This window comes from Trifolium pratense, linkage group LG2 (genome assembly GCF_020283565.1).
Source record: "Trifolium pratense cultivar HEN17-A07 linkage group LG2, ARS_RC_1.1, whole genome shotgun sequence".
Classification (NCBI taxonomy): domain Eukaryota; kingdom Viridiplantae; phylum Streptophyta; class Magnoliopsida; order Fabales; family Fabaceae; genus Trifolium; species Trifolium pratense.
Window position 1 is genome coordinate 52229290 of NC_060060.1, and position 144179 is coordinate 52373468.

Genomic DNA, 144179 nt, shown 5'->3' on the forward strand with positions numbered 1-144179 from the left:
CTGCCTCCATCATCACCATTAGCTTCGACGTCCTCTTCATCAACATTACCATCAGAAGGTACTTCTTCGGCTTCTTCTTGTACACAAAGTGATTAAAAGTTTCAACTACAATGACATCATTAACATTGGACATCTCATCTTCCTGATATGGTTCATCTTCACGTTCATCTATCTCATTTTTTTCAATCAAACCCCTTGGTTTTGATGTTATTGCGGCACACCAGCCTCGCTTATCCCTTGTAGTTGATGGATAAGGGACATAGTGAACTTGTCTGACGTTATGAGCCATAGCAAACAGATCATAAGTGGATAATGTTTGTTCATTTTTATGTCCACGGTATTAGTCTTTGAATCATATCTAGTACCTCTATTTGAAGGATCAAACCATTTACAGTAAAACAACACGACTGTTTTCTTGTAATCAAGGTAATTGTATTCGAATTCAAATATGTTCTCAATAACACCGTAAAAATCTCCTTCACCATTTTCAGTCACACCTTTCATACACACTCCACTGTTTACTGTTGTTTTTCCTTCACTCCAACTGTGTGTCTCAAATCTGTAACCATTGGCAAAGTAGGTGTGCCATTGTTTAACGATTGACTTTGGGCCATCAGATAAGTTTCTCAAGTGTTGTATGATACGAGTTGCAGGTGTTTGAAGGTACATGTATTCTTTGAACCATGCTGGAAAATGTGAATTGATTTGAGCAGAAGTATGTTGTGTTAAAAACATTCTAAGTTATTAAACATCGTTAGTTATAAGCGAACTTGGAATAAATAATTATTTAATTAATTAACTAAAAATACTCACTGTAAATAGGGCTCGACTTCATTGCAATTAATCAGCAAGTGAACATGCGCCAAATATAAAACTTTGTCGCCAAGATACAACACTTTCTCACCACCACCATTACGACCAGGCAAGCTGAATATTGACATGTTTAATGGGTGAATTCTCACAGGCCGAGATGTTTCAGTTTCATTGCGAATATGGCTTGATGACAACGTGTCTTTGAAGTAATGAGAACAAAAGTAAATTGTTTCGCGGTGTAAGTATGTTGCACAAATTGAGCCTTCGACCCTAGCTTTGTTTTTCACGGCACGTTTTGCATAACCCATGAACCTTTCAAACGGGTACATCCATCTATATTGAAACCGGCCCACCAAGTCTAGCCTCATATGCAAGATGCACCACAACATGCTCCATAGAATCAAACAAGGCAGGAGGAAATATTCTCTCCAACTTACACAGATCAGTGGAATGTCATTTTCTATCTTGATGAGATCAGCCTCTCTTAGCGTTGTCGAACACAAATTCTTGAAAAATTGACTGATTTCAATAAGCGGATTCAATACATGCTGGGGTAAAGAACTAAATGCAATCAGAAGTAAAGTCTGGAAAAAAACATGACAATCATGACTTTTCATCCCATGCATCCTTCTGTGGTCAACATCAGCACATCTCGCCAAATTCGTCGACGTCATTTGGCACATAAATCGACGTATTAAACTCAAGGGCATTATTTATCATATTGTCCATCTCATTTAACGGATCATAATGCTGCTGATAATATTCGGGAACAACAACGGGCTGAAAAACACTGCTTGAAGCACGATTTTGATTCACGGGAACACTCGTGGAACGTCCCTCGCCATGACTAGACCAACCCAATAATTAGGTTGAAATCCCTTTTTATATAAATGAGACATAATTTTATCTTCGCTACATATTCCCTTTGCTATGTTACGGCCTTATATGATTGCTTGTATTTCTTTCTGTGACTATTTGTAAACTTTGGTAGTCTATCTTAGCACATCTTGTGCTGAGAAGATTGTTCTTTGTTAATATATATATATATATATATATATCTCATTTTGGCTTGTTCAAAAAAATAATCTTCGCTACATATTCTTGTACATCGACAAAGTACACACGGACATCTAATTCCCCCTTCACGTATCACAATGTCATTATATTTTACTGTATTGATAAATATTTTGACCCCTAATTTAAATTCCTCTTTAACTCGTCCTCTCTTTCCAGGATTATGCCTATCGTACATCCAATTACGATTGATAAAATCCATATTTGCGTAGTTTAATTAATATATAATTAGATCAATGTATTAAATTTACTTTATTTTTCAAAAGTATTTTGGACATATGTCTACTCAACAATAACATATTGCATATTTTGGGTCAACAATAACATTTTAACAAAAATACTAAGTTTTTTATTTTTTATTTTATGACAAAAATACTGACTTTTAACATTTTTTTAAATATAATATTTATCATTGTGTTGTTTATTATTTCAAAGAATACAAACTTTTTATTTTTATTTTTTGACGCAAATATAAACTTTTAACATTTTATTTTTAAAGTTTATGGTTTATTAAATCTAAAAAATACAAAGTTTTTTTGTTGACAAAACTACCGACTTTTAACATATTATCTTTTTTTAAATATAATATTTTTCTTTTATGGATTATTATTTCACAAAATATTATTTTTTTGAAAAAAAAAAATTTTAAAAAAATTACTGTTTTCGAAATTTTCAAATTTAAATATACTTTTTTTATTTTTTTTAGAAAAATAATAATTTTTATACATAGTGATAATAAAATGTTAGTAACAAATTACAAATTACTAATTAATAACTATTACTAAGTATACGGTAAAAAAAACTATCACTAAGTATTATAAATTAAAATTACATTACTTACTTGGGTGCCGAGAAGATTCTTACTTGGCGCGCTTCTAACCACGAACTCCGCTCCTAACCCACGACCTCCGATGACCACGAGAATTTGCTAATAAAAATGGTAAACAACAAATATTAGAACATATACATTTAAATAACAAAGCAAAAATTTTAACTTTGTAAAAGTAAAACACAAACACTTACCACTTTTTGGATGAAGATATGAAAGTTAAAAGTATGAAATTTATGAGAGAAGTTAGAGAAAATTTAGAGAGAGAATGGAAATGTAAAAATGAAGTGAAGTAGAATGGATTTGTTGAGGAGTAATATATAGGAGAAGAAGGATGAAGTGACCGTTGTTAAAATTTAAATTTCGAAAAGCATTACTGGCGGCCTTAAGCTGCCACTAATTCCCAACGGTCCATGCATTACTGACGGCCCTACCTCGTTGTAACGCGTGCACCAGCTGTAAGCATTACTGGCGGCCCTCCCTCGCCAATAATGTTCAACGGTCAACATGCATTACTGACGGCCTGTAGCCGTCGTAATTGCTAACAGCTTTTCTTGCATTATTGGCGGCCCCTAGCCGCCACTAATGCCCAATCAGACGTTTTTCGTTTTTCAAGGAGGGATAATGCATTATTGACGGATTTGAGCCTCCAGTAACTTAAAAATACATTACTGAGGGCTTTTAGCCCTCAATAAGTTTGGTCAATAATATCATGTTTTCTTGTAGTGTCCAGATTTCGTAATTTTCTTTAGTTTTTTACTCGTTAATTTTTTCACCTTCACCCCTACCCGACATAAAGATTTCCACCGAAAACTTGCATATGATTTTCACGGTGTGGCCGATGCAAGATGTAGCTTCATTGATCTCTGAAACAAACAATTTTAGGGCCCGTCTGGTGCGCAGGATATGATAGTGATAGGATATGATATAAAACAGGATAAGGATATGATAGGATATCAGTAGGATAACAGTTATCTTCAGTTATCCTATCTTGTGTTTGGTGCACACAGGATAACAAACATGATAATTATTATATCATGTTTTTAAAATTTCTTATAAAATTATATTTAATTTCTTATAAAATTTAAATTAATATCCATATTTTACGAATTTTTAATAATTAGTTTACTTTAAAATATTGTAATTTTAGTATAATTTTGATTTTTTTAGATTATGTAAATTACAAAATTACCCTTTGTGAGAAAATCACATGTATATTTAAAAATTAATTATTTTATTATTAATTTACTATCAAATTATTTTATTATTTATATTTTATTAATTTTAATTTTTTTTATTTTAAAATATATTTTATAGAATAAATCAGTAAAAAAAACATTTTATCCTATCCTGCTGGTAACCCAGCTCAAATTCAGGATAAAAATTTTAACTAGAGAGACAAGATAGGATAAGTTACAGGATTAACTTATCATATCCTGCTGTGTCACCAAACACTGGACTGAAACAGGATATGATACAGTTATCATATCCTGTCTCTTATTCTGTGTACCAAACGGGCCCTTAATATTTTTATGATATTCCTTAACTGTTGAATGCGCTTCCAAAGACCCACCGCTCACTGCAAGCCACAAGATTTAACTAATAAACAAAATAGATTTTAGAAAGAAAAAAAAATACTAAACATAAAGATCTGGTGGATGATATGAGATCCAAATAAAAAAAACAATGAAAACCTAAAAAATGTAAACCGGACCTCTTTTGTCTATGTGTTCCGATAAAATAGTCTGATTGGAAAAGTTGCAAAATATTTTTCAAAACAATTGCATACAGGAAAACTTTGGAAATTTGTGAAAAAAGTAAAGTTTTAATTTACATATAAGGATAAAATTATCAGGACACTCAAAATGTAGGGATGAGAGTATAATTGTTGGATTAGGGAAAAAAATTTCCATATAGGACAAGGGTAGCCCGTAGCTTGTTTTAACATAAAAATAAATATAAAAAACTAGAAAAAACAAATTTAAAATTTATCCTAGGTCTACATAATATGATGGTTAAAGGTTTGAGTTTTATGCATAAATGGTTTATTTTCTTGTGTAATCGATCTCACAATGACAGGTTGAACTCAAACCTAGTTTACAATTATTAAGATGGGTCAAGCCGCTAAATTTTATTGTATTTTTCGCACTGAAACATAACAACAACAAAAAAAGTACTGGAATATGAGAAATATATATATATATATTCATGAATAAACAATTATATAGTATGTTGAATCAGGCTTCAAATATTATTTTAATAAGTGCACTCTTTCAATGCATTTGCTTTGGTTAATGAAAATAAATTTGTAACTTGACGTTATTATTTTTCTATAATTTTTTAGTATTTTTCTATCATTTTTTAGCTAGTATTTTTCAATTATTTCATAGTATTTTAAAAAATAAGGATTTGACTCATTTAGGGGGTGTATTGGATTGGAATTTCATGGGATTTTAAAAGACTTTTTTATGACAAAAAAATCTTGAGGTATTCAATCAAGACTTTTACAAAAGTTCAATAAATCTTGTAGTATTCAATTAAGACAAACATGATTTATTTTTTTTCAGGGCAACAAAATCCGTTGGTATTCAATTGAGATTTGTTACTACTTTTAAAATGTCTATTGGTATTCAAAATTCTACCGATTTTGATGGATTCTTCTCTGGAATGGATTTTGAGAGACTTTTTAGTTGAAAATACACTTGATAGACTTTTTCAACAATCTCACCAAAAGCTTTCAGACTTTTTTGAACTCTCCAAGACTTTTTACTTTCATCATCACCGTATCAAATTTCTTCTTCTTTATTACTTTCTACAACAAACTTTTGATTCATTACAACTTTTTACAACAAACGAATTTTTTTCGTCACATTCATCTACTTCTGTTTCCCATCAATGGTGGTTGTGGTGACCTTTTTATTGGTGATTAGAAACATATACGTGAAAAAAAAGGGTTTTTTATTTTTTTGTTTAAATATTTGCATTCCCAAAAAAATATAATTTCTTTTATTAAAATTTATTGATTTTTTAAAATTTTCTATATATACAAAAGTTTCCTAATATATAAAGTATTATGAAATCTTTGATTGTAAAAAGTCTTTTGAAAAAAATCTCTCAAAATCAATTCAAATCATGTGTTAAAAATCTTGATTGTAAAAAAGTCTTGTAAAAAAAGTCTTTAAAATCTCACAAAATTAATATAGTCCAACAAAATTTCATAAAATCATCAAGACTTTTTTTTGCCAAAATTATCTCATAAAATCTCATGTGTAAATGAGCATATATTTGCTGAAAAAAGAGACCCAAAAAAGTAGAATTTAAAATTTCATGTGACATGTCAATATTTTTTTTTTTTTTTTTTTATTGTTAAGAAATCTCTATGATACGAATTCCATTTGAAAATCCTCTAAGTTTACGTCCACCAAACATTTTCCGTACTTTTTCTCTTTTTCAGTGTGAAGAAGAAGCTGAGCTGTTAGGTAGCAGTCATTTATCCAATGCCTCCGTTTCTAATTAAGATTAATAACTGTGTTTGTAGAATACTAAGATAAACATCACCTTGACTTTGGAAGTACTAAACATACATAAGAAGCACCTTTCTATCAAAATTATATGATAAGATCATAAGACAAAATTAACATCTAAGCTAACTAACCTTGGTTTCATAATTTCAAAGTATGACATCATGAACTCACTACATTAAACCACTGAAAATTCAGGGTCTATATATCTTCGAGTTGGTGCAACATTTTGTGAATGAATTTATCTACGCGTGTCCCGATTGAGCCTTAAAATAATTAAACCATTCACGTTTATATACGCAAACGTTTGTATACGTGTCAACACTTCACTAGTATGTTATAACGATGTTTAAGAGAAATGTACTCTAAAGAAGTCTTGTATTAGTCAAAAAACAAAGGTCTTGTATCAAACTATTGCCATTGGTGGTGGAATGGCACCCATGTTGATATCCTAAATAATTTAAAAAACGGGGTTTTATTCAAGCAAGGGTAAGGTAAGATGGTCAGAACATAAGTTACCATTTATATTCACGCACCAAATGAGTTGAGATCAGCTCCATTAGTATATCCTCCTTTTCCTCCATTAGTTTCCTAGATCTGTGACATGTGACAATAAAACAAATCAACGGTTCAGGTTAAAAAAGAAAAAAATTGAAAGAAACATGTAAACTCTTTGCTAATCATTCACCACCACTATCATCTCCTTATTCCTTGCTAATCAATCACGTCCATCTTCTTCTTCTTCTTCTTCTTCCCTTACACAATTTCACTATTAGGATTCCTTGCTAATCATTCACCGCTGTCATCTCCTTGCAACTCGCCGCTGAAATCAACTCTCCGTCTGTCTCAACACCATTCTCCGCCATCACCTCTCTTTGTCACTACCAGCACCGCTCGCTGTCACCCTCTCTATTCGTTTCGCCGTCGTCGCCGTCATTTTGACAGTTTCAGTTTAACGGTAAATGGTGATTGATACATTAGTGATTTCAACAACATTAAAAATTTGCAGCAAGAGAGCAAGAAAAAGACACGGTTACTACGCCGCCGGCTTTTACTTCGATTTGTTTGCCGCCAAAGTTTTGATACCACATGGTTTGCTCGTTGTTCCTCTTCGCAGCGCTCACTCTTTCTCTCCATCGCAGCTCGCCGTCATTTTCACCATTATTACCAACTTCAGTTTTAGGACAAACGAGTGCCATGAGCGATTATGTTTCAACTTTAGGATCGTTTTGTTGTAATAATCAATTGTAGCTGTAATTTTAACTTTCAATTTCAATTTTAGACTGTAATTTTAGCAATTGTAATAATAATAATATACCAGATGATGTACAGGAACACAGTATCATACAAGAATTGATACAAGTTGTATTGAATTGTAATCACTATAAAGCTATTAAGTGTCTAGCTATTGGTTTGCGAAGGGCTGCTGCATATGAGGTTTTGGCCTGGGACAGAGCTTTGTGCGCAAAACTCGGCATTACTTAGTAACAACATTATAAAGTAACAAAAATCTCCATTATAAAGTAACACAAATCTGCTACAAAATCTGGATTATAAAGTAACAAAAGTCTGCATTATAAAGTAACACAAATCTGCTACAAAATCTGGATTATAAAGTAATAAAATTCAGCTGCATCAAAAGCCATACAAAATAAGTCTAAAAGAAATTGCGAAGTCCTGATATGTCAACTGGACTTGATTGTGTCAACATGCCTTGAAATCCCAATGTGCCAAATTGACTTGTTGCTTGATGTTGAAGACCTAATGTGTCAACTTAGCTTGATGGTGTCAACAAGCCTTGAAATCCCAATGTGCCAAATTGACTTGTTGCTTGATGTTGAAGACCCAATGTGTCAACTTGGTCTGATGGTGTCAACATAGCTTCAAGTCTCGACGTATCAACTTGACTGGATTGTGATAACATTGCTTGCTGCTGCATCATAATATAAGAAAAGTTAAATAAATGATATATATGTCTAAAAATTAGGGTTTCTTGGTTCTCACTTCCTCAATGGTTGTGAGCCGCCACTTCCACTCTTGTAGGGATCTCTCCTCTGTCATCAGAGCTCCTCCTCTCCGAAATGGAGTTTGTCCCCTCCCCTGTGGAGGTTCTTCTCCCATGAATGTGGGTTTTTCTTCTTTCTTCTTTATCCATGTTAACTCTACATCTCCATTGTTTCTTTTTCATGTTCCACCACCAATTTCCATCGTGGTTTCTCTTCTCTCTGTCAACAAGCACACTGTTGTGCTCTCAAATCTGAATCTAACTTTCCTACCCAACCATTTTGAGCTCTATGGCCATGGAAGAAGACCCCCACCGGAGCCACCACCACCAGAAGATGCAGAAGATCTGAGATTATGGGTTTGTGGGTCATTTATTTTTGTAGTGTTGTACTGTTTTTATGTGTTTTGTATTGTGTGTTTAAGTTTAGTTTATTTTAAGTATGCTCTCAAGGTGTTTGATGTAAGGCCCCAAAGATGTGTGGATGTTAAGACAATTGTTTTGAGTAGGGATCTAATAGTGGTTGTTGCAAACAAGTCTCTCTTCTTCTTCACTCAACAGATGGATCATTCACGTGTGGTGAGTTTACCCGATTTCGAGAACCCGTATCGTCGATCTGCGCGTCCACAAGCCAAAGAAATGATCCGTAATTGGATAGATTTAAAGACTGTGGTTCCTCAACCCACTTATTACTTGTGGAAGAAATTTGCTTGGGTGATTGGATTAAGTTATTTGTTTGGTCATGCATTGTTGGTTTCTATTTTCTCAAAGCTTTTTGATGCTCAAGTCTTGGTTGGCTTAATTGTTTGTGTTGTTTTTCAATTGTGGTTGGGGAATGTCCTAACACAATGTGTCTCTCTTTGTTTGTATTTGATTTATCTTATCTAATGCAAATATTTTTTCCTGTCAAAAAAATATATATAAATTGATGATAAACTTACATGCGACGACTGTCTTTTTTTGTTTGATGATAAGCATGTCTTTCTCTTTCTATCTAATCTCTCAACCCAAGATTTAGCTCGTTTTTTCTTCTTATGTGAACAATCTCGCTTCTTTATGCCGGCTGCCCCACCAATAGTGTCCACATTGTTCTCAATTTCATCATTTGCAATTGATATGGATACATGAACCACTCCACTTGCTTCTTTGTCCACATGCTTCTTTTCCAATATATCATCGATTATTTTGTTGGACTCTTCAGAAACTTTGGACAAAAATGTGTAAGTTTCATGATCAACTGAAGCTTTGTTGATCAGCTTAATCATTCGAGGACATAACTCATTGTATCGCTTCATGAAATCGGCTTTTACGTCTAATTCAACATGTTTCCCTTGCCAATCTTTATTACTTCCCAACCTTGCATCTCTTGTCCATCTCTTTAGTATATAGTGTTCAGGAATTAACTTAATATTCATGACATCTAAGACTTTCAGAGCATGACTACATAAGATTCCATGCGTCTCAAATTTACGACAATCACAAGAAACTCCTTGTTCCTGAATATTTCCCATCACCATCCTCTCTTTTGCATTATCAAAATTTGTAACAACATACAAACCTTCTTTCACCTCTTTTATGCAAGTGTCTTGATATTCCTGATATTCCGCTTGGAATTCCTCAAATATTTTTGGAGTGTAAACTTTTCCAGCTTGTACAAGCATACGTGCCTTGTTCATCAATCTAGGCAACTTATGTCTTGACGCATATTCCTCTTCTGACTCATTGTTTCGTTTACCATTGACAGCCCTTTTAAAGTGTGTAAAAAATTGTACCAAATTTAAATCCGACTTCAAATAGTTTTTCAAATCAGCATTAAAACTCTCACTTAACTGAGTAGACCTCATACCTGTAAGCATTAAATCACTAAAGATTAAATACATATACATGCTCAACATTTTATATGACATATACTTTAGTGCGGAAACAAAAGAGTCATGGAAGCATGTATAAAATCATAGGATCGACAAGTTGATCTTTAGGAATACCTGGATCCATGGAGATAAGTATTTTCAGCAGTGATCCTGAAACACAAAGAAATGGCGGCTAGATTGGTTCTTCCTCAACCGGTACTCTGATGCCTTGATTCTCTTCAGATGGGGAGAAGAGAGTGTTTGCTTTCGTACGGTGTATTGGGGACCATAGCCTTATATAGGGTGATGGCCCATTAGGGTTCCCATTATCCCGAAATGGGCCATCCTGACATCCACACATTTGAGCCCATATCTAACTAATTAAATAATTAATTAATTAATTCTAAATAGAAATCTAATAGCCTTTTAACTTTATTTGACCACTTAATCAATTTAGGCTCTTAATTGATAAATAGCTAATATAATTAATATAAATATATATGCCCACATAATAATTATTGGAATATAATAATTGAATAATATAAAATATTCCAACAATCTCCCACTTGGGCAATATATGTTAATAATTATATCATAGTTCTTTAGGCGCGCATCTGAATGCTATTTATCTTTAGATTTCAACTTTACAATCTGGTCCACCTCATACATCAACAATGGGACTACCGCGGCTGTCGTCACTGACGTATAACGTGACGGAACCCCGATGACCACCACATCAATATACTTGATGACATAGATCGATATGGATGAGTGGCATGGAAATTTCATGCAATGTGATCTCTAAATCATGTCTATTTCCAACTGGTCCAACTGAAGTCTTTATTGAGATCAAACTGAAGTTCCTTAGGTGCAATTCAAAATTAAAATATTTGCACATAACCAAAAAAACTTAATATTGTTATAACAATAATATCTTATAATAAGTTTTATTTCTGCAGAAAATCAAACATAACATAATGTTTGTACCAAAATGAAACCAAAATATAGAACATAATACAAATAAGGAAAAGACTCCCACTAATCTAAGGCAATCTCAAAACCTAGACCCATACGAGCAACATGCCCATGAAAAGCCTTAGGCGTTAAACCTTTGGTTAGTGGGTCAGCTAGCATTAAGTCTGTCCCTATATGTTCTATCAAAAGTTGTTTCTCCTGAACTCTCTCTTTCACAACAAGATACTTTATATCGATAAATTTCGACTTGGTGGAACTCATATTGTTGTTGGAGTAGAGCACAGCTGCACTATTGTCACAATAAATCTTCAATGGCCTCTCGATGCTCCCAATGATGCGTAGGCCTGTGACAAAGTTCCGCAGCCAATTCGCATGATTTGATGCCTCAAAGCAAGCCACGAACTCTGCCGCCATGGTAGAGGGAGCCACTAAAGACTGTTTGACAGACTTCCAAGAAACGGCTCCTCCAGCCAAGAGGAAGATGTAACCAGATGTGGAACGTTTGCTATCCGGGCATCCCGCATAATCAGAGTCAGAATACCCAATGATCTCCAAGTTATCTGACTTCCGATAAGTGAGTACGAAGTCTCTAGTTCTCTTCAGGTAGCGCATTACACGCTTTACTGCTATCCAGTGCTGCATACCAGGGTTGCTCAGATATCTGCCAAGAACTCCTACAATGAATGCTAAGTCGGGACGAGTACAAACTTGAGCATACATAAGACTCCCCACAGCCGAAGCGTAAGGAATTTTATGCATCTCTTTCTTTTCAAGATCCGTAGTGGGGCACTGATTAAGACTAAATTTGTCTCCTCTAGCAACGGGTGTGTCTCCTGGTTTACTGTCTTTCATGGAGAATCTATCCAAAACTGTATCAATATAGCTCCTTTGTGACAATCCCAAAATACCTTAAGAGCGATCTCTAAGTATTCGAATTCCTAAGACAAAGGAGGCGTCCCCAAGATCTTTCATCTCAAAATTCTTTGTGAGAAATCTCTTGGTTTCATGCAATAAGCCTATATTGTTGCTTGCCAAAAGGATATCATCTACATATAATACCAAGAAAACGAATTTACTCCCACTGAACTTTTGGTATATGCAATCATCAACTGGATTAGCCTCAAAACCAAAGGAGGATATAACTTGATGAAATTTGTAATACCATTGACGGGAAGCCTGTTTAAGGCCATAGATGGATTTCTTAAGTTTGCAAACCATAGACTTTGGGTCTCCTGACACAAAATTTTCTGGTTGCACCATATATATTGTTTCTTCAATGTTTCCATTTAGAAACGCAGTCTTTACATCCATCTGATGCAGCTCTAAATCAAAATGAGCTACTAATGCCATTATGATCCTAAGAGAGTCTTTCGAAGAAACCGGAGAGAAAGTCTCTTTATAATCAATGCCTTCCTTCTGAGTAAAACCTTTGGCGACAAGACGAGCTTTATATCTCTCAATGTTACCCTTTGAATCCCTTTTGGTTTTAAATATCCATTTACAACCAATGGGTTTCTTTCCTTCGGGTAATTTAACGAGATCCCAAACATCATTGTCAGTCATCGATTTCATCTCATCCTTCATGGCATCAATCCACTTAAGAGAGTTTGAACTTCGCATAGCTTGACTAAAGTTAATAGGATCATCCTCAGTCAAACCAATGCCATCCTCATGTTCTTGAAGAAATATAACATAATCGTCCGAAATTGGACACTTCCTCTCTCTAGTGGACCTTCTTAATGGCAGCCCTTGAGGTTGTTGAGTTTGAACTATAGGTGGTGCTTGAGGAAGAAACTCAGCGTTGTCTTGTTCTTGAGGGATGTTAGGAATAACATCATTGTTAATTTCTGGATCTGTTTCTGGAACAACAATAGGTACAAAGACTTGATCATTGTTAGTAACAGTTTCTTCATCAAAGACAACACTCCTTATGTTTCCTTCCCCTCCAAACTCTACATCCTCAAGGAATCTTGCATTTCCCGTTTCAAAAATTGTTCTAGTGATGGGGTTATAAAACTTATACCCATAAGAGCGTTCAGCATACCCTATAAAATAGCAGCTAATTGTCTTTGCGTCCAACTTACCTTCATGAGGCCTATAGGGTCTCGCTTCAGCTGGACATCCCCAAATGTGCAAGTGCCTAATGCTGGGCTTTTTCCCAGTCCATAGCTCATAAGGGGTCTTAGCTACTGCTTTACTAGGTACTCTATTAAGGATATAAACTGCGGTCTTTAACGCCTCTCCCCAAAATGACTCTGGTAGAGAAGAATTACTAATCATACTCCTTACCATATCCTTAAGAGTCCGGTTTCGTCGTTCTGCAACTCCATTCATGCTGGGTTTTCCCGGCATTGTGTATTGCGGAACAATTCCACACTCATCGAGGAAAAGCGCGAAGGGCCCTGGATGTTGTTCCCCTGATCCATCATACCGACCATAGTATTCACCACCACGGTCAGACTTGATAGCCTTAATTTTCTTTCCAAGTTGAAGTTCGACTTCAGCTTTGAATGACTTGAACACGTCCATAGATTGAGATTTCTCATGAATCAAATAAAGGTAGCCGTACCTCGAGTAATCGTCTATGAACGTAATAAAATACCGTTGTCCATTCCAAGAACCTGAAGGGAAAGGACCACATATATCGGTATGAATTAGTTCTAAGACATCCTTAGCTCTTTCGGCATGAAAATTCCTTTTGTTTGTTTGCTTACCCTTGATACACTGAATGCAGACTTGAAAGTCCGACAAGTCAAGGGATCCAAGAATCCCGCCTGACATAAGCCGCTGAATTCTCTATTTAGAGATATGACCTAATCGCTTATGCCATAAAGTGGCAGAATTCTCATTTAATTTTCGTTTCGTACCATGTGACTCTACTTGCATTATTTTGTTATAAGGACATTCAATATCAAGCATATAAAGATTATCATTCAAAGAACCGTAACCAACAACATTTGAATCATATGAGAGACTAAATTTATTATTTCCAAATGAACAAGTATAACCAGATTTGTCCAAAATAGAAATAGAAATTAAGTTCCGTCTAATAGACGGAGCAACAAAAGTCTCAACCAAATCCAAATGAAAACCGGTCTTTAACAATAATCTAAAAGTCCCAATAGCCTCAACTGCAACTTTATTGCCATCGCCCACATAGATGAATCTTTCAGCATCACTTGGCGGACGGCTCCACAGGCAGCCTTGCATGGACATACTAATGTGAGTAGTAGCACCAGAATCTACCCACCAAGTATCCTTAGGTACAGAAACTAAATTAATTTCAGAACAAACAAAAGTGAGAAAATTACCCTTCTTTTCACGCCATGAGGCGTACTTGGAACAATCTTTCTTCATGTGTCCAGCCTTCTTGCAGAAGAAACATGTGGACTCCTTATGTTGTTCCCTTGTTTTCTTGTTCTGGAAAAAAATTTCCCGCAGTTTTCTTTAGCCTCTTAAAGTTAGTCCCACTTAGCACAGAGATAGAGTTGATTTGAGCAGTGAAATTAGGAGCGGTGGCAGCAGCAACTGGATCGAAGAGAGAACAATAAACATACAATAACATTAGTAGGCATGTCATCAAATAACCATATGGACATGCACAATATTCTTTATATGCAAATTAAATAAGACCCAAACAAGATACCAAGCACACCATTAATTCCCAATCTTTGATTGCAAGAATTAACTGTAAACGGTACTCTCACGCAACGATCAAATATTGGTAATAAGTCCTGTCAGATAATGTGCGTCTTTGACACCAACCATTACCCACATGGAAAAAAAAACTTAATAATTACCACATATTTATCATCACAGGTATGCAATTGTTCGGCCAAACTGTGTCTTCCTTTTGGCCGACTAAAACAGCTCGCATGAACAATTACACACTACATCTTTTATAATTTCAATTGAATCAAATTTACGCAACAGAGATTACTTTTGCAACATGTTGTTTCAACCAACTCAACTAAAATTATTAGACATTTTAATTTAATAAATTAAATGGGAAGGTCTTAAAATTCACATAAACATTACCTACAAATGTAATGTCAAAATTGTATGTTATCTGATTGCTTAATAATCGCATGACTATTAAAATAAGAACCTAAACACATAATTGTGTCTATATCAAGTACATACCAACACATGTTGGTTGCACTCACGGGGTATGAAATCAGTAAGTATGAATTAAGCACGTTCAATTGTGCTCAAGTGTACATACATGGGGACAATAACAATTAAAACGTACGCTAGGTATAATTCATTTAGATTACAATGAAATTGAATTGAGTCCAAAATAGCCACTGGATCCATGATTTCTCAAAAAACAAGTACCAATTAAAATGAAATAAGCACATAAAATTGTGCTCAAAGCAGTACGTGGGGAAAATATAAGGTACTGTACACATTGAATTCATTTTGGTTCATAACAAAATTTAAATAAATAAATTCAAAAGAATAGTCATAGTTGTAACACCCTAACCCGTACTACCCTTAAAACGTAATTTTAAAAACTTTTCAACAAGTGTAAAGGCAGAGTGCCACGCGGTAATTAAAACACAAGCATACACACAGAGCGTCATGAAATTTAACATGAAAAGCAACAGCGGATTCATAACAAACCAAGCATGCATATATATACATATATATATACATAAGCCATATTCATCCCTAAGGATGTCACTTATACAAGAACTAGCATATCAAAAGGTAACACCGATATACGATGAAATCCAAGCGTAACCCCGACTCGATGTTACATTACCAGAGCATTTACTATTTACAAACTCTAGTCAAAAGCTAGTACTAAGAGGAGTAATCTATGCTAAGTCTCCTCACCAAAAGGTATCTTCAACACCCAGCTAATACCGCAGTCTAAACGTCGGCACAGTCCTCAGCCTGAATATCTGAACCCCCAAAGGTCCAGCAAATAACACAAAGCAGAGAGTTAGAAAACATAATCGCATATCATACGAGTATAAGAAAGGTCTTACACTTTCGAGCTATCATACATATTCTAACTCACGTCAAAACATCGCACTAAACATTTATCAATTAATAAAGTTCAACACAATACAACCAAATAATGTCACATACCATTTATCAAACATATGCGCATTTACCCTAAGGTATCTAATGCCAATTAATTCACTGTCATGCCATCCCTAGACATAACTAAATGCATGTGGTACCAAGATGTCTCACCAACGGTGGACCAAGAACAGTTTTATATCATGCTGGATATGTCGGAACTTACCGAACCATCTTATCTCCCTTGGATAAGCCAAAACAGTTTTATATCCTGTTGGATAGCAACTCCGGACTCATGGATTCATCTAATCCGATCCTCGGCTTCATTATGGACACATAATCCATTTTCGTTATTGGAACCCAAGTTTCCAATGTTCACATACAATCATGAATGCATGTATGTATACACATATCAACCATATGATATTCTCTAGCTCGAAGCTACACTTTTATGAATGCGGAAACACAATTCAAACACATTCACTCAACATTGCAAATTAATGCCAAAACATAACATTGCTCACTTTAAGCTACAACTTATTGCATACACGTCTATCAATCATATAACGATTACCAATAAGCATTAACATGTATCAACAATCATGTAAGGATACCCTTAAACCATGATACAAGTGCCTAGATACACTTACAACCAAATAACAAAAGTTGCAGGTTCAGTACTATTCGCTAAGCGAATCCGTAGCGAACAGGTAGCGAACTTATTTGCTAAGCGAATCTCAGTTCGCTGTAGCGAACTACATCAGAGGATTACAGGTACATGGCGAACAGGTAGCGAGCTTGTGGCGAACACATTCGCTGCAGCGAACTCCTGTTCGCTAAGCGAACAACACCAGAAAGAAAATCTGTTCTTGAGTTATCTAAGGCGGTTTAACCCCAAATCAACTCAAAAATTCATCTAAACATGTTATAAATTCATATAAACAGCTATTCCAAACATATATGGTATCAAGGAACATTAATCATCCCTTCCAAACATCCAAACACCTCAAATAATCAAAATCATGTTAATTTCTTGGGTTTTAAGTAACTTTCATAAACTTTTCAAAAATGGTTCAAACACATACATATTTATCATGGAATCAAGCTAGTGATTAACACATACAAAGTGATGATGAAGAACATCACACTCACATACAAAAGCTTATCAAAAGTCTAAAAGAAATTGAGTGGGAGAGTTCGGGAACGGAGACATAGACAATCTCCCCCCTCCTTGTCACTCAAGAATCATGAATTCTAATCTCTTACCTTAAGCAAAGATGATGATCCAAGCCTTCTCTTGCTCAAGCTTTCTCTCTTGATCAAACCCTAGCTTAGCTCTATGGTTTTGCTCTTGCTCTACTCATTCAAAACTCAAGAAATGAAGTTATGAAACTATTCATATGTTTGACTTGCTACTTATACTACTTCCCATGGTCATGAACCAAGCCCAATTGGCTTAGGCCCATTACCTCTCACGCCCATAAGCCCAAAACGAGTGTTCTCGCGTCTAATAACTTACGTTCGGCTAAATAATTATTCGTCGCTCACTAAAATAATAAAAGCCATTTAATAAATAAAAACACATTTATTAAAATATACGAATACGAAAAATGGGTCGTTACAATCCTACCCCCCTTAAAAGAATTTCGCCCTCGAAATTACCTAGAAACAGATCGGGATAAGAATCTCTCATCTTGCTTTCCAACTCCCACGTCGCATTCTCACCAGCCGGTCCTCCCCACACGACTTTCACGGATGCAATCTCTTTGTTTCTCAACCTCTTCACTTCTCTTCCTTCGATTCTCAAAGGCACAGTCTCGATGGTCAAGTCATCCCTCACTTGAACATCGTCCGATTCAATCACGTGTGTCGGATCAGACACATACTTGCGCAACTGTGATACATGGAAAACATCGTGCAAATTCGCCAACGATGGCGGTAATGCAACCCTATACGCAACTTTCCCAACTCGCTTCAAAATCTCAAACGGTCCAATAAACCTCGATGTCAACTTCCTTGACTTCAACGCACGTCCTACTCCAGTAGTCGATGTAACTCGTAGGAATACATGATCCCCTTCTTGGAATTCAATGTCCTTCCTCCTCTTATCATGATAACTCTTCTGTCGACTCTGAGACGTTTTCATCTTCTCACGAATCATCCGAATCTTCTCTGTTGTTTCTTGTACAATCTCTGGTCCAAGAATTGCACCTTCTCCAGTTTCATACCAACACAGAGGTGTCCTACACCTTCTCCCATACAAAGCCTCAAACGGTGCCATTCCGATACTAGAATGGTAACTGTTGTTGTATGTAAACTCTACCAACGGCAAACAAGAATCCCAATTCACGTTTTGCTCCAAAACACAAGCTCTCAACAAATCCTCTAAGGATTGTATCGTCCTCTCCGACTGACCATCTGTCTGAGGATGATACGCTGAACTCAACCTCAACTTCGTCCCTAAAGCTTCTTGCAAGCTTTCCCAAAATCTAGAAGTAAATCTCGGATCTCTATCCGAAATAATACTTGTTGGAATACCATGTAGCTTCACAATCTGCTCCACATAAATCTCGGCCAACTTAGGCACCAAAGTACCTTTCCTGATAGCAATGAAGTGAGCACACTTCGTCAGACGATCTACCACTACCCAAATCACCTCGTGACCTTTCTTGGTCTTCGGTAAACCTCCCACAAAATCCATTGCAATGCTATCCCATTTCCATTCGGGTATAAACATTGGTTGCAACAAACCAAACGGCTTCTGATGTTCAATTTTCGATTTCTGACAAGTTAAGCAGGAATAAACAAATTCAGAAATTTGCCTCTTCATTCCCGGCCACCAAAATAACTTCCTTAAATCCTGATACATCTTGGTTACTCCAGGATGAATACTCAAACCACTTCTGTGACCTTCTTCCATGATCATTCTTTTCAATTCGGGTACATCCGGTACACAAACTCTTCCGTGAAATCTCATGACTCCACCTTCGTCAATCTTGATATTGGTCTCCTTACCTTCATTGATGAGTACCATCTTCTCCATCAAGACTTGCAAAACAATCCTCAAGTGCTCTTCGTGCTCTTCCTCGGATTTTGAGTAAATCAAAATGTCGTCAATGAACACCACCACGAATCTATCCAAAAATGAATGGAAAATTCGGTTCATATACTCCATGAAAACTCCAGGTGCATTGGTCACACCAAACGGCATAACTGAGTACTCGTAGTGCCCATACCTCGTCCTAAATGCAGTCTTAGGTATGTCTTCCGTCTTCACTCTAATCTGATGGTATCCAGATCTCAAATCTATCTTACTAAACACGCAAGCTCCAACTAGTTGATCCATCAAATCATCTATCCTCGGAAGTGGATATTTATTCTTGATCGTCACTTTGTTCAACTGACGATAGTCTATACATAATCTCATGCTTCCATCTTTCTTCTTCACAAGCAACACCGGCGCTCCCCATGGCGAAACACTCGGTCGAACAAACCTCTTCTCAAGCAGCTCTTCAAGTTGCTTCTTCAATTCATTCAACTCAGACGCTGACATTCGATACGGCGCCATCGATATCGGGCTAGTTCCAGGTACTAGGTCGATAGAAAACTCTACCTCTCGCTTTGGAGGCACGTCAGATATATCATCCGGAAACACATCTGGGAATTCACAAACGATCGGTAACTCTTCTATCTTAACTCCTCCTTCGAGTTTCAATGATGCAAACATCATGAACATCTCGGCATGTTCTTTCAACGCTTCCGATACTTCCTTCCCGCTCATCAAATGCAAGTTCTCCTCCGGCTTCAGAAAAACAACGGCCTTCTCACGACAGTTGATATGAATTCGATTAAAGATTAACCAATTCATACCAAAAATCACATCCATACCACTAAGTGGAATACACACTAAATCCATACCAAAGTGCCTATCAAAAATGGTTACGGGGCAATTACGACATACTTGTCGGGTAATCACTGAACCATTAGCAGGAGTTTCTATTTCCATCCTACCCGTCATATCCGTTAAAGGAATACTAAGACGCTTCGCACAATCCAAAGAAATAAAAGAATGCGTCGCTCCCGTATCTATAATCGCAATTAAAGGAGTGTCATAGATGAAACACGTACCTCTAATGAGATTGTCCTCAAGGCTAGCATCCTCTCCACTTAAAGCAAACACCTTGCCCATCACCTTCTTGGGCTTCTTACAAGTCAGACTCTTGTGGCCTTCATCTCCACAGTTGAAACACACCACTCTTCCTCTACAAACCTCGGTCTTGTGGCCCAGCTTTCCACAATTCTTACACCTATCTCCTCTCTTCGGGCAATCATAAGACATATGACCCCGTTCTCCACAGTTGTAACAACTTCCATTCACCGGCTTCTTACCACCACTTGCATTACCCCTACCGCGGTTATCATAAGGTTTTCCGCGCTCTTGTCCTTTCCCTTTTCGGTCGTTCACAGCCTTGTAGTAGTTCACCTTAGCTCTACCATCTTCATCACAAATCCTACTCTTGTTCACAAGGGTCGCAAAATCCCTTATCTGTGAAAATCCAATCATATGTTTAATGTCTGGACGTAGACCACTTTCAAACTTCACACACTTGTCGTTCTCCGCTTCCAAAGTGTTGTAATGCGGGCTAAACGCACACAAGGTTTCAAACTTGACGGCATAGTCAGCTACCGTCATATTTCCCTGTTTCAACTCCATGAATTCCACCACCTTCTTATTCTTCACATCCACAGGAAAATACTTAACCAAAAATTCTCTTTTAAACCTCGCCCATGGTATAGCCATACCACCGGGTCCTAGCCTCAACTTGGCATTCTTCCACCACACATTCGCTTCCTCGCGCAACACATATGTTCCAAGGGTTGTCTTCCCTTCCTCGGAACAATCCATTGCTTCAAAAATTATTTCAAGTTCCTCCAGCCACTTGTAAGCTCCATCCGGGTTGTAACCTCCGGTAAATGTTGGCGGTTTCTGCTTCATGAACCTTTCCAACCTCATCTCTACCTCTCTTCCAGGTTGATGATCTCTAACCACAATGTTGGTGAGTGCGGCCAAAGCCTCCGCAATCTGAGCATTCGTTCTTGCAGCAGCCATGATTCCTGAACGAATCACAACTAGACGTTAGAAAGTAATAACAGTGTTCCCTACACATGCTCATACGGGGAAAAGAAAAGTCCTAATTGGTTCACACGAACCGACCTGCTCTGATACCACTATTGTAACACCCTAACCCGTACTACCCTTAAAACGTAATTTTAAAAACTTTTCAACAAGTGTAAAGGCAGAGTGCCACGCGGTAATTAAAACACAAGCATACACACAGAGCGTCATGAAATTTAACATGAAAAGCAACAGCGGATTCATAACAAACCAAGCATGCATATATATACATATATATATACATAAGCCATATTCATCCCTAAGGATGTCACTTATACAAGAACTAGCATATCAAAAGGTAACACCGATATACGATGAAATCCAAGCGTAACCCCGACTCGATGTTACATTACCAGAGCATTTACTATTTACAAACTCTAGTCAAAAGCTAGTACTAAGAGGAGTAATCTATGCTAAGTCTCCTCACCAAAAGGTATCTTCAACACCCAGCTAATACCGCAGTCTAAACGTCGGCACAGTCCTCAGCCTGAATATCTGAACCCCCAAAGGTCCAGCAAATAACACAAAGCAGAGAGTTAGAAAACATAATCGCATATCATACGAGTATAAGAAAGGTCTTACACTTTCGAGCTATCATACATATTCTAACTCACGTCAAAACATCGCACTAAACATTTATCAATTAATAAAGTTCAACACAATACAACCAAATAATGTCACATACCATTTATCAAACATATGCGCATTTACCCTAAGGTATCTAATGCCAATTAATTCACTGTCATGCCATCCCTAGACATAACTAAATGCATGTGGTACCAAGATGTCTCACCAACGGTGGACCAAGAACAGTTTTATATCATGCTGGATATGTCGGAACTTACCGAACCATCTTATCTCCCTTGGATAAGCCAAAACAGTTTTATATCCTGTTGGATAGCAACTCCGGACTCATGGATTCATCTAATCCGATCCTCGGCTTCATTATGGACACATAATCCATTTTCGTTATTGGAACCCAAGTTTCCAATGTTCACATACAATCATGAATGCATGTATGTATACACATATCAACCATATGATATTCTCTAGCTCGAAGCTACACTTTTATGAATGCGGAAACACAATTCAAACACATTCACTCAACATTGCAAATTAATGCCAAAACATAACATTGCTCACTTTAAGCTACAACTTATTGCATACACGTCTATCAATCATATAACGATTACCAATAAGCATTAACATGTATCAACAATCATGTAAGGATACCCTTAAACCATGATACAAGTGCCTAGATACACTTACAACCAAATAACAAAAGTTGCAGGTTCAGTACTATTCGCTAAGCGAATCCGTAGCGAACAGGTAGCGAACTTATTTGCTAAGCGAATCTCAGTTCGCTGTAGCGAACTACATCAGAGGATTACAGGTACATGGCGAACAGGTAGCGAGCTTGTGGCGAACACATTCGCTGCAGCGAACTCCTGTTCGCTAAGCGAACAACACCAGAAAGAAAATCTGTTCTTGAGTTATCTAAGGCGGTTTAACCCCAAATCAACTCAAAAATTCATCTAAACATGTTATAAATTCATATAAACAGCTATTCCAAACATATATGGTATCAAGGAACATTAATCATCCCTTCCAAACATCCAAACACCTCAAATAATCAAAATCATGTTAATTTCTTGGGTTTTAAGTAACTTTCATAAACTTTTCAAAAATGGTTCAAACACATACATATTTATCATGGAATCAAGCTAGTGATTAACACATACAAAGTGATGATGAAGAACATCACACTCACATACAAAAGCTTATCAAAAGTCTAAAAGAAATTGAGTGGGAGAGTTCGGGAACGGAGACATAGACAATCTCCCCCCTCCTTGTCACTCAAGAATCATGAATTCTAATCTCTTACCTTAAGCAAAGATGATGATCCAAGCCTTCTCTTGCTCAAGCTTTCTCTCTTGATCAAACCCTAGCTTAGCTCTATGGTTTTGCTCTTGCTCTACTCACTCAAAACTCAAGAAATGAAGTTATGAAACTATTCATATGTTTGACTTACTACTTATACTACTTCCCATGGTCATGAACCAAGCCCAATTGGCTTAGGCCCATTACCTCTCACGCCCATAAGCCCAAAACGAGTGTTCTCGCGTCTAATAACTTACGTTCGGCTAAATAATTATTCGTCGCTCACTAAAATAATAAAAGCCATTTAATAAATAAAAACACATTTATTAAAATATACGAATACGAAAAATGGGTCGTTACAATCCTACCCCCCTTAAAAGAATTTCGCCCTCGAAATTACCTAGAAACAGATCGGGATAAGAATCTCTCATCTTGCTTTCCAACTCCCACGTCGCATTCTCACCAGCCGGTCCTCCCCACACGACTTTCACGGATGCAATCTCTTTGTTTCTCAACCTCTTCACTTCTCTTCCTTCGATTCTCAAAGGCACAGTCTCGATGGTCAAGTCATCCCTCACTTGAACATCGTCCGATTCAATCACGTGTGTCGGATCAGACACATACTTGCGCAACTGTGATACATGGAAAACATCGTGCAAATTCGCCAACGATGGCGGTAATGCAACCCTATACGCAACTTTCCCAACTCGCTTCAAAATCTCAAACGGTCCAATAAACCTCGATGTCAACTTCCTTGACTTCAACGCACGTCCTACTCCAGTAGTCGATGTAACTCGTAGGAATACATGATCCCCTTCTTGGAATTCAATGTCCTTCCTCCTCTTATCATGATAACTCTTCTGTCGACTCTGAGACGTTTTCATCTTCTCACGAATCATCCGAATCTTCTCTGTTGTTTCTTGTACAATCTCTGGTCCAAGAATTGCACCTTCTCCAGTTTCATACCAACACAGAGGTGTCCTACACCTTCTCCCATACAAAGCCTCAAACGGTGCCATTCCGATACTAGAATGGTAACTGTTGTTGTATGTAAACTCTACCAACGGCAAACAAGAATCCCAATTCACGTTTTGCTCCAAAACACAAGCTCTCAACAAATCCTCTAAGGATTGTATCGTCCTCTCCGACTGACCATCTGTCTGAGGATGATACGCTGAACTCAACCTCAACTTCGTCCCTAAAGCTTCTTGCAAGCTTTCCCAAAATCTAGAAGTAAATCTCGGATCTCTATCCGAAATAATACTTGTTGGAATACCATGTAGCTTCACAATCTGCTCCACATAAATCTCGGCCAACTTAGGCACCAAAGTACCTTTCCTGATAGCAATGAAGTGAGCACACTTCGTCAGACGATCTACCACTACCCAAATCACCTCGTGACCTTTCTTGATCTTCGGTAAACCTCCCACAAAATCCATTGCAATGCTATCCCATTTCCATTCGGGTATAAACATTGGTTGCAACAAACCAAACGGCTTCTGATGTTCAATTTTCGATTTCTGACAAGTTAAGCAGGAATAAACAAATTCAGAAATTTGCCTCTTCATTCCCGGCCACCAAAATAACTTCCTTAAATCCTGATACATCTTGGTTACTCCAGGATGAATACTCAAACCACTTCTGTGACCTTCTTCCATGATCATTCTTTTCAATTCGGGTACATCCGGTACACAAACTCTTCCGTGAAATCTCATGACTCCACCTTCGTCAATCTTGATATTGGTCTCCTTACCTTCATTGATGAGTACCATCTTCTCCATCAAGACTTGCAAAACAATCCTCAAGTGCTCTTCGTGCTCTTCCTCGGATTTTGAGTAAATCAAAATGTCGTCAATGAACACCACCACGAATCTATCCAAAAATGAATGGAAAATTCGGTTCATATACTCCATGAAAACTCCAGGTGCATTGGTCACACCAAACGGCATAACTGAGTACTCGTAGTGCCCATACCTCGTCCTAAATGCAGTCTTAGGTATGTCTTCCGTCTTCACTCTAATCTGATGGTATCCAGATCTCAAATCTATCTTACTAAACACGCAAGCTCCAACTAGTTGATCCATCAAATCATCTATCCTCGGAAGTGGATATTTATTCTTGATCGTCACTTTGTTCAACTGACGATAGTCTATACATAATCTCATGCTTCCATCTTTCTTCTTCACAAGCAACACCGGCGCTCCCCATGGCGAAACACTCGGTCGAACAAACCTCTTCTCAAGCAGCTCTTCAAGTTGCTTCTTCAATTCATTCAACTCAGACGCTGACATTCGATACGGCGCCATCGATATCGGGCTAGTTCCAGGTACTAGGTCGATAGAAAACTCTACCTCTCGCTTTGGAGGCACGTCAGATATATCATCCGGAAACACATCTGGGAATTCACAAACGATCGGTAACTCTTCTATCTTAACTCCTCCTTCGAGTTTCAATGATGCAAACATCATGAACATCTCGGCATGTTCTTTCAACGCTTCCGATACTTCCTTCCCGCTCATCAAATGCAAGTTCTCCTCCGGCTTCAGAAAAACAACGGCCTTCTCACGACAGTTGATATGAATTCGATTAAAGATTAACCAATTCATACCAAAAATCACATCCATACCACTAAGTGGAATACACACTAAATCCATACCAAAGTGCCTATCAAAAATGGTTACGGGGCAATTACGACATACTTGTCGGGTAATCACTGAACCATTAGCAGGAGTTTCTATTTCCATCCTACCCGTCATATCCGTTAAAGGAATACTAAGACGCTTCGCACAATCCAAAGAAATAAAAGAATGCGTCGCTCCCGTATCTATAATCGCAATTAAAGGAGTGTCATAGATGAAACACGTACCTCTAATGAGATTGTCCTCAAGGCTAGCATCCTCTCCACTTAAAGCAAACACCTTGCCCATCACCTTCTTGGGCTTCTTACAAGTCAGACTCTTGTGGCCTTCATCTCCACAGTTGAAACACACCACTCTTCCTCTACAAACCTCGGTCTTGTGGCCCAGCTTTCCACAATTCTTACACCTATCTCCTCTCTTCGGGCAATCATAAGACATATGACCCCGTTCTCCACAGTTGTAACAACTTCCATTCACCGGCTTCTTACCACCACTTGCATTACCCCTACCGCGGTTATCATAAGGTTTTCCGCGCTCTTGTCCTTTCCCTTTTCGGTCGTTCACAGCCTTGTAGTAGTTCACCTTAGCTCTACCATCTTCATCACAAATCCTACTCTTGTTCACAAGGGTCGCAAAATCCCTTATCTGTGAAAATCCAATCATATGTTTAATGTCTGGACGTAGACCACTTTCAAACTTCACACACTTGTCGTTCTCCGCTTCCAAAGTGTTGTAATGCGGGCTAAACGCACACAAGGTTTCAAACTTGACGGCATAGTCAGCTACCGTCATATTTCCCTGTTTCAACTCCATGAATTCCACCACCTTCTTATTCTTCACATCCACAGGAAAATACTTAACCAAAAATTCTCTTTTAAACCTCGCCCATGGTATAGCCATACCACCGGGTCCTAGCCTCAACTTGGCATTCTTCCACCACACATTCGCTTCCTCGCGCAACACATATGTTCCAAGGGTTGTCTTCCCTTCCTCGGAACAATCCATTGCTTCAAAAATTATTTCAAGTTCCTCCAGCCACTTGTAAGCTCCATCCGGGTTGTAACCTCCGGTAAATGTTGGCGGTTTCTGCTTCATGAACCTTTCCAACCTCATCTCTACCTCTCTTCCAGGTTGATGATCTCTAACCACAATGTTGGTGAGTGCGGCCAAAGCCTCCGCAATCTGAGCATTCGTTCTTGCAGCAGCCATGATTCCTGAACGAATCACAACTAGACGTTAGAAAGTAATAACAGTGTTCCCTACACATGCTCATACGGGGAAAAGAAAAGTCCTAATTGGTTCACACGAACCGACCTGCTCTGATACCACTATTGTAACACCCTAACCCGTACTACCCTTAAAACGTAATTTTAAAAACTTTTCAACAAGTGTAAAGGCAGAGTGCCACGCGGTAATTAAAACACAAGCATACACACAGAGCGTCATGAAATTTAACATGAAAAGCAACAGCGGATTCATAACAAACCAAGCATGCATATATATACATATATATATACATAAGCCATATTCATCCCTAAGGATGTCACTTATACAAGAACTAGCATATCAAAAGGTAACACCGATATACGATGAAATCCAAGCGTAACCCCGACTCGATGTTACATTACCAGAGCATTTACTATTTACAAACTCTAGTCAAAAGCTAGTACTAAGAGGAGTAATCTATGCTAAGTCTCCTCACCAAAAGGTATCTTCAACACCCAGCTAATACCGCAGTCTAAACGTCGGCACAGTCCTCAGCCTGAATATCTGAACCCCCAAAGGTCCAGCAAATAACACAAAGCAGAGAGTTAGAAAACATAATCGCATATCATACGAGTATAAGAAAGGTCTTACACTTTCGAGCTATCATACATATTCTAACTCACGTCAAAACATCGCACTAAACATTTATCAATTAATAAAGTTCAACACAATACAACCAAATAATGTCACATACCATTTATCAAACATATGCGCATTTACCCTAAGGTATCTAATGCCAATTAATTCACTGTCATGCCATCCCTAGACATAACTAAATGCATGTGGTACCAAGATGTCTCACCAACGGTGGACCAAGAACAGTTTTATATCATGCTGGATATGTCGGAACTTACCGAACCATCTTATCTCCCTTGGATAAGCCAAAACAGTTTTATATCCTGTTGGATAGCAACTCCGGACTCATGGATTCATCTAATCCGATCCTCGGCTTCATTATGGACACATAATCCATTTTCGTTATTGGAACCCAAGTTTCCAATGTTCACATACAATCATGAATGCATGTATGTATACACATATCAACCATATGATATTCTCTAGCTCGAAGCTACACTTTTATGAATGCGGAAACACAATTCAAACACATTCACTCAACATTGCAAATTAATGCCAAAACATAACATTGCTCACTTTAAGCTACAACTTATTGCATACACGTCTATCAATCATATAACGATTACCAATAAGCATTAACATGTATCAACAATCATGTAAGGATACCCTTAAACCATGATACAAGTGCCTAGATACACTTACAACCAAATAACAAAAGTTGCAGGTTCAGTACTATTCGCTAAGCGAATCCGTAGCGAACAGGTAGCGAACTTATTTGCTAAGCGAATCTCAGTTCGCTGTAGCGAACTACATCAGAGGATTACAGGTACATGGCGAACAGGTAGCGAGCTTGTGGCGAACACATTCGCTGCAGCGAACTCCTGTTCGCTAAGCGAACAACACCAGAAAGAAAATCTGTTCTTGAGTTATCTAAGGCGGTTTAACCCCAAATCAACTCAAAAATTCATCTAAACATGTTATAAATTCATATAAACAGCTATTCCAAACATATATGGTATCAAGGAACATTAATCATCCCTTCCAAACATCCAAACACCTCAAATAATCAAAATCATGTTAATTTCTTGGGTTTTAAGTAACTTTCATAAACTTTTCAAAAATGGTTCAAACACATACATATTTATCATGGAATCAAGCTAGTGATTAACACATACAAAGTGATGATGAAGAACATCACACTCACATACAAAAGCTTATCAAAAGTCTAAAAGAAATTGAGTGGGAGAGTTCGGGAACGGAGACATAGACAATCTCCCCCCTCCTTGTCACTCAAGAATCATGAATTCTAATCTCTTACCTTAAGCAAAGATGATGATCCAAGCCTTCTCTTGCTCAAGCTTTCTCTCTTGATCAAACCCTAGCTTAGCTCTATGGTTTTGCTCTTGCTCTACTCACTCAAAACTCAAGAAATGAAGTTATGAAACTATTCATATGTTTGACTTACTACTTATACTACTTCCCATGGTCATGAACCAAGCCCAATTGGCTTAGGCCCATTACCTCTCACGCCCATAAGCCCAAAACGAGTGTTCTCGCGTCTAATAACTTACGTTCGGCTAAATAATTATTCGTCGCTCACTAAAATAATAAAAGCCATTTAATAAATAAAAACACATTTATTAAAATATACGAATACGAAAAATGGGTCGTTACAATAGTCATAGTACTATGAGTAACCGTAGCTAATAAAATTATTGACATAAGGAGATCATATCTTTAATTTGGAATTGAAAGTCCGAAAAAAAAAAAATTGGACTTTGTTTTATTATTTTAACAAAATTGGATAAAACCAAAATTATTCACCGATAGCTTTTCCAAAAATAATAATTTGAATACGGTATCTAATTAAATCAAATTAGAGAGACAAAATCGGTTTCATATTTATTAATGAAGGGTACTAATCCGAAAAAAATTGAATAGCCATTGATGCTATAATTATAGATCATAATTGAAAAATAATTCACAATAATGTTGACAAAATTAATCTGAGTCTTTATGGAAAGAAATTGATGACAAATAATACCCGATATTCATATTTGGAAACCAAATCAAATATGTTAATTTGTTTCAAATTAAAACCAAAGGAAACAAATCAGAGTTATATCAATTTATTATTTTTAACCGAAAATATGTCAACAAAGAAACTCTACTCAGTGAAAACTGGAGAAATCAAAATTGCTTTAACACTGATTCATGAAAAATAAATTGTCGAATTTGAAACTGATAAAAGTATGATAAGCCAGATAAAAGTAATCATGGATGTACTATATATACAATCTTAAACTAGAATTTGAATTGTAATATATACTGAATAATCCCAATTAAGCATGATGGATATAATATACCAAACCACGTACTGAACCGAAAAACAAAATTATACATATGTACACACATATACACCATATAAACCAAAATTAAAGGCTGCCATGATCATAAAAATTGCAACCTCATAATAGTATCAAACGAAAAGCATATATGAACAAATATACATACTTTTAAAACACTAGATTTATGGCATGCATATTATGAAAGCCAAAACCGCAAAATAAAATACAAAATAGATAAACACAAACTTATGTATATTTTATTCTGCAGAATTAATTATAAACGATACTTAAAGGCAATCATATTCATATAAACACAGCCAATGGAAATAACATTAAACCAAATATGACCGAAAATATAGATATTCATAAGGATCAAGCATGTCCTGCTCTGATACCAATTGTAAGATTTAAATCACTAAATTAAGATTAAATACATATACATGCTCAACATTTTATATGACATATACTTTAGTGCGGAAACAAAAGAGTCATGGAAGCATGTATAAAATCATAGGATCGACAAGTTGATCTTTAGGAATACCTGGATCCATGGAGATAAGTATTTTCAGCAGTGATCCTGAAACACAAAGAAATGGCGGCTAGATTGGTTCTTCCTCAACCGGTACTCTGATGCCTTGATTCTCTTCAGATGGGGAGAAGAGAGTGTTTGCTTTCGTACGGTGTATTGGGGACCATAGCCTTATATAGGGTGATGGCCCATTAGGGTTCCCATTATCCCGAAATGGGCCATCCTGACATCCACACATTTGAGCCCATATCTAACTAATTAAATAATTAATTAATTAATTCTAAATAGAAATCTAATAGCCTTTTAACTTTATTTGACCACTTAATCAATTTAGGCTCTTAATTGATAAATAGCTAATATAATTAATATAAATATATATGCCCACATAATAATTATTGGAATATAATAATTGAATAATATAAAATATTCCAACAATACCTGCTGTGAATGTTTTCCGAACATAAGTCCATGCCCATTTTTCCTTCAATTGAAAAATCGTATGCAACCACGAACCTTCCGAAACATTATGCTCAACAAGTAAAGAACTCCATGCTTGTAAAAATTCACCTTCCTCTTCGTGTAGATCTATGCATGCTTCAAAATCCTTACTAAATTGTGAACTCTTTTGATATAGATGGTTCACATGCCTTATAGCATTTTGTCTTATATGCCAAGTGCACAGTCCATGAAATGTTTCCGGCATAACTAAAGAAACAGCTTTCGCCATTGCGGCATCTTGATCTGTTAGAATTGTTTTAGGCTTTGCTCCACCCATTGCTTTGAGAAAAGTTTCAAATAACCACTGAAAAGAAGGGATTGTTTCATCATATAACAATGCTGCCCCGAAAATGATTGTTTGCCTGTGATTATTAAGTCCTACAAATACTCCCAATGGCCGATAATCCTTATTTGTCTTATACGTGGTATCAAAAGTGATGACATCACCAAAATACCCATAATCATTTATCATTTGTGCATCAGCCCAAAATATATTTGTTATTTCATCATCAACATCCATTTGAAAATCATAGAAGAATGAGGGATTTTCACTTTCATGTTTGAAATACTTAATCAAGGCACCCACTTCACCAAACTTTAGTGAATGCATCCTTTTGGTTCGAAGGTAATTCTTAAGGTCTTGTTTTGTAAAACCAACTGTCTCTGACCCACCAGCTTGCTTTGATATATATTCATGTAAACCTTTTGGTCTTAATCCAGATTGATCCCCCAATACAATTTGTGATGCTTGTGCCTCAGATATGCGCCGATGAGAGCGAATCATGTGAACATACTTTTGTGGCTGAAGAGGGTGGTTGTGTTTAGCTACAAAGTCAACAACCTTATATTTCCCTATCTTCCGATCAAGTCGAATAACCATACGCGCTTGGCAGTCCGTTCTAGTTTCTGCTCTATTGCGCTCCCCCGTCGGCTGACGTCTTTTGTCAACACCTCGTATGCCCTCTTTTCGAAGCATGTGAATTTTCTTGAAGTTAAGACTCCATCCTTTTTGCTTTTGTTTACATATTCTCTGCGAATACCAAATCCAAGTTTTTTATTGTACTCATTATAAAAATCATAAGCAGCTGCCTCAGAGTCAAACTTCATTTCCAAGTGTGGTTCGCTATCGACAATACTGTCTTGCCCAGGTTGCACATTTTGTTCATGGATATTGTTCACCCATTTATCGACACAATCGACTACCGGAATTGATGATGAATTCATGTTATCTGTAAAAGTATAGTCTTCTTCATGTTAGTATATAGCAGAAACCAATATTATAGTGAAACTAATATTATAGTGAAACCAATATTATAGCAGAAACCAATATTATAGTGAAATCAATATTTTAAACATGTACATCGTAATAACATATTATACCAACATTTGTAAACATATTATTAACATTTTAACTAAGAATGTGAAGAAGAACAAAATATTATAGTGAAACTAATGTATCAAATTATTATAGTGAAACTAATGTATCAAATTATTAACATTTTAATGTATCAAATCACTAATGTATCAAATCACCATTTACCGTAACACTGACTGTGAAAATGACGGCGACAACAGAGAAACGGATAGAGAGGGAGACAGCGAGCGGTGCTGGTACTGACAATTTCACTGTTCAGATTCTTTGGTAATCTCCTGGGAAAGAAGAAGAAGAGGAGGAGACAGTGAAATTATTAACATTTTAATGTATCAAATTACTAAGAATGTGAAGAAGAACAAAATATTATAGTGAAACTAATATTATAGTGAAACCAATATTATAGCAGAAACCAATATTATAGTGAAATCAATATTTTAAACATGTACATCGTAATAACATGTTATACCAACATTTGTAAACATATTATTAACATTTTAACTAAGAATGTGAAGAAGAACAAAATATTATAGTGAAACTAATGTATCAAAATATTATAGTGAAACTAACGTATCAAATTATTAACATTTTAATGTATCAAATCACTAATGTATCAATCACCATTTACCGTTAAACTGAAACTGTGAAAATGACGGCGACGACGGCGAAACGGATAGAGAGGGTGACAGCGAGCGGTGCTAGTAGTGACAAAGAGAGGTGATGGCGGAGAATGGTGTTGAGACAGAAGGAGAGTTAATTTCAGCGGCGAGTTGCAAGGAGATGACGGCGGTGAATGATTAGCAAGGAATCCTAATAGTGAAATTGTGTAAGGGAAGAAGAAGATGGACGTGATTGATTAGCAAGGAATAAGGAGATGATAGTGGTGGTGAATGATTAGCAAAGAGTTTACATGTTTCTTTCAATTTTTTTCTTTTTTAACCTGAACCGTTGATTTGTTTTATTGCCACATGTCACAGATCTAGGAAACTAATGGAGGAAAAGGAGGATATACTAATGGAGCTGATCTCAACTCGCACCAAATTCAATAATGTTGAGCGTGAGGGGGTTAAGAAGTCCCACATCTTTTATATTATAAACTTGTATACACAAGCAAACTCTAAACCCTAATTTGTTTTCCCTTCATTTTATCTTGTAATTTTTATTAAAAAATAATACAATTTTGTCTTGATTAGGATTCGAACCCACAACCCTTCGGTGTAAGGCAATATTTCCAACCACTATGACAAGTATAACAATTGTAATTAAAATTATGTGCAATAATTGATAAGCACCATCAATTTTAAAAGTATATCATATCAAAATTATTGTTGACCATATTATTCATCACGAAATATTTTTATGTCTTTCCTGATCAATTTTTTTTTTCCTACCGGATCATAAATGGAGAGAATAATTATCATGTGAGATTTGGAAAGTTATTATCACATGTGATTTGGAAAGTTATATACATATATATAGGGAGTGTATCCGGTGAGAACTGATAAATATTATGAGAAATGAGAACTATTGATAATAACCATTAGATTTAACTAACGTATCAGATTAAAATTATTTCACTCACATAAAACCTCACGTGATCATACTTGTGTAGATTGAAAAATCTTCTTAGATATAATATTTCCTAATTTATTCCTATAATCTTTCTTAATTTAATTTATTATTAACTCAGAAACTGTCCACTAATTCTATTCTAACACTTGAACATTCATTCGGCTTGTTCAATTCCCTCTAAGAAAATATTGGATATTTGTCTTTCTAGTTTTTTTTCTTGGCTTTTTTGTGTTCATGTTTGAGGTTTTTGAGATAGAAAATGGACAATAATTCTAACCCAAGATGTGTGCATTTGTTCAGCTAAACAAAATGAAAAATGAGAACTATTAATAGTAACCATTAGATTTAATTGACGTATCAGATTAAAATCTTCTCACTCGCTTAAAATCTCATGTGATTTTATTTGTGCAGATTGAAAAATCTTCTTATATATAATCTTTCCTAATTCATTTGCAGCTCCTTCAAAACTTACCTGAATAAATTTTTACTTCTCTGTTCAATTTTTTAACACAACAATGTCGTGATACAATTTTCTCTTAATTTCACGAATATAGTTTTTTTTTTTTTATAACCAAAAGCATTACGCTTAATATATATACCACTGGTTCTTTTGCAAAAAATTATTTAGAAACACAAAACATCAAGATAGGAGTGCAAATCAAACAACATGCAACAAATTAATCAATTCCATACCGTCAACAACTTTGTCACAAATTAAAAATTCACAAGTACTTGACTCGATGGCTCTCCTCAAGAAAGCACCAACATGACTTATGTGTTGCTGTATTTAATTAATTGTTATGGTAATTTTTCATTTTGTTTAGCTGAACAAATGCACACATCTTGGGTTAGAATTATTGTCCATTTTCTATCTCAAAAACCTCAAACATGAACACAAAAAAGCCAAGAAAAAAAACTAGAAAGACAAATATCCAATATTTTCTTAGAGGGAATTGAACAAGCCGAATGAATGTTCAAGTGTTAGAATAGAATTAGTGGACAGTTTCTGAGTTAATAATAAATTAAATTAAGAAAGATTATAGGAATAAATTAGGAAATATTATATCTAAGAAGATTTTTCAATCTACACAAGTATGATCACGTGAGGTTTTATGTGAGTGAGATAATTTTAATTTGATACGTTAGTTAAATCTAATGGTTATTATCAATAGTTCTCATTTCTCATAATATTTATCAGTTCTCACCGGATACACTCCCTATATATATATATATATATATATATATATATATATATATATATATATATATATATATATATATATATATATATATATATATATATATAGGAGAGGGATCAAATTACACAAGTGTAACATTTGAGTAATATTACACCGTTCAATAACGCTTCAACGAATACAAATTTTACAAAATCCACCGTTGGATTGAAAGTTTATATCATAGAGATCATTCATGTTAAATTTTATAAAAATCTAAAATCGTTTGATATGTTATTGAGATTGATCAAGCTTAACGATATTCAATAAAAACACATAAAGCGTTAATCTTGATCGGTCTCAATAACATATCAAACGATTTTAAATTTTTGTAAAATTGAACATGGATGATTTATATGATATAAATTTCAATCCAACGGTGAATTTTATAAAATTTGGATTCGTTGAAGCGTTATTGAGCAGTGTAACATTACTCAAATGTTACACCGGTGTAATTTGATCCCTCCCATATATATATATATATATATATATATATATATATATATATATATATATATATATATTTAAACAGGTCCTTTGAATCTCAATCCTTTATCTGATCGGGAGAAGTTGGTTAATGAATTGCAAATTAGATATCGGACCTACTGCGTTGAATTTTGCGTAACAGAAGTTAGTATAGTTCCAAATTTTTTAATAGATTGTTTTTTACACCAAAATTCTCAATTATATTTAATTTTATTTTATATGTTATTTCTATTAAAATTATGATACCGAGTATTGATATTAGGATTTTCACACACGACACAATTTTGCATTTAGTGAGTGATTTCTATTATATTTAGATTTAGATTGATATTTAACAAGGAATAAATAATATGCAATATTCATCATTTCATAGAATATTGTTAAATGGAAAAAACTCAAATTTCTTTTTTCCAAACATTTCTATTGTTCATTGATTTTATAGGGTGCAGTGATGCTTTCGAAGATGTTTTCTGCTGATTTTCGACACGAAATTTATCGTTTCGCAACTTTGGTAGATCCGTTCGCGAATCAATTTGAAGTATTTGTCGAAAAAAATAACAATAATGTTTATTTAACGCATGGCTGGTATGCTTTAAAAGATTTTTACAATATCAGCCGTATCGGGGCTTGGCTTACATTGGTATATACCGGAAAAGGACAATTTGGTATAATTTTAAGGGATAGGTTTCGTGCAGTTATAAATTCATACTCATTATTTTGATTTTAACATTGCAGATTTAATATTAACCGATGATCAATTGATACAATATGCACTATCAGATATTGAGATGATGTTACGTAGCTGTGGGAAGAGTTTAAAAGATTATCCTTCAATGCCTAGAGCAGACACATCATTAGTTCCTGATATCCAAAATAGTTTAATACACGACGAATTGAATTATAATAGACAATCATTAGTTGAGGAACATGTTAGATTGATGTCAACTATGACTTCAGAGCAACGTAAAGTATATGACACAATCATGACAAGAGTTAACGAAAACAAACCTGGTGTGTTTTTTTTATGGTTATGGCGGTACAGGGAAGACATTTATCTTGAGGGTCATGTCAGCCGCATTACGCTCAAAAGGTGAGATAGTTTTAACAGTTGCCTCAAGTGGGATCGCTGCATTGCTCATACCTAGCGGTAGAACAACACATTCAAGGCATGTATTCCTCTAAATGTTGACGAGTTTTCTACATGTACCATAGTTCCTAAAAGCCCTTTGGCGCTATTAATACAAAAAACAAAGCTCATTATATGGGATGAAGCACCAATGATGCACAAACATTGTTTCGAAGCTGTTGATTGAACTTTAAAAGATATTCTCAAGTCTGTTGATGAAAAAAATAAACACATTCCCTTCGATGGAAAAATTGTTGTTTTTCGCGGAGATTTTAGACAAATTCTACCAGTAATACCCAAAGGTACAAGACCAGAAGTTGTTCATGCTACTATTAATTCTTCGGTTCTTTGGAATTTTTGTGAAGTTTTAACATTGAGTAAAAATATGAGGCTTCTCGGTGGTGCTTCGAGTAAAAATATGAATGGGTTTTGGGTGTTGGCGATGGAGAAATTGGAGATGACAACGACGATGATTTAGAACTTGACATTCCATCAGATTTATTGATTCCAAATTCAGGTGATCCTCTTGCTTCTATCGTTGAAAGCACTTATCCTCAACTTTTACAAAACATGAACGATATAACGTATTTCCAAAATAGAGCTATACTAGCTCCTAAAAATTCAATAGTCGACACAATAAATGATTATATGTTGGATTTAATTCCTGACGAAGAAAAAATATATTTGAGTTATGATACTCCACTCACACAAAATGTAGACGATCAAACCATGGATGATGTTCATACTCCCGAATTTTTGAACACGATTTCTACGTCGGGACTTCCAAATCACAAGTTGAGACTTAAAGTTGGAGTTCCAGTTATGCTATTAAGGAATTTGAATAAAAAAATTAGGATTATGCAATGGAACAAGACTTATTATTACGAGATTGGGAAAACGTGCTCTTGAAGGAAAAATGATTTCAGGAAGTAATATTGGTGATCAGGTTTTCATACCTAGATTTTCTCTGACACCATCTGACGTGATAATTCCTTTTAAATTTCAACGGAGACAATTTCCTATAATGATTTCTTTTGCGATGACTATTAATAAGAGTTGGGAACAATCTTTAAAGCATGTTGGGATATATCTTCCGTCGCCAGTGTTTTCACATGGTCAGTTGTATGTTGCAATTTCAAGAGTTACTTCTAGAAAAGGATTAAAAATATTGATCATCGATGACGATAGTGAAGATACGACTAAGACTTCGAATGTGGTCTATAAGGAAGTCTTATGTAATATAACATAATTTTCTTTGTATGAATATTTATCCAAAATTATTGTTGAACTATCGCTTAATGTTACTCAACTTTTTTCATATACCTTACATTATTGGAATTATCATATCTTATTTAATCATTATATATTTTACAGCTAATCAGACCCGTGCACCGTACAGGTCGATATTCTAGTCAGATATAAGATTATATGGACATGAGTTTATTTGAAACCGAAACTTTATAGATATATGTCTGAGTTTTAAAGTTGTTTGTCGCTTCGTCTATATATAATTTTTTATTTTTAGAGAACCTATAAAAACTAAAAATTGAGACATGTTATTAGATTTTTAAGAGACCAGGATCATATCTCTCTAGAGCCCAATCCATGCTTAATTTCCAGTTGCGAGTACAAGTCCAAACTTAATCGGTATTACAGTTTTAGCTTATTTTGCACACCCCCTGTAGAAAGAAAAGAAAAACCCACCTTAATTGTGAAAATATTATTATTATTATTATTATTATTATTATTATTATTATTATTATTATTATTATTATGGTTATTATTATTATTATTATTCAAACAAAATTTGAGACACAAAATTGAAATATATTTGTTGTGATTTTGTCAAATAAGTGTGTTTAAATAACATTTTTCTAAAAAGTGTAAGTAGAATATAGTGATAACTGAGCACGAGAATTTTATTGATATTCATTAAAAAAAATATAGAATTAACAATTGACAATTGTTTTCTGTTAATGGAGTCTCTATAGAGTCTTGTAACAAAGACGAGAAAGAGATATAAATAAAGGGGGGAGAGAGAATCTCTCTGTGGTATATAATAGGAAATAAGAAACACTTCTCACTCAACTATTATAAATACACATTGACTAAGAGAATTTTCCCATATTCTGTATTTGTCGCACTTTCACTAGATTACATCCGGTTGATGAAATACTTGAAAAACCTAAAATAAATTAATATAATTTTAATTTTTTATAATCTATGAAAAAAAATAATTATAATTCCAATTTTAAGTTTTCCATAAACCTCGTTCAAACCATTTTAGGAATACTAATTCATCAATCTGAGTGTAAATCCATACATAATTTTTTTCATTTGACGTTCACACGTGAAGATTGCTTCTTTGTGGTAAAATGGTCAAAGTTTGTTAATATTCATTTTAAAAATAGTATAAAATTTACAATTATTTTTTATTGATGGAGTCCCTAGAGTGTCATAGGAGACAGCGATGTGAGAGAGAGGGAGGTAGAGAGAATCTCTTAGTTTTGTTGAATGAAGAACAATGAATGGGGAAGTACTTCCCACCCCACTATGCCTCTGTAACATCCTTAAACATATATCGTATTTTCATACTCAAGTAAGTTAAATAAAATCAATCTCAAACAATTGAAAGAAAAATATATACAACATTCAAAATAATATAAAATAAAAAATGAAATAGACAACCTTCAAAAGAAAAAAACATAAGACAATAAATATTATTAAAAAAAAATATCGCACTTTGATAGTCTTGGCGTTATTCCCCTCTCCAAAGGTGGTGAGTAGTGAGGCGTAGCCCATCACGTCTACCTGTTCCCCGGAAAATCCAACCAAAGTTCCGGCGTATGGCTGTAACTGTTCCTCGGCTAATTGCATGGCCTTAAAGGCCTCCCAATACATAATATCTGTTGAGCTTCCTGAGTCGATCAGGACTCTCTTTACATCGCAGTTCAGGATTTGGACTTGTATCACCAGAGGGTCATCATCATGAGGAGCCACCTCAAGACCATCCTTTGCTGTGAATGCCAAATCCGGGAAGGCGAGTGATTGCGGTTGCCTGATGAGGTATATCTCTGAAATTGCGCGGCGAACATATCGCTTCCTCGCCGAACTTGATTCGCCTCCTCCTGAGAATCCCCCCGCTATTGTATTCACAGAGATCCTTCCTTTGGGAGGTTCCTTACCTGGCCCAGGCGTATTCCATGGCTCTTGCCTGGGGATTTTAGGTACGACGACTCGCCCCTGTGCGGCGTCTTCAATGAATTTCCGGAGGTGGCCGCTTTTAATCAATTCCTCGATCAGATCTCTTAGGCGGAAACAATTTTCCGTAGAATGACCTCTGTATCTGTGGTAGGAGCACCAAGCGTTATCGTCGAGTCCCATGGGGATGGTGGTGTTTCTCTTGGCGGGAAGATTTGCTAACCCGCTGGTAAGAATTTCTTCTAACACGTAGGCTTTGGAAGTATTTAACGGTGTAAATTCTCCCCTGGCGGGATGGTTTCGGAATTCTCCCCTTGGCGGTTGATGATAAGGCTTGCCATGGCGCCTTTGCCATGAGTCTTCTTGGTGACCTCCGGCCTTTTGTCGCTGGTGATCAGGCGCTTTCGTAGTACGACTCACATATTCTTTCTCCTTGGCGTCTCTTTGCCTCTTCTCAGCGTTACTTTCTTCGCCCTTTATATAACACTCTGCTCTCTTGTTGACCTCCTGCATTGATGATGCTGGTTTTTGGGCCAGAGATTCATTGAAATGCCCTGCTCTCAACCCATTGTGAAAAGCCGCTACGAACATTTCTTGGTTGGGATTTGAGACCTTAATGGTGGCCTCGCTGAATCTGGCGAGATAACTGCGTAACGATTCGTTATGGCTTTGACGAATGGAGAAAAGGCTAGTTGACGTGACTCTCACGTGTTTCGATCCAGCGAATTGGTGGATGAACTTTTTGTGAAAATCAGCATAACTTTCGATTGAATTCCTTGGAAGGTTCATGTATCAACGCAAGGCTACCTCTTTGAGTGTGCCGGCTAATAATTTGCATTTTAGGTGCTGTGGAGCGTTCATTATAGCGGTTTGTGTTTCTACCGCCATTAAATGCTCCTGAGGATCCGTTTTTCCGTCAAAAGAAGGAAGGTGAGGAACTTTTATTGCTTCCATAACTTGAGTATCCCATAAGTGTTGTGCCAATGGTTGTACGTCCAAGATACTCTCTCCTTCCTCATCCTCTGAAATCGTCTTTGCTTTTTCTTTCTCATGTGCCCTCTCAGCCTCAATGGCCGCAATCTGAGTCTGCAAACGCCGAATTTCCAAGACGGCGGTTTGCAGAGTGTTGGCACTAGAGTTATCGTGATTTTCGTGTTCCCCAGCCATGTGGAGATGCTTAACTCTTTGTCTAGGTCTATGTGGTAGGCTGGGACAAATGATTCTACCGCAGCCCCACGGTGGGCGCCAAAATGTTCTGGTAAAAACTCTGAGGGGGTTATATTATTGATGAAATGATGTTGATTACACCTTAGTTCAATCCCAACAACCCTGGGAGTTTATAAGTCAGAATTCGATCCTTTACAAATGAAAGTGTGAAGCTATTTATAGACCACTCAGTCTTCTTCCCCAAGCAAAGATTCCTAGAAATCCGGTCATTAGCATCTCCTTCTGTGATACAGCGTGGAGATAGGGTTGATAACCTTGGCCTCCAAGTTATGGCGGTTATAGGAAGTTGATTTCTTCCTCCCTTAAGCTAGCAGTTGACGCAGGGAAGGAGAAGATACTTTTTTAATGACATAAAATCTACCCTTCTTGGCGTTGTCTCATTGCTATTGGTCGCCCCTGGGCTTCTTCTCGCCTGTTGGATATTCAGGGTTTATTCGATTTGGGCCTATCTTCCTTTCTACTCTAATTGGGCTTAATGGATATTTCCTTAAGCCCATTGCCCAGTCCAGTGTCATACATTGGGAACCAAAATTAGAAGAAGGAAAAAGGGTCAAAACCAGTGATGTCACTGTCACATGGTTTATTTGTACTTGAAAGGTCTTTTTCATGTGGTTTGGCTTAGATGGTTTGGTCCAATCTCAATGATACATTTTTTTTATACTCACAAAATGTCACATGGCTTAAATGACTTGGTTCAATCTCAATGATACATTTCCTTTCTATTCACAAAATGTCATATGGCTTAGATGGCTTAGTTAGTAGTGTACTTTTAGTTTAGTTATCAATTTTGTGGACACACCAATTGTCCTTACTTTGAACACATGGCAGCATTTTAAGTAAGGGTAATTGAGAGTTTTTCAGAACAATCAACTTTCTTATATAGATTAGATATTCATGTCAATTGAACTAAGTTTATGGGACAATAGTTTCAATTTTTATACACCAATCACTCTTTTAAATCATACTAATTTTTCATATAGTAACCATATTGAACTTTTAAAATTTTGAACTATTATTGATTGAATTGATACTCATTATATACCACTTAGAGTGATCTATGATTACTTAATTATAACAAACATTAAGACATGTCACTCTGACAATAATCCACTATTGAATGCAGTTTTTGTGGAATACATGAGACAGCTCACATAGACATATAATGCAAATGGATTCTACATCATTATCTTATTTTGATAAAAACTGTGTTGTTGTGTCATCAACATTGATAAGATGAAAAAAATTGTTGTGACCCATGTTGTTGTTTGAGATAAAAGTTTTGAAGAGCCGGATAGAATCATCTGTCATTGACATATGTTGGTGAAGATAACAACTTGTTGGTGTTATGGTTGTTGTTGCTCTGATGACAACGAGGACGTCAACCCATATTATTGGGGACAAAGACAAAGGAAATGACGATATAAACATTGTTTAGATCGGAACCAGGTACAATGAAATTACCAGCAGCAGCATTCAAACCATGAACTTAGTTCATCTTGATTTCACAAAACGAATGATTGTAGGGTCAATTGCAAAAGAGAGAAAGATAAGTGGAAGAATCACTATCATGAATTGTTGTTGATGTATAAATAATGTTTGTGTGGGATTTTTATTTATATATTTTTGTTATGACCGTTAGAAACGTGAAGATCACGCGAGCAAGCATTAATTAAGGAAATAGTTGTTAATTAGTAACTAGCTGACTATTTATATTTTTAATAAAAGAAACTAATTTAAAGACCGACAAAATTAGTAGTTGAGTCAATCTCCCCTCGGGTCTACGCTGTCGATGCGACGTTGTTTGGGTTAGATTTATTAATAAGAAAAAATTGTTACAAAATTTATTAAAAATTAGTGTGTGTGTGTATATATAAATAATAAAGAATAATATTATCATATTATAACTCACAATTTTGTAAATAATTTACTAATATATACATAAAATATAAAATGAATAAGTTAAGTCACGATGTTTTATTTAGTGGTGATAGATTTTGGTATGCATGATATCTTAGGTTCGATCCTCATTGACAACATTGTAAACATAAAAAAATGAATAAGTTTTGTTTTTTGAAGTTAAAAGTTATTTCACTATACATATATAAAATTAAAATTAATACGAGAGAAAACGGATAGTTAGGGATAATTCATAATACTCATAAACAATGGTGGCCTTGAGCACGGTTTGAGATGGACTACTGCTCAAGGACCCATGTTTAAAGAAGCACCAATTTTTTATTTACAATGTTGGCAATGAGGATCGAACCTACGATTTCACGCATACTACCCAAATCTTTCACCACTATACCAAACCTAGTGACTTAATAATTTATATAAATATTGATTGAACATAATTTTTTTTATAATGATTATAAATTTATTTTAGTAGTATTGTAAATAGTTAGAGGGTTTTGGTTTTTGTGATAACAATGTATTATGTAAATTTGTACAATTGTCTTTTATTTTTCGAATGTATGCAAAAAAAAAAAAAAGACGGATGGAAGGAAAGAAAAGAGAAAATACAAAATAACATATGAAATGAAATAAGAGATAAAATAAATAATTATGCATGTAGTATTACATGAAAAATAAGAAGACCGAATTATAATATATATTGATGATGTTATGCATTTAACAGTTGGTTGTAATGTTGTATGTGTTTTTAGTGATTGATATACATGATTTAAAGAGTCATATTTAATACACGAGAATGAAAGAATTGTGTATGATTTATTAATATTAAAATTTTAATTTTTCAAATTAAACTTCATAATTGGGTGGTGGTGTCAAGCATGCAATTGGTTAGTGGTGTTTTTAGTGATTGATATGTATGACTTAAAAAGTCGTACTTAACACATGAAAACGAGGGAAAATAATTTGTGTATTATTTATCTAATATTCAAAATAAAAATTAAATGTTATGATACTATTTGTGTTTTCATCATTACTATAAAATATACGTTTTTTTTAGGTGGACTAAGAGCATAATGACATCAAAGAAAATAGAAGACATCCCATCTAGGTTGAGACCCTTTGTACCCTCTAATGCTTTGTCAAGTGCTATAAAATTTATGCTGATAAATTTATGACAGATTAAAAAAATTGAAAAATAGAAAATAAAAAATATTCAAAATACTCGTGAAAATGACAAAAATATTGAATTTGAAAAAATGGAAAAATAAATTATGATAAAATTAAAATATATTTTAATTAAGTATACCAAAAAATAATTATAAATTAATTCTGAAATGAAATAAATATTTAATAGAAAGTGTCATAGTAGTATTATAGTTTGTTGAGATAGATATATGATAAATAGATAGAGGGTTAGGGTTTTGAGAATAACATAAAAAGTAATTTTGAAAAAGGGTTTTGAAACAAGAGTTGGAAAAGTGTTGGTTCAACCAGGTTTAATGTTTGTGAATGATAATTGTTGTCATGACTCATGTAACTTGTAAGCAAACTGTACAATGTGGTGTATGTCTACAACATTACACCAGTTGTACTTCGCCTTGCAACGGGCTCAACGGCCCACCCTTTAAAAAACAATTTTTATTTTGTTGAAAAAAAATTCTTTTGTATATTGAAAACTACGAAACTACCCGTGACATTTTAATAAAATTACAAGTATATCCTCGAAACTCTTTCCATGTTACGCGTAGGGGTGTTCATGGTTTGGTTTTGGAGGAAAACTGAATTGAACCAAATTGAACTATATCTATTTAAAGTTTAAAAAAACCAAACCAAACGGTTAACAATTTGGACTAAACTAAATTGTTGTTAATGGTTTAGTTAACTGTTTTTTCATCGTAAAAGTGAACTGAACCAAAATAAAATGTTTGTTAACTGGTTAATTTATTTTTAGCAGAAAACGAAAATGAATGTAATTCCTTTTGTGAACTATGGAGATTAGATTGAATCATTCGTGGTCAAAACAAAAAAAAATATTAGAATGACAATTATAATTAAATATTGACTTAAATATGAAAACGATCCCTGCAATTATGACTTGTTTTGATTTTAGCCCCTGTAAAATCTCAAAAATTTTAAAATAGTCCCTGAGCTGGATTTGTTGATGACGTGTCCCATTTTTTATGATTTGCCATATGCTGACTATGATTTATTGATGACATGGCTCATTTTTTATGACGTCGATTAATACATTGATTTTCATTTAATTTTTAATTTAAAATTCAGTTTTCCATTTTTCAAAAAAACAAATTAAAATTAAAAAAAAGAAAGGTTAGAAGGGAAAAACAAGATCCCCAACACACTGATCAAAAACAAAGAATGTAAGATTTCATATCCAAATCGTACGGTGCTGGAAGGAATCAAATTGAAACTTACTCTGCACCTGGAAATGGAGCTAGTAACGTCTATGGCATGCAAGATATACGTCGCTACAGTGCCTCTTATGCTTCCTCTGTTCTTCCAACACAAACCCAGATGAACAACGATGCTAAGTTCAAGAAAGGAAAATAAAAAATAGTTCAACCTCAAAAAGATGGAGCTTTAGTGATCCTGAATTGCAGAGGAAAAAAAAGTTGCTAGTTACAAAGTTTATTCTGTTGAAGGTAAACACAAAGGTTCTTTTAGAAAAAAGTTTTAAATGGATTAAAGATAGATGCAGCAGAGTTGTTCATGGATGGTAGTAGTGAAAATGATAATGATGATACTTTGAATTTGTATTTGAAATTGAAAATGATAAACAGAAATGCTCTCTCTGAATCGCGTACAAACAAATTAAACCCTAATTGCTAATTCATCCCCTTTTCTGTTTTTCCCATTTAACTTTTCTTTTTTTCATTTTAATTTGTTTTTCGAAAAATGGAAAACTTAATTTTAATTTAAAAATTAAATGAAAAATCAATGTATTAATCCACATAATTGAAAATGGGACATGTCATTAACAAATCCTGGTCAACATCTGTCAAATCATTAAAAATTGGACATGTCATAAAAAAATTTAGCTTAGGGACTATTTTAAAACTTTTTGCATTTTGTAGGAACTAAAGAGGCAATTAATTTTATAGCCATACAATTTACTGAAGCAAGAGGCAAATTTGCCGAACAAAAAGAAAATAAAAAAGGAGAGAATTTTCATCAATTCTCATGATCTTCCGGTTTCAATCAAATCTAGAGTGATTATCTAATCCACTTTTTACTCGTTGATTGAAATCGAAACAGCCTTATTCAATGGATTCAATTTTTCAGCTTTTGTTTTCGTCAATTTCCACTAATCTTTATCCCTTTTACTCTGATTTTGAGATCTGGTTGCATTGACTGTGTCAGACTCAAATGGGAAGAGGTGGATATAAGAGAGAAGGATTCAATGATTTAATGTTTGCAGTTCAGTTCTTAAGCAGTTTGGCTCAGTTATTCACAGTTTGGTGGTTCTGGTCAAAGAACCGTGATTAAAATATTGATTGGTTCGGTTTGTTAACGTTTATAGACAAAATTACACTAAAGGTCCTTTATCTTATTTATTTGTAACACATTAGTCATTTATCTTTTTTTTATCACATATATGTCCTTTATGTTTGTAAATGGGCACAAATTGGTCATTTTTTTTCATTTTTTATTTAAAAAATGATGAGTTGGCAAACCACATAGGAAATTTTATTTTTAAAAATAATTTTTTATTAAAAATTAGAAAAACTCAGATTTTATAAGAACATGCATCATCTTTTTCCTATTATTCATAATCCTCTTCATTAAACTATATCAAAATACACCAAAATTCTATAAATCTATTATGTTTTGTTTTTCTCAATCATGTTCTAAACTACAAAATTGAAATCTCCAATTCTCATTAAACTTTCAAATCATCAAAATTCATAGAAATAAATTTTTAGGGGATTTTGAAAAATCATAAATCAAACTTTTCCCCATCTCTTTCATCAATATCATCATCATTGGCTAACGGTTGCCGAAGAACACTTGCAGTGCAGACAACCAATGTACCAGCAGCAGCTGACCTTTTCCTACCTGGTCATAGGAAAGGAGACATGGAATGGAAGAGCATATGGGCTATTGCATGTCATTCATTATGGATGTGGCGAAACAAAGAAAATCATGAAGGAAACTTTGTTCGGCCAAACCGTCCACATAATTATATTCTAGGAAGGGCTAAGGAATATTTGGAAGCTGATAGTGTGAGCAAAGTTGTTGCTTCAAGGCCGAAAGAGGTGGTTCAAATTGGGTGGAAGCCTCCTCCAAGTGGTTGGATTAGACTAAATACAGATGGCTCATGTGATGAAGATGGAATGATTGGTTGTGGTGGTGTGTTAAGAGGAAGTGAAGGTGAATGGTTGGGAGGGTATGCAAAATTCATTGGAAAAAGGAATGCATATATAGCAGAACTTTGGGGAGTGTTAGAAGGTTTAGAGCTTGCAAGAAGAATGAATTTTCAAGCAGTAGAGTTACATGTGGATTCCTTAGTAGTTGTTCAAGCTTTAACAGATGATAGCAAAGGCAGCCCTTGTGGAAGTGCTATAATTCAAAAAATTAGAAAGCTTCTTGGATTGGATTGGGAGGTCAGAGTTCATCATGCCTATCGTGAAACAAATAAATGTGCGGATGCTCTAGCTAGTATTGGTTGCTCCATGAGAGCTGGTAGTAGTTTTTATAATTGTTGTCCTGCTCAGCTGAGTAGTTTGTTACTTGCTGACTTAATGGGGATAACCTCTCCTAGATTGGTTTCTTTGTAGTTTTCCTTGTTGCTGGGTTTTTAAACCCTCTTTGAAATGAAAAAAAAAAAAAAAACCATCACCGAGTTCTTTATGATTTTCAATCTTTTCCACATCAATAATACCATTATCATCCAAATTCAAGGCTTCAGCTTTCTGGTTGCATGTATCATCTGTTTTCCATTATAAAATTTTGGTGATTTTGCAAATTTTAGAAATTTTAGGGTTTAATGAGAATTGGGGATTTCAATTTTGTAGTTTAGAATAATATAGAAATAAACAAAACATATAGATTTATATAATTTTGAGTGTATTTTGGTGTGTTTTGATATAGTTTAATGAAGAAGATGATGAATAATATGAAAAAGATGATGAAGATGTTGAATGTTCTCATGGATGTTCTTATAAAATCTGCATTTTTCTAATTTTTAATAAAAAAATTATTTAAAAAAATAAATTTTCCCATGTGGCTTGCCAACTCATCATATTTTAAATAAAAAATGGAAAAAAGGATCTGTTTGTGCATATTTACAAACATAAAGGAACTATATGTGACAAAAAAAAAGATAAAGGACTAATGTGTTACATATAAATAAGATAAATGATCTGTAGCGTAATTTTGCACTTTTATAATAGGTTCAGTTATTTTCGGTTCAATTTGGTTTGGTTTATCAGTTTGGTTCGGTTCAACAGTTATTATGCCCGCCCACCCCTTACGCGTACTCTCTTATTCCACGCTTCTTCTCAGTTCTCTCCCACTTCGTCCGTCATCTCCCTCTCTGAAACGCAACTAAGCGACGTCGCGACGCTCCAACCCCTCCAAGACCGGTCACCTTCGACGACGGTGACGGCAAGTCTCCGGCCACTACACTACTACTACATCTCCGTGACGGTCATCTGTTTTTGGAAAGGTAAGGCAACTTAAGCAAGCTTTCTCATCCCCCTCTCTCTCTCTCACACTCTCTATTCCACGGCACATTGTTGATTTTGAATGGATGGGTAATTTTGGCGTTGATGTACTGTGTCAAATAAAATTGAATGATTCTACTGCAAAAACAAGATTTACTGTGTTGAGTTGTTCAAACGCGACCCTAAGATATGTGATTTTGGCTAGTGTTCTTCAAATCTTTAATCTCATATGTAACCAATGCTATGCTATTGATCAATAATTAAATTTTGTCAAACTGAAGAAACTGGTGCATTGCCCCTAGTAATCATGTAAGATACTTGCACACACACACCAAGAGCTCAGATCAAACTTATACAATCGAATTATTATATACAAGTTCTGATATTAATTTTGAAAGCATTTAATATATATATTTTACATGAGAATAGGAGTACATTTGATTTATTTGACTAACGATCTCTTGGTTTTTTTTTATTCAAGGATGCTTTTTAGTATTTAGTTTTTTTTTTTTTTGTCAATTAGCCTAGTGGCTAGAAAATCCACCTTAAAAGGTGAATAAGTGGAGTGTCCCGGGTTCGGGTTCGAACCCGGGCTCCTGCACATATAGTGTGATGTCCCTACCAATTGAGCAAAGCTCACGGGGACAATATTTAGTATTTTTTACTCAATAGAAGTATATAAATTATTATTTCCCATCCACACTATTGATTCTGGTGCAGCGGTTGTCTTCAATCTTGAACACTGTCATGTTTTAAGTTTGATACCTAAATACGACACTTTTGCCTTTCCATAAAAATTGTTGCCCAAAAAATGCTTAAAAAGAAAATTTAAGGATTTAAACTTCCATCCTTTTCGAAACAAGAGCAATTCATGCCGTCACATGATCAAATTTTTCTTAAAATTTTAGTGAAGTGTGACTTAATGTTTGACCCTTTCATGAAAAATAGTCAAGCTCTGTCAATGTTCATGGTTGTTTAACTATTATATTTCCAGGTTAATTTTCAGCTTCAGGTCTTCTCTTTTCATGAAGAACACTTGAGAGCCTGGCTTTCAATTTTTAGGCCATGGGGTTTCTAGGGTTTATAAGAAGGTATAATTACCCCTTCAAAGATAAAACTCGAAATCGAGCATACTTAATTCAGCATATGCAAAGAAGAGGCTTCTCAAAGGAACAAGTGTTCAAGGGCGATGATGCAGTGCTTCCAGTTCTGATAATTGGTGCTGGGCCTGTGGGTCTTGTTCTCTCTATTCTCCTCACAAAGTTAGGTAGGTTCTGAAGTTTTCTTGTGAGTCGTGTTTGAAAATTATGCAGCAATTATAATGAGAAATGCCATGTTTTCAGTTTGTAATTTTGCAATGACGATAATTTCTACTTCCATTCAATGTTTATATATTTGTTGAAAAAAGTTGTGTGTGATGGATAATGCATGACTTTAAAACGAGCTATAGAGTTTCCTTTGTTAATTTGTGTTACTAGAATACTAGCTTATCTGGCAATGCTCCTATAACTCTGATAAATAAGGTACATAAGTGTCTATTTACTTAAAGAAAATGTTAATTGATTTCACTTTTAACTGCAAAAATTCCACTCTGTTTTCACTTTGATTTTTGCTTTCAAATATTTGTATTTTAAAGGATAGAGTGAATTACTGCGACATCTGTGGTAATGTAAATAAGGGTCTCTGGTCTGGTTACGTTGAGGAAATATTTTTTTTCGTTTAATTGTTTTCACTTTTAATTACAAAAATACTACATTGTTGTCACTTTGTTTCCTGTTCCCAAACAAAATAATGATATTGTTTTCACACTGTTTTCAATTTACTCATATTTTTTTATTTATATTTGTTGTTCTTCATGACATGTAAATATATCTCCTTTTGTTTGTTTGCAGGTATTAATTGCACAGTTTTGGAGAGAAACAAGGCATTTTCAAAACATCCACAAGCACACTTCATCAACAATCGATCCATGGAGGTTAATACCACTCTTTGATAAATATTTTTATTTCCTGAAAAAGCACTGATATATTTTAACTCTCTGTGCCATTATAGATATTCCGCAAGATTGATGGCCTTGTTGAAGAGATCCAAAGGTCTCAACCACCAGTAGACTTATGGAGGAAGTTCGTATATTGCACTTCCCTTTCTGGTTCAATTCTTGGATCTGTAGATCACATACAACCTCAAGGTGCTATTCTATAATCCACTTGAGCCAATTTCGTGTGTGATAGCAATTATATGAATATTACTATTTTAGGGTAGTTTTGACAATGCTGCTTAGCATTCAAAATATGGAGTATCAACATTCAGACTACCTATGATGTTTTTATCATTTTGGTCTACATTAAGCTTCAGAAGATTCATATATCTTGTACTTGTTGTCAGATCTTGAGCATGTTGCTAGCCCAGTCTCTGTAGCACACTTCTCACAGTACAAGTTAACCATGTTACTACTCAAGCAACTTGAAAATCTAGGCTTCCAAACATGCGTACCTGAAAGCTCAGAAGGAAATATGCAGTTTCGTGAAAAGAAAATATTGATGGGCCATGAGTGTGTATCCATTGACACCAGCAATGACTTCATAACCGTAACTGCATCTTCTGTAAATAATGGGAAGCAAGTAGAAAAGGATATCCATTGTAATATCCTTATTGGTGCAGACGGAGCAGGAAGTACTGTGAGAAAACTTGTAGGAATAGATATGAGAGGTGAGAAAGACTTGCAAAAACTTGTCAGTGTCCATTTTCTTAGCAAACGCCTTGGACAATTTTTGCTTAAGGAAAATCCCGGCATGCTCTTCTTTATCTTTAATACTGAAGCAATTGGGGTCCTTGTTGCTCATGATCTCAGGCAAGGAGAATTTGTTTTGCAGGTATGATATGCGTAAATGTAAAAATATCACCATTTTTGTCTTGCAACTGGATTTTTACGAATCAAATGTATGATGCTTGTTATATTATTGCAGATACCATTTTATCCACCTCAGCAAACAATTGAGGATTTCAGTCCAAAGGTAACATCTACTCATAACAAAAAGGTTTATACCGATTTTTTTAATGACATTTGTCATAATATGAGGAATAAAATATCTTGCTAATGCTAAAACATGGAGTTTTAAAGAGGTCGTAGATCATGCCTGTTGATGTAATTAAACTTGGTACATTTTATGTAAGTATTAACACACTGAAAGGGGTTTGATTCTTAATAGGCATGTGAGAAGTTAATCAGCAAACTTGTTGGTAGGGAGTTTGGAGATGTAGATGTAATTGATATAAAGCCATGGATTATGCATGCTGAAGTTGCTGAGAGGTTTGTATGTTGTGGCAACCGAATAATACTTGCTGGTGATGCTGCTCATCGATTTCCACCTGCTGGTGGATTTGGTTAGTTGCTTTTATCTTTATGTAGATAATAGTGTTTACTAGTGTGAAACAAAAATAGTTTGCACTGTATCACGTCGTACCTGTGCAAAATAGGGTAGAATCCATATTTTTCTCTTTTTCCATGGAACATGATGGTATCATGTTTGGAGAGAGGCGGTCTCAAGTGGAATGTATGGGATATGTTTGTGTCTTTCTTTCTCCGAACATGGTATTGTCAATTTCGTAAAGGTACATTTGATTAAGGACCTTAAAGGTAAAGGCAGAGTAGCTGAAAGTTTTCATCTTTAATCAAACATTCTCAGTTATTTTCATCAGCGTTTGATGATATTTCTTTAATTTTAGAAATGAACAACTGAACTGATCCTTCCCATCATTCTCATGCTATCCTAAGAACTCCAGAGTCCAGCCACACAGAATCCAATAGGGGAAAGGAAATCAATTAACTGAGATATTTAACATGGCTGGAAAAATCCAGTGTCACAAGTAAATTGTTAGTGTTAGATGGAGGTTGTTGTTTATGGTTTGGTGCATCAACTTCGGTTCTCTTGAGAATAATTTGGGTGCTTTAATGCTTTTTAATGTCCGTTTTCAATATCTCTGGCAATGTAATTTCCTAAATCATTTTTAAAATGACCAAATGAAAGGGCACTTGTATTAGTGCAGCTTTTAGCAGCGACTTTTTTTACCCCCAAAAGTCGGGAGTAATCCACTGTTCTTTTTTCAGTTTTTTGTTTCTACATACAGTTCCAGGCCAGGGGCAGTGAGGAAAATCTAGGATTTGAACCCAAATTTTTTGTTAACGCAATGCTGTTTATTTAAGTGAAGTATTTTGACATAAAAAATTGGTTGGTAATGTTGCATTGCAGGAATGAATACTGGAATTCAGGATGCGCATAATCTTGCCTGGAAAGTTGCTTCTGTGATAAAGGGTATTGCCCCAACTTCAATGCTAAATACGTACGACATGGAACGTAGACCGGTAATGCTTTTATCTTCTGTTGCATTTTTTGAATGTTTATTTATATTCAAGAAAGACAAACCCATCGCCATTTATTGCTTTCAATTGTTGTCAGATCTCTGTATTTAATACAAGGTTAAGTCTGGAAAACTATAGAGCTGCCATGTCTGTTCCTGCTACACTCGGTCTCAATCCAACTGTTGCAAACACGGGTACACAATTATTTCAAGTGATGATTTCCTTTTATTTCATCATCAATCAATCAAATAATTTTAACAAATGTTGTGTTGATCAACTCCTTCCTTGCTAAATAACTGAAATTTAACTGATTTTTGCTCATTTGGTTGCAGTTCATAAAGTTATTATTAATGGGGTTGGTTCCATCTTACCATCTGGATTGCAGAGGCTAGCTTTGGACGGTATTTTTGCTATAGGCCGTGCACAACTCTCTGAATCTGTTCTAAATGAAAGTAACCCCCTAGGATCCTCAAGGTTGGCTAAGCTAAGACATATATTTGAAGAAGGGAAAAGCCTTCAACTTCAGTTCCCTGCTGAAGATCTTGGTTTTAGGTATCACTGTCTAAATATGACATTTTCTACCTTTTGTATTGCTGAGCTATCTATCACCATTCTTGTATTCATCTAGCATGGCTGTTACTGTAGTTTTATATTTTTGTATGGTAGTAATTTAGTAAATTGGGCCAAATCTATAATTATCATCATTTGCAATTATGTTTAGCATTTTGATGTATGGATCGTAAGATGAATAAGCATTTTGGGGGCACATGTCTAACTCAAAGCTGTTGTACTTAGGTACCTACAAGGTGCAATTGTGCCAGAAAGTAGTGATGTTGGGAGTCCTCCACAAGTACCCACAGGTCGTCGGAGAGACTATATCCCTTCAGCACAACCAGGATGCAGACTGCCTCATATGTTTGTGAGAGTAAACCCATTAAGCAAGGTTTGTAGCACCGTTAATCTATAAATTTTAGCTAAATGATTAGCTAGCTCGTTTTCATTGGTTTTAAACACCAACTTTCTTCTTTTGTTAATATAGTGTAAGTAATGTCTTGCAGAAGATGGTTTCTACGCATGATCTTGTGTCTGGAGATAAAGTTGAGTTCGTTCTCATCATAGCTCCTGTAAAGGAATCTTACCATTTAGCTCGTGAAGCATTCAAGGTGGCTGAGGAACGACAAGTTTCTCTCAAAGTGTGTGTTTTTTGGCCTACTGATTCTGGTGTAGGACTTGATAAAGGAAGTAAAGAAGCATTATCACCCTGGAAGAATTATGCAGACGTTGTTGAAGTTTGTTCAACAACTGCAAATTGGTGGGATATGTGTAACATGACGAACAGAGGCGCTATTTTAGTTAGACCCGATGAACATATTGCATGGCGTACAATTTCAGGACTTGCTGGGGATCCTAGGGCGGAAATGCAAAGGGTTTTTTCTTCTATACTTAGAGCACACTAATAAAATAAACATACAAATTTGTATTGATTCTTACACGAACACTAGTGTTTTAGGTAGATTAATTTTTTGAGTAAAAAAGAAAAGGTTTTTTTTTTTTTAATGTAACGGCTTCTAATAATGATGAAACAAGAAGGTTGTTTCAAGTGTTATATTTAAAAAATTAGTGTATTTAATATAATTTTTATTTTATTTTGAACAAATTGTTGTGTGCTACTAGATTTGTTTGTAGTTTGTTGCTAAAAGGACTAAAGGAGAGTCCAGATGTTACCGCGTCATTCTGAATTTATGTTGAGAACTTTTTCATTTTTATCTTGTTATATATTTCGATCGACAACCATCTAGTGTTTGTCAGTCAAACTCCATTTGCCAAGAACAAGTGATCTATTTGAAACACAACCAATTTCATCAACACATATTTTCCTTTATAAGTTAAGTCGTGATTATAAGCAACACTATGTAGTTTTGAAAATTAGATGGTATATAACGTGTTTTTTTTTTTTTTTAAAAGGCAAATAGATGGTATATAACTATATTCAAACGGAGAACATTGGACTTGTATGGTTAAAATCACAAATGGTCTTGTGCTCCATATCTTATGTCGGATTATAGGTTGAAGAATGTAACATTCAGAACTGCAAAAAGGAAAAGAAAAATTTGCTAATGAAGATGAAAGAACAGTTTCTAATATCAGACGAGCTACATATATCCAGGGTAACAGACTACAAGCAATTGCATAAATAAATCCTTTCAAACATTAATTGAGATCAAAATCACAAACTAATGATTCCATAATATAGATACTTCCACTACATTAAGTAGTGTAATCAATACAATTCAATTTTTTTATCGCCAATGTTGGTATGAAGGTTAACTCAATGTAGGCTGAGTTCAAAAGGAATGTGCAATATTTCTGGGAGAACAAGGCTTGATCCAGATACATGGCGTTTCAAATTTCTATACAACGGCCCCTAGAGATGCCAACAAAGGAATCCTCAAATATTAACTACCAAATACAGTTATTACATAACCGATAGATGATGTTACAATTCCAAGCAAACTACCAGCAATGACCTGCAATATGAATTTGAAATATTAACAAGGGAAACCACCACTAGTAAAAAAAGACAACTAAAGTTAGCCTACTTTCAAAGGATTTTCAATTGTTCAGTTTAAATTGCACAGAGATAAGTAGAAAATGATATGCAGAATGCCACAGCATGGGAGTGCCACAGTATTTCCAAAAAGTGTAGCAGTGAAATATATATAACCTTATTAACGAATTGAAATCTCTGTATTGATAGATCTAACATTCACTTAGAACTATATATAAGATAATAAGAGCAGTATTGTATCTTGATTCCTGATAGTACTGAAACAAACAATGTATATAACCCTAGGAAAATATCATCTTAACATTTCAAAGAAAGTAAAACATGGTAACACATACTATGATAGGCTTGAATGTTCATAAAAGTCAAATTAGGATAACACAATCATCACCTACTGTACTCAAGCAGTAGCAGTTATATATATTTTTTGATAAAGAGTAGTAGTTATATATTGAGTAAATAACAGGATGCTCATTAAGCGTATGTTTTGTAAGTCCAATAAGCTAGCTAATAGCTATAGCTTATTGGACTAGCTTATAAGCTTGTTTGATAAAAACAAGACGTGTTTGGTAAAAAGCTTCTCCAATTAGCATATAGCGTTTTTTTGAGATGCTATTTCAAGTAACGTTTGAGCTTATAGCTTATAGCTTTTTACATTTTATCCCATTTTTACCCTTATGAATAATGCTAGCAACACACTCTTTAACAAACACACTTCAACACACTCTCTTTTATTGGTTGAAATTCACATGGGTCCCATAAAAAAATGTGGACCCATATAACTTTTATGGGATCCATATAAAATTTAACCAATAGAAGAGAGTGTGTTAGAGTGTGTTGCTAGCACTCCTCTTACCCTTATTATTTCATTTTATTATTTCTTTATTTTTGTAAAAATATAATAACTACCTACTGACCATGTACTTTAATGTCATTTTGTACTTATAACAGCTAAATTTGTCAAACACTTTAATTTCATTCTACTAGCTTTTCAACTATAAGCTACTATCAGTTATCAGCTATAACCTAGATTTTCAGGTATGAGCTAGCTTTTCAGGTATGAGCTAGCTTATAGCTTAATTTTACCAAACAGAACCGTAAGTATATTTTATTGCGAACAGTCAACAAACATCAAAATCCCTATGCTTATTTTAGGTTGAAACAAGTCAAACAACCAAATAGCTACTAAATTATCTATACTAAACTTAGGTCCATAAATTAATCATATGAATTAGGAAGCAAACAAATGCAGAATATTGAACCTGAGGTGGTGTATGTCCTAGAAGTTCACGAAGCGGTCTGCTATCAGACAGAGGATGTTCAGCAGGAAGTTCAATGACAATTTGGTTAAGAACCTGGGAAAAGGCAGTCATTCAGACTTGGTAAAGACAATTTGAGATCAATCAAAACAAATAGAGATCTCATGGACCGTAATCAATATCAAGGCAAACAGAAGAAAAATTCTATGGCATTTCAGGTCTCGTCTTTGGCATCGAAAAAAAACTAATAGGACAAGGCATCAAACCTCTGCTTGACGTCCTGCTTGCAATCTTACACCAGTAGCATCATACATCACCTGCCAGCAACAATATCTGATATCAGAAACTCTCCCAGCCTTATAAGCCGGTCATTAGCATTTGTTTCTCAATTCTCATTGCATAACCTAATTGTTTTATTGACGGGACACGACTTTTTATTACTCCTTACATAAAATACAGACATGTCTATTCCAATTTTTCTGTTTGTGCAAAGATCACTTAAAAAATGTAGATTGAATCCTTCATCACATCATACTACAGTAATAAAGGATCAGCTAGATTTTCTTGAAAAGTAAGAAACTTATTAGATAAAAAAATTATATGTTATTATATTTTCAAAATGAGAGACTTGTTGGATAAAAAATGTTCCATATTTCATTTTAAAAATGACCATGGACACAATACAGACACGACGATATTGATAATAATTTGAGAAAATGGCATAACTCAATGTAATCGTATGTATCAGTGTCTGTCGGACACTGACGCATGTCTAACACCGAAATACGCTTAATCCGAGAAGCGTATGTGCTTCACCGGATTCAATCAAGACAAAACTCTATAATTTTGTTGCTTAACAAACTACATGACAAAGAGTTAAGTACTCATATATTTGTCTATTTCCTCTTCTACCATTAAGTGTGTATGAAATCAAACACATCCAAAACAAAACTATATATCAAAATCTTCATAAATTGAATGGCAAGAACAAAAAGTCATACAATGATAGCTAGAACCAATGCAGTGGCGAAAAGTGGTCCTCCAAAGCCTTCATGAAATCCAACAGCTGTAGCAAGAGCAGTCACAGTAGCTGAATGAGAAGATGGCATTCCACCAGATCCAAGCAGTTGCTTCGGATCCCATCTTTTTTCCTTATACCTGCAAAATTCAATATTAATTAATTAAAATTCACAAAACTTAATTATTCAATTCAACTATTAATTTTCAATATTTGCAACTCAAGATTTGTTCTTAATTCTAAATTTATATATATCTTTAAAAATTTCAATTTTCAATCAAGTTGATATATAATTAGCTAAACTAAACCTAAAAATTTGATTTTTATGATTTGAAAGTTAAAGAAAAGAATAAAAAGTAGTAATTGAATTGGGATCGGAATCTGAGACGAACCAGACGGTGAAGAATTTGATGGATTGAGCGACGGTGAAAGCAATGATGGCGGAGATGAGTGGAAAATTGTGAAAGATTGAAGACGACGACGACGACGACGTTGTAGATGCCGATTCATTCATCGGTTCTGTACTAATTAACTGATTAACTAATTAATTAAATAATTAATTAATCAATTAATAGTTTGGGAATGATTTTGGGGGAAATTGTGGAGTGATAGAAGTTTTAGGAATGAAACTATGAAAGTGTAGTTTTTGAGAGAAAGGTTATTACAAGAATGAATAATAATGATGAAAAAGAAAGGTCATAAATATTATGCAACTACTAATACTAGTTGCAACGATTGCTAAGTTGGATTTTCTTTTTTGTTGCATGGAATCAAATAGTTCCAACAACTAACGGTCCAAGGTCAGCTTTTTTCTCAAATGAATATTATACCAAAATACCAAAAACTGATACGAGAAAAGTGGTAAATATTTGGATCTCTTTACGGTTTAGTCACGTATTTGATCCTTGGCTAATGAATATGAAACAATATTTGTTAGGAGAAGGTAATTTTCAAATGAATTTTAGTTATTATGCAACCAATGTTGGACTTGTTAACACATTTTCTCATGTTCAATACTATCGAGTTTAGTGCGTGGATATAAATGACGAGTGACACAATAACAGGTGGCTCAACAGATCTTAAAGAGTCTCCTACACCATCTTAGAAATGGGTCTTAGATCTAGCTCAACCCTATAAAATTGACTTGTAACGTAAAGATTACATCTTACTTATAAATTCATGTTCATATCAACTCTACGATGTGAGATTTCTTAACACACTCTCTCACGCTCAGCAGTATTGAATTTGATACGTAGATATAATGGACAACCTAATAATGAGTAGTCTATCTGATTTTGGAAAGACTATAATACCATATTAATTTTTTATATTAAATTTTCCTTATTATTACAAAATTGGCTTATAAAATAAGAATAGTCTTGTTAGTTAACTCACATCTAATGTAGTAATGTAGGCGGGTCATACTTATGGTTTGCCCAAAAAAATATCAAATGAATATACCTCTTTTGTTCTTTTTTGTTTTAGCATATACCATTCAACTATTCTCTCATTCTTTAGCCCAGCCGTAACGCAACTAAATATAAATTAATTAATTAAATTAATTAATCCTATGTTGACAAATAATTTGGATAAAACTCGCATGTTAGTGGAGAACATCGACTAAAGTTGGAAGAATTTTGGACTTTAAATGGTGTTTTATTTCCAGTTATATGCATAGAAATAAATTGATTAGAAGAGAGAAATTCACTTTGTGTGCTTGTAATTTTTTTTATGAAGATTAGTGATTGTTAAATGGTTAAATAACGGTGAAAATTTTCTATTTATAACATGATTAAAAAAAAAAAAACAAAGAAAGCATATAATATATTCTACACATTATTTATGAATGATTTGTATTCGGATTCAAATTCAAGTAGAAAACAATTCCTTGATCAATCATTTGGTTGATAAGACTCAGTTATAAAATTGATGGATGTTAAGAAACATAGTTGAAATAATAATAAATTTGTAAAGGAAGGTATAGGTAACTTTTTATATATAATTTTTTTTATCATATAGTCTAGTGACTAAAAATTTATTTTTAATATGAATAAATTTATTTTGGTATCAAATTTTCATACCTATATTTTCTCTGACACCATCTGATATAAGAATTCCTTTTAAATTTCAACGGAGACAATTTTCTTTAATAATTTCTTTTGCGATGACTATTACTATGAGTCGGTGACAAATTTTTAAGCATGTTGGGATATATTTTCCGTCGCCAATGTTTTCACATTGTCAGTTGTCTGTTGCGATTTCAATAGTTACTTCTAGAGAATGATTAAAAATATTGATTATCGACGAAAAAGATGAATATACAAATAAAACTTCCAATATAGTCGATAAGGAAGTATTTTGTAATATACCATATTTTCTGTTGTATGAATATTTATTGTTAAATGTTATTCAAGTTTTTTTCATACACCTTACGGTACCACAATTATTATATCTTATTTTATTGTTACATCTTATGACTAAGTTCTAGTTTTTTTTTTTTAATCAAACAAACTTAACGTATTTCATTAACTAGTAAATGTTCAATACATAAGGGAATAATCTCAAATCTACGGAAACTAGCCCAAAAATTGGCCGCCCGAGCAAGAGTATGAACAATCATATTCGCTTGTCTCCTAACAAACTTCACTTCAAAGTTTATGCACGAAAACATAATTTGGATAATGTCAACAACAATTAAACAATTTCATAATAAAGAATAGTTCAAACTATATAAACACATCATATACTAGATTTGGTCTAGTGGTGCGGGGTTTCTGTAGTATGCATGAGGTCCTGGATTCGATCATCTACTCCGTTATAAACCAAAAAATCATATACTAATCTTTTTTGTCTAAAATTATCAAACCCTTACCAGATCGTCCATAATAATCACCCTGCCATATTTCATGAATGTTCTAGCTTTGAATTGATTATTTACAAGTCTAAAAGTTGTAACCAATATTTATATTTAGGAGCCAGTCAAAAGTTCAATCGTTTATTTAGGAGCCATAATCAGTACAAATCCCCTCATAAATATTCCACTGCATAAATAATTAACATAAAATAAGTTTTAATAATATAGAAGTAAACAAAGAAAAAAAGTAATATAATTTTCTAATTTTTTTGTAACCCCCTATTTCGTTGCCCACATAAATAGAAACACCGACAGACTATTGTGCAATGGCGTACATCAACCCATGCTCGTATTGATTCCATTGAAGCTCAGGCTCTATTCTAACTCTGTGAGCTCCTTTGACTTTAAAAAATGAACCCTAAGTAGCAATGAACAAAGGTTTAACAAATTACAAATCAAACTAGGTGAGCAAAAAAATAACATTAAACATGAAATTAACCATTTATTCTTTTTTGTTTTTCGTGCAATAGACACCCTCAAAAGGATAATGTTCTTCTAAAAAAAAAGTCTTTCTGGATCACATAATTTAGTCCGTCGAACACGAAACCACCTTCACCTCCCAAATTATCACAAAAGTCAAGGAGTTCACCTTGCTTCCTGACATTTTATTCTCCATAATATTTGCACATATATTTTTATTATATTTTTTGATTCTTGATAGTTAAATTGATATGTTATATGATTTCTGGTGGTGAAAACCAAAATATATATATATATATATATATATATATATATATATATATATATATATCAAGGCATTTCATTTACAATAATAAGAGTAATACAATCAACAATTACTTAAAAAAAAAGTGAAAAACGTGGGATAAAACTACCCTTGCAAAAGCATAAGTGCTACTATTTCCTTGCTGCCAAGTAAAAACAACTGAATAATCGTTACCATTTGATAGTAAAGTCTTAAATTTGTCTAGTAAGCCAAACTCTGAATTATTGGTATTATAGTTGTGCACATAATACATTGATTTTTCTTAGAATTCCACACTACCAATTTAACATAATCTTAAAAAAAAATTAATATACATATTGTCTGCCAAATGCATTCATTATTGAAATAATAAATTGTCTACAATACATACACTTCACTTGTCATGGACAGACACTTCACATGACCTGCACGTGGATATTTGTTCACTCACTCAAGCCAAAGAAGGTAATAGGAAAATACCAGTAACAACAATGTCAATGAATAATATGAATGCTTTTCTACTTCACACTTCCTTTAATGGATCACTTATAGCTTATATGGAAATAACAAACAAGAATGCAGCAAATGGAGTAGCACATGCACAAGCACAGGCACAGCACAATCCTCCAAAATGCCTCTAACTAATAATAGCTTAACTAATAATAGCTTACAGACAAAAAAAATGGTTAAAAAAAATAACTTTACAACTATGTCAAACACAACGTGGCATTTGTTACAAAATATATTGGAATGGAATCAACATTAAACCAATTGGCAATGGTTATTATCCCAATCAAATCAGCCTTCAAAATTAAAATCATATAAACTTGCAAGAACTTGGCTAAGATCTTGTAGTATATAAGTGCAGGAATTGAAAGCATTGCACTCTCACATTATGATGCAATTGCACTTTGATTCAAGCTTTGGTGGCTTCATACTATTATTATCTACCTTGTTAGGAAGCCCAACATTATTTGTGTAAGACTCATCAATATTTTCATCATTCTCCGTCTTGCCAGAAACGGTTTTGACGTCAGTATCCATACTCTTCTGTCTGGTCTTTGGAGTTTTTAAAGCACGCTTGCTGACAGGTCGTCTGCGAACATCCTTTTTTTCAGAAACGGGTTTCCCCAATAAAGTTACTGTTGGTTCAGAACCTTCGAATGGATCGGAGTGTTCATTTTCCATTGCTATTGTTGCAGCTTGATATGCTAGATCGTGGATGATCGAACTGCAAAATAGGATTGTATCTGTTGCCTCTTCAAGTGTTAGGCTTCTAGTGTTGCCTGTACCTTGACACTCCACTGTAACTGTTGATTCCTCTGACATAAAGAATAAGAGAACAGTTAGAAATTGGCCATTGACTGCTAATTTTCTACAGATAATGTCGAAACTTATATCACTGATTTTACAATTTCAGAAAAAAGAATCCAGAAAAAATCTCAGAATATACCAAATCTAAAATTTTTTTTTTTTTTTTTTTGTATTAACCCTCTTGCATTACTAGAGTTCGGCCAAGTAAAGTCTGGCCAAGAATTGTTCCCACTACTAGTATGTAGTATCAGAAGAAGCAGAATTTTAATGAGATTAGATTGTCATTCTATAAAAAAATTATTTTGTAAAATTGCCCACCAAAGTTTTATGTAATGTATGGTGTATGGATAAATCATATATGAGTGCATTTCTGAGAGGAGAAGATTCTCATCGCAATAGTCATCACTGATATCTTTCAACTGAAATTTCAATAGAGTAAATACAATACCAGTGCCACGGGATTCCGGTACATTGAGCTCTGAAACAGAAGCAGTGTGACAATCAGTGGAAGGATTTTGAGCAGAAGGTTCCTGAAAGTCATCGAGGGCGCTTTTTGATACCAGGGATAGATCATTGTTCACCAGGTCAGTACTATTTCCGCAATAGTTTTCCCCTTCTATTTCTGATTCTGTGATTGTAGAACAGCTGGCAATAACCGAAGCATTCGGTTCATTAACTTCAGAACTCTGCACATCATTCTTCTCATGACATGATGACTCTGGAGCCTTAACTGCTGTTTCTGTATTTGAGGCATTCCTTGCATTATTTCGATGGTCTTCAACATTATCATCAGGATTTGGAAGTGATGTCACTATATTATCATCAGGCTGAAAACCAGCTTCCTGACTTAAAAGTTCTGAGCTGCGAGCATTATTTCCTCTACTACTATCATCATTTTCTAGTTTTTCTTCCTCAACAAAAGTTGAGTCGATAGGAGACGCATCAACTATATCTGTCATTGTATTTTCTGAAATTTGAGTATCTTGCAGAACTTGAGGTATCTCTTCCACAAGGCTATATTCTGTGTTGCCAGGCGTTTCTCGAGTTGCAAGACCTACTTCATGGTGAGAATGGTTTGAAGTTATTGAGATAGATGAACTGGTGCTTGAAGGCTTAATCCTTGAGTCATATCCACAATCCGCATCCAATTTCCTGCCACTCGACTGCCTGTGGATACGAAACTCTGTTGGTCTAGTAGAGCCAAAATCAGTCGATGATGAGGCAGAATAACTGCCAGGTCTCGTTGAACTTCTAATACTGTTTACACTGTCTCTTGAAAGAGAAAGATCATCGTAAGATATGGTTGTGGCAGTAAAAGTCCTGGTCCGAACTATAGGCCCTTTGTTGCTGCTGGACCTTTTCAGCAATACAGAAATGCCGGTGCCTTCCATGGGGTCCGTGTTCATATTTGGGCGATCACTGGAGTGATGATCCAACTGCTGATCCTCAAATTCATCGTTGTGCTTGTTGTTATCAACTTCTGGTTGGTTCATCTCTAGCTGATTTGTAGGGTCAACTCCCTCACTCAATGAACTTGGAATTGAACTGTTTTGTGAGTGAACCTGGTTTAGTTCACTGCATGAAGTTTGACTTTCCTCATAACCATGTTCGCCAAGGGGAAACCTCAAGTTATCTGTATCAGTCTCTTGAGGAAGTTCAGAAGCAGTCCTTAGTTGGCTTGTTTCAGCTAATGATTTTTCTTCTTTAGGCATGTTTGCAGAAATCACTGAAGAACGCTCAGATACAACCAACATTGACTCAGGGAGGATGGCTCTCAACAATTTCCTGCTGCATTCCGGACAAAGCTCAATATTCTCCTCAGTTTGACTAATGACTTGATAACAACAACCACATTGAGAACAGATTGCTGTATTTTCAAAACTACCAATTTCAGAAATGACATCTCTGAGATGTGAAGTTTCTGAACTTTCATTGCCTTCAGCATCACTATGAGCATGGTAAACAGAACCCTCAGCTTCAGTTGGACCAAGAACTGAATTAGGGCCTCTGTTTTGATTTTGCATGACAGTGACTGACTCCTTGGTGATCTCGTGTTTAATATTTGCATTTAATCCATCCATCTTATCAAATGCAAACACTTCATCATCTAAATCAGGATATAACATCTTATCAGTTTCACTTGCCATATCATCTTGACTATGGTCAATCCCTTCAGTATCTAGAGCAAAAGATGTAACTCGATCAGAAGTTGAATTGCTGCTTGTTGCAACGGAGGAGTTCCTATATACAAGGGAACGATGTGCAGAATTCGAATTTCCAGCATAAAGTGTTGTACTTGGAACACTTGATAAAAGTGGCCTGAACATGTTTTGAGGGCTTTTCCTATCCTGCATAGCATTTTAAAGGTAACTAACAAAAGTGAGTAGATATTAAATGTGACTAGCAAAAGATATTCAACAAGAAGTCATGGTTAAAGGGAATGATAAAGGAGCATGGAGAATTGCACAGGTTCAATTCAATAGGATGCCAAAATTTTCTAGTTAATATTTACACCGAAACCACAAAGATCATCAACATCAACCAATGGAAATCCCAGTTAGATGCTATTTCTAATGCAAGCATATTATAGTTTATACACAAGGCCACCAAACAAACTCAATATAATGACTTAATAAGAATCCACGACGTAATAAGAATCCACTAGCTTGGAATAGTTGCCTAACTAGAAAATGAATATATACAAGTAAGAAAATATGCACCATAAATCAAGCACAAAAAGAGCAAATAAAAAATCAGATACTTCAAAAGAATGGTAGCCCAGAAGGATAGTTTATATGTAGGGTTTCCAATTTGTATTCAGGAAAGTGCAAAAAAAGAGACAGTGCATTTGTGCACGTGAGGGTATAGGGAGAGGGGCGGGTAGTTAATTGCATCAATTATAAGCAAAAATACATACTTTCTTTTCACACTTATTCAGGATGGTAGTTAATTGCATCTAATAATCTTGATTTCATGTAAAAAAGTACATTTACAAACCTAACCTATCCCTAATTTTTGGAATAGTAACATCAAATATTGATAAATTAGTTTACTTTTGCTTATATTTGTGTCCAACAAATGAATACACTTTTTTGCCTATTGAGTCCGGGGTAGTAATTCTTAAATGTATGAAAATTAAACACCCTGCCAATAAATTGGCAGTAAGCCCATCCAGTGATTGAGAAAGGCAATTTATATAAATTAGATGACAACATACCATTTGCCGGAAAGCAGAGTCGAATGATTTTTTAGGAGCAGAATTTGGGGACGCCATCCTGGGTGATTTCTTGGAAATGGAAAGAGCTCTATTGGTTGAAAATGACCCATCCCTTCTTGAACTCAATCTGTCTAAGCTACCCACTACTGGGATGGACTGAAGAGAGTCCAGATCATCATCACCAGATGATGCAATAGAACCTTTGCTGCGTGAACTGAATGGGTCTCGATCGTGACTATGGATAGAGCTACTGCTCCTAGAAGGAGTTGGAGACATTGATTGCCGGCTGAATTTGGACGTGGAGTCCCTACCATTTCTTGATGCTGGAGATGAACCCCTCACATATGTTGCTGGTCGATCAGCCAAAGAAGTACGAAGATTGGGAGGAGCTTCAGAAGAGAAGCCAGGTATATTAGTTTGCCATGCCCTTATCTTTGGTGATGAAGAATTTCCCCGACTTGTCTTAACCGGGGAAGTCCCCCTAACTCCAGATGTGACAACAGAGCCACTGGAACCAGTGCTCAACCTCCGTGGAGTAAAAGAGGAGGACTTGGAAACAGGTGTCGTGGGCTTATTTGGAGGTGGAGATGGTCTTCTTGATGGAGTGGCATTCCGTAAACTTGAGGTTGGACTGTAATTTGGCACTGATGATGAAGGTCTTCCCCTTGATTGCAATGTATTACTCCCCGAACGAGGAGATGGACTTAAACGATTTGGACTTGCACTGCCCCTACTGCTTCTACGACTTTTCTCCATCTGAAACACAATGGCATCCGACGTGTGAAGAACGAGGTGTATAAGCTCAATTACATTATTTGAGATGGAAAAAAATTAAAGGAACTTCCAAATAATTTAATATACAAGAACGTAATATAAATGGATTCAAAATCTCACCGTAGAAGATCTTGATATGGTAATGGGTTTGCTTTGAGGCCTTCCTCTGCTTGCAACATTAGTATATGGTGGATCTTCATCTAATGAAGGAAACAGTGGCGTATCTGGGGGTGTCAATAACCTGGAAATGAATGATACAGACATGGCATCAGTGATGTAAGCAGTGATGATCAGAAAACAAAGTCTCAAGCTTTGTGATCAAGAAACTGGCATATAGGCTAACCACATCTATGCATTCTTAACGTAGAAATAAAGAAAGTTGCAAATAGTTAGAATCAGCTCATGAACTTGAATTATTGCCCAACCGCATGAATGAGATTATTCATGTGAAATAAAGAAAACAGTTAGAATCAGAAATATATAATTCAATGGCAGAACACAATGTGATTCGACAGATGAAAGAAAAACATAAGGAAATATATCCCACCAGTCATAGTCATTCTTGTCGCCATCTACATTAAGCAAGTCACTAGTTTCTCGCCGACCAGGAATGGAGATTCCAACGTTGACCTCAGAAAAATGTCTCAGCCTCGTAGCTGTAAAATAATACCCAAGATAAAAGTAAGAAACACATGAATGAACATCACCCACCGAAATGAAGCAACCAAAGAACGACAATTATATTCATAAAAAGTCAGCAAAGAAAATTACCGAATGAATCTTCCAAGTCATCCGAAGACTGAAGCAAAAAACTATCTCTTTCTCTAGACTGCATTTCATTAAACAAAGTAAGATCGTCATCTTTCTCCCGGAAAAGTATTCCACTTTCAAGACTGTGCCTCCGCTTGTGACCATCTCCTCTCACCTCTCTCCCGGGAGAGTATCTCATTGCTGGTGAAGGTGGCATCTCCACCACCCAATTCAGTATCACACAAGTCTTACCTCAACACCTCCAAACAAACCAAGATATAAAACCTAACTAGCAACACCCATAATTCGCCTCAAACCTACAACAAATTCAAACCCCAACCATCACTTTCACCAAAAACAAAACAAAACAAAAATCAAGAAAGAGAAAATTTGTGTTCACCATTTGCCATGTTCTATTGGTTCTTAGATTAATCTAACAGATATTGCTAAATACCCAATAAACACTACAATACAATCATACTGATTATGACTTAGTCAACAAAACAGCATATATATACCATACTATATACAAATGAAATCAAATTCAACATATTAAAATAGTAACTCATTGGAAGTTGCAACAACTGTACCATTAAACAAAAAAAAAATGCAATAATGCCTCAATAATGGCTCATCATTCACACACACACCAAATTGAAATTGACCCTTTGAAACCCTAAAAGAAAAGCAAGTTAAAGATCCCAATTATGTAAAACAAAGTTTAAAACAAAAAACCTAATTAAAACACAAAATTGAACTTGAAAAGAACAAAATTGAGTAACAATTGAAGTTGAAAACAAAGATAAGCAATGAACTTACGAAAATTATTGACTCAAGTCAAAAATTGATTGAACAAGAAAGTAGTAGAAAGTGGAACAATGCGACGAATGTTGTTTCAGACACTCGGATCTATAGCATTCATGGCTATGTCTCAGCGACCAAAGTACAGATCGAAAACCAGAATGATCCAACGGTTGCAACAAACAAACAAACATAAAAACCAAAAATTATAAATATACTAAAATATAAAATAAAATTGTTCTTTTCTTCTTCTCTCTCTCTCTCTACTCACAATTTTCCAGTACTTTTAAAAGGTTAAAAGAATAAAAACATACACATTTTACAACTATATAGTTGAATTTTAGAATTTAAGAATAATACCAAAAATATAACATGTTTTGTTGGATTTTGCATTCTTCTCTCAGCAGGAAGCATCCAAAAAAGTTTCATGTATTTTTCTTTCTTTTTCTTTTTATATTCTTTTTAATTTTTGTAAGGTGAACAGAATAATGATATTTGCATAAATAAGGTAAGATATGAATAATGCACAAAGTATATAAAAATGAAGAGTATATAACTTTAAGTATTGCTAATATTGTATTACGGTTACGGTGTAACCTTTGTCTTCAACGGGAAAAAATCTCTTACACTGTGTTTGTTTAGGTAGATTTACGAAAGAGAGAAATAAGAAAGAGAGAGATAGCAAAGAAATTAGCTATTTCTATTGTTTGGATGAGGAGAGAAATAAGGAAAGAGAGAAATATAATGGTTAATAACTGCCAAAAATAAATCTCTCCATATTAGGAGAGATTTGTGTGACAAGAAGTGAAATAAACAATTTTACAATAATACCCTCATTCAACTAATTTATTTTCTTGTAGAAAAGGGTAAATTTGTTATTTTTTCATTTTTATTAATTTCTCTCTTCTCATTTTTCTATTCATCCAAACCGTATAAAATTTCTATCCAATTTCTTTTCTATCTCTCTTCTCTCTTATTTCTCTCTTCACTATTTCTCTCTTCCCTATCTCTTTGACATCCAAACATAGTGTTAAGGACAAAAATATTAATGCGTAAAGTTTATTTGCTAATGATAATTATAGAATCCAACAAATATTTGACAAGTGTTAAAATATTCATTTTCAGAAAGAAGAAAAACATTTAAACAGGAAAATTCGGATTTAATAACTTCGCGTCAACTTGGTTCAATCAATGATCAGTTAAGCTAATTTTCTTAAACCTTGGTGGTTACAAAATAATTAAATTGTACAGCTATATAAAAGGACATATATAATAAATGGGTCATGTTAACTTGTGCCCTAAGGGCACATGTTAAGCTACCTAAAAATAGAAATATAGCATTTAATGATACAAAAAATTTAATGTTTAGATACTTGAATACACCACAAGTTCAATAAATTTTTTCCACATTTATCTTCTTAACATGTGCCCTTAAGGGCACAAGTTAACATTCTCCATAATAAATTAATGACAGTACTATAGTTTTTTAATTGGGTAATGAGATATATGTCAATACGTCTAAAATTAGAAATTTTAATTTAATAAAACAAAAAAAAAATTAAGAGTAAAAATATAGTGATCACAAGTTACAGCTCGATTGATAAAAATGTTAAAATTAATAGGTTGAACGATATAACCGATGTTTAAACATTGCCCCGTATGTTAGATTTTAATTACTTATCATTTTGTCTATATAAACCTCGTAAAAAAAATTGTCTATATAAAAACAAATTGAAATACAGTATTAAAAAAAAGCTAGTCCTTTGATGTTAACCGAACTTATAAACATTGAGAGAAAATGGATGAAAATTGATTTCCAATCTAATAGAAAATGATTTGTACCAAAAAAGGGAAAGAAAATGATTGAAGGCCGAGAATTGAGATACAGAGGCATAAAAGCTTGAATACGTACGTGCCTTTAAAAAAAATAAATACTTTCAAAACAAAAACAAAAAAAACAACCTTAGGAGCGAGTATCCTTTTACTCCATTTAGCACATGGATACATGACATGTGGCAAAAAACGATCCAAGGGCTGAGATTAAATTTCATTTTTCCCTTCCTCATACCACAGTTTCATCTTTCATCTATTTTCATCTCCAACCAGCGCCGCCCCATCACCGCTCCTCCAGTCGTCGGCGAATCGTTCCTCTTCCTCTCAAATCTGCTCACCGCCGTCACCCTTTCTGCCGAAAAATCAGATTTTTGATTTTCTGGTATTTTGATTTATGGATTTCTGAATGTATTGTTGTTGAATGAGTTATTGTTAGGGATTTATATGAAATTTTGTTATCTTAGTGATTCTGCATTTTTTGTTGTCTACTTTCAATACATTGTTTCTATTTAAATCGAATTTTTAACAAGTTTTCTTTTGTGGTCATAGATGATCATAATATTGATACATATAGAACAATACAAGAAACTAGAAACACATAGAGAAAGGTTTTAAGTCATTTAGTTTAATTCAAAATACAGGTTTTAAGTCTCAGTTAAAAATTGGATGCAATAATCAATTAAAAGTAGAAGTTTTAAGTCTCATTTCAAGCCGAAATTGAAAAGTATGCTCGAGTCAATATTATAAAATTGAAAACAACATTTGTCTATCTTTTTTTTTTTTGACAAACAGAAGCTTAATTCATTTCATTTAACAATAAAGAAGAAATACAAGGAAGTAATGAATCAAAGATATAGTGACTAGGCCATGAAACAGCCGCCCTAACAAGCGTGCGTGTGGGCAACCATGTTCGCTTGTCGCTTTATGAACTTAACCACAAAGTTCGATTTAGAGACATTACATTTTTTATATTACAAATTAAAGAGCTAAATTAAGAGTAGCGTACGCGTAGCTTATGAAATGCGTCAATCACATTCTTTGAGTCGGTTTCAAATATTACATGGGTGAAACCCCTATGTTCCATTCCTTTCATAGCCTCCCCCCGCTTGTTTTACATGAGTCGTTATGAAAACATGCGTCGACATTACATTTAAACCAGCCAAATTGAGGTCTCTGCCACTGTGTGTGCTGCTGCTGCAACTCGGGTTGTGTATTTTTGTTGCTGGTGGTGCACTGGACAGCTTTCCATTCTTGCCATAGATGCATAGCTTTTGCTCCCAAAACCTGTCCCGATTCTTTGATGTCTTCCCATACACTATTGTTTCTATTTTTCCATAAAACCCACAACAACATGGCAAGCTTACCGACCACTTCTCTGCTCTCAGCCTGACAGATTGTTAATAACAACTCCTTTGCTGTACCAACATGCTGGATCCATGATGTAACAACATGGTCCAGGCCTGCGCTTTGACGTGCTTGAGTGCTAACAAGACAGCTGAAAATTATGTGCATTTCATCTTCATTATAACAATCACAAATGGGACAAACCAATGGACAAAGAACACACCTATCTTTCAATCGATTTCGAGTTGGTAAACACCCTTTACAAATTCGCCAAAGTAAGTGTTTAGTTTTTGGGGGATCATGCACCTTCCAAATACAATTCCAATCTTCTTGAGTTGTCCCTTCTTCACCCCTCCCTGTAGAGGTAATCATCATATTATAACCACTTTTGACATTGTATTGGCCATGTATATCATTATACCAAACAAGTTTATCCTCCTCAATCATATCAAATAATGGGATGTTAATAATGCAGCTAGCAATTTCCATTGGAAATAAAGATTCAATTTTTTCTTTTTCCCACATTTTCACATTTGGCATCATGAGTTTATTTGTCTATCTTTATTTCTTTCTTTCTGATCGTGTTGTTGTTAATGTCCTGTAATGCGTCATTTCAAGGTATTTTAAGTCATGTAGTTTAATTTTTTCATGATCAAGTATGCGCTTATTACAACTTAAATTTTTGTATACAATATGATTTGCATGTTTGGTTTATAAATTATAATTTGTTTTGGTTGCCCACCCAAATTTTTTAGTCTAGCTCCGCCACCGAGTCCGCAACCAAAAAGAAACAAGTGGAACTTGAAGTTTGGTGCGCACTCCGATGTTGACAGTTCTGCGAGCACGGGCTTGTTCTTCGCTTTGTGCTTCAAACCCACAGCCCCTTCTTCAACCATGGAAGCTAGGGTTTTCTTCTCTATCCACTACCGTTGACGCTGGCGTCAGTAAATGTACCCTAGATCTGCAAGAGATCGAGAAGATTCTGACAGACGTTAAAGCTGATGACGTGAAGATAATTCCAGTTCCCAAGCAAAACGATTGGGCTGATTTCATGGTACTTGCCACTGGTAGATCCACCTGGCACGTCAAGAATATTGCTCAAGCCCTAATTTACAAGGTATGTTCATTAATCTCTGCGATGACTGATTAGATTAAACACTTAATAGGTTCTAAATTTTCTAATTGATTTTTTAGAAAATGAAACTGAATAGTTGTTTGTTTATTTTGTTATTAGTATTTGTTTTGTATCTTGATATTTTTGTTTGACCAGGCTAAGCAGAAGCAGCAAGGAGTTGAGCGAATGACGCTGCCTAGTGTGCAAGGACAAAATGAGGGCAAGTGGATCGTCATTGACTCTGGTATATGGTGATTCTTTTGTCTTCGTTTCATATCCATTCATTTTGTTGAATTTGGAAAAACATACTAAGTTTAGACAGTAGAACCCTATGGCAGTGAAATGATAGTAATCATAATGGCCTATAATGTGCATATCATCATTTATTTGCACCTTAGTTATCAACAATAAACCAGTATGCAGATACTTATGCAATATAGTGGATGCTTCTTTTCTATATCCTAACTATTTTCTTAGTTGATAGTTACTTAGTAATGGCTATGTATGCGGCTACAGATTAGTTAGTTGATAGAAACTAATATTGATGAATAACCACTGTTTATTATACATAATATCTGGAGAAAGGCTTCTCAAATCAGAGATAATTGCCATTAAAAAAAAATCAGAGATAATTTACACAATTATACACTTGAAAAGAAAATAGAAGTTAAGAGAAAAGTAGACGATGACACGGTTTCACCAAGGATTCAAGAGCTTGGTTCTCTCCCTTTCCATTAAGCATTCCATAGCTTTTAGATAACCAATTATGACTTGCCCTTTTCCTATTTATTCATATTAACAAAACAACACACATAATTGACAAACACAATTAATTAATAAAAAACATAACTGACCAAAAACTGGCCAATTTTGACCTTCTCGGCCTCTGCCTCTCCTCCTATAGCAATCTTTAAAGAGAGGTGTAACATTAGGTTGCTGACTCTGTGACCGAGTGTAACCTTGTGCATATAAGCACAAACCAATATGATGTCCAATTGGTTATTAAGATACTGATTTTACTCAGTATCGTGTCAGATTCTACCTTCTGCATCCTCTTTTTTCCTAAACATTGTACGTGGTTAGTCCTTAGAATTAGTGGCTTCCAAACCCATTTTTGACCTTTATGTAAACAGAAGTCCTGCACTTATTCTTGGGTGTGTGCTGTGCAAGGCCCTCTTATCGAATAATAAGCTGAAATGTTTGGATTCTACAACTACTCTGCCATTGTTGCTTGATCCTTTGTATCTAGTGTGGGAATGCTGCAATATAACAACCCTATCACGGGCCACTTACACGTTCACTCCCATTGCTTAGAGCATCTCGTGGCTTGACAAGGCGTTAAGGAAAAGGATCTATATATTATTTGATTTTGGGTTTCAATAGTTTTCCCTTGTCATTTTTGCTTAAAGAATGAAGAGTGAACCTTCTAACAATCATGGTCGAAGATAATGTATCAATATTCTTTGTTAGTGACTTTTTTTTTTCTTTCTTTTTTTCTAGTTATATAAAAAAATTGAGATGAGTTATTTGGTTCTATCCATTCCTTTTCAAATACTGATGATTCATTTCTTCTGTTCAGGTAAAGTGATAGTTCATGCCCTCGATGAAAATGCAAGGGCTTACTATAATTTGGAAGGTCTTTGGTCCCGCGGGACATTGCAAAATGAACCTGTTGAGGTAAATATGTGCCTAAACTTTTAGTGTTCCAAGAAAATTAGGTTTTATTATCATTTCATTTGTAGGTTTAATATAAATACATGATATTTGAAGTTCCCAAAATCATTTTGGAGAAAAAAGAAAATTTGAATTAGTGGGTTTGTTCTATCGAGAACTGCTGCCAGAAAAATTATTCAACTTTGCACTGTTATTGTTAATCATGTGATTTGTGAAATGCTACATCAGTTGCACCTTTTTGGATATTGTCAAAAGGTTATTTTTCTGTAAGTTTTTAGCCACAAATTTGAAAACCATATTTGAGAGTTCACGATTTACAACTTCTGTTACTAGTTGCAAGTGACTCTTCACTTTATTCATTACTTAAGATTGATATTTCATACCCAACCCCAAGTCTCCCAATGATCAAGTTGAAATCAGAAGATGGTGCTTTCTACTGGGCAAACCATTAGGCTTTGTTGGTAGGGTCTAGGGCCAGTTGTAACCAGGAGTGGTTCAAAGTAAAACAGTAAGAGAGCGACTGCCAACTGGAAATTCTGCTTGGAGGATGCCTTAAGCACATGTGTTTGCTTAAGCAACTCGGGCTAGCATTTTGACTCATCTTTCATCTGGCTAGCCTTATGAGTAGTTTGTATTTGGGTCAATAGGGCTTACGGAATTACATATAGCTGTGTTTAGTGACATGACCGATTTGAATGATCTCTTCTTTCCTGTGATTTTTAGGATTTACAAAAAGCTTTGGTGAAGGTCCGGCGGAAAAACAATTCCAAGAAATCTGCCCAAAAGAATGCCTAAATGGTGTTTTGATGCAAGAGGACTGCAAATAATAACCCTTAACTATTTTCTGCCCATGCTTCAGATTTTATTGAGTAATTTGTAAAATATTGTCAATTTTATTATTTGTTCCTGTTTGCTGCAATGATAAATTTAAGAGGACGTAAAGTTGAAGTTTTCAAGTTATCCTACTTGTTTAGTTATGATTTTCACTATCCAGATAGAAAATGTACTCATCATCTCTCTTCAACAATGAACACAGATATATTTATTTAAAAAATTTACCTATTATTTGTTCATTCAAGTTACTCTTTCCATATTCCTGGTGTTAAACAAATAAAAGTGGCGAGTGTTTGTTACCTTATTAAAGAGTAAGCCACCAAATTGGTGTTTGGTTATATATGAAATTTGCAACTTAAAATCAGGATTCGTTAATACTAGGTGTCAAACTTTATTTTGACATCAAATCTTATCCGTTCATTTTTATTCATCCAAAGGTTGTGATCAATACACTTAAAATATCACATGATTGTTTTTCAAAGAAAAATCCCTAATTCATCGGTGTTTGGTTTTCGATCAATTTAGTACATCTTTTTTCTCTTTTCTGAACCCTTTCCTTAACTTCATCCATCTCACGCATGATATTTCTTCCTTCTTCTTTCTTGCTAGCAAAGCTTACCGTCTTCTATTTCTTGGTTTCTCACTTTCTCTTGTCATTATATTTACTGCCACATGAACATCATTACATCAGAAGCAACCACCTGTAAATTATTCACCAATCCCCACTCTAAGCATGCAATACCCCTAGTACATGATGAATTGAAGCGATGAATTTAACCTTTAAGTCTATATATTATTCTGAACCAAATTATAGTTCTCAAATTTCTTTTTAAAATGTTGGTTACTTCTAAAAATTTACAATCTCTCTACTCTCCATACATGTATTCTGTAATTATACAATGTGTTTTTCATATTTTTTTTTATTACTGCACCTTCACCAACAGAGAGAGGAACAAGACAAAAGGGGTCGAGCATTTTGAGATTTTGTTACACGAGCATTTTGAATTTGCTAGAGACATTCACAGAATATTTTACACCACCTAAACACAATTAACGTGACAATGCGCATATTTTCTAATTGGACAAAAAAAACCTTTGATATTTACTTACTTTACACTAGGAAATTGAGGGTTAGTTTGATAAATTTGATTAAATGATGTGCACTCACTTTGCAAATTTACACCCAAAAAACATATAGTACTGTATAACCCAAATAAAACATGACAAATTAACTAGGAAATCAAAAAAGAAAACTTGGAAAAACATATACAATCCAAGATAAATTTTCTACAGTAACAACTACTAAATCAATTAATAAGATTAACAACCATTAAACTAGTCAATTAAGCAAAAATATGAAGCTTTTAAAACTGAAAAGAATTAGAACTAAACAAAAGAAGCTAAACATTTATGTAATCTTACGGTGATATGATATTAATATTTAAGTTTATCATTATATTATATTAATGTAAAAAATTTATTTAAAATAAAATATTGTTAAATATAAGTGAAACTATTGTGTTATTTTTTGTAAAATTTTAGTTATCTAAGTTTTTATGTTTTAGTGACAAATATAAGTGAAACTAGGGTAATTTAGTAAATTTGATAGTAATTAACTTTACTTTATTATTATTAATAGTTAGTAGTAAACTTGGTAGTAATATTATTTATTTTTGATGAAAAATATAATATTGTTTATGTTTTTTTTAATATAATTATTGTTTATGTTTCTATTTCTATATTCTTATTTTTACGTATTCAACTTACTTTTTCTATATTCTTTCCATAATTTATTTTTATTGACTGAACTCTATATAATCTTTTTATTGTTTTTTTTCCTCCTATTTTTATGCATAGATTTCTATATAATACTCATTATTTTTTTTTTGTACTCATCTTATTCTTTCTATATTTTTTGTATATATATATATATATATATTATTGAAATTACAATGAAGGATATAAAATTTGCAACATGTTTAAAAAGTTATAAGGATAAATTAGTAACGTTGTGGTAATCGATTTTAATATATTAGTAATAGATCTTGATTTATTATATTAAGTGATCAAATAAATTTAAAATGCTAATTAGATTTTTATTTAGAAATTAATTAGTTAATTGGATACGGACTAAATATGAGTGAATGTTAAGATGGGTCCGTTTCGAAATAATGGAAACCCTAATTGGTCATCACACTATATAAAGATTATGATGTCTCCTCTCCATTAGAAGAGAGTTTAGGACATAATCGATTGAGAAAGAACCACAAGCCAACGATGTTCGTCACCCGATTCTCAAGCATTCTTACCTCGAGGTATTCCTAATCCTATAATTTATTAAATTAATTCTAACATACCTAACTAAGAACTTCACAGCATCTATATACTTCGTTTGTATCGTCCCACTTCTACTTCGTTTGCATCTAACACTACGGAGCTTCCAATGTACTAACAAACACAACAGAATTTCATTCCATTTTAAAACCCAAAACCGTTCCCTCTTCTCTTCATATTTTCTGGCTTCTTCAATTTTCTCTTCTCCTCTCATTTTCAGAACAGCAATGGCTTCTCTTACCGGATCCAATTGCGTCGCCCTCCGAACCGCCAATTTTGCCGCCGCTTCCGCCACCCGTAAAATCGGTCAGATCCGGCAATGGTCTCCGGTTCTCAATAATCTCCGTCCAGTTTCCGGTCTTTATTCTAGATCCAATACTTCGTTTAACTCCACTGGTACTAACTGATCTTCATTTTTCATTCAATTTGGTAAATTTCTTTCCAGTTTTTTTGCTGATTTGAGAATGTGCAAATTCAATTCAGGTATGAGAGTACAGGTTGCTACTTTGGCGGAAGCTGGAACCGCAGAAACTCAGAAAGTGGAGGCGCCGGTTGTAATTGTAACCGGAGCTTCCAGAGGTATTGGAAAAGCTATTGCGCTAGCTTTAGGTAAAGCAGGTTGCAAGGTTAGTCGTCGCAACCGTTAGACATAAACTGATAATGAAATGATTCACTATTCACGTTTATTTTTGGCAAATTTTATTTAAATTGTATGAATCGATTCTAGATGTTGCAAAAAATGAATCACTTTTATCTACATTGCAATTTAAGTTACTTTGTTTTACACTTTGTTGGTTTACTTGGATGTAAATTAAGAGTTTGATGAATATGCCTGTCAGTGTAGATTAATTTTACACTGACGTAAAGTGGAGTGATATGGCAGAATACATGGTTTGCTATTGGATTACAATGTAAAATTATTTTACACTGTTAGTGTGTATTCTATTTTCTCTAAAATTAAACGCCTAGAGAATATGTTCTAGCGTTAACGATACAGTCCTAGAACTCTTGTTAGAAATCTAGTTCTCTTGTTAGTTTTTCCCTGAAATTTGTCACAAATTCATAATAGATAGCATTCCCTGTTAAGTCTGTAACTCTCCTTAGGCTCAGTTTCAATTAGTTTTTAACTTATAGGAGTTTGTCAATTTAAATAAGATCATAAACTTGTAATCCCTTCATTCCCAAAAATGTTCTGGTGGATTTATAAATGTTTATAGAAGAGTTTTGTTTTGGCAAATTAATAGAGTTTTTAAATAATTGAGAAGTAGAAGCTAATTTTAACTTACATTAGAAGTTATTAAAACTCACAGGTATTACAATATTCTTTTAATATTACTTTTGCAAGTGGTTTTGGAGAAATTTATCAAATCAGGATTTTAGCTATAAAAGTAATGCCTTTGTGATTTACTTTTGGATCCTGATGGCAGGTCTTGGTCAACTACGCAAGATCATCCAAGGAAGCCGAAGAGGTTTCTAAGGAGGTAGAAAACTGATTATTTGTCTGTTTTTTGTTACACCACCATTAATGTTACTGTTTTTGTGCCAATCTAATTTTAGGACCATGATTAAGGTTTATATTTAACACATTACTGAAATTTCATGCTGGTACTTTCAATCTGTTATTCTATATTTGTTCATAGGCAATATACTATCTGGAAGCTTTTTTTAATATCATTGTTTGTATATTCATTGTTCCCCAATTGTTTGTTAGGATTATAAAGTTGGTGGTGCAATGCTAGATGATCGTCTCTGCAATATTATTGTTTTTGTAAATTTTAAATTTTGATGAGTTTTCCCCCTGAGGTAAAAGGAGTGAAGTGCTGTAGTACTAAATATTTGTATATCAGTGCAATGTATCTATATGATATTCATGTTGTTATTTCCCTATTCCCAGCCAAAGTTGTTGATCATTCTATGATTTTTCTTAGCCTGGGTTTCATGGTCTTCTTACTCTTCTACTTTCATGCTCTGTTTTGTTCTTTACAAAGTTGTGATGAAGTCGATAAAAAAGACCCAATTAATATTGATGACTCAGTTTCTAAAGAAAAGTACTACCGTTTTTTTCATTATATGAATTTGTTATTTACCATTATTTTTAAACTTGTGCTTTACAGTTGTAGTTCTGTGTGGTTGTATGTTATATTGACCCATGCTTGATGACATTTGTAGTTTATATTTTAATGATGTCAGCTCTTGTGATCTGTATTATTTGAGTATTAGTTTTCGGGCTATTTTACTGGGATTGACTGAACTGCGTCAATTTGTTTGATTATTATTTGTAGATTGAGGCACTGGGTGGGCAGGCTCTAACATTTGGTGGAGATGTTTCTCAACAAGATCAAGTGAACTCTATGTTTAAAACTGTGAGTGGCTACTCTTGACTTATTAGATTGATCTTGTTTTACCTTTGCTGCTTTATGACTTTCACATCTGTAGGCAGTAGATGCTTGGGGAACTGTTGATATATTGATAAACAATGCTGGTAAGTTGAAAATCTTGTGATTGTGCTACACTCTCTATTTTCCCTCATACTCAAATAAATATTGTATGGTTTTAGGAATAACCAGAGATGGTTTATTGATGAGAATGAAGGAATCTCAGTGGAATGATGTTATTAATATAAATCTCAACAGTGTTTATTATACCACACAGGTAAATATTTTAAGAATGAGTTTGTGTTAAATTTAAGTTTTCCCTTTTCTTTTTAATTTGATATGAGATGGTTCATTTTTTTGCAGGCAGCTGTTAAGATTATGGTGAAGAATAAGAAGGTGACAACAATTTATTCTTTTATCCTTCCATTTTTTTTTTATGATTTCTTTTAGGAATCCTATTTAGAAACGGTGGACCGTTCAAGTCATTAATTGCTCCTAAACTGGAATTTTTCTCTCCACAATTTCTTTTTATAAATGACCAAGTTTAATTCTAATTTTTGTAGTATTTATCTTATTGCCGCCTTTATTTCATGATTTGCAAGATGACAACTATCTGAGCTCTCTACTTTCAAATGTGGATTCTTGTATTTTTTCAGGGAAGGATAATCAATATTTCATCTGTTGTTGGTTTAGTTGGCAATGCCGGACAATCCAATTATGCTGCTGCAAAATCAGGAGTAATTGGCTTCACAAAGTCTATTGCAAGGGAATTTTCTAGCAGAGGCATCACTGTAATTTTCTAAAATATATGTATTTCTTCTTGATATTATCTATCAATTGATAAATTTAAATAAAACCCTATTTTTCTTGCTAGGTTAATGCTGTTGCTCCAGGATTTATTGCATCTGACATGACTGCCAAGTTAGGAAAAGATCTCGAGGCAAAGATTTTGGAGGGAATTCCATTAGGTGAACACAAGGAATAATTCGTTTAAGTTGTAATTTATTGAAGATGTTATTACCTACTTAAACTTATTATTTGCATGTTGGATTCAGGACGATATGGCCAACCAGAAGAAGTTGCTGGACTAGTGGAATTCTTGGCCCTTAATCCAGCTGCCAGCTACATCACTGGGCAGGTCATTTACTTAATTCATCTTGCACAAGTTCTTTTTCATGTGTACATGATAATTGGATCTGATAACATGTCCTATCATGTTAGGGTTCTTTAATTTATATTAATTTTCCGGCATTTCTTTTTCTATGTATCACTAAAGTGTACTTTTTATACTATAATTACTGTGTTGCAGGTTCTCACCATTGATGGAGGTATGGTGATGTAAATCAATTATCTGTTTCACTAGCAATCTGAGCTCCTACACCTAAATCACAGTTCATCCAATTGGTTGTCAACTACTAAATGGCGATAGTTCGTTCTTTGCTGAGTTTTGCTTGAGCTCTACCTTGTGATTTATAGTAGAATCTTAGTTGAGCTTATTCATGAAATGAAAGGTGTTTTAACAAGGTCATGTTAGCAGAATAGGAATAATAATTGTTACTATATTTTAAGCTACTCGTCACTTTGAGGATTAGTTTTTCCTTCCTAGATGGTCTTTGCTAGCTCATTGATGCAGTGTTCTTTATTCTGATTATATGCAATAGTATAACTGTAAAAGCTAAGTTTTGTGGCAATTATTCGAATTATTTGGTTTGAGAAATTAATATTCATCAATAATTACAAAATATATTGTATGCAACTTTAATTTTAATTGTTTTTAGAAAAATAAAATTAAGGTTTTCATACCAAGTTAAATTAATAAAAACGTAAAACTAGTGAGACCCTTGAATAAAGTATATGCGAATGTTCCTGACAAAAAAATAAGTATTTGCGAATGCGAATGATTTTATGATGGTGAATGGTCGCAATAAAATGTTGTATTTAAAGTTTCTTGGATAATATATATTTTTAACTAGTCTATAGAAGTGCTTATAAAAAAAAAAAAACTAGTTTATAGAAGTGACACAACAAAATTCTACCCAAACACGTAGGAAAGAAGCATTTTTACAAGGTTTTCGTTATTACACACTTGCATCCTATCAGGTTAAGAGCTGCAATAATACATATATCTGTTTCTTTTTCATAATTAATTTAAGGAAATTAAGACAATGATATTACAACGGTGCTAGAGTCTCTAAATCAATTACTAGGTGTAACAAAAAAAATACCCAAATGATGAAGTTGGTCTAAACAAATAGGAGTATTCATATGGCCAAAATTGAAGCGTTAATTTTATCGGGACCTCCACTGTAATCAAGCTCTACAAAAGTACCTCCTCCCTCTCCTTTGGCTAATCTTCCTGGATTGACGGCAATGCATGTCTTGCAGTTGGTCTCTTCGCTTTCGTTATTAAGAACCTGCCCAGTGAATAATTTATAAATGTTCAACCATCATCGGGAAATAAAAACAGCCTATTTTACTTGTCCGGCAACCCTGATCACATGCATCTATCAATGAAAATCATGACACTTCTTTAAAACCAAATCACTGGATATTCTAGGACAACTTATAGCAGAAAAATATCGTAGAATTAAATCGTGTGAATCTCTCATTAACTTCTAGTATTCTTTTGGGTACTATATAGCTTTTAGCATTTTCTAATAAAAACTTTTTTTATGTATTTTTTAAAATAAAATCAAGTTTAAACCAAAAATTTTACCTTGACAAAGTACTTGATGTCTGAAGGTAAGATAAGAACATCTGGAACCAAAGAGAGTTGAAGGGCTTCTGGCGCCAGAGAAAAGTCCAAGGGAACACTTTCTGCTGGCGGGTAAAGTGGATAGAAACTGAAATAAAATTGAAAGGCATTAGTTTTTTATGACTGCCGAACCTAACATCAAGTACAAAAACAAGATAACAGTATTACCTTTGTTGGTTAAGAATATGGTTTGCAAGTCTACTCAAACGATCAATAGGCTTTCCATCTGATGCAATTCGTGATATCTCCTCCCCACTGATCTGCTTGAGGACATCCAAAGTGCAGCAACCAACTTTGACCTGAAACGCAATCCTTGATGAAATAAAACTTCTCTCAAGAAGCAATTAACAAAACCCTATAATTATAATTTTTTGCTTCTTTTCTTTGAAAAGAAAACAGTAAGTGGGAAAAGAAAACCCTACAAAAATCTCATTAACATGTGTATAGCAGATGTAATGTAAGAGTAATATTGACAAATCAGAAGTAGAAGTTTCTCAATCTATAGCTAGATATCATAGATTTCATAACCAATATGTGTGTCAGCATGGTTTTCCATCTAGAGAAGCCCAGATGTATAATGTGGAGCTCATCAAACAAGCAACAAGAGTAAGTCATCGACAGTGTAATACCTCGTTTGCCTCAAAGATTCCAGGATTAGTGAGACTGGCAATCTGATAATAAAAGAAAAAAACTATATAAGCATCAATGCTAATAGTGAAATATACTCTGCTAGTACAACAGTTCTGAAGATTGATTCGTAAATGCTTGAAAATCATTATACCTGAAGTTGACTGATATCAAATGCAGGCTGCAAAAATAAATTATCGAAATCAGTTTTTGGATCTTTGATTTGAGTAAAAATAAAACAATGGCAAAAGGATCTAGGGATTTATCATTACCTGAGGAAAAACAAAATCATGGTTAGCATCCCGTATAGATGGTACAAGGAGAACACGTACTGTTGAACCCATAGATTCTACATAATCTTCCAACTAGGAACAGCGAGTGCACCAAGGTATAGGTTAGGATTTAGGTAAGGACAGAACAGAAGATTCCAAAAACAAGCCGTATTAAAGTTATTACCTTCTTCAAGACTTCAAAACGAAATATTTCATCAAAATCCCTGTCCACAGTTCCTTTTTTGATGTCTGGGTGTTCAGAATCAATAAATGGTCCCAGCTGCGATAAAATGCAATAGTCAACGAGGATGCATAGGTGTTATTGTAAGGCCCCAAAATCAATAATTATGATAAAAAAAGATGCATAGGTGGTATATTTACCAATACAAGCAGCTGTGGAGGTCTTCGCTTTGCATATGCCAGCAGTTCTACAAGAGGTTCGAACAACAAATTGTCGGTTGTAGTGAGAGGTCCCGCCGCAATAATCTGTTAAGCCCAAAAGCATGTGTAAACTATAAATTCCTAACACAAATACAGTATGTATAAGATTACACAAAAATATTTGAAGAACTTGCAATGTGGAAATCTATAATATTTTATATTTCAATTGAAACTTAAAGCAAAGATGTCAGTACAAGATTGTGTGTTGCATGAGTGCCTTATTATCATTCCTAGACTTGCTAGATAGGATGTTACTGTGTTAGGCACTTTTTCATTATGAAAATGACTCTTCGCTAAAACTGAGTCTATAAATGATCTGAATAATTCATTATATAAAATAAAATGCAGTTTCAAGGAGGACTCATTAGCAAACAAAAAATGGGATGCATACCATCGACAACTCTCTCTGATTACAAAGCAGCTCAGTTGGCTGATTCTCCTTATCCATAGCTTGCTTCTTTGAAGGATTCAAATCCTCGTTAGCAACAGAGGTAGGTATATAATCAACCAATTTAGATGCAACTAGGCAATGCCCACTAGGATTATGGCCTCCGATTCCAACTACCTATCAAGATGAAGTCTTCCCTTAATAACTCATAATTCTGATACAAGATCGCACATTTGAAAGCTACAATTTAACTCACCAACATTTCTTACTCACCTGGCCAGGGAAAACTGAATAATGGCTTAAACGTTGTAAGTCTAGGCGGACACATTCCCCTCCAGAATGCTCAATACTGTTGAGGTGTATCACCATATCAGAAAACAGATCCATGTATGATAAACTTGAAGAGATAAATATATGATAAGTAGTGCTGCATGCAATGTGTTAGATTCTTCGGTGGTAAATATTGATTTTCAATGTGTTGATTTCAAAAATTTATTTTGGTTAAAATTAAAAATGAACTGAAAATAAAATTATTTATGTTTGGATAGGCAAACAATAAATTCCATGCTAAAAGTTACATTAGGAGACAGAAACTACAGCACCATGTTTGGATCCATTCTTTAGGCAGCATTAAACATATCAAAATCACTTTTATACTTTTAACATCATTTTTGCCTTTCAAAATAAAACAAAACATGCACTAAATGTAGTAGAGCTTGAATGAGTCAACATGCTAATCTGCAGTAAAATAAAGGATCGTTAAAAAACCCATCACGGCATCCCTTGCATTGACATAAGACCAAATTAAATAGACTGACTTTAGAAGCGTCCCAAAGAATACATGTTCCAAACAATTCTTATCAAATCCAACATATTGGCAATAGATACATCAACTCAAAAAGCGACAACAGATATGTATGTACGAAAAATAAATGGAGATCTAATTGTTATTCACCTGCTCTGCAACATGACAGATTTCTCATTAAGACGGCCTTCCCCATCACAACAAATCATGCCGACGGAAAAAAAGCTTCTCTGTTCAGGCATATTACTTCAAGTTATTAGACAATTTACCCCTTAGGCAAAGATCATTTATAATTAAAGACCAAAACATCACATTTCATAAAGACGGATGAATATTGTTATACTTTATGACAACAAATCTGCGATGCAAGGGTACCATACTAGTAGCATGACAATTTCATTGGCTAAAGAGACAATAATTAAAATTTGGTGCTTCAGAATTTTCCATCAAAATTATGTGCATGAGAGAAATAAATGCATTAAACTTACTGGTGATGCAATTGTAGGGTCTGTTGGTTCTTCATAGAGCCCAGAAGCTATGAGTGCTCTTGCATGTTTTTTAATCCGGCTTTCTATTGCATTAATCTAAATACCAATAATCCGGTATCAACAAACAAATGTAAAAAGGTAAAGATCTAAGAGCATGCTAGAAATCACATACCCTATCCTCAGTCCTATCATACATAAATCTGCAACCTGGTTTCGGCCCTGATCCATGAATCACCAATGAACACCTTTTTCGGTTTACGACTTTTGAAACAATACTGAACTCGTCATCCTCTTCATTATCGCGATTAAGTTCTTGTTTTCCATTTTCTACATCAGGAATGGTGTTGATGTTGAATTTCACCGCAAATCTATCCGTCCGCTTTGAAAAAGGTGTAACCAGATTGGCTGGCTTTCCAGATGCTAAAACATTCCCGTACAAAGATGGTGTATCATGTATAGGCGAATAAACATCTTGACGATTATGCGTCGGTGTGCTGGGAGTATCGTCCTTTGTATCATCGTCATTACTTAAGATCCTGAATAAAAAGACTTTCATCAGAATAATCTATACAACAACTCTGCCTACTTTATTAACTATTTCATGACCACTAACGGTTACAGCAATAAACAAAAACCACTATACTTAGTAGTCTATCCTAATATGCATCAACAATCTCTATTTCAAATCAAAGGGTTATATACAAGTTCGAAAACAATTATCAGGAATAAGTAAAGGAAATGAAGCTGACAACAAGCAGAATCTGTTCAAGATGCCCAAATAATTTTCTTCCACATTTACACAATGATGCAAGCTATAAGAAGGTATATACAAACTACAAACACTGTTTAATGAATTCATATAAATTAAAAAATCTTATTTCTGTGCATTTTGTATACTATCAGCAAGCTGATTATGTCCAATAGAGCTGCAAATTCTGCTTCACATAACCAAAATCTGCGGGGGCCCGTTTAAGGCCAGAGTTTTTTTACTTTGTATGAACTAGCTCGCCGAAATAGGCACCAGGGCAAATCAAACCTGAGACCTTGAGAGGAGCACACTCCAAGGTCCCAAGCCAACACCACTAGGCCAATCCAAGTGGTTTTAAATGTTAATGCATGCCCAAAATCACAATTAAAGCACCCGGGTAAAATAAGTCAACATAAGTACAATATAATCGAACTCCAAGTAGGATACGCTTACATTTCTACATCTCCGATAGAATAAAGATGCAAACCAGTTTCCTCCTTTATAATATCTTCTTTCACATTATTCTGTAGATGCAACAAAAATCCTTCCATTTCAGCATTTTGTACAGTTGGTTCATCCAGCTGTCTGTCAAATATCCAGTAAACAAAATTCGCTAAATCAACACTACCTCTTATAAATAAATAACTTCATATAACTTAAATAGGTTCTGATATCTTTGAATTTCATAGATCACGAAGTATAATAATAATAATTAATAACACTATTATTTATTTATACACAAAAAATTCACAAACTGCAAAGTAAAATTTAGCGGCAAAAAGATAAGAACCTGTTAAGGTAATAAACTTCCCAGCTTGAGACGAGATCGGAAGGGGTGAGACTGTAGTTGATGCAGAAAGGGAGACCTACAGATTTTGCAACAGAAATTAAATTAAGCAGATAAACGAATTATTAGCAATAATTGATTAATTAATCGAGGAAGATTGAAGAATTGGTTACATTTGCTTAGAATCTCTTCTTCTTCGTCGAGATCGAACCCTGCTTTTTTGAATTCTGATTTGATTTCGTCTTTCATTTTGCGCTTTCTCTCTTCTCTCCTTTCTAGGGTTTATATCTGATTTCAGGTTTTTGGCGGGAACTTTTGCCGGATTGGGTTTGTCTAATGTGAACAACCACATTAGGTTGTGCATTGTGCACAAGTGATATTTACCATTAGATCTTGAAGTCACATCATATCTTATTATGGGTCTTTAACGCTGAATTTTTTCCCACTCCCATTCAGAGGTTCTCTCTCCTCAGTCATCTCTCCAAAAAGGGGGATTCCATCATGGGAGAGTGAAACATATCTCCTACAAGTGGGAGAGCTAAAATACCTGTTATAGCAAGTGGAGTCGGTCATTAAAAATAATATTATTTATTTATATATTTTTTTAAATAAAAAACATAATTTATTAAAGTTAAAATTATTATTTACAAATATTCTAGAAATGTTATCTTATATTCAATACTTTCTTTCTCAAGAACACTATGAGTTCTGCCGGGAACTTCATCCGTGCCCAGAATCCCGCAAGCCGAGCCAGATATTGGCGGTGGCACCACCGCGACGGAAACTTAAAACCATCCAGAAAAATTCCAAATTCTTCCTAAACACTAGTTTAACGGTTTTAAACACAAATCCAAAAACCATCAGATTTTGCATGTTCACCGAATTAGTGCATCATCACCAATTAATTTTTATTTCTATTTCATTATCTTCTTCCTCCATACCTTCATCATTCATAACTTCATCATTCAAGTCCAGAAATTTATAACTTCGTCTGCAATACTACCGTTACTGTTACAACCTTATTATTATTATTGTAAGAAGAAAACTTGAAAATTGAAGAAACACAAACACCCATTGTTACCGTCATTTATTTTTCTGAAAAATTATTGTTATCTTTTTTTTAGGATAATGATTTGGAAAATGATTTGGAAAATGATTTTGTTACCTTTTCTAGAAAATAGTTGTATTTTTTTGGATTTTGATTTCATTTAATGATGAGTTTGATGATGAAGATGAAAGGTGCGGCAAAGGGATGTTGATTTCTGAAGCGTGGAATGATTAAGAACAGTGAAGAATAAAGAAAAAATGCAGATTTGAAATGGGTTTTTCAATAGTTGTTTTTTTCCAGATCTGATTGTTTTCATTCTCCTTTCTATCTCTCTCGATCTTGTTTGGATACTTTTATTTGGAATGAGTTTTTCTGGATTTAAGTTTTAAGGTGATGATGTTGTTGTGAGGGAGATGAAGATGGGTTGAAGCTGGAAGAGAAAAAATTGAAGGTAGAAGAAGAGACGGTGGTGGTGGAGGAGGAGGAGCCAAGTGAGAATAAAAGCTCCAAAGGTAGAAAAGACACATTTATGATAGAGAGAATGTGAAGTTTTATATATTTTTCTTTTTATTTTTCTGGAAGATATTTTCCTTATTTTTTTTATCGAAGTTATTAAACATTGAAAACCTGCTAATATATGAAGTAGCAAAGTTTTTCACAAGAAAGGGGGGGTTTGAATTGTGACCCTTTTAAAATTTAAACTCGAGTCACAAAATAAATGGTTAGTGATAAAATTAATTTTGTGCTCAGTGAGATCGTTCTAAGAATGATCTGTGCTGGTGTAAAAACAAATGCAGAAAATAAAAGTTAAGGGAAAGAAGATAAACACAAAGAGTTATCCTGGTTCACCCCTAATCTTTGGGTTACGTCCAGTCCCCACCACCTGTGAGTTTGTCCACTAGAATCACTTAAAGGTTACAGATCCAAAGCTTACAAATTCACCTTGATCTTGACCTAAGATCAACAACTTAACAAAGCTCCTAGAGCTTTGAACTTTCCTAGTCACCTTGACAAAACAACACTCAATCAATAGTCACGTATTGACTTGAGCAATTACAATGTGAATGATTTGGTTCTAAGCTATTTTCAGACTCAATACAAAAGAGAAGCTTAGATGAAAGCACTCTAAGAGATTGATGCTCAGATTATGATACAAAAGAGTGACTTAAAAAGGCTTTGAGCTAAAGAGATTGAATGTGTTTTATATCACTTGAATTGCTTGAAAACTCTTGCTCTTTCCCTTGGACTTGATTGCCTTTTATAGATGCTTGCTTGAGATTGAAGCTTGGCCTTCAAGTATATCAGTTAGAGGGCAAAATAGAGCTGTTACTCAGTGCTCTACATGCAGCAGACAACTTCTGCATAATTTGCAGATTCTCTGTTCAGTCTTGGAACAGTCTTGATTTCCATTTGGCTTTGATCCATAAGATCCAAATATGTGTGAGCTGTTACCAAGTACATATGATTGTTTCTTACTTCCTTCCACTGTCATGTATCAGATATAGCCGTTTGGATGCTCAGAAAAGGACTCATGACAGTTGGAAATGGTTTTGAAAAACTGTGTGCAGAATCAGTCTTGCATTAGTCTTGACTGCACCAGCAAATGAGATAAACCTTCATCCTTCCTTTCTTGTGGCATGCAGCTGTACAATAGCTCTAAGGGCTGATCAGTAGTAGCCTTAGCTTGAGAATAAAACCAGCTGGAATAGTACAAGAGCATATGAGACAAAAAGTACTTCTATGACACCACCATTGAAGAATGTTCCCAAAATGGTCCTTTTGCAAGTACATCACAACTCATACTTAAAAATGTGTTGTTACATTCTGATTGGTCTAGGATATGTGATCAGGTGTTTTCATTGGATGATCAATACCATAAAAGATCATGAGAGATCAATGTTTATGATTCATCACATGACTAGGAAAGCATATGCTTAATTTCCATCAAATGTTGTTGATCCCAAAAGAGATTATTTCTTGTAGTGATTTGGTCCAAAAATCAATTGTAAAGTGCTTATTTGTTTTGTTCTTAGTTGACTTGAAAAACCAGAAAGCACTTATTTCCAAAACGTGCTTATAACCAAAACTGCAGTCTGTCTGTTAAGAATGTTCTCAGAATGGTCTTAAAACAGCTTTGCAGGATTTTTACTTTGCAAGTGGATTGTTAGAATCTGTTTAAACTTATGTCACTCAAAAGCACTTGTTAGATAACAAAATGATCAGAATCATTTAAAATATAATTAAAGATATTTGTAATCTTTAAAACATCAAGAGTGGATTTTGCCTCAACAATATACTGTAGCAACAGGTTCTCTATACTTCATCGCAACCGTTTAACTGTTTTTCAACCCATCACACGGTTAAAACTTGGTTTCCCACTAGTAGGAGACATGTTTCACTCTCCCATGCTAAAATCCGCCCTCCAAAAAACCCAAAATGAGATCACCACAACCACTAGAAAAATGAAGAAGAAACTATTTGGATTTAATTTCTTTGTAATTGCTTTGCGATTTCTATTAACTTTCTTCAATTACAGTGAAATAAAAGGAAGAGATGGTGTTTAACAACCCAAACTCAAAAAGCACATACAAAACCCCAAAAGAAATTCCAACACAAACATGAGTAGATCGAGCAACACCGATTTTGGGATGAATTGATTGATCTGGGAGAGAGTGAAAAAAGAGACCGATTGATCTGGGAGGGGGTGAGAAAAGACGGAGAAGGTGAGTCAATCTATTGTCAAAAGGGAAACGATTCAACCCAACTTGTACCTCACGCCGGAGATGCTCCGCCAAGCAGCTTAGATCCGCCGCGGAGCTCTTCCATACCGTCAAGACTCCACTTTTGTCGGCTTGGTTGTAGATAGCTTAATGATGGAGAAATAGATTTGGTGTGGAAAGTGTATAGTTGAATGTTTTGATCCAACTATTAAGAATAGTCTTGCATGGTACAAGACCTAGTAGACTTGTGCACATTAGCACTCGTTCGCCTTAAAAAGTTTATGAAAAATTGGAGTAACAGTGCGCCGGATACTTGTGGCGAAAATAAAAAATAAAAAAAAATGTGACAAAAAAATATATTATTGGTGTATTTGTCAAAGAAAAATAAATCACATACACGAAATTCACTATCACACCAAGAAATTCACTACATAGACATTAAAACCAAAACTTTGATTCAATAAAACACCGAAGAAAATATTCAAACAAAGTACATCGTACAACCTCCAAAATATTCGTAAATGTTCAAAATATCACATAGCATGTAAACTCCCCTCTCTTTCTAACATATCACATAGCCTTAAAAAAGTTTGAGGGCTCATTCTCAATAGATTTCTACTAGTTTCACAGTTACTAATTCGATACATTATTTCTTCACGCACCCTTTCTCTCTCAGAGCTCATACTATAACTTAATTTTCTCTTACGAGACATCCGAACATAACAATAAACAATTGCACACATAAGTTGAGCTACAACTCTTCGGCGCAAATCAAATCATCTATTAATAGCAATTTCTCGTTCTTAATGATCCATCTAATTCAATAAAATATTTTTTAAAAAATAAATTTCACATATAATAGTTTAACAAACTATCAATACTCCTATAAAAAAATTAACATGTAAACTACATATAAATGTTCATATACACAAATTGACATATGTATATATCTTTTTCTCAAAAAGGAGCAAAACAATACAGACACACACACACACACACACATATATATATATATATATATATATATATATATATGGGGAGGGATCAAATTACACCGGTGTAACATTTGAGTAATGTTACACCGCTTAATAATGCTTTAACGAATTCAAATTTTACAAAATCCACCGTTGGATTGAAAGCTTATATCGTATAGATCATATATGTTGAATTGTATAAAAATCATAAATCGTTTGATATGTTTTTGAGATAGATCAAGATTAATGGTATTCAATAAAAACGCATAAACCATTAATCTTCATCGGTCTCAATAACATATCAAACGATTTTAGATTTTTCTAAAATTCAACATGGATGATCTATACGATATAAGCTTTCAATCCAACGGTGGATTTTATAAAATTTGAATTCGTTAAAGCGTTATTGAGCGGTGTAACATTACTCAAATATTACACCGGTGTAATTTGATCCCTCCCCTATATATATATATATATATATATATAAACGCAAATTTGAGTAATATGTATGTACAGGAAAACATCATATATATGTATGTACACGAAAAACAATAACACAGAAAAACATTATATATGTATGTGCAGGAAAACATGATACATATATACATATATATTAGACATTTACCTGTGCGATGCACGGGTCTTATGCATTCTTTTATATTATAATGCAAAAAATTATTTGTATAGTTAGTAAATTTAAAATTGAAGCAATAACTATCTTCAAAATAATAGTATCAATAAAATTTATCTGAATATAATATAAATATCAAATGATAATTTAAAAATACAAACCTTAATTATCATCAATATTACTTCCGGTCCCGTGCATCTATATAAAATCTACAAAGAATATTTTTTTTTAAGGAACGTATATTTATTTATTATTATCTATTAAATTGTAGAGTTGTGAATATACTAAAAAGTCACAATTAATCCTTCAAAAAAACCTGAAAAAAAGTCACAATTAATATATTTTAGTCGAGAAAACTGTAAAAAAAAGTCTAATAGAAAAATCAATGTCAATTGTGGAACAAAAAAAAATTATTGTCAACTGATTCATAAGCTACCTAAAGCAAAACACCTATAACTATAATTTTGTATCTTGAAAAAACAAAAATTGTAACTTAATCTACAAAAGCAATTTTGAAAGATATTAATATTAATCGGATTATTAAGGCATGTAAAAGCAAAGAAAAGTACCGAAGATCTGATTAAGGCATGTAAACCAAATAATAGTTTCTTTTTTGGAGAATAAAAGTTTATTTTTTTGGTACAAAGAGAATAAAAGAAATTTTTTGCAATAAAGAACACCCTATAAGGGTTGAATACAAAACTACAAACAATGATTGTGAATCAGCACCCCATACTAAATTAAAAAAATCTAGACCCCAAATACAAATTTGATCAGCATCCGATTTCATGCTCAACGCCTTAGTCAACAATATTAGTCTGAACGTTGCTTTTGCACAATTCAACCACTTACCTAAGCTCCTGATACTGCCCATAATAAAAGTTTGAAACAAATATAACTTAATTATGTCAAAGTAAAAAAAATAGAAACCTACGGTAAATACCAATGAACCTTTCAATGTTTATTTTGCAAGAGCAATTTGTACGGTATATGAGTCAATTTTAAAACATGCAAAAGATTAGATGAAAAGAAATATGACAAAATCTAAGTCACACAATTGGTTGGAGAAGTCACATATTTATAGATGGATGATTATAGGAAAATATAAATGAAAAGCCAATATGCTATAAAACTATATAAATGTATTCATAATGGGGTATTGGTGTGAGTTGTAACTTCCTTAGTCTTTTCAATTTTCACTTTAATTTTGTATGTTTTGTGTAATATATCTATATAAATGAGGGATATGAAAAGTATATGGAGATAAAAATGATGTAAGTGGAAGTGATAAAGTAGTATATAAATGAGGCATGTGAAACCTAAATAGAGATAAAAATGATGCAAGTAGAAGTGATGTGGCAGTGTAAAGTGATTTAATTGGATGTAAGTGGCTGACGTGGATTAGGGATGAGATGATTAGTAGGAGAACTATTTAGGATTTATATATATATATATAGATAAATGCAAGTGATTATAAAAAACAAACAGATACATACTTGATGAGTAGCAACAGCACCACACGTACAAACAGAGGTAGACAAGGAGTATAGGCAATACATAGTACAGACAACAAAGACCTAATAATAAAAATGGTAATAAGGATAATATTGGATTTCTAAAATATATTGAGGATAATTTTGTCAGTTTAATAAACTTTAAAAAAGCTTCCCTCCCCTCCCCTCCAAATCCCCCCAATTTGGGGGGAAGCAAAAATTGAGTTTAGGTGGGATTCTGCTCACCTCCCCTCCCCTCATATCCCCTCCTAAAAATTGAACCAAACACACAAAAAATTAAAATATTACCTCCCCTCCCCTCACCTCCCCTCCAAAACCCCCGAACCAAACAGACCCTTACTAAATGAAGTGAATAAGAAAAAAAAAATATATAAGAAATAAAGGATGACAACAATGCACCTCTCAAACAATGAATATCAAGACTTGTTTCAATTAAATTGTGAGACATGATCAAAATTTGCAATAAAAATAAAGTGTATGACTAGAAATACTTGAACTTGAGATGATTACGATGAATAAAATGAATGGAAGACATTAATATATATAACTCAAATGCAAATCTATAACACATCTTATTTAAATTAATTTGGAATTTAATATTGCAAAAATCTAATGGAAAATTAATTAATGTAAAAAATGGGAGAAAAAATGAGAGGAAAGAAATTAATTGATTTCTATTTTAAAAAAAAGATTTGTATAAAAATAAATTGAATGTGTATTACATAAAAAAATTAGAGTTGTATAAAAAAAGTGGGTTGATTTCTATTTAAACAAAATTAAGCATTGATTTTATATTTATTACATGTGAGCTACCAAATTATATCAGATTGATTGATGTAGTCCAGTGGTAAATGCATGAAATAATTTTTAAAGGTCAAATTAAATTAGGGTTAAAATGAGCGGGAAAAATATTAGGTTTAGGGTTCAGGGTTAAAATGAGCGGGTTCGATTCTTGATTGATGTTCTTTATGGTTGCTATTATGTCCTTTTGATCGTAAGTTATACCTGGTGTTTGATAAGGAACTCGGACAGTACCTTCTTTCCCAAGTATATCAAATAGATCCATATTTTCCCAAAGGTTGACTAATAGCCAGAAGTATTCCTTTTGGCCGAACTTAGGGAAGGAGCAGGTTCCATGAGGTCACCACTCAATCCTCCAAAAATGTTCATTGTCTCCAATTAAACTAGACCATAAAATGCCGAGCTTGTTCAATAAATTTGCAGAAAACTTCAAGGAAAAAAAAAAAGTTCATGTTAAGTGTAATCTAGAGAGAGCTTAGTGAGTCTTTCAAGAGTGTTCTTTGAGTGAGTCATTGTGTGAGCACAACAAACCAAGAATCATTCATCTTCTTCAATGTTCATCAATGGTGATTTATTAAGAGAGTTGAAGATAACTTACAAGGATCAAGAGGGCTTGATCATCGGGTTTGATTACGGTTTGAAGAACAACGTCAAGGGAGAGCAAAGCAACGGAAATTCAATCGAGGATTGAATTGTGGATTTCAATCAAAGGTTCGAAGGAATTGTCCAAGGTCGAGGATTGATGAGTTGTTCTTTGTAGGGAATTGAAGATCACAATCAAAGGATTGTTAGAAATTGAAGAACGGTGATTGGAATTGGATCTTGTTGAAGATCATTGGAAAGGGAAGATTTTCGACATCAATAGAAGCGTGGCTAGGATATTGTTGTGTATCGTTCTCTTACTTTCCGTGTAGAGTTTGTATCAAGCAATCCTTTTGAGAAATAAATTTCTCAATTCCATTTTCGGGAATTGGGGGGAGACGTACCAAACCATAGCGAGGACGAAGGAAATCCGGGAACTCTCTAATCAATCGCTTGTGTCTCTTTATTTCCTTCATCGCATTATATTTGTTGTTTATTATTTGTGTTGGAATTGTATCAAACAATTAGTATTCATAGGTGTGTGATTTGTTGCACACAAGTGTTTGTGAAAATACCTTTGTGTGGAAATTGTTTTGAAAAACTCACAACTATTGAACACAGGTATTCGATAATATTACCAACCTAGTTTTCACTCTTCGCTTAAGTTGAAAACTAGTTTATCCGCAACTTGGTTAATTCAATTAAAATCATTGATTGTTCAATTGATTAATTTTTTTTTTTGAAGAATCTAAATTAGCCCACCTAAATTGGCGCTAGAGAGAATCGAACCTCAGACCTCAGGAGCACACTCTCAGGCCCCAAGCTAATACCAATGCACCAACCCAAGTGGGTTAATTGATTAATTTGTCTCCAAATTAATCAATTGTGCTCTTTAGTATTCTCATCACCATCAGATTTTCGCGTTATTAGATTTATCTGCATTGTCTCTCTTTACCAATACGTTCGGGATTAGACATTGATCTAGTGCCGCTTCCGCTCTGTAACTCTATCTTTCAAAAATATTTTAAACTTTGAAAAGAGTAACTTGACTTATTCACCGCTCTCTAAGTCGTGGCCATTTAGAGCCGTTTTAGAATGAGTCATGTATAAAAATAAGTTTTGTCAAATGTAAACAAGTGAGATAAAGTCTTTTATTATGCAAAAATTTATTTTATTATTAAATGAATAAGTCTTATAAATGAATTGTCACATAACATCTCATTTAGGCCTAGACTAAAATTTAATAAATATCTGATAATCGTTCATCTCCCTCCTTATTATATGTTTAAATATGTCGAAATACATGTTTGCTTTGGATTAGATGTTGCATTGTAGAGGGTTGGATGAACAATCACACCTAAATATTTTATGACAGTTGCATGTTTAACATTGAATTAAAAATATACGGTACATCCGTATTGACCTATCTTTTCATTCAAATTCAAACCCAAAATCTCGCAAATGTATATGAATTTCAGTAGTGTTAGTCACTTCTTCTACATATAAAAATATAAAAACATGGTACGAAGGCTCTTGTAGAGATTAGAGAACGTGCATTATTTTACTTAGACAACATTGACTTTCGAACAATATCATATGCACGACATGTTACAAGTTACAACTGAACTGTTCTAGCACCAGCATGTATATCAATCACACCCACAATAAAACTCTGTGTAGAGAGTATGCTATAATTTTTGTAACCTTGTAAGTTGCAGTTGCATCACTATAATAAACATAGAGATAACTTTGTGTTAGGCTGGGCATGCATTACCATTAGAGATTTGTGCATGTACAGTGAGTTCTCCTCTTAGTACTCACTCAGTTTCTTTTTTCTTTATTTCATCAACTTTTAAGTGAGCCACATAAATCAATGTTTGTTTCCATAATTTATGAGAAGAACTTGTAGTCCTTGGCTTGTACGATGATATTCCTCAAAGCACCAATTGGGGATAGTGTCATTAATAAGACCCCAATACCAATGCATATCTGAAATGTATATTACAAAGAACAAAATCAATTAAAGCATTACATGCGGTCAACGATTCTGAACCGTCTGATTAAGATCAAACGGTTTAGATCTTAAGACAGTTTTTCATTTTTTGTTTAATAGAAATTTTTTAGATGACATCTAGACCGTCCGATTAAGATCGGACGGCCTAAAACTTAATGATTGCATGACTGTATCATTTTTTGACCAAATATGATACACTTTATTAAATGTTAGTAACTAACATACCCAATTAACAGTCCAAGAGAAGCCAAATTTCTCAGGTTTCTTGAGTCTAAGCCAAATGATACAAGGTAGCTGCAAGAATGATTGATAAAACAACACAAAATAGGTCAATACTCTGGTTGCATATAATACATTTGATCATTGATCTTTAATTTAAAACGTTCTCTAAAAATTGAGCAAGTACAAAAGAATTGTTCTACTTACGAAATAAGTTGTTGGGGCAAAGGCAAATCCTCCGAGAAATCCAAGAAGAGCACCAAAGAATGGGATGCATATGCCAATGAACATCGTTATTGCTGCAAAATAGGATTAAATAAAAAGTTAACCAAAAACAAATGGATGAAGCTGGCATTAATAGTGTCAAGTAACATATATGACATACCAACATATAGAGTACGAACTGAAAATCGGAGTGCAAAAGTAGGTGCAAAGTCTAACTTCTTAACCATGACGGTTTCAATCATGTCAAACACGGGCATTGCAAATACCTGTTGTTTACACAAACCGTTAATCAGAATAAAAAACGAGGCAATGAGGATATATATTGAGTAAATTACTTTATTAAAAAATAATATTAAGTAGATTAAATATAGACTTTCAGTTTTAATCCAATTATTTTCATTTGCTCACAAATTAGTCCCATCTTTGTGGTATAAAACTTGCGGTCGATGTGGAGTTAAATTTCATGTCATGTCAACAAAAAACTTGTCACATCACCACTTTGTAGTTAAAAAAATGGGTTTTAAAAAGAGGAGCAAAAATAAGGAAAAAATTTATATTCAAGCATTAAATATAACATAGTAACCACAAAATTGACTTACCTGATAACCTCCAATAACATGGATAACAACAAATAAATTAGCAGCAGCAATGAGCCAAGCAGGGCGTTCTAGTGTGATGAGGATGTTATCATCAACAGTGTTTCCAAACATATAGTATCCAATAATTGCAGTAGGAAAATAGCAGAATGCAACTCCTATGTAAGCTAAAATAACTCCTTTCCACATTGGTTTCTTGGAAGGACACTCCGGGGTTGATGGCATTGTTGCTTGGATTTCAAGAACCACATTGTGTCCTGCATAAGCAAATGCTACATCTCCCAATGCAGAAAAGAAGTTGAATATATTGTCAGCGGTGCTAGTTGACCTGGGTCCATAGTTCACATCTGGGGTAATCCCTTTTTTAATTGAAGCAGCCCATGCTATGGTTGAGTATCTGGTTAATTAATTCAAAACATTTCAGCTTAAACATAACATTAAAATAGACAATAATATGGTGATATAAATATAGCAAACTATGAAACTGTCCCGGTAAACATAGCTCGGTTGGTAGGGACATTGCATGTAATATGTAGGGAGTGCGGTTCGAACCCTGATACTCCCACTTATTCACCTTAAAAGGTGAAATTCTAGCCACCAGCAGGGGTGGCCTAGGCCCATGTGCGACATGGGCCATGGCACAAGGTCTCTTAAAAATGAGGGCCACAAAAAAAAATTATAGGGTAGTAGTATTAGTAAGTTAGGGGGTGTAAAATTAATTATTTATGTTAGAAAATGTTGTAAGGCAGTAAGGCCCAGCCCAACCCGTTTTCCTAAGGGAAAAAAAAAATAGCAGATAAGAGAAGCCTATCTTGCGTTTTGCTTTCTGCAGTTTGCGTTCTAGGTATTCTTTCTCCAAAACTCCATTAATTCACCACCACTAGGCGTCGACCTGCCACCATCACCAGCGGCATTAACATCGGTTAACCTCATTCCTTCTATTCTCAAAAACTCCATTAAAGTTGAAACAAAGGTAAAAACTAAATTTTACAAGTTAGGGTTTCTAAAATTTACAATGTAAAATCACAATTTTTCTATTTTAATTGTGTTTCCCAATTCCAATTCTCATCATTGTTTTTCTCCCAAAGTTAATTACTGATAGGGATGTTCTTTTGTTTCTATAAAGTGGAGAGGAAATTCCAAGTTTCAACATGATAATATTTTAATGTTTATTGTTCTATTTGGTTTGATAATGTGTTGTCCTATTTGGATTGTTTTAATTGCTAATTACGTTCTTTTTTTCTTTTTTTACCGGTTTAACTTTAATGTTGTCTATTTGGTTATACTTCAATTGCTATAATGTATTTTGTTGTTATTGTTAGACTATAAATCTTTTTTATGTTAATTACAAGAATGATTATAATTTTATGTTATTTGCAATTTAAATCGATGATAGTTTTTTTATAACAAAAAGTTACGTTTTTTTTTTTATTAAAGACCAACTTTCATATTTCACACAGAGCCTCCAAAAACTCGAAGACGCCACTGGCCACCAGACTACTTGACAAAAAAATATATGAATGAAAGTTAATTACTTACGTCAATGACATAGCAGCAGCACCGAAAGATATAGCAGAAATTGAGTTGAAGTTGGGGCATTGAGCAAGAACAAAGTTGAAAGAAGCAAAAATAATAATCCAATATGAGGTCTTGATATCTTTGCAATCAGGACAAATAGTGTCATGAGCTTTCTTCAATGATTTACCACCAGTGACCATGTACACAATACATGTGCCAACTTCAACAACAACTTGTTGTGGAACCACAACCCACAGACCCAATTTCTCTCCAAAGGCTGCTTGACCCAACTCATGATACCTATCAAGTCTCTTGCCAGGAATCATTTCATGCATTTCAACCATTTGCCATAGGGTGTACAAGGTGATGACCCATGACATGACAAGAATGATAATTCCTGGCCCCCTGTTATTTGATAGTAAATATTAATAATCATACACACTTTGCATAAAGTGAATTAGAATATAAACTCTGAGACCCTTTATCTAATATGGTCACAATCCAATAGTAAATCTCATTAGTTGACCTGCTACAACATGTTTTTAATTGGCTTTGTTACTGATTTGCAATAATATTTAGTTTGCTTAATCACAATAAAAACATACTTATTTTTTGGTACAACAATAAAAACAGAAATTTACTTGGTTATTAAGTTAACCACATAAGTCAATTTTAGAAAAAAATTATAGGTCAATAACACCCATAAAATATAAATTTAATTGCGACCTGAGAGACACTTTATGCACGACTGGGGGGCTATTGTTCCGATATTCTAAGTCCCACATTGTTTGAGAGTTGAGGTCAAAAATAATTTATATACAACACACACACATACTCTCAATTCAATAAAGTGCATTTTACAAAAGAAAAACCGTGAGGGCTCACACAAAGATCCAAAACAAACAATACCTCAAAAACATGGTGTTGCGGACTTGATGTCCAAACAAAGATTTTGTCAATGACACAACCATCTCATATTAGATTCAAACATGAGAGGATCTAAATCCATGATGTATTGTTAGAAGTTTTTTATTGACTCGTAGTCGTAGTAAAATTTGATGAAAAAGTTTTATGTCTCTCCTCAATAAAAAGTTTATCACATCACCAACGGTACAAATTTATGAGGGAGGACAAAAAAATGGATTTCAAAAAGGGATCAATTAGAAAGTAGAGACTAATAGTGTACGTTGAGTTTCACTTTTGGAGTAGTCATAATTAATTTTAATATGTTTGGTCCCTCTCGAATAGACTTGATTTTGTCTCCAAAATTGATTCTAACTCGAAGTTGAAATTTGTAGCTTTTGATCGTGAGAATTGATTTTTACACTGAAAGTTATTGTTAAACTCACTTTGTAGAATCAATTTTTGTCACCGCAAAACTAAAACATGACAAAATGAGTTAAGCTGATAATCTACAATATATAATTAAATTAATTAGAGTGTATATATATTTACCAGCCCATATTGGACATAGCATATGGAAGGCTGAGAACACCAGCACCAACCATGGCTGTAAGATTATGGAACGCTGAATACCACCATTTGCCCTCTCTTGAAGCAGTTACAGGAAGCCAATCTTCAAGGGCCTTTTGTTTGGCATCAACATTACTCTGTTCTCCATGGTTACCCATTTCCAGTTCGACACCGGCACCCATGTCTTAATTCTTTCCGACCACCTTAAAATTATACGACAAGAAGCACTTACTATTAGGGTGGACCAACTTAGGTAACATAAACAAATTGTTATAATCATTTTGCATGCATGCATTTAAATAACATATGAAGAGAAGCTATAATTAGAAAAAGGTTACAGTTTTTCTGTTTTTTTACTAGAGTGTCTTACATGGTTCTAGCCACAAATTGCTCTTTTGATGAACTGTCACGGATCATCACCCATGTGTATTCTATTACGTGGGACACACGTTACTCATAAGTTGTTTCAATAGAAGAAAAGATTTGTTTCAACTTTGAATTGACATTATGAAAATGACTTAATACCATACATTCTAAATTCAGCTGAATGTTTCGTCAAAAAAAATAATCAGCTGAATGTACTTACTAAAATAAGACAAAGTGCTTACCTGGTAAAAAACTTCAACTTTACTCTCTCATTCCCAAAATAGCAGAAAAAACAACAGAGGATTAAATCTAGTTAATTGTACTTAATTTTATAAAAATAAATAAAAAATCCTCTTGTACTAAAAACAATAGATACAAATTTAATCTCTGAGTACAAATAAAAACAGAATAAACTTTCAAATTTGTCCCTGTCTCTTGAGTACAAATAACTCGCTCTCAAATAGATCATCGACTCTTTCAATATCTTAAATTTGTCCCTGCTAAACGTTTCTCAATTTGGTTTCTCTGTTGATATCTGTTTTCTAACACCATTAAATGCGCTGATACAGAGTGTTAGGTGTCACGTGGACAATGACATCACACAATTTAAGTGTCACGTAGCCAACGATCAATTTTAACATTGACTATTTGATAAAAAAATTGATAAAAATAGAGACTAATTTAACGGTAAACTGAAAATGTTACTATTTTGATTGGAAGTAGATGAAGACATACACTTATTTGAAATTAAGTGAAACAAATGTTCACGAAGAGATCAAATTGAAAAACATTTGACAGAGTCAGATACTAATATAACAAATTAATTTGAGAGCCAGTTAAAGAGACGGGGACCAATTTCATGGTTTACTCTAAAAACATGTATCCAATGAAGCATTTGTTTCAAAACTCACTAATAACTCGTAAAACCAGCCAGCAAAGATTAATATAGTGTTTGTGTTGTGTGTGTAATGTATATTTTTTGCTATAAATCACAACATATATTGCTTGTTTTTCAACTATCATTATGTGCATCTACTGCATATATAAATTACAGAAGAAACATTTGTAAAATTGTCATTACAAGCTAAGAATATAATTATTATAATGTTCTTACTAGGCAACTAAAGAACTGAAACGCTTATAACTCCCATTTGATTCACATCTATTTGTATCTTCCATCGTCAGTCCTTCTGCTCCAAAAGAAAGATATCGATTCATCAATGTTTTCTTATTGAAAGAACCCTGTTTGTAGTTCAATTGAAGTGCGCCATCATCTTTTATAGACCGATACGAGCAAGAGGGTCCCATTATATCAAGACCCTTTTGTTTTTTTATCGAAGATAGAGAAACCACAGATAATTCTTGAAAAAGATTAGGAGTTGAATGAGTAGGAAGAGTACCATGTGGATTTAACTGAATTACTCCTTGCATGAGGCCTGCAGTGAAATTCATTTTAGAGGATGGACTTGGAGTTGAACTCCTTATAGATTGTCCTCTAAGGGAGCATGGTTGTGAGTATCTTTGCCGTAATGGGATTGAAAATTCTTCCAAGTTTCTACTTGAACTAAAAGGATCAAGAGAATCATCATCTTCCAATTCTGAGAAAGTTGCTTTTGTATCTTTTCTCCTAGGCCACCTAAGAAGATACTTTAAGCGTCTTGCTGTATAATTGACAGAATGAGACTTGTTGTTATATGGTGAATTGACGGCGTCAAAATTAGTATCACCTAGTTCACTTGAACATGAATATGATTCAAGACTTGTTTGATCATAATTAGCATTAGATGCATTCTCGATGCCGGTGTACAAGAATATCTCTGCATCTGGTATTCTAAATGAAGTCCCAGGACTACCTCCATTTACACTGATTTGGATCTTCTGCGGCGTGCAACTTGATTCAGAATTATATGAACTAAGTTTACAATTTATCCCTCCCGCAGAAATCAACCGTTTGATTAAAATATCGGAAGATGCTGATTGTGATCTTTGCTTCAAAAGATCCAAAGGGGTCATCCCATCAGAATCACAAACGTTCAAATCAATTGATGGCACAGACATCAATAATTCCACTACATCACATTGGATGTTATCGATCACTGATACATGAAGAGCAGTTCTTCCATCGTTGTTCTTAACATTGATGATGTCTTGTGTCTTCACAATCTTTTCACTCACCAATTGCTTCATGAGTTCGGTATGCTTGTCTAGTCTACAGAAACCAGGACTTTTGAAACCAGCCACTGCCAAATGAAGAAAAGTATCTCCATGGTGGTTGGTTAACGATGCTAGTGAGGGAGAAGCATGCATCAGAATCTCTACCACAGGTAAGTAACCACTGTAACAAGCTACATGTAATGCAGTGTTCCCTTGAGCATCTGTTAAGTTGATAACATCAAATGATTCCAGTAGCTTTCTCACCACCTGAATCATTATCATGATATATGTCAAAATAAAGTACAGTGAAAATGTAGGATGTATATATGCAAGTTTAAACATGTTAAACTTCTAAAGGATTAAAAAATTAACATTAATCTTAATTAACTGTAGTCTATGTTTTTTATTTATTTTGTAAGCAATCATTAGCACATAAAAAACAATATGCAGGAGGAATTGACCAAAATATGTTTGGTTTTGTCAAAACAAAATGTAATCAATACCTCATATTTAAGACTCATTTAAAAGATAAATATCAAGGGAGAAGAACCAAGTCACATAATTAAGTACTCCGCGGAACATCACATTAACACTACTTGAATCTTGATGTGGAACTTAAAGACTCCACGGAACATCTCATACTACTTGATGTGAGACTTATACACAACACAATACACTCATAATACACAAGTTCCTATCGGAACATGATTTATTGTTAAACCTTATATTGATAATGCAAAGAATAATAGATACTAATAGTATTTATTTCAATTTGAACCTGATATTCATTCAGAGTTTTAAAAACCACATTTGTGATTGCGACATCAGGGTTTTTAATGCATCTATGACATGATTTATTGTTAAACCTTATATTGTTGATATGCAACCACAATCGATCACATCAACAACACTTGATCGTGATTACAGTTACACAATCAACCATGATATAAAAACCATCCTGATATTAAACCAACAGTACTTATAACAAGTTGTCTACAAGCTAATTAAAATAAACCTAAATAAACCATCGATTTAGGCTTTGGATTTCAATGCCAAATGGTGAGCTTATAACTTATACGCTTATATGGAAAAAAAAGACCTGTTTGCTAACATTTTTCTCACGAGCCTATAGCTTATTTTTACTAGCTTATAACTTATTTTGATAAGTTAATTCAATTAGCTTATAGCTTATCATTTTTTTATGTCATTTTATATTTACATGTATCATCTTACTTGAAATTTTTTTTAATTAAATGTATCTTTTTTATGTCATTTTATATTTACATGTTAGTTCAACATCTAATTTTAACAAACACTACAAATTATATCAGATAGCTTATCCACTATAAGCTATTCGTTATATATTCATCCACGTTATATATTCATCCACCTTAAGCTAGCTTATTAGCTATCTAATATCCAATATAAGCTACCTTATCAGTTATTCCTTATATATAAAATTCCTCAATTTAGTCCTTGCTATTAAGATATTAATGACTAAATTGGAGGATTTTCATATACTTTACAGATTAAATTGACAGATTTGGTATACTTTATGAACCACTTATTATGATTAATATATAATTTAAACTTTAAAGACTAAATTGGAGAGATGATGATAGTTTAGAGACTAACCTCAACTTGTCCTGTAGCAGAAGCTGTATGCAAAACAGTACATCCATAAGAATCTCTATAAGCTAAAATATCAGAATCACTTCCAACAAACTCTTTCAATATCTCCCAATTACCACCTCTAGCAGCAGCATGAACACCTCTATTAACCATATCAATCTTAAAAACCTCATCCAAAACCAATTCATCACTATTTTTCAAAATTGCACAATCAAACAAAATCTTAAAAACCTCACAATTTTTACTCCTAGCAGCAGCATACAAAATATCAGTAACACCATACTCACCTTCACCAAAAACAAGAGAAGATTCTCTTCTCAACAATTCACAAACAAAATCAACATCACCAGCAGAAGCAGCAGTATAAAGAAGCCATCCACCATAACCAGCTTTAACTAGAGAGTTAATTTTTCTACCTTTTTTCTCCGTTTCACATTCGATCATGAGATTTTTCGCGACGCGAGAACGACATTTAGCGACGGTGGAGAACTGAGAGTTCCAGAGAGATTCGAGACGGCGAATTCGTTGAAGAGAAGTGAGTTTGATGAGGAGATTTGTGTCGAGGTGAAGAAGTTCGATGACGAGATCGTAGTGACCGTTTGCTGCTGCTAAATCGATTGGTGATGCGTACCACCATTGTTGTGCTGTTGTTTCCCAACGGAGAGGGAAATTTGATGGTGGCAATGGCATTGTTGTTATTGTTTGTGAAACTGAATTTTCAAGGTGGTTAGTTATGGTAATGGTGAAAGGAAAAAAAGTTGAAAATGAAAGCATAGAAAGGTGAAGATTCTTTTGTCGGTGAGTGAGTATATAAGTCCAAAAAGGTATTCACTTTTTCTTTTTTTTTTTTTTAGCTAAAACTTTTGTTTTAAATAATTTATTTATAATTCTGACAAAATATTGTTTCTTTTGATAATCAAATTCATAATGTGTTTGTACCCAAAAATAATATATTTCATAATGTTTTTTCTAAACTAATCCCATTATTCAAACAAACTAACATTTGGGTAAGGTCTCAAGTTGGATTTTCTCGAATGTCAATTTGAGTGGACTAATTTAAGTCAATTACAATTTAATCGTGGATACCACGTCTTAGCATTGAGAGTTGAGTCTAACTCTACCTTACAAAATCGGCTTATAAAGTGAGAACTGTCACTTGTTTATAAACACTTGTCAAGACTATTTCATATTTGATGTGAGACTTTTTAACACTATAAATATATCTAAATGATTTATTCTTTTTTTTTTTTGGTACAATCTAAATGATTTATTCTTATTAGACCGGAGAGAATTCCTTCTCATATAGTTCCTTAAGATTGAAGTGGAAACTTATAACTTAAGTACAAAAAAAGGAAAAAAAAAACATTACGGTGTGTTATGTAGAAAGAAACTTATGACTTAATGTTTTTTTTACGTAATACAAACAATTTTTTGGGTTAATAAAAGTTCTTGTTTGCTTCAAAAAAAATTTGAACAATAACTTTTTGATAATTTATTGGATAACCAAAATATAGAAGATAATGTAAGTTTGGCACGAAAATGAAAACGAAAAAAAAAGTATACTAAAATATTAAAAAAAGTTGTCCATAAATTGTCTCAAAATAATTGTTGTCGCAATATTATTTGTTTAAATTTTTTTTTTTATGGAATACTTGTTTAAATATTTTAGTATAGTGTAAAACTGTAAATTAAGTACTATTATTAATCCTGTGACTCTCGTAGGTAGGTTTTTTATTTATTTTTGATGTACTCTCGTAGGTAGGAAAAAAATCATTTTAAGGACAGTGTCGTTTAACAGGATGGGATAATTGGTGGAATTAATTAATATTTTTAGTTCTGATGCTAGGCTGTTGAGGCAAATCGTTTTTCGTACATGATCTTGACTTGCATTATTCGCGCTGCAAAGATCATGAGTGCAATGCTAAAAATAGGGGAATGGATTCTCTCAAGTGTAAATCACACTTGAGAGAATTCATTCCCTGAAAATAGATATCAACCAATTTCTTGGACATTTCTTTTATGGTGAATACTTTTATGCTTTATTATCTTTTTTATTATAAATAAACAACAAGGTTGAAGTCTAAAAAGAAACTATAACAAAATTAATTTAACAAACTTACATGAAAATTTTTCCCTTTTGGTAATGGTCGTCATATTAACTATTTGAATAGTTAATTCAGTGGTGATTGACACTGAATTTGGTAGGAAATATCACGGTTCGATTTCCCGCAACTATGATCGAAAGTAGGTTAAAACCACTTGATACCAGAACTGATCGTCGAACTAGATTAAATTGATGGTGAAAACTAAAAACAATAGAAAATTTTGTCAAAAAACAATGTTAATAAACTTTAATAGATAACTTCATTATAATAATTCATGGTTTTGAAGAAAAAATGTTCATATAAAACGTTTTCCAACTAAAATTGTACTACATAGTTAATGATAAATTGACTAAAACTAATGAAACCAAATGTATACAAAGGCCACCTATCTTTGGCTCTTTCAATTTGAATAGTTGGTTCAGTGATGATTGACGTTGAATTTGGTAGGAAATACCACGACTCGATTTCCCGCAACTATGATCGAAAATCGGTTGAAATCACTTGATGTCAAAACTGATTCCCGAACTAGATTAATTTGATGGTGAGAACTAAAAAATAGAAAATTTTGTCAAAAAAAACAATGTTAATAAACTTTAATAGATAACTTAATCCGTTAATGATGAATTGATTAAAACTAATGAAACCAAATGTATACAAAGGCCACCTATCTTTGGCTCTTTCAATATGTGAGAGGTGGCGGTAATGAACCAACTCAGGGACCAATGTGGGGCTTGACACCATCTCTATGTCCCTTTAAGTCTGCATTTCATGTGCTAGATAGATCTACATTTGGGATCACGAGATTTTGTATTTATTTGATATGTACTAGTCTTCTCAAATCTAATGAATTGGGACACACACACATGTGCCACAGTGAAAAGCTAAGACTAATTAACAAATCGATTTTGCAAAAAGCCTTAAAAACAAATATGTGAGACAAAAACTGACGTGGTGATTATAGAAAGGATAATGATACTTGTCACGAGAAAGGGAGAAAAAAATGAAAGGCAAGAATAATCTGCACCGTTAAATTTATACACACCCATCGCATGATTTCCGCAACACAGGGAGATAAAAGTATGAAGCTCCTTATATGATTCCACGCTGCATATTCTTGCTTTTCTTCGCCCACTTCCTTCGCACTATTTAGCATTGCTGTTATAGAAAAAAAAATGTATCAAAATAATGCATGCATTTTTGCTACATGTAGAAGGGATTCAGATAACCTGTTGTAACAGCATGTCATGGTAATAGATCAAGACCGTCTAATTTAAACGGAGATTATTTTAACTAAAAAATACAATTTTTAATCTAAACCATCCGATTTAGAATTGACAGTTACATAAGATAACACTACATTCGAATAGTTGTGTTGTGTTTAAAGAGGTTTGAATTGAAAGAGATTTTCATTGAATTGTATCAGATACAAGCTGTACATTTATACACATGAATTAAGCTAAATGATAGGAACTAAATTAAGCTAAACTAGGAACAAGGTATGCTATGATCCTATATATCAGTATAAACAAAGTAAATTCAAATTAATGGATAAGCATGAACAATTGGCTTCTAGATAATTTTATCTTCTACACGCCCCCGCAAGATGGTGGAGGGGTCGACGGCACCAATCTTGGACGTCAATAATGAATGTCGGGAGCTTGATAACGGCTTTGTTAAAAGGTCTGCTAGCTGAGAGCCAGTTGGAATGTGAAGGACTTGTAATTTGTCAGCTTGAACAAGATCACGCACAAAATGATAGTCGATAGCAAGATGCTTCATCCTTGAGTGGAAAACAGGATTCGCACATAGATAAGTAGCACCAAGATTATCTGAGTATATTGTTGGCTTTTGTTGTAGTGGACAATGGAGCTCTGTGAGTAGTTGTTGAAGCCAAATAATTTCTTGAGTGGTTGATGCAATGGTTCTATATTCAGCTTCGGTGGAAGATTTAGCAACGGTTCGTTGCTTTTTGGAAGACCACGAAATTGGATTGGGACCAAAATAGATGATGTAGGCAGCTGTAGATTTGTAGTCAATACGATCTCCAGCCCAGTCAGCATCACAAAAGGCCGTAAGATTGAAGGACTTATCACGAGTGAGGTGAAGACCTTGAGTGATTGTACCCTTTAGGTATCGCAGGACACGTTTTGCTGCTTGTAAGTGAAGTGATGTTGGTGTTGCAAGATGCTGAGATAATCGATTTACAGAGAAGGAGATATCAGGTCTGGTTAAAGATAAGTATTGAAGTGATCCAATTATTTTTCGGTAGGCAGTGACATCGCATATTGGTGCATCTGTTGGTGCAACGAGAGAGCATGAAGTGGACATGGGAGTGGACACAGGCTTTGAGTCGTGCATGTTTGTTGATTCAAGTAGATCCCGAATGTAGTGTTGTTGCGATAGAAAGATGCCATTATTTGTTGGCACGAATTCTACACCCAAGAAGTGACTTGGTGTACCAAGGTTTTTCAAAGAAAACCTGGTGGATAGGTCCTGTTGAAATTGACTAAGAAAAATTGGATCATTCCCTGTAAGAAGAATATCATCAACGTACACCAGAAAATAGGCAATGATGTTGGCTTGAGCATAAACAAACAATGATGTATCAGATTTAGCATTTTGAAATCCATAGTCAAGAAGAAACTTTTGGAGTGCCTGAAACCATGCTCGAGGTGCCTGTTTGAGTCCATAGAGGGACTTGTGTAATTTGCAGACATGATTAGGGTACTGTGGATGAACAAAACCATATGGCTGCGACATGTAGATGGTTTCGGAAATTGTTCCATTTAAGAATGCATTGTTGACATCCATGTGGGAGAGAGACCAATTATAATGTAAAGCAATGCATATCACCAATTTAATTGTTTGTGGTTTAATTACTGGGCTGAACGTGTCAGTGTAATCAATACCAGGTTGCTGATGAAATCCTTTAGCAACAAGGCGTGCTTTGTATCGCGCAACAGAGCCATCTGGGTTTCTTTTGATTCGAAACACCCATTTGCAGCCAATGACGTTTTGAGATGAATGAGTTGGAACAAGTGACCAAGTGCTATTGGACAGTAATGCATTAAATTCATCACTCATTGCTGATTTCCATTCTGCAATTTTTATTGCTTTGGATGGACAAGACGGCTCAATTGTAATTGGAAGAGGAAACTTGCTAACTGTGTAAAGCTTTTTCGGTTTGAAAATTCCTTTCTTGGATCTTGTAACCATGGAATGAGAACCAGGAAGTGAATTAGGGAGTGATTTTGCTGCTGCAAGTTTTTCAATGATGGATGGAATATTTGTTGGAGGGTTAGTTGTAGTTGTGGGAGGTTGGATAGGAATATTGGTTGAGTTCAAATTTGTGTGAGAGTGATGTGGAGGTGATATGGGCACATGAGAGGTATTGTTATTGTTATTTGTTGGTTGTGATTGTGACGTGTTGTTAGGAGATAGAGAGATAGGTGTTGGAGTGTTGGAGTTTGAATTTGGTGGAGATAAAGATGTAGTGGATGGTTGGGCTGAAGGAGGAGTAAAAAAAAGGCATGGTTGGTTGATTATTTGAATTTAAATTTGATGAAGATAATGATGTAGATTCAAGTGTTGGTTGGCCCAAGATATTTGGAGGATTTTGTGGGTTAGTTTGTTGAAAAATATTGATGTTGGTGGGATGATCAATTGAAGTTTCGGTATTTGAATTGGAGTTGGTTGAGGAAGGGATAAGGTTGGGATAAGGAAATATTGTTTCTACAAACTGGACATGACGAGAGGTGTATAGTTTATGTGTGATAGGATGAAAGCATAGGTAAGCACTTTGGGTGGGACAATAACCTACGAAGATGTATGGTTGGGACTTTGGAACAAGTTTGTTTTGAGTATAAGGAGCAAGCCAAGGGTAGCAAAGACAACCGAATGTTTTAAGTTTGGTATAGTTTGGGGATTGATTGAAAAGTTTTTCTAGAGGCGTAAGCATATTTAGACTTGGTGTGGGAAGACGATTGATGAGATAAGCTGCTGTTTGGAGGGAGTAGCACCAAAACTTGGGAGGCAGTGTGGCACGGTGAAGTAGGCATCGAGCTGTTTCGACTAAATGTCGATGTTTACGCTCAGATAGACCATTGTGTTCTGGAGTATAGGGTGGGGTGGTGAGGTGTGTAATGCCATGTTCTTGGAGATATGAACGTAGTTTAATGTACTCTCCTCCATTATCAGAATAAATTGTCTTTATTTTTGAGTTTAATTGATTTTTAACAAGAGATTTAAAAACTGGAAATATATGAGAAACATCGGATTTTCGTTTCATTGGATATAACCACACATATTTGGAATAGTGATTGTTGGAACAAAATTGATTTAAAAATGTTTGCCCCTAAATCTATAAAGGTTTTGATGATAACAAAGTATTAATTAACAATTGGAAGGACTAAAAATTTATTTTAAGTGCGCAGATATAAGCATCATATAAGCTCTGAGTGAAGTTCAGAGGATGTGAATTCAGAAGTTCACAAGCGCTCAGAAGATGTTGGACTTCGGAAGTTACAACCTTCAGAGGATGAAGTCTTCAGAACTTCTTGAGTGACTAAAGCGTCATCAACCTCTGAAGATCATTTTGATATCTGTGAAGATTCTCTTTGCAAGTCAACTCTTCTATCAATGAAGAAAAGGACCTTTCAAGCCTGATCAGTTCAGCTACCCTCTGTTTGTCTGTCCTAACTTGAGAACGTGGGTCTTCAGTTTTGTTAGCTGAATAAGGAAAGTCTTCTCTGCTGTAGTCAAAGTACCTGAAACTCTTTCTTAGTTTTGGATACAACCAAACTGCATCAAGACAGACTGCTTGAAGACAAAAGATTATCAACTCCAACGGTTCTTTTTGCAACGACTCTTTTCTGGTGATATATATACTAGAAGGATAAGCTGCAAAGAAAAAGAGAATTTATCAAGGATTGAACGTGCGCTGAACAAACTCTGAACTTTGTGTATACAAGCTCTGAACCTCTCATCAAGTGTTTTTGCACTTTAGTCAAATACTCTGTACTAATTGTATTTGCTCTCTTTAGGTTCATTTAAGAGCACTTGTATATTTTTATATACTTTACTATTACTTGAGGAAACTTAAGCTTGTGTGCTTAAGTGTGAAGTCTTAAGCTTGTGTGCTTAAGCATTGTTGAGAAGTCTCTTGCTTGTGTGCTTGAGCAGGTGTAATCTTGTGTGATTATAGTGAAATCCCTTGGAAGTGCAAGGGGACTGGACTACTCTCGTTTTGTGAGAGGAACCAGTATAAATTGCTTGTGTGATCTCTCTCTCTCTCTATCTTGCTTTTGTTTGTGTTATTTATCCGCTGCTAACGTAGTTGAGTTAAGAACTTGAAAAAGTTTTAACTTGGCTAAAACACAATTCAACCCCCCCCCTTCTTGTGTTTTCACACCTTCAATTGGTATCTAGAGCTCTGGTCTGTTACTTTCACTTAACAGTGAGACAGTAAAGATCTTGTGAGAACACTATGTCTGGAGGAGACGATAGTAGCACTAGAACCGGTGAGGCCAGTGGTGCTGGTGGTGGTCCTAGAAATGCCTTTGGTTATGACTACTTAAGTAATGAATCACATGAACATAGTGGCAATAGAAAAGCTCCTATATTCAATGGTGATGCTTCATTATTTGAGTGGTGGAAAGAAAGATTGTATAGCAATATTACTGCTATTGATCATGAGTTGTGGGATTTGGTTGAGTTGGGAGTAACTTTTGAAAACTTAAATGAACATGGAAGGTTGTCCATTGAGCATAGAAAGTTACTCACACCAGCTAACTTAAAAACCTACACTAAGCATCATAGAGTAAAGGACATTGTTGTTGGTGCTATTAGACATGAAGATTATGTCAGAATAGAGGACAAGTCTACTGCTAAATCTATCTTTGATTCTATGTGTGCTACCTATGATGGTAATGAAAAGGTTCAAGAGGCTAAAGCTAGTCTTTTGATAAGGCAATATGAACTATTCACTATGCAACAAGATGAAAACATTGAGACTATGTTTACAAGGTTTCAAATCCTTGTATCTGGTCTTAAAGCTCTTAAGAGAAGTTATTCCACCTATGACCATGTTCAGAAGATTCTGAGAAGTCTTCCTATTGCTTGGAGACCTAAGGTCACTGCAATAGAGGAAGCTCAAAATCTCAAAACTCTGAGTCTTGAAGCTCTGATAAGCAATCTCAGAAGCCATGAGATGGTTCTGGATGCTGACTCAGAAACTAAGAAGAAGTCCAAGTCAGTGGCTTTACAGTCAACTAGGACTACTTCTAAGGCTCTTAAGACTCAGCTTCTTGATATTGAAGAAGAACCTTCTGCTGATGGTCAAGAGGATGAGATGAATGAGGATGAGTTTGCTTTATTCACCAAGTTTCAGCAATGGAACAGATTTAACAAAAGAAATTTCAGAGGTAACAGCTCCAGAAATTTTGTCAGCAAAAAGGATGATCAGAAGAACTGCTTCAACTGTAAGAAGCCAGGACATTTTATTGCTGATTGTCCAGAAATGTCTGCTAAAGACAAAAGCAAAAGATACAGCTCAAAGAAGCAACAATTCAAGAGTAAATTGAGAAAGAGTCTGATGGCTACCTTTGAAGAGCTATCATCTGAGGAAGAAGTTGAGGAAGAAGAAGAGGCAAATCTAGCCCTGATGGCTTCAACTGACTCAGATATAGACTCAGACGATGAATCAGAATCAGAAGTAACTGATGAGGTATTTTCTGACTGCTCTAAATCTCAACTTATAACTGCACTTAACAAGGTCATTGAGAAACATCTCAGAGTGTTAAGTAAACAAAAAGTTTTACAAGAAAAGCTTAACACTCTGACTGAACAAGCAGAACATTTTCAAGGTCTTTATCAAGAAACTCTGAATAGAGTAAATGACTTTGAAAAGGGTTGTGCTGTTTGTCACAAACCTATTGATGAGCAGGAAATAGCTCTTCAACAGTTTGTGCATCTCAACCTTGGGAAGAGCAAAGCTGCTAATAGAATTTATAATGTCTTGAGACATAGAGGAGAAGGACTTGGCTATGAATATGGTAGAACATATTCAAAGCTGAAGACCTTTGCCAAAAAGGTTGGAAAATCTTGGGTTTATTATGTTGTTCCACCAAGTGCAGAGGGAAAGAATCCTGGTATTGTTGAAAATGACAATGATGATCTGAGTGATTTAGAAGCTGACAGCTCAGAGGAACCTAGTTCCTCAGGATCTGGAAAGAAAAGTTCAGAAGATAGAAGTTGTTCAGAACCTGAGAACATTAGTTCAGAAGTTCTGAAAGCTTCAACATCTGAGACTTCAAATTCTGGATTCAAAGGAACTTCAGTACCTGAAGCTAGTCATTCTAAAACATCAGAAGTTTTTAAAAGAAAAAATTCAAACTCCAAATCTCAGATGAAGTACAAGACTCAGATTATTTATGATTCTAGAGTCAATAGATATAATCAATCAGAACATGGGATTGATGATAAAAACAAACCCTGGAATCATAAACAATCCAAATCTTGGAACAATAACAGATTTCAAACAAAGAAAAGGTTTCAAAAAGGTTATTATTCCAAACCAAGATCTTTCTCTAACACTAGACAATATAATAAGCATTTGTGGACTAACAAGCGTGGACCCAGAAGATGGGTACCAAAAGCTGAAATTATGTACCATTCAGATTTACCAACTAGGAAAGGATATGTCTTACCTAAAGTATGGAAACAAGTCCTATGCAAAGGAAGAAGGGCTTATGTCCTAGACACATGGTTGACAAGTTCTCAAGTTAACAATCAGAACTTGGACAATGAAGAGGAAGAATACTGGGATGACTTTATCATTAACCTTGATGAAGAGTTCTATCGCAATGATTAAAGTTGTTTCTCATACAGCCTGCCACTCAAAGAAGTATCATGAATCATTCATGGTATTTGGATAGTGGATGTTCAAGGCATATGACTGGTGACAAACAACTATTTTCTAAGCTGACTATGAAAGAAGGAGGATCTGTTGGCTTTGGAGGTAATCAAAAAGGAAAGATAATAGGTACAAGTACAGTAGGTAATTCTTCCCTATCTATTAATGATGTTTGGTTAGTGGATGGACTCAAACATAACCTATTGAGCATAAGTCAATTTTGCGACAATGGTTATGTAGTTGTCTTTAATAAGGAATCATGTACTGTGTCTAAACAATCTGATAACTCCATGATATTCAAAGGTCTGAGAAAGAACAATGTTTATAAAATTAATCTTTCTGATTTGAATGAACAAAAAGTGATGTGTCTTTTGACCTTGAGTGAAGAAAAATGGATCTGGCATAAGAGGTTAGGCCATGCTAACTGGAGGTTAATCTCTAAGCTTAGTAAGCTTGACCTTGTCAGAGGTTTACCTAAAATCAAATATCACTCAAACACACTTTGTGGTTCATGTCAAAAAGGAAAGATTACAAAATCATCTTTTAAACCTAAGAACATTGTCTCTACCTCAAGACCATTGGAACTTCTTCACATTGATCTTTTTGGGCCAGTTCACACTGCCTCTATCAATGGAAAGAAGTATGGATTAGTGATTGTTGATGACTACAGTAGATGGACTTGGGTAAAATTCCTAAGAACAAAAGATGAAGCTTATGATGAGTTTAGCATCTTCTGCAAACAAATTCAAAATGAAAAAGGCTACACTATTTTAAAAGTTAGAAGTGATCATGGTGGAGAATTTGAAAATGAACCTTTTGAAAACTTTTGTGAAAAATATGGCATTTTGCATGAATTCTCTTCTCCTAGAACTCCTCAACAAAATGGGGTTGTAGAAAGGAAGAATAGAACTCTGCAAGAAATGGCCAGAACCATGATGCATGAAACAAATGTAGCAAAGTTTTTATGGGCAGAAGCTGTAAACACAGCATGTTATGTTCAAAATAGAATCTATATCAGATCGAAGTTGAACAAAACTGCTTATGAATTGTTCAAAGGAAGAAAACCTGATATTTCTTATTTTCATCAGTTTGGATGTACGTGTTACATCTTAAATAACAAAGTCCATCTAAAGAAATTTGATGCTAGAGGTTATAAGGGTATTTTTATAGGATACTCTGAACGCTCAAAAGCATACAGACTGTATATTTCTGAAACACATACTGTGGAAGAAACTATGCATGTCAAATTTGATGACAAAGAGCCTGACCAAGTGTCAGAGCTTGTGGAAGGTTTGTCTAGATTTCAGGTATCAGAGGATCAATATTCGGATATTCCAAACTATTCAGAACATCCATTCTCTGAAGAACCTCTGAATATAATAGTTCCTACAGACTCTGAACAACAAAGAGCTGAAGCAACTGCTGAACCTGATGTTGATGAGTCTGAAGATGATGAGTCCCCAAGAAATACTTTCAAATACAAATCATCACATCCAGAGGAACTGATATTAGGCAACAAGGATAGTCCAAGGAAGACAAGATCTCAACTGAGAAATGAGGAATCATTAGTTGGTCTTATCTCAATGATGGAACCTTCAAAGATTGATGAAGCTCTGAAAGATGATGCTTGGATTGTAGCAATGCAAGAAGAGCTGAATCAATTTCAAAGGAATGATGTGTGGACTCTAGTGCCTAAGCCTTCACACAAGAACATTATTGGAACAAAATGGGTATTCAGAAACAAGCTGAATGAACAAGGTGAAGTGGTAAGAAACAAGGCTAGATTGGTTGCACAAGGTTATAGTCAACAAGAGGGGATTGACTATACTGAAACCTTTGCACCAGTTGCTAGACTTGAAGCAATCAGGTTACTTCTATCTTATGCTGTTAATCATGGAATAACCTTGTATCAGATGGATGTTAAAAGTGCCTTCTTAAATGGTTTTATTTCTGAAGAAGTGTATGTTAAGCAACCTCCTGGTTTTGAAGATGTCTCAAACCCAGAACATGTTTTTAAATTGAAGAAATCACTGTATGGTCTGAAACAAGCTCCAAGAGCTTGGTATGATAGACTCAGTAATTTCCTTCTTGAAAAGGGTTTTGAAAAAGGAAAGGTTGACTGCACACTCTTTAGAAAAACAACCAAAGAAGACATTTTAATCATTCAAATTTATGTTGATGATATTATTTTTGGTTCAACTAATGCTTCCTTGTGCAAGAACTTTTCTAAGATAATGCAGGATGAATTTGAAATGAGCATGATGGGAGAATTGAAATTCTTTCTTGGAATTCAAATCAATCAGAAGAAGGAAGGAACTTATGTTCATCAATCAAAATATACCAAGGAACTTCTGAAGAAGTTCAATCTAGATGACTGCAAGATAATGAACACTCCTATGCACTCAACTACCAACATGAGCAAGTCAGATGATGAAGGAAAAGTAGATCAAAAGGTCTACAGAGGTATGATTGGTTCCTTACTCTATCTGACAGCCTCTAGACCAGATATTTTATTCAGTGTATGCTTATGTGCAAGATTCCAGTCAGATCCTAGAGAGTCTCATCTTACTGCTGTAAAGAGAATCTTTAGGTATCTGAAAGGAACAACTAATCTTGGACTTCTCTATAAGAAATCCAATGATTATGTGCTAAATGGATTCTGTGATGCTGACTATGCTGGAGATAAAATTGAAAGAAAATCCACAAGTGGCAATTGTCAATTTGTTGGTGAAAACCTTATCTCCTGGGCTAGTAAGAGACAAACTACTATAGCTTTGTCTACAGCAGAAGCAGAATACATTTCAGCAGCTAAGTGTTGCACACAACTACTCTGGTTAAAATATCAGTTAGAAGATTATCAGGTAAGCAGTAACAATATTCCTTTATATTGTGATAATACTGCAGCCATTCATTTATCTAAAAATCCTATTCTACACTCTAGAGCCAAACATATTGAAATTAAACACCATTTTATCAGAGATTATGTTCAGAGAGGCATTATAGATATTAAGTTTGTTGATACTGAAAATCAATGGGCTGACATATTTACTAAAGCCTTACCTGTTGAAAGATTTGATTTTATAAAGAAACATCTGAACATGTTTTCAATCTCTGAATGAAAATTTTTTTTTGGGCTTTTAAAGTGTAAGAGGTTATGTATATCAGAACTTATGATTCAGAACATCTGAAACACAAGCTCCGAAGTACTTGACTCTGATAGAGAATTTTAAATAACTCAGAGGCTCTGAACTATTTAAGTGGGAAACGTTTAGTATTCACTGCTGAACAGTTGTCCATTAAAATAGCAGTTACCGAGTAAATTTCTGCACGTGGTCTACGTGTGTCAGGTAGTGGGTGGTTAATGATGACTTTTGGTATTCAACTTTCTGTCAATTAGCGTAACTTCCCAAATTTGCTATTTTCGTGTTAACTGTGTGCATTTAAATAAAACTTACACAATACACTTGCACACTTCTCACTTTCACAACCTACACTTTCATATTCTCTCTAAACCTCCAACAAACTTTCTTTCTCTCTCGTTAGTTTCCAAACCCTACCCTATCTCCAACAATGGCTGGACCTTCGTCGTCAACAAAGATTCCACCTTTTATGTTCAAAAATCTTCAAATCGTTGGGAACGAGATGGAGTTTCCAGAATCTGAGCTCATATTTCTTTCTGAAAAGATGATCGACTTCGACAGTATAAAGGCAAATGGGTTTGATGTGAAACATTACTTCTCCGCTCAAGGTTGGGATAAGTACTTCAGCATGTTAAATGGTCCTATTTACCCAGATCTCTTGAAGAAATTCTGGATGAAAGCTAAGGTCTTTGACAAGCATGAAGCTAAGGAAGAAGAACGTGCTGCTATTGAGAGAAATCCTAGTTTAAAAGGTAAATCTAGGAAAGAAATGGGTTTATTGGAATTCACTGGAAAGCAAATTAGGTCTAACATCTGTGGTATGAACCTAGCTTTCTCTCCTATTCACTTTATTGCGTTGCTTGGTTTGGATAACTCTGGGATAGAGTTGGATGTTTTTGAGAAGGACACAAGGTACAGAGATGATCTTCTGGCTCTGATGTGTACAGATTTGAAACTGAAGGGTAAAGTCAAGGGTTTGACTGACGTCTGCAGAGTACTTTTCAAGATCATACTAGCTTCTATCAGTCCAAGAGTTGGTGGTACTGATACTATTTCCTGGACTCATCGTCATCTGATCTACTTTCTTCTGAAAGAAATGAAGGTGAATCTGGGAGAATATTTCTTTGAGAGGATCTGTGAGGCAATCTTCTTAAGCAAATCTCAGAGGAAGACAGCTATAGCCTATCCAAGATTACTCTCAGACCTTCTATATCAAGGTCATGTTGTTGAGAATCTGAAGAAGTTTCATCCGGAACTTGTTGAAAAGAAATTTACTCCTGAAATTCTGAATGTCAGCTTCCTCACCAAGATGCGTCTCATCTCATCCAAAGTGGTTCCACCTCCACAAGAGTTTACAGCCAGTCTTGAAGATCGTCTGTATGTGGATGGATATCCAGTTATCTCAGAAGCTGATGCTGAGCACATCATTCAGGACTATTTGGAAGTGCTCAGACAAGAAGGATTTGTTGTTGATAGAAGTATGGTCCCTCCAGCTCCTGTAAACATGTATAATCCTAAGAGGAAACCAAAGAGGAAAGCTGAACAAGAAAAACCAGATCTTCTGGCTCAGAAGAAGGTTAAGGTAGAAGAAGCTACTGCTGAGCAAAGAACAAAGAGGAAACATGAAGCTTTGACTGGAAAAGCTGCTGCACCATCATCAAAGGAGCCTATCATTGTTGATGATGAAGAGGAAAGTGAAGAAAGTGAATCCTCTGAATCAGAAACTGAATCTGATGAAGAGTCTCTGGCTGCTCGTTTGAGGAAAAGACCTGCTCCTACTCCTAAAGGTAAAGGTAAGTCTACTAAGTACATCTTTAATGAAGCTGAAATTGGAATAGGTTATACTAAACCACTTAGGACTATACTTCCTGAACCCACAATTATTCCAACCTCTGATAACCCTCTTTCTGAACTCGAAAAACATCTGAGCCCTGACCCTCTCAATAATCAACCTCAACCACAACAACTATCACCTGACATTCCACCATCTGAACCTCAACCAGATATTCCAAATGCTGAACCAACCTCTCCTATCAAACAACCCTCTCCTAACCCAACCCCTGAACAAATTGCTCCTGAACCAACCCCTGAACATAAATCTCCTGAACCATCTCCTGAACATATTTACCCTGAATCAACTTCTGACATCTCATCATCTGAACCAACCCCTGAACCCCATCCTAACCCAAGTGCTGAACATGCTTCTCCTGAGCGTATTCACACTTGTGCTCCCAAGCCTTCAGATGCAGAAGTTGTGATTATTGACAACCCTGCTACTGAAACACCTAATCTCTCTACCATTCCCAATCCTTCACCCTCATCATCTAACCCTTTTTGTAATCTATCCACTCAGTTTCATGATGACTTACGTAGATTATCTAAGATAAAGGACAGGTTCTTAGTTTGTCCTTCTGATGTGGACCTAGAAGTGTCAAGCATTAAGGCAAGGATTTGCAATGCTTTGGATGATGCTGCTGAAGAAATTAAGGCTGTTGTTGGTAAGAGGGATCTGGATGTGATAAGCTTCATGAGGGAAAGTTTGGCTAGGGCTGAGTTAAAGAGGTTAACGCCGTTCAATCATGAAGAACATGAGCGTGCTAAGCTTGCCGCTATATCTGCTGCTGTGAGGCGTCTGTCTGCATTCAAGGATTGCTGGGTTGATTCTACTATTTTGCAACGACTTGAGGATCAACGGATTGAAAATGAACGTCTGGAAGAAGCTGCTGCTAGAGTTGCCGAGTTGGCAAATGAGCTACATAATGAGGATGCCACAGAAGAGGATGTACCGAATGTGCTGAACCAGGATGATGTCCTGATGATTGATTATCCAGAGGAAGGTGAACCCTCTGATAAAGGCAAGGCACCTTTGGTTGAAGAACAAGCGCCTTTGGTTCAAGATCAAGCTCCTGTTGTGGCTGATCAGTTGCAGATCTTTCAAGAAGCTCTGAGGGAGCAGCAAGAAGGTTTGGAAAGGCAAAGGACAGCTCACCTCAACTTGGAATCCAAAGTGGATGGTCTGGTTTCCAACGTGGGATCTCTGAATGACAAATTCGACCAGCTCTTAGCCTTTCTTAAGAAACCCTAGGATTCTATGCACTTGCTTTAAGCTTTCTTGTTATTTTCTTGTTTATCTTCTGAACACTTTTTCTGGTTTATCTATTTCAAGTTGTTTTGTTTATGTTTTGCTTGATTACTTCTTTCATGTTCACTTGATATTTATATTTTTTGATAAATAAGAACATAAGAACACAAGATGCTTTTTAAAACGAAAATTTTATTAATGCTCTAACAATGTTGAGTACATTGGTAAAAAGAAAAAGAAAAAGACAACCTAATCCTAATCAGATGGATAAAACTCAGAAGAAATCTCTGATTTCTCCTCAGCATCATCTGATGAAATCTCTATAGGATCTGGGTTTTGCTCTTCTTCTTCTTCTTCCTGTTCTTCTTCTGGAACATAGCCAGCCAAGAACTCAACATAGTCAGCATCATCTTCATTCTCTTCAGCTTCAGAATCTGATGAGATGATTATTATCTCAGCGTCTTGTGGTTTCTTGTTGTCTTCTTTATCCTTCTCATCTTTTTCGCGTTGCTCGTCATCTTTCTTTCTCTTAAACTCTGCGATGCGTAAACTAAATCTTTTCATTATTCCCAATCTCTCTTGCTTCACTTGTTTATTCTTGTTTTTACGTGAAGCAGGCATGTTAACTCGTTCACCTTTTTATAAACCTTTGAGCGCGTTGGTTTTTCGTTTTTGAAATTAATTCACCTTTGTAACAACCACTCTTCTTCTTTGACTGTCTTGGTTATATAATTTTTTTTTTATTTTTTGATAATGACAAAAGGGGGAGTAGTTACGCATTAATTGATAAGTGATAAGTTCAAAACTGAAACCACACTTTTATCTCGCTTTTATCCGTTAAGTTAAAAGTTGTTACTTTTAAGTTGTATTACGTATTTCAAGGTGGAGACTAAGTTAGTTGAAACTGAAATAAATTTCATAAGTAAGGATAAGTTAAGAGTGCAATTTTAACTTAGCCTTATGAGACTTAGGGGGAGAGCTTGCAAACCTCTCACTCTGAAGAAAGATATGAAATTTGTTTTATTTCAAACCATCTTAATCTTATACTAAATTAAAATATCATGGATAAAACATAAAGTTCAGACTTTATGAAGTATCAATCTTAGGGGGAGCTTGCAAACCTCATAAACCTAAGAGAAACATGATAAGTTAATTTAACAACAATTGTCAATTAATACTGATGTTTGTCATCATCAAAAAGGGGGAGATTGTTGGAACAAAATTGATTTAAAAATGTTTGCCCCTAAATCTATAAAGGTTTTGATGATAACAAAGTATTAATTAACAATTGGAAGGACTAAAAATTTATTTTAAGTGCGCAGATATAAGCATCATATAAGCTCTGAGTGAAGTTCAGAGGATGTGAATTCAGAAGTTCACAAGCGCTCAGAAGATGTTGGACTTCAGAAGTTACAACCTTCAGAGGATGAAGTCTTCAGAACTTCTTGAGTGACTAAAGCGTCATCAACCTCTGAAGATCATTTTGATATCTGTGAAGATTCTCTTTGCAAGTCAACTCTTCTATCAATGAAGAAAAGGACCTTTCAAGCCTGATCAGTTCAGCTACCCTCTGTTTGTCTGTCCTAACTTGAGAACGTGGGTCTTCAGTTTTGTTAGCTGAATAAGGAAAGTCTTCTCTGCTGTAGTCAAAGTACCTGAAACTCTTTCTTAGTTTTGGATACAACCAAACTGCATCAAGACAGACTGCTTGAAGACAAAAGATTATCAACTCCAACGGTTCTTTTTGCAACGACTCTTTTCTGGTGATATATATACTAGAAGGATAAGCTGCAAAGAAAAAGAGAATTTATCAAGGATTGAACGTGCGCTGAACAAACTCTGAACTTTGTGTATACAAGCTCTGAACCTCTCATCAAGTGTTTTTGCACTTTAGTCAAATACTCTGTACTAATTGTATTTGCTCTCTTTAGGTTCATTTAAGAGCACTTGTATATTTTTATATACTTTACTATTACTTGAGGAAACTTAAGCTTGTGTGCTTAAGTGTGAAGTCTTAAGCTTGTGTGCTTAAGCATTGTTGAGAAGTCTCTTGCTTGTGTGCTTGAGCAGGTGTAATCTTGTGTGATTATAGTGAAATCCCTTGGAAGTGCAAGGGGACTGGACTACTCTCGTTTTGTGAGAGGAACCAGTATAAATTGCTTGTGTGATCTCTCTCTCTCTCTCTATCTTGCTTTTGTTTGTGTTATTTATCCGCTGCTAACGTAGTTGAGTTAAGAACTTGAAAAAGTTTTAACTTGGCTAAAACACAATTCAACCCCCCCCCCCCCCCTTCTTGTGTTTTCACACCTTCAGTGATCAATAAAGATAACATAATAAGAAAAACCATTAATTGAAAGGAAAGGAGCAGGGCCCCATACATCAGAAAAAATAATGTCCAAAGGACTTTTACTGGATAAACTAGACTTATTGAAAGGTAACTTATGACTCTTATTAGCTAAGCAATCAGAACAATGATTATTAGAGGAAATAAAAGACAACTTGTGGGACTTGAGGACACAACGGAGAATACGGGAATCTGGATGGCCGAGACGGTTGTGCCAGAGTTCAGTGGAAGGTGGCTTGACGACATGGTGAAGTTGAGCTGAGTTGTGGCTGGATGGTAAGGTGTATAGGTTGCCTTCATTGTTTCCTTGCAGCAACATCCTCCCTGTCTTCAAATCCTTAATTTCAAAGTGCCATGGGAAAAATTCAATTGAAACATCATTAGCTTTGCATAATTGTGAAACCGAAATAAGATTTTGAGAAACATTTGGAACATGCAAGACATCACATAAAGCAAGTGGTTTAGATGAAGTTGAAATAGTAGTGTTACCATTATGCAAAATTGAAAGAGGTTTACCATCGGCAACAAAGAGTTGATCAGGTTCAGTTACTTCTTTAGCAAGAGTGAGATTGGCTAGATCATTTGTAACATGATGGGAAGCGCCGGAATCTAGCAGCCAAGAGGATTCTCGATCATTCTGTTTTCGCACATGATGAGCACGAGGCTTTGCAGAATTTTTAGAAGGATAGCCGCGAAGCTCATTACAATCCTTTGCGATGTGGTCTCGCTTGTCACAATATTGACAAACTGAACCTGGTCGAGTATTGTTTGATGTAGAGGAATAAGGCCTGCGAAATCGAGATTGGTGCTGATTAGAACGGTTATAGTGGTGATTGCTACGATGAGCCATATTGGCGGTGATAGGAGCAGATAGAGTGTGTTGTTCATCACGTTGAAGGTAGATTTCAAAGTTTACCAATTTATCAAATAACTGATCAAATTGGATAGGTGTGTCTCTGGTGCGAATGGAAGTGCTGAACTCACGGAAGGTAGGGCCAAGGCCATTGACAGCGGCAATAACGAGGTCGAGGTCATCAACGGGGTGTCCAATTAAGGCTAGTTCATCACCTATGGAACGAATGGTTCGCATGTAGTCATGAACAGAAGAGGAACCTTTGGAAATGGTTGCAAGTCGCTCTTTGAGTGACATAATTCTGGCACGCGAACGATTTGAGTAGGCCTTTTTGAGTTTGTTCCATGCATCAGCAGAGGATGTGGCAGATGCGATGACAATTTGTGCTTCCTGCCCATACGAAGCCATGAGAGCAATGGTGATGTGGCTGTCTTGGCGACACCAATGGAGGTAATTTGGATTCTCAGTTTGAGCATCTTTTTCACCAGTGGTAGTAGGAGATGGACAAGGGGTTGAACCTGTTACATAACCAACAAGGTTGTTGGCAGTGAGTAAATTCATGAATAGCTTGTGCCAGGTGGGGTAGTTTGTGCCATTAAGTTTGATGGGGAAATTGGAAGAAAGGTTGAATTCAACCAAGGGAGCATTAGGCGCTGCAGAAGTAGAAGACATTGTTTAAAAAAAATTGTTGTTAAGCACAATAGGCTCTGGATACCATAAAGAGGTTTGAATTGAAAGAGATTTTCATTGAATTGTATCAGATACAAGTTGTACATTTATACACATGAATTAAGCTAAATGATAGGAACTGAATTAAGCTAAACTATAGGAACAAGGTATGCTATGATCCTATATATCAGTATAAACAAAGTAAATTCAAATTAATGGATAAGCATGAACAATTGGCTTCTAGATAATTTTATCTTCTACAGTGTTGGCCTACAATAGCAAGCATGGTGTGAATAATGAATAAGGGACAAGATGGAATTTTAAGTTGCTGCGAGTAGGGATGGCAACGGGCATCCATGGGTGCGGGTTTGACACTTACCAAACTCACACCCGAAATCATCACCCAAATCCAAAACCAAACCTAAAGATTGTTCGGGTGGCAAAACAACACCCACGCCCACACCCATTGGGTTCAGGTTTTTTCCACCCAAACCCGCAGCACATTTGAAAATAATTTGCAAATTTAAGAAATTAAATTCCAACATAGACTTTGAATTAAATTACAACTAAAATTAAGGTCTTCCAAGAAAATTCAAACCTAGACTTTCAAGAAATTACAACATAGACTTTCAAGAAATTAAATTACAACTAAAATTTAAGGTCTTCCAAGGAAATTGAGGGAGACTATGGGGGTAATTAGGTAATTATAAAATATTTCGGGTGGATGTATGAGTTTCGGGTGTGGGTTTGACTGATACCAAACACACACCCATATTATCGGGTGTCACCCGAACCCAAACTCAAACTCAGTCAAATCGGGTTTCGCCCGTTGACTTGGGTTTGGGTTCGGGTGGATTTCTCGGGTTTGGGTTCGGGTGGATTTCTCGGGTTTGGTTTTTTTGTCATCCCCGGCTGCGAGAGCAATAAGGAAGGTCAAATGTGGGGATCTTTTTAGATGAAACGATTAAAAGTTGTGTAGTATTTAGTAACAAAGAAGGATGAAAAAGAAATTTATCATCCTAGTATTCAATGCCATATACAGCAAGGTGGTAGAGAGTAGAGAAGTTTATCCCCATTAATTGTTCTACCAAGAAACAAGTTTTACAAAAGTTTTCATTCAGAGCAATTCCAACTTTGGCATCAGATATGCTAGACCTGCAAATGAAAGAGAAATTCAACATAGTAATAATTACTATTGGATTGAGGGAACACACTAAAACTAATCATGATAGGTTATCTTCAATGAAGCCTAAAGTTGCTTCAAAAAATAAACATCTCTCGACTCTCGGTAATACCACATCATCTACGGAGAAATAGTTTAGTATGTAAAAATAAAAAATCAAAACAATCACCAAAATGAAATCAGAAAAGTGAAAATTGAATTACCATTTACAACTGATACCGATCCTAAAATGTATAAAATCGAACTTGTGAACAATTTCAATTCAATTATATATCCATAAGGAATGGATAGAGTTATAAATTTGATTTGTTCATGCGAATACATCGAGTTCAGAGTCACCAAACAGAAATGAAAATCTGTAAGATACAGATAAAAGTTTTACAGAATATGGCGCATCCCTCATCTAGTTTCACTAAAGCATAAAATATCAGCTACATTGTAATGCAATTATGGGGATAGTCTAGTCGTCATCTTCTTCCATATCTGATAATTCTGCATCCTCATCAGAGTCATTGTCACTCTCGGATTCACTCACTACATATATCTTTTGAGTACGATTAGCCCTCTGAGGTCTTTCCCTTGCTGGCTGTGGTGCGATCTCAACCACCTCATCCTCTGAGATAGGAGAGTTAGAAGCAGAACCTGCAGACAAATCTTCAATTGAAGACTCCCCCGTCTTTCTCACTTTCTTCTTTGGTGATGTAGCTGTACTTTCAGCTGGCTGCAACATACCAGTTAATAATTTTTTACCCAATGTTTGCTTGGTGCCTACATTTCTTTTCTTGGGCAAGGCAGGTGCCTTGGCATTTTGAGCAGCAGGCTTTCTCCCTCCCTTCTTAGCTGGGGCAGCCTTCTGTTGTACTTCGAAGTTGTCATCATTTTCATTATCACTATCTGATCCCAAAACTATGGTACTTGACATCTTTTTGGCACCACCCCTTTTGTTAATCTGTTTCTTCCCAGCAGGCACAGGTTCATCACTTTCCATGGCTGTGAAAGAAAAATCCAACTTCAGTACTAGACTACTGGCAGGTATAGCCATATGTACTATATATTTGCTATTTTGCTTGGCTAATGAATTGAAGATTCAGAACATTTAACTACTTCAGCCAAAAAAATATCTACCTCCTGACTTTTCACCAGATGATTCAAAGTTATACGCAGCTAGGCGTTCTTGAAGAGATGGAATATCGCTTTCATCGCCAGCTTTCTGATGATAGGCATATTATGAAAATGTAAGTGTTTAAACATGATTGGAAGGACAAAAATATAGTACAGGAATTTGGCAATTGCCATACCTTCTGAGTATTCTTAGAGCCTGCTTGTCCTTTTGGTTTTACAACTTCAACAGCATTCTCTGATGATGCAAATCGAGAAAGTTCATACCCGGAAGGATATCAAAATTTGAAAGATAACACATAATAATATTATTAATAAACGAATAAAACAACAACTCAGGCATACCAATTTCCATTGAATAATTATCATTCTCTGGCTCAACATCTTTGTTCTTCTTAGTGTTCTTTCGTGGTTGTGGTGGCTTCTTTGCGGGTTTAGCAGCAAAACCATTGGCTGTCTTTTTACTTTCTTGGCTTGATCTCTTTCGATCATCTTCTGCCTCTTTGCTATCTAGCTCCTGAAATACACACAAAAGATAATAATAATAATCAAGAGATAATAATAATACAGACCTTCATTATTTGAAATACAACAAAACAAATTAAGTAATTTTCTCTTACATCAAGTTTCTTTTCAAAATCATCCAAATCCTTCAACCACAATGACTTTGTTGGGGTTCCCATCAAAATCTCATACTCCTTTTCCTTTTCAGCCTTTTCATCTAGCAGCTTCTGCACACTTTCAAGGGTCAAAGTTCCAATAGATAGGGATAAAAGATACTCGTAGTCACCCCATGTTGCTCCTTCAACACTGACAGGCCGGGATACAGTTTCCTGCTCATCTTCCTGCCCTTCTGAATTGTCATCATTTGCCCCTGCAACTTGTGGTTCTGCAGATTTACCTTTCCGTATGGGAGTAAAACCTTTCTGCTTCAGCTCAATCAATAATTCAGCTTTTTTCCGGTTGCTCACAATAATTTCTCCGTTCACAACCCCTAATATAAACCTGACTTTGTTGTCCAAAATCAACAAAAGGCGTTCAAGGTTGGCCAGTATATATTTCTGCATGCATGCACAAATTTCATTTCAGTTCATATTAACTAAAAGGTACAGAATATAAAGAAAGACCTTTCATAATAACATTGACACAATAACTCACCTTTCTCCTCTCATAATACTCCATCCGTAGTGGATAAAACTCTTCAAGAACTGCATAAGAAATAACACAAAATTTAGAATGAAAAACATTACAGAATTTTGTGATTCAAAACAGTTATGCATAGCGAAGGTTTTACTTTGTTCTGGAGTGTCAAATTTCTTAATTTTTCCCTCTGCATCGAAAAGATGCATGTTACTTGTGCTAATAGTGTTAGTCAATTTAAATTTCTTGAATAGTCCTTCTTGCATGATTGAAGCTATTTTTTCAGGCTTCATCTTGACTTCAATGTCTACAATTGCATCATCCCCATTTTGCCTGAAATCCTGCAACCAAAAAAAAATTCACATGAAGAAAAAGGACACAAATTAACGTATTGTACATATGGTAAGAAAATGATTGGGTCAAGTTACCTCAATGAGAGGATCCTTGACATTAGGCGTCCCATCAGTTATGGATTCAAGGAACTGCTTGTAATCTTGAGTCCACTTCCGTACAGGAAGCTCTGTGATTCTGAAAGTTTGTTCATCTATTTCCACCACTGAGCCACTGACTATATAGCCTCCTTCCTTCGCGCTTTTCTCAATGGTTCCTCTAAATCCTCTGTACCATGGATCCATCGGCACCATTTCCTCTTCATTTAACAAACGCCTAACGTTGGCAATAATTTCCTTTGGATTATAGTTGGGAATGTAAGAACTCCAACCTGTCCCAATTCCTTCACTGCCATTGACAAGAACCAAGGGTATAATTGGTATGTACCTGTGTGGAAGCAGAATCTCAGTCAGTTCTATGTATATGGTGTTCCTCAGCCGTCAGTAATCACAAACAGAATAGCATTTTAGAAAGAAAGGAGAAAATAAAATACCAGTTTGGTTCAATGGACCTTCCCTCCTCATTCAAGTACTCAAGAAGCTTATCATCATCTTCGTGGAAGAGACAACGAGTAACAGTATTTAGCTCAGTGTAAATGTATCTGGAACTTGCATGGTCTTTACCACCCTGGAGAGAGAAACATAACCAGTAAATACAAATTTCATACAGAAACTTTGTGAACATTGCAACAAAGGCTTATACAGGTTCATCTCACCAAGTTTCGAGTACCAAATTGACCGTTTGGTTTGAGAAGATTGATGTTGTTGCTACCCACAAAATCTTGTGCCATTCCAATAATTGTGCTAGCAAGACTTTGTTCACCATGGTGGTAAGCAGAGTGCTCAGACACATAACCAATAAATTGGCCAACTTTGATTTCTTTTACCAATTTTTTCTTAAATGAGCAGAAAAGAATCTTCCTTTGACCAGGTTTAAGGCCATCAACCATAGAGGGAATGGACCTCTGGAGATCTGCCCTTGAGAACAATATAAGCTCTTTGTTAACAAAGTTCTTGTAGTTAATGAGTTTAGCTTCATGATCACGACAAGTGCCAGGCTGCAATAACAGAGAATGGTAAAATTTATGTTAACTAAACACCCAAGATGCGTAGGCTTGTATTAGCATATTCTCATATTGATAAACATCACACCTCAAAATTACGAATCCAGGTCTTCCTATCTTCAGCTTTTTTCTTACTGAATGCCAGCTCAATGGCATTTCCATCAAGTTCATCTTCCCATATGAAGTCTTTTTTGTGCTTATCAAGATCTCGAAAGTACTCTCTCCCTTCTTGGGGAGTACTTGTACCCAACCCCTATACAAATACCAAAAGAAACAAAATAACCAAACGCGGAAAGAAAGAATTATAAACACAAAAGTAATGGAGGTTCTCTGTGGGTGGATTTACAAGATTTCAAAAGTAATCCCTCCCTTTCCTTAGTAGATTTACACACTTGACTGTATGTGCAGTGCAGGGCAGGACACCTATTAAAGGTCTCCCACCTTCAAAACATATATATAGTATAAAAGAAAACCCTATAAGGTTGATTCAAATGAATTGATTGCTGCTAGCTATCACACATTTATTATGTAAACATAGCATATGTTATTCTTTGACAGAAACTTGGTACATGTTGTGCCATTCAAATATCAAATATACTGTTTTTTTTAAGTAAAAAAAAATGTCAAGACATATACAAAATTATTTTCCTTTTTTTAGCGAAATACATATATAGGTTGGAATATTTATTTGACCAATGTATTGACCAACCAAAAGTAAGAACAATATTGTTCAATTTTATAACAAAATGTGTGTACACACACACACACACACACAGATATAGGTTGGAATATATATTTGTCCAATGTATTGGACAGCCAAGAGTAAGAACAATATTGTGCAATTTTATAACAAAATGTCTTAATTGATAATTATTAAATAAGATTTCATCATTTATACTACATACACGTATATAGTGATATATTTACAATTATAAGCGTAAAAATAGAGGTTCTCCATGCTTACGAGTTACAAAAACAAACCTTATAGTACTTTAGCTTCCAACCGTTTGCACTATTTCCCAATCTTTCTCTCCACCTTTCATATTCCGGCATGGAATAAAATGATAATTTTGTCCCATTTGAATGAGAAGCCTGCAGTGAAAGATAAAGTATCTCATTAAAAAAAAACAGAAAAAGAGAATTTTTTTTTAATGTAGATAAGATATGATATCCAAGAGGGATCTTTTATTCAACAGTATGTACAGCTTAGTGTTTTCATTATCAAATATACAATATACAGCATTAATAATACTAACCCTTATTATGGGAGTGGTAAACTCAACCATGAAAGATGGAACTTTAAGTAGTGATGGCCAGAATGAATGAATGAAGTTTATCAGTAGCCCTTTGATGTGGGAGCCATCATGATCCTGCATCACACATAAAGTTGAGCTATTATAATCCCGGAGAATAAGAAAACCATACATAGTAGTACTTAGTCATCCATGCCTCATCATACTACTGCAACTGCACATAAAAGTCAAAACATTAATAAACTATGATCTTTAAGTAGCTCTCACCTGATCAGCCATAATCATCAAATGACCATATCTCAAAGACTTCACGTTTGTGTACTCTTTGTTTTGCTGCAGTCCAAGAATCTTCTTTATATTTTGAATTTCTTCATTTTCCATTATCTGTTTACTGCTAGCTTCTCGCACATTGAGCAATTTGCCTCTCAATGGAAACACACCATAGTGGTCTCGACCCACAACAGAGAGCCCAGCCATCTTCATACAAAAAAATAACAAATTAAGTCAGGTGTTCTACATTCGTTGTAAATGACTATATTCTACTACATTTTCTTTGTAAATGACTATATTCTTTGAAATATACTTTTTCTATTAGTATTTGTATACACACAATAGACAACAACTTACAGCAAGGGCCTTGGCAGAATCTCCTTCTGTCAATATCAATGTACACTTCTCTGAGTTCCTTCCACCAGCATCATTGGCATCCTCAAGCTTTACAATCCCACGGATCCTCTGGGTCTTGGTTCCATCAGTTTTCTTCAAATTTTTACTTTGCTTAAAATCTGCCCATGATAGGAGGGTGTCCACTATTCCAGATTTTTCAACTGCAGAGATTTACAATATGTGAGTGTAAATGAGAGCGCAACTTCCAGTTAATTGATCATATTACAGCCAGCAAATGAAGCACTACTAACCATCCTTCAGCATTGATTCTGGAACATCACATTTCGAACCAAAACTAGCTTGTCTAGTCGTGAGAGTCTCCTTAGTTTGAGAATCAAAAGCAGGGTTGTCAATAAGAGCATTGACGAAAACCCACAAATGATTCTTCACAGTGTGAGCTTTCACATTGGCATCCTTCTTTTTCTTATTTACTTTATTCATTACATGGGCAGTAATCTGATTGGTGATGTAATCAACATGAGTCCCACCTTTGATTGTAGCAATGGAGTTAACAAAGCTGACCTGGTGAAAAAACAAATTAACGTGTAAGACAAAAGATTAACATCAATGAACCTTATATACTAGTACTTCCGAAGTTCATTAGTCACCTGTTGAAACTGCCCATCACTTAGACTCACGCAAATCTCCCACCTATCACCTACTTTTGCATGAATCCTAATAACAACAACAAAATCAAGTTATATTAACAACAGCAGGGAAACACACCCATACACACACATTGAGTTTTCAAGCTATATATCTATAGAAACGAACCTTGGCAGGGGAGTTGGTTTGGACTTCTCGGCACATTTCAGAAAGAGATCAGCATAATCACGGAACGACTTAAAACGAATCAAGGTGCCATTAAGTTCAACCTTAACAGTCTTTCCAAAGCACCCTGCCATGTCCAGCACACGCTTTTTCATCAAGGCAACAACGTCCTCTTCAAGATATGTCATTTTGAACTTCTCCAAGTCAGGCTTAAATGTCACCTTTGTCCAATTCTCATTAGCTTTGCATTTGGTTATCACTGGCTCAGACTTCGTCCCCATATTGTTTGAGAAAACCTTCATAACACAGCCAATTAACCCAACCATTAATATATACCCATATAAATAACCACAAACAGCTTCGTCAATGGTCCATAAACTCAAGCAAAGAAGATGAACTTAAAGTAACCAAAATTAGGCTTTATGATTAACAAACAAAGTAAGGAGAATCATTCAATTGAAAGCCAAAATTAAAACATTCTAATGATTCTGCATTGTTAGCACCACAATGAAAGCACTAACCTGAGCATATACCTATACCTATGAACCATCATGTATACCCAAACTTTAGTTAATCGTCATCACTAAAATAAAATTTAATCTAAAAAACCCTAGCAAAAACATTAAATTGAATGCACCACAAAAAATCATAGACCAAAAATTGAGACAAACACTATAATGATTGTGCTTTGTTGATGAAAGCACAAATGTCGAACCTACATATAAACTATCAGATAAACCAAATCTTCATTTCATTCGAAATTAAAAACCATAACAAGACCCTTAATCCATAAAAAATCATAGCCAAAAATTGAGATAAACAATGCAATGATTTTGCTCTGTTAACACAAAAATGAAAGTACAAATGTAGAATCTACATATAAATTATAAAACAAACCAAATCATCAGCTCAGTAAATTCAAAATTAAATTTAAAAACCATATAACAAGATCCTTAATCCACAAAATTAATGAATTGAAACAAACGTCTGCAACGATTCTACATTGCATGCAGCAAAATGTAGTCACCAATTGAGCACATACCAAAATATAATCATATAAACAAAAACTTCAGTTCATTACACCAATCACTAAAACCCTAGCAGAATCCTATAACAACAAATTCAATTGCAGTTCATTACACCAAACATTTAAAAACCCTAGCAAAATCCTAAATCAACAAATTCAATTTCAGTTCATTACACTAAACATTAAAAACCCTAACAGAATCATAAATCAACAAATCACTACCTGCTTATACTTCTTTAGACGACGTCCATCAGCCGTCTCGATAACAAACTCGGTCGAAAAAATATTCGTAAGCTTAGCACCATAACCGTTACGACCACCAGTAGTTTTCTTCACATTATCATCATAGTTACTACTAGTAAGAAGATGACCGAAAATCAGTTCAGGAACATAAACCTTCTCTTCCTGATGAATCTCAACCGGAACACCGTCACCGTTATTGTAAACAGAAATCGTATTCCGTTCAGGATCGATCGTAACCTTCAGTGAATCCATTGACGGGTCTCGCTGTTTGTTATCAGCGGCATTAACGAGAATCTCGTCGAAGATTTTGTAAAGTCCAGGAACGTACGAAATTGAACGGTTAACCATTTCGTCATTTTCGTAAACCCAGAGATTTTGAGTGTGTTTTTCAATTGAACCAACGTAGGTATCAGGACGGAGGAGAATGTGTTCGAGCTGTGTTTTCTTTTGGTACATTTCTTCAATTGTTTTCGAAGGAATGTTGGCGGCGTTGCTGGTTTGGAGAGGTCGTTTTTCCATGGTGGTTTGTGTGGTGGTTGACACGGAGGTGGTGTCGCCGGTGGTTTTTGAGAGAGAGAGAGGAGAAAAAGTGAGAAATTCAAATGAGAGAGTGTGATGAAAAGAAATGAATGTAACGGTTGAATATTTGAGAACTCGTCAAAAACCAAATCCAACCTTTCTAAATTAAGTGAAAAATAGCGCTATTGGAGAAGGAGGTTTAATATTTGATTTTCAAGTCTCACGCCTAGTTTTTTAAATAAATAAGAGATTAAAAAATAGTTATCGGAGAAGTCTCGCATGCTAAAGTATCAAATAAATTAAGGTTATATATCAGACCTAAGTTATTTGTTTTTAGATGCACCAGTTGGTAGCACTTCAAACTTATATCTGACTTTTTTTTTTCTTCTTTTGTACTTTTTTGTTAGAGTGTTGTAAAATGTATTTAGGTATTTGCTTTGAAGAGTGTAGATGTATTGGGAGTCACGGGAAGGTTGAGGGAGTGTAAGTGTATTGAGAGTTATGAAAAAGTTGAGTGTAGTCTATGTGTTGTAGCAATTTTCACATAGTGTTTATTTTTTTGTTGTGAATTTTGACAACGGTCGTAGTTTTTTTTTTTTTCCGATTTTGGAGTTTCCACGTTATCTTTTTGTGTTGTGATTGTTTTATTTTATTTTCTCTATGTATTTTTTTTGCCAACAAACACCTCAAAATATGAGGACTATTTTGTCAATTTAATCTCGTATTCCCTCCTTTACATCAAATTCAAATTTTATTTTTTTTTATACAAAAGGGGCCAAAGCCCAAAAGAAAAGAAACTACAGAGAGATGACTCTAGGGGTAGTTATCCCCATAACATCAGCTAACAACAATGAGTTCAGACTCACAGGACATTGCTCATACACACGCATCCCCGGCTCATGATCACACTCCAAATTAGCAAGAGCATCAGCACAAGCATTTGATTCACGATAAGAGTGACAAATCTTAACTTCCCAATCCATACCAAGTAACCGTCTAATTTCTTGAATAATTCTCCATCCAACAACACTTCCATCCTTGTCGCTTTGAAGAGTGTGTACCACAACATTAGAGTCGATATGCAGCGCAATCTTTTTGAAACCTCTATCATATGCAAACGTGAGACCATCAAAGACCCCCCACAGCTCTGCAATGTATGCATTACACCGACCCAAATGATGTGAGAAACCCCCGAGTCATTGACCACACGAGTTTCTTAGCAGTCCCCCGCATCCAGCAGTGCTACCGCACCTACTAGCACCATCGGTATTGAGCATTATCCAATCTCCTTCCGGACCATTCCACCCAATTTGTACTACCTCCTTAGTTATTATATGCGATGTTATCTGCGAAACATTGGCTCGCTTATAATGATGAACCCAGTTCATGATCACCTGCCACGGTTGACTCGGCCTCACTCGCTCATCTCCATGAGGCTCTTTGTTACGCCAAAGCCAAAGAAAATGACACCCGACTGCCCACACACAACTCCAAATACCTGCCTTCACTCTTCCAAAATCTTGCTGCAGGTTCATAGTTATCCAATCATGCAAATTAGCAGCATAAAAAGTATCTCCTGCTAAGTCATTCATCAAATTACACCAAATTACTTTGGCTAAGGGGCAGTCTCGAAGAACATGCATGGTATCTTCAACTATATCCACACAGTGCTTACACCAAGGTGTACAAACATTCATCTTACTCTTGCGATAATTTGTAAGTAAACGATCATGTTTCACCAACCATATAAAGCTACGAACTCGGTCCGGAACTTGCAGGCGCCAAACCCGCCGCCACACAACATCCCACTCGTCATCAAATTCAAATTTTAACTATTCCCAATCATTTAAATTTTCAGTTATTTTAAAAAAATAATTATAAATCATATTTTTTATTTTTATATTTTTTGTTTAATTATTTTCTTCTAGTTCTTTTTATGTCAAAACTCACGTGAGTCATCTCCATTTTTCTTTTCCTTCTAACACGCTTTTTCCTCTTCCTCTAACAAACTCTATTTATTTATCTACCTTATTCATCTTTATGATTTTTTATAACAAGAGGGCCTAAATTTAGAAAAATGGAACAAACTAACACCTACTCAATGGTGGAGTAACAACTCGTGCAATATCAAATGACAAAAAAATACATGATTTGGATATGACATTGTTCATATGAAATCAAGTAAGGGCGGATTCTAGCGTGGGTTAGCATGGCATGTCTCTCACCCGTGAGAGAGTGATTCTTACAGGCTGTGAGAGGTTTCTTCGATTTTTTTTTTAAGTAATTATTTTTAGTAATTATTAATAACATATTAAGACTAAAAAAAAATAACACTTAATAATAATTAAAAAAAATACTTTCCCTGATTCAAAAACAAACAAAAAAAAATACTTTCCCAACTAACAGATATACTCATTTATACAAAATATTATATACTTTCTTTGTAGCAAATCAAACGAACAAAGCAACCAGCTGTCTTCACATATGGTTGCCTTCAGCTCGTTGTCTTCATCAAATATTCGATAATATATCCATTTGTAGCAAATATTCGGTTGAGAAGGAGAGCAAAGTGAAGACAACGAGTTGTAGATCAAGAAGGTTCTCAGGAAAACAAAAGATCTGGAAAACGAAAGAGAGAATGAATATGAAGATAATACTTCTGAATGAATATTATCTATTTTCTAAATAGATAATACTAATATGCTAAGAGAGAATGAATATGAAAATCTAATTAAAAACCTAAACTAATTAATTAATCTGAAGATTAATAAAATAAATCACGATATAGAGGTTTTTTTCTTTTTGAATCAACACGATATAGAGGTTAAAGGACTGTTCATGGTGATGATTATAAATCACTCGTAGATCTTGTCCAACTCTTCCATTTCTTTCATAAGTTGGTTATTTCTCCTTTGATTCTTTCAGAGGTTATACCACTTATTTGTCAAAAATTTACAGTAATAAAGTCAAATTCCAAAAAATAATTATTAACTTTCGGTCTAGTCATTCACAACGTTCATTGTTTTTTTAACACATCTATTGGTGGAAAAGTACTTTTCACTGGTGAGAGACATAACTTGCTTACCCACACTAGAATCCGCCTCAAGTAAGTGCTACTCTTACAAGTCATGTTAGCTAAAACATACACACAATAATCTGCTTCTTTATACGAATGATAAATTTTAACCTCACATTTTATCGATAACATCTTCAAAATATTTTGAATTCAACAACATTCAACCTGTCACACATCTCTACATTTACCAAATTTGAACGTGACCATAACCACATACGAATCAACAAAAAGCTCCATAACTATTTCTGACCACAACCTAACTTCAAACCTTTTCTACAACCCCATCACATATGCACGATGTTTTCTCTCCCGACCCCCCATGATTATTTTATACTCCCAAATATTCCAATTTTGTCCTTGCAGAAAAATTCGGTTCGCAGAAACTGAATTTTTTCTAGTGCAAATTCAGAGTAAAATTCGGTTTTTAGAAACCGAAATTTGTTTTCAAGGGTAAAATTAGAAATTCAGAAAGTATAAAAGAAACACATGGGGTCGGGAGAGAAAACATCCATATGCACTACAAGTTCCCAAATACTTTGAAAAACCACATATCCATTCGGATGCCCTGCCCTATGGGGTGTGCAAGGAGTGCCACCTCATATGGCCTCAAAATTTTCATGTGTTCACACATGTAAAAATAACTAATTTTAATAGAGATGTTCTTAATTTTATGTGTAACTTTGCGGTTGATTGTAAACAAAAAAGTAAAATCACTACAACTAAAAAATGTAAACTAAAAATATTTTGCAATTTAAATACAAATATAGGTGCATTTTTAAGCATAAGATTTACTCATTTAACTCAAACTCTTGAAAATCAACGGCGTTATAATATTATTCTGATAAAATTGTGATGATTAACATTTAAAGTAGCTAGAAAGTTTATATTAATTTGAAGTTTTATTTTTTTTGAAGAAACTTTTTGAAGTTTTATTTTGATGGTATTAATTAAAATATGTCTCTATCAACAAAAAAAAAATGTCTCTTTTGAATTTGAATGTTATTTGCATTGATGACTATTTTTTTTATTTACAATTTACATATAGAATGTCTCTTTTGGATTTTTTACGCATTTTTTTATTAAGGAACTGAACTATTTTAATATCCGAACAAAATTTTCAAAATCAACATCCTACTACTCAAATGATAAAAAGATGCAAAAACATTTGATATGCCGACTTGCGGAAGTGCACATTCAAACTCGTAATTCTCTACTTCTTAATGTGTATAAAAGATTCCACCTATTTTATTTATTTTATTGTAGGATTATGCCAATGAGTACTCTAAAAATAAGCATACAAAATATATCAGAGAAATGTGATTCAAACTGCCCACAAAAAAAATGGTCACAGATTCAACGGCAAAATTATCATCCAACCCATTCAACTTCATGAATTAAGGAAATCCCAAAGTTGCGTGTGTATTATATCACAAATCACATTTGGACGATGTAATGTAACATAGTATTGGTATCCTCTCAACTAAGTGGCAATAGTATCCTCTCAGCTAAGTACCATTATTTTTAAGGAACATTATTTGTGGAACATCGTTATTATATCCTCTCAAATAAGTGGCATATGGCAATGACTAATAAGTACCATTATTTTTAAGGAACATTATTTTGGTAATTTTACGTATTTGAAATGAACTCACTTCATGCTTTTCTTTTTCTTTTTTTAGTACAAAAGAGAGATGTGTTTCTTTTTTTCTTCCCTATTCATGCTTAGGAATGTACAACACCGTTTGCAATTTGTTAAAACGATTGGATTGATCATGAAAAAAAACTCAATAACCCTAAAATATAAACCAGAGAGAAAGAGGGTCGCCAAAGAGAAATGGGAAACAAAATATTGCTTATATTAAGATATCAAAATGAAAAAGTCATCATCCATCTCTAAAACAAGAGGAGAAAAAACCTAAGGCCGTCTATTTAATTCAAAATACAAATAAAAAAGCAGACACTTTGTGTCTCAGTGACATCACTCACAACAACACAAAATTTTATTCCGAGTTCAAATTCATACTATGATAATCTTCAGTAAGACAAAATGTAGAACAAATGATGCCATTCAAGCTCCAGCCTCATCAAGCAACATTAGCAATGTGGACAATCAAATCAACAACACGGGTACTGCAACAAAAGAAAAATAAAATGTCATTAGTACCTATCAACAATGAGTATTCAATGTCATATGTGACAGCAGCAAGGTCTTGAAATAGTTTTTACCTGTAACCCCATTCGTTGTCGTACCACGAAACGAGTTTCACAAAGTTTTCATTCAAAGCAATTCCTGCCTTGGCATCAAAGATGCTAGACCTGCACATGAAAGTAAAATCCAACAGTTATAATCTGTGAAGTCGTAACATAGACACAACCACGGTCACAACACTGTGAAACTAATACACTAGACTCGAGAACATAAGGTTATAATTCGATTGAGAGAACACCAATAACTGATCATGACAGTTTATCTTTAATGAAGCATAAAGTTCCTTAAAAAAGCAACATTACCTGCTGTCACCAACAAAGTCAGTAGATACCACATCATCTTCAGTGTAACCCAAAATACCCTTGAGCTTGCCCTCTGATTCCTCCCTGATTTTTGACATTGCACAAAATGGGTTATGTTAGAAGTGAAAATAATTTTCAATTGGTCTAATGCAAGGGCTTCAAGTTTAAAACATTACTTGATAGCAGCCTTGATCTGATCATAGGTTGCTTTCTTCTCAAGCCTTACAGTAAGGTCAACAACTGAAACATCAACGGTGGGGACACGGAAAGACATTCCGGTCAATTTACCGTTCAATACTGGAAGAACCTTTCCTACGGCCTGCATTTTCCAAATTCAACATTCATTAAAACTTATGCCATCATACCATGTAACATAATTTGACATATTTATATATCATTATAGAGTACCTTGGCAGCTCCAGTGCTGCTGGGAATGATGTTGAAGGAAGCAGCTCTTCCACCTCTCCAGTCCTTGCTTGATGGACCATCAACGGTCTTCTGAGTAGCTGAGATTCGCCACAAAAAAATTGTAATAAACCATTAATAAACATCAACTTCAACTCTTAAATAGAAAAAAATCTCATGTAACAATTCAGAAAAGCTCTATATATACGCTTTGTTCAGAGGTTAAAATGAATAAATGTGTAAATAAGCAACCTGTGATGGCGTGGACGGTGGTCATAAGACCCTCAACGATTCCGAATCGGTCGTTAATAACCTTGGCAAGGGGAGCAAGACAATTGGTAGTGCAACTAGCATTGGAAACAATGTTAAGATCTGATGTGTATTCCTTCTCGTTAACACCAACAACAAACATAGGTGCATCTTTGCTTGGTGCAGAAATAACAACCTTCTTAGCACCACCCTAATCACAACAACAATCCAAATTACACACATTAAAAATCACTCAAATCTAATTAATTACATTCTCAATACATCACTATTACTCAATACAAAATCAATCAAAGAAAAAAAATAATAAACCTATGTAAAATTTAATACTAGTTGACTCTATTAGTATGACACAAGTCAACAACAGTTGACACAAACATGACCTAACATAGATTTTGACTTTTTGGTAACCAAAATAAGAGAATAATGATATGAACCTTCAAGTGAGCAGCAGCTTTATCCTTGTCAGTGAAAACACCAGTTGACTCAACAACATAATCAGCTCCAACCTCACCCCATGGAATCTCCTCAGGGTTCCTATTATTCAGATTCAATCATAATAATTAATTAATTAATTACTAATTAACAAGGTTTCAGATCCAAAATCACAGATCATAGATTAACAACATAAATATTTAAAAAAAAAAAAAAAAACTACCTGGTTCCGAAAACAGCAACAGTCTTCTCACCAAAGAGAAGAGTCTTAGAATCCTTAACCTTAAGATCAAAGTGCTTCCACTGACCATGAACAGTGTCATACTTGAACATATATGTCTGAAATAAACAAACAAAATACATTATAAACCCTAAATCAAAATCTAGAAGTAATTTCAGTTATTTTTGCTAATTTCTAATCAGATCAGAGCGAGAAAAAAGAAATTACCATGTAATCGGTTGTGATGAAAGGATCGTTGATGGCAACAAGTTCAACATCGTTTCTTTGTAGAGCAACCCTAGCAACCAATCGACCGATTCTTCCAAATCCGTTGATACCGATCCTAATCTTCTTGTCAGATGCTGATTAACAAATAACAAATCGAATTAGTTAACGATAAGTAAGGATAAGAGAAATTAGCGAGAAAAAGAGTAGAATGGATGAATATACATACCCATGGTATTGAGATTGAGAATAAGAAAAGTAGTTGAAAGAAAGTTGAGAAATTAGGAATGAGAATAGAGAGTGGTTTGATGGAGAAAACAAGGGTGAGTGAGGGGGGTATTTAAAAGGGTTGTGTAAGAAGAGAAAAAGAGGTGTCGTGCGTGTCACGTGACGTTTTATGTGCTTGGGAAAGGGGTAACTACTAAAACCATTGTAGTACCTATTACGTACTTATGGTACTTATTAGATACTATCATTGGAGTACAACACATTTTAGTACTAAATAGGTATCACTTTTCAAATAAACACCCTCTCTATCATAGTATCTAATAGAATTTGTGGACCCATTTATAAATATGTAGAGTTATTATGAAATGTGTAGTTATTTGTGGGACCGGTTTAGAATTTTTTAAGAGGTGCTCTGTTGGAGAGCTTGAGTGCTTATTAGATACTATTGTTAAAAAATTATATAAAGGAGTGATGTGTACACGCGGAACCCATTTAGGTACCATAAATTGGATTTTTCCATTGTGGATGCTCTAACTAGAATTGAGCGGGCAGCTGATTTTTTATTTATTTTTTAAGATTTTTTATTTTTTTTTTTACACAAGATTTTTTTTTTTTAAGATGGAAAAGTGGTGAAAACCCGGGGTTGCCCCTAGTTTGTCAAAACTCAAATTGGTTTGGTGAGATGAGAGGCGTTAAGATTTTGGCATGTGTATTAAGGAGAAGATTATTACTAGAAGAAGAAGGATCTAGAAGGAATCGGAATTGGAATATCCGGAACCGTTTTTTGTTTTACACAATTACGCGATTGGTGTTTTTAATTTGAATAAATATCTGTGTAAACAAAAAAAAAATTGAATAAATATTCCAATTTCAATATTTCTTCTTCCTAATTGACTTATATATATGAGCAGTGCTATATCTCCCGAACACTTTTGTCCCGAATTTTGTGAAAAACAAAAAAAAAACAAAAAAAAAACGCTACTATATTTATTAAAAATCAAAAGAGGTCTGCCAATTAACTCCCGAACGAATGATCAACAACAACACACCATCATCTTTCATGGCAACCAATTAAAAGAAAGAAAAAAAAAAGAAAAAAAAAAACACCATCATCTCTTCCATGGCAACCAATTTCTCAATCATCTCCGCGGATACCCTAAAATACAGAGATGAACTAAAATCGTTATCAAAATCTTCACTTTTGAAAACCCATGTTGGAATTTCATCTCCCAACAACCATCATCATACAATATATGGTGCTTTCAAATAAGAAAAAAAAAATCCAATTGAGTAAAATTGTGAAACAGACCTTGGCAAGATAATAGAAAAAGACTTAGGTATATGAGTTTGAGAGAAAAATAAATGGAAGAGAGAGGGGTTGAACCAACAAAGAAGTTGAGAAAGAAGTTTGGGAGAAGAACCTTAGCAAATTGTAGAGAGAAGAAGGTTGTTGTTTAGGTTGGAGATGAAAGGATGAGAGAGAAGAGAGAACTGGATTTTTATTATTTTTTTAAAGAGAAATTAATTAATTTAAAGTAAATAA

The 144179-nt window shown here is 34.7% G+C and overlaps 11 protein-coding genes and 2 pseudogenes across 13 annotated transcripts; 4 read left to right on the top strand and 9 right to left on the bottom strand.

Annotated features, from left to right (window-relative positions):
• Nucleotides 1-8011: 8011 nt before the first annotated feature.
• On the bottom strand, nucleotides 8012-32235 carry LOC123904911 (annotated as a pseudogene).
• A 335-nt stretch (nucleotides 32236-32570) lies between these two features.
• On the top strand, nucleotides 32571-38051 carry LOC123904912 (annotated as a pseudogene).
• Nucleotides 38052-38951: 900 nt separating this feature from the next.
• Nucleotides 38952-40792, bottom strand: LOC123904913. The gene is made up of 2 exons (XM_045954515.1): nucleotides 39614-40792; nucleotides 38952-38987 (listed from the first exon to the last, which is right to left on the bottom strand). The coding sequence occupies exons 1-2, from the start codon at nucleotides 40790-40792 to the stop codon at nucleotides 38952-38954; spliced, it is 1215 nt and encodes a 404-aa protein (XP_045810471.1).
• Nucleotides 40793-48563: 7771 nt separating this feature from the next.
• Nucleotides 48564-55013, top strand: LOC123907982 (putative polyketide hydroxylase). Its single transcript, XM_045958468.1, has 12 exons — nucleotides 48564-48830; nucleotides 49823-50095; nucleotides 50721-50803; nucleotides 50881-51016; nucleotides 51214-51701; nucleotides 51795-51842; nucleotides 52038-52212; nucleotides 53079-53191; nucleotides 53286-53382; nucleotides 53521-53740; nucleotides 53984-54131; nucleotides 54247-55013. Exons 2-12 carry the CDS (start codon nucleotides 49894-49896, stop codon nucleotides 54643-54645), a joined length of 2109 nt encoding a protein of 702 aa, XP_045814424.1. The 5' UTR covers nucleotides 48564-48830; nucleotides 49823-49893; the 3' UTR covers nucleotides 54646-55013.
• A 299-nt stretch (nucleotides 55014-55312) lies between these two features.
• Nucleotides 55313-58823, bottom strand: LOC123907983 (uncharacterized membrane protein YuiD-like). The gene is made up of 5 exons (XM_045958469.1): nucleotides 58424-58823; nucleotides 58015-58171; nucleotides 57280-57330; nucleotides 57017-57109; nucleotides 55313-55716 (listed from the first exon to the last, which is right to left on the bottom strand). The coding sequence occupies exons 1-5, from the start codon at nucleotides 58543-58545 to the stop codon at nucleotides 55645-55647; spliced, it is 495 nt and encodes a 164-aa protein (XP_045814425.1). The 5' UTR covers nucleotides 58546-58823; the 3' UTR covers nucleotides 55313-55644.
• A 3319-nt stretch (nucleotides 58824-62142) lies between these two features.
• On the bottom strand, nucleotides 62143-69042 carry LOC123905458 (mucin-17). 2 transcript variants are annotated; one of them, XM_045955060.1, is made up of 7 exons: nucleotides 68523-69042; nucleotides 67725-68020; nucleotides 67501-67609; nucleotides 67074-67194; nucleotides 66180-66935; nucleotides 63411-65310; nucleotides 62143-62970 (listed from the first exon to the last, which is right to left on the bottom strand). In XM_045955060.1, exons 2-7 carry the CDS (start codon nucleotides 67918-67920, stop codon nucleotides 62537-62539), a joined length of 3516 nt encoding a protein of 1171 aa, XP_045811016.1. In that variant the 5' UTR covers nucleotides 67921-68020; nucleotides 68523-69042; the 3' UTR covers nucleotides 62143-62536. The 2 variants fall into 2 exon arrangements, with proteins under 2 accessions (XP_045811016.1, XP_045811017.1); XM_045955061.1 differs by having other exon boundaries at nucleotides 68865-69034.
• Nucleotides 69043-70562: 1520 nt separating this feature from the next.
• Nucleotides 70563-75542, top strand: LOC123910042 (protein Iojap-related, mitochondrial). 2 transcript variants are annotated; one of them, XM_045961069.1, is made up of 5 exons: nucleotides 70563-70719; nucleotides 72437-72798; nucleotides 72952-73039; nucleotides 74375-74472; nucleotides 75193-75542. In XM_045961069.1, exons 2-5 carry the CDS (start codon nucleotides 72505-72507, stop codon nucleotides 75262-75264), a joined length of 552 nt encoding a protein of 183 aa, XP_045817025.1. In that variant the 5' UTR covers nucleotides 70563-70719; nucleotides 72437-72504; the 3' UTR covers nucleotides 75265-75542. The 2 variants fall into 2 exon arrangements, with proteins under 2 accessions (XP_045817025.1, XP_045817026.1); XM_045961070.1 differs by having other exon boundaries at nucleotides 72442-72798.
• A 2116-nt stretch (nucleotides 75543-77658) lies between these two features.
• On the top strand, nucleotides 77659-81729 carry LOC123908008 (3-oxoacyl-[acyl-carrier-protein] reductase 4). The gene is made up of 11 exons (XM_045958502.1): nucleotides 77659-78033; nucleotides 78121-78263; nucleotides 79065-79118; nucleotides 79920-80000; nucleotides 80074-80119; nucleotides 80195-80289; nucleotides 80376-80408; nucleotides 80669-80803; nucleotides 80887-80980; nucleotides 81068-81150; nucleotides 81322-81729. The coding sequence occupies exons 1-11, from the start codon at nucleotides 77865-77867 to the stop codon at nucleotides 81352-81354; spliced, it is 966 nt and encodes a 321-aa protein (XP_045814458.1). The 5' UTR covers nucleotides 77659-77864; the 3' UTR covers nucleotides 81355-81729.
• A 300-nt stretch (nucleotides 81730-82029) lies between these two features.
• Nucleotides 82030-87692, bottom strand: LOC123908009 (DNA polymerase alpha subunit B). Its single transcript, XM_045958503.1, has 16 exons — nucleotides 87497-87692; nucleotides 87327-87402; nucleotides 86990-87121; nucleotides 85961-86324; nucleotides 85789-85884; nucleotides 85451-85530; nucleotides 84769-84844; nucleotides 84499-84672; nucleotides 84048-84152; nucleotides 83851-83946; nucleotides 83667-83759; nucleotides 83549-83575; nucleotides 83397-83438; nucleotides 82936-83066; nucleotides 82729-82855; nucleotides 82030-82426 (listed from the first exon to the last, which is right to left on the bottom strand). The coding sequence occupies exons 1-16, from the start codon at nucleotides 87570-87572 to the stop codon at nucleotides 82274-82276; spliced, it is 1848 nt and encodes a 615-aa protein (XP_045814459.1). The 5' UTR covers nucleotides 87573-87692; the 3' UTR covers nucleotides 82030-82273.
• A 9428-nt stretch (nucleotides 87693-97120) lies between these two features.
• On the bottom strand, nucleotides 97121-101917 carry LOC123909678 (lysine histidine transporter 2-like). The gene is made up of 7 exons (XM_045960552.1): nucleotides 101621-101917; nucleotides 100187-100570; nucleotides 98651-99044; nucleotides 98212-98317; nucleotides 98034-98125; nucleotides 97833-97901; nucleotides 97121-97582 (listed from the first exon to the last, which is right to left on the bottom strand). The coding sequence occupies exons 1-7, from the start codon at nucleotides 101818-101820 to the stop codon at nucleotides 97484-97486; spliced, it is 1344 nt and encodes a 447-aa protein (XP_045816508.1). The 5' UTR covers nucleotides 101821-101917; the 3' UTR covers nucleotides 97121-97483.
• A 1088-nt stretch (nucleotides 101918-103005) lies between these two features.
• LOC123909679 (serine/threonine-protein phosphatase 6 regulatory ankyrin repeat subunit B-like) lies at nucleotides 103006-106566 on the bottom strand. The gene is made up of 2 exons (XM_045960553.1): nucleotides 105794-106566; nucleotides 103006-104425 (listed from the first exon to the last, which is right to left on the bottom strand). Exons 1-2 carry the CDS (start codon nucleotides 106562-106564, stop codon nucleotides 103118-103120), a joined length of 2079 nt encoding a protein of 692 aa, XP_045816509.1. The 5' UTR covers nucleotides 106565-106566; the 3' UTR covers nucleotides 103006-103117.
• A 20686-nt stretch (nucleotides 106567-127252) lies between these two features.
• LOC123909629 (DNA topoisomerase 2-like) lies at nucleotides 127253-135445 on the bottom strand. The gene is made up of 19 exons (XM_045960501.1): nucleotides 134730-135445; nucleotides 133484-133776; nucleotides 133318-133384; nucleotides 132961-133231; nucleotides 132671-132870; nucleotides 132311-132520; nucleotides 132047-132160; nucleotides 131772-131882; nucleotides 130879-131043; nucleotides 130443-130784; nucleotides 130221-130354; nucleotides 129766-130114; nucleotides 129492-129678; nucleotides 129356-129405; nucleotides 128818-129258; nucleotides 128543-128714; nucleotides 128377-128435; nucleotides 128204-128288; nucleotides 127253-128068 (listed from the first exon to the last, which is right to left on the bottom strand). The coding sequence occupies exons 1-19, from the start codon at nucleotides 135267-135269 to the stop codon at nucleotides 127539-127541; spliced, it is 4320 nt and encodes a 1439-aa protein (XP_045816457.1). The 5' UTR covers nucleotides 135270-135445; the 3' UTR covers nucleotides 127253-127538.
• Nucleotides 135446-140180: 4735 nt separating this feature from the next.
• Nucleotides 140181-142823, bottom strand: LOC123911348 (glyceraldehyde-3-phosphate dehydrogenase, cytosolic). Its single transcript, XM_045962754.1, has 10 exons — nucleotides 142638-142823; nucleotides 142412-142545; nucleotides 142187-142302; nucleotides 141966-142065; nucleotides 141514-141721; nucleotides 141265-141362; nucleotides 141033-141175; nucleotides 140857-140940; nucleotides 140572-140661; nucleotides 140181-140475 (listed from the first exon to the last, which is right to left on the bottom strand). The coding sequence occupies exons 1-10, from the start codon at nucleotides 142639-142641 to the stop codon at nucleotides 140430-140432; spliced, it is 1023 nt and encodes a 340-aa protein (XP_045818710.1). The 5' UTR covers nucleotides 142642-142823; the 3' UTR covers nucleotides 140181-140429.
• Nucleotides 142824-144179: the final 1356 nt, after the last annotated feature.

Excerpts from the sequence above, each read along its gene's own strand:
- LOC123907983 (XM_045958469.1), bottom strand. The coding sequence starts at position 58,545 with ATGAATGAATCGGCATCTACAACGTCGTCGTCGTCGTCGTCTTCAATC. Across the intron at positions 57,110-57,279 it reads AAGCAGGACGTCAAGCAGAG|GTTCTTAACCAAATTGTCAT; the intron begins GTTTGATGCCTT and ends GCCTTTTCCCAG. Across the intron at positions 55,717-57,016 it reads TAGGACATACACCACCTCAG|GTCATTGCTGGTAGTTTGCT; the intron begins GTTCAATATTCT and ends TTCATATTGCAG.
- LOC123908008 (XM_045958502.1), top strand. The coding sequence starts at position 77,865 with ATGGCTTCTCTTACCGGATCCAATTGCGTCGCCCTCCGAACCGCCAAT. Across the intron at positions 78,264-79,064 it reads TAGGTAAAGCAGGTTGCAAG|GTCTTGGTCAACTACGCAAG; the intron begins GTTAGTCGTCGC and ends TCCTGATGGCAG. Across the intron at positions 80,120-80,194 it reads TATATTGATAAACAATGCTG|GAATAACCAGAGATGGTTTA; the intron begins GTAAGTTGAAAA and ends GTATGGTTTTAG.
- LOC123909679 (XM_045960553.1), bottom strand. The coding sequence starts at position 106,564 with ATGCTTTCATTTTCAACTTTTTTTCCTTTCACCATTACCATAACTAAC. Across the intron at positions 104,426-105,793 it reads CTGCTACAGGACAAGTTGAG|GTGGTGAGAAAGCTACTGGA; the intron begins GTTAGTCTCTAA and ends ATAATGATTCAG.
- LOC123910042 (XM_045961069.1), top strand. The coding sequence starts at position 72,505 with ATGTTGACAGTTCTGCGAGCACGGGCTTGTTCTTCGCTTTGTGCTTCA. Across the intron at positions 72,799-72,951 it reads CTCAAGCCCTAATTTACAAG|GCTAAGCAGAAGCAGCAAGG; the intron begins GTATGTTCATTA and ends TTGTTTGACCAG. Across the intron at positions 73,040-74,374 it reads GTGGATCGTCATTGACTCTG|GTAAAGTGATAGTTCATGCC; the intron begins GTATATGGTGAT and ends TCTTCTGTTCAG.
- LOC123909629 (XM_045960501.1), bottom strand. The coding sequence starts at position 135,269 with ATGGAAAAACGACCTCTCCAAACCAGCAACGCCGCCAACATTCCTTCG. Across the intron at positions 133,232-133,317 it reads GTGATGGGCAGTTTCAACAG|GTCAGCTTTGTTAACTCCAT; the intron begins GTGACTAATGAA and ends TTTTTTCACCAG. Across the intron at positions 131,044-131,771 it reads GGAAGCTAAAGTACTATAAG|GGGTTGGGTACAAGTACTCC; the intron begins GTTTGTTTTTGT and ends GTATTTGTATAG.
- LOC123909678 (XM_045960552.1), bottom strand. The coding sequence starts at position 101,820 with ATGGGTGCCGGTGTCGAACTGGAAATGGGTAACCATGGAGAACAGAGT. Across the intron at positions 100,571-101,620 it reads GCTATGTCCAATATGGGCTG|GGGGCCAGGAATTATCATTC; the intron begins GTAAATATATAT and ends ATCAAATAACAG. Across the intron at positions 97,902-98,033 it reads TTGCCCCAACAACTTATTTC|CTACCTTGTATCATTTGGCT; the intron begins GTAAGTAGAACA and ends TCATTCTTGCAG.
- LOC123904913 (XM_045954515.1), bottom strand. The coding sequence starts at position 40,792 with ATGAACCTTCCAAGGAATTCAATCGAAAGTTATGCTGATTTTCACAAA. Across the intron at positions 38,988-39,613 it reads TTGGATTTTCCGGGGAACAG|GTTTTTCAAGTATTTCATCA; the intron begins GTAGACGTGATG and ends AATTTATTTTAG.
- LOC123911348 (XM_045962754.1), bottom strand. Across the intron at positions 140,662-140,856 it reads GACTTTGTTGGTGACAGCAG|GTCTAGCATCTTTGATGCCA; the intron begins GTAATGTTGCTT and ends TTTCATGTGCAG. Across the intron at positions 140,476-140,571 it reads GACAACGAATGGGGTTACAG|TACCCGTGTTGTTGATTTGA; the intron begins GTAAAAACTATT and ends CTTTTGTTGCAG.
- LOC123907982 (XM_045958468.1), top strand. The coding sequence starts at position 49,894 with ATGGGGTTTCTAGGGTTTATAAGAAGGTATAATTACCCCTTCAAAGAT. Across the intron at positions 50,096-50,720 it reads TATTCTCCTCACAAAGTTAG|GTATTAATTGCACAGTTTTG; the intron begins GTAGGTTCTGAA and ends GTTTGTTTGCAG. Across the intron at positions 51,843-52,037 it reads TTGAGGATTTCAGTCCAAAG|GCATGTGAGAAGTTAATCAG; the intron begins GTAACATCTACT and ends GATTCTTAATAG.
- LOC123905458 (XM_045955060.1), bottom strand. The coding sequence starts at position 67,920 with ATGCCACCTTCACCAGCAATGAGATACTCTCCCGGGAGAGAGGTGAGA. Across the intron at positions 67,610-67,724 it reads TGACTTGGAAGATTCATTCG|CTACGAGGCTGAGACATTTT; the intron begins GTAATTTTCTTT and ends ATTATTTTACAG. Across the intron at positions 65,311-66,179 it reads ACTCTGCTTTCCGGCAAATG|GATAGGAAAAGCCCTCAAAA; the intron begins GTATGTTGTCAT and ends AATGCTATGCAG.
- LOC123908009 (XM_045958503.1), bottom strand. The coding sequence starts at position 87,572 with ATGAAAGACGAAATCAAATCAGAATTCAAAAAAGCAGGGTTCGATCTC. Across the intron at positions 84,845-85,450 it reads TCTGTCATGTTGCAGAGCAG|TATTGAGCATTCTGGAGGGG; the intron begins GTGAATAACAAT and ends ACACCTCAACAG. Across the intron at positions 83,947-84,047 it reads CTCCACAGCTGCTTGTATTG|CTGGGACCATTTATTGATTC; the intron begins GTAAATATACCA and ends ATTTTATCGCAG.